Below are 121,896 nucleotides of genomic sequence, written 5' to 3'. Positions count from 1 at the left end.
CAGTATTTATATATATATATATATATATATATAATAATTTGGCAATTTCCCCCCTGTGAGTGAGTGAGGGGGGTTCTCTACTGTATTTAGCTAGCCTTTGGGCCTCCTCTGGGCCCCCAGCCCACTGCTTGGACTGCCTTCCCTGTTCCTCTGGCAGGTTTTCCTCAGAAGTGCTGTCCCCAACCAAAGCTGAAGTCATGGAGAGGATTCCTCGCCGACGAGCCCTCAACACGCAGGCGCCGCTAGCATCTCTGCTACCTTCTTCTTACTCAGTAACATCATTAGTTCAGCAGCAGGCTGCACGCCGCCTCTGCACGCTGCTGGAGATAAGGCCTCAGTGAGCTGTACCTTGATGTTTGTTGCATGGACAGGTCATGAGTGAAGGGGGCTCGGCACACACCCCTGGGGAACACCAGTGGTGGGTTTGTCAGTGTGGGGTGTTTAAAGCTGCCTCATGTCTTCTGAAGTAGCAGGTAATCTGTCTATTGCTGTTTGTGTGTTAGGTTACGATGCATGGAGCTCTCAGAGCACTGTGCTTGGTATCAACTTCAAAAAGTAGGCTGCTGCATCCCTGCTCTGAACCAGCAGTGAGACTTTTAACCCTTTCACCCACATGTGAGACACATGAAGAACCACTGGACGTCACAGGAGTCTTCATCTTACCTCGTGAGACACAAATGTAATAAACAAACACTTTTCTTTTGTAAAAATAAAGACGTTGTTGATTCAAATAAAAAGACAACATTGACCCCTGAGCGTGACTCCGCCCGGAAGTGTGTAACGAATGAGGTCATCCGGGGGGAGGAAACAGATCTCGACAGCTAAGATGGCGGAAGAGCAGCAGGAATCATCACAGGGAGAGATGGAGGGTGAGACAGAGACAGACAGCACACAAAATACGCTCAAAACAACGAGGTCATCCCCCCGGCGGTTGTAGACTGCTAACCCACGAGTGTCTGCTCGGAGGTGGAGACGCTGCCGTCGCCACGGCGGAGGGAGCCGACGTGCAGCGACGAGCTAGAAACAGAGGCCAGAGCTTGTCGGCTAACGGTAGCTAGCTAACGTTGCTACACAAAGAAAAAAATCCGCTTGTTTTGATACTGACGGGGAAACAGCGAGTGACAGTCCCTGGATGTGTGACCTCGGAAAATAATCAGTCTTCAGGCTCAGTAGTACAGAAATGACAGGCTGGATTTGGTTGTTTAAATGACGATATTCCTCGTGACCGGAATTTGTTTTGTTTTCATGTAGGTCGAGCTAGCACGCTTTAGCTGGCTGTCGCTAGCCGATGTTGTGCTAGATTGGGCTCATGTTACCCACGACCCTGGGCAGGATGGAGATTGAAACGTGTCTGTGAATGCTCAGTTGTTTTAACATAAGTGTAAATTTAAAAAAGGCATTAATAACAGCGCGACACACATGAATGGAAGCCCTCCACCAGCCACAGCAAAAACAGACATTAAAACGAGTGCAAAATGGGATTAAATGGTACTATTTTGTCAAAATAGCCGTGGTATGCTGTTTGATTTCACGTGAGTGCAAAGTGCAGCAGTGTCAGTATATAATGATTATTTTCTGCAGCTCTACAGCTGCTGGATTGGATGAAACCAAACACCAGAGCCGTAACTCTTCCAGTCCAGCAGGGTGGAAGTCACAGCAGTGTCTCTCTCCGTTTAGAAATGTGAATTCTCACGTGTGGCCTGAGGGCTGGTCTTGCGTGGGTCAGGTCATTGAATGCAGGTTACATGTATGTTGTAGTCATGATGCGTCCTGCTTTCTCCTCTTTGAGCTCCAGAGGCCAAAGTGCTGTATTTTTCTGTCTTCTGTTTTCTTCCAGGAGTGAACTGCCTCGCGTACGACGAGGCCATAATCGCTCAACAGGACAGAATTCAGCAAGAGGTGAGAAATTCCTTTGTACTGGCAAGAGCAACGTCATTAAGTCAGTGATTATTCTGCCTCTGAGCTACAAGATCAATACGGTTCCAGTTTTTGGTGGTTTGTTGCCCTGTTTAACTTCCCTCTGGACAGAGTTGAGCCCTCATGCTGCTGCCAGCACACACAGTAAGATGTTGGGATCAGTTGTTGTCTCTTCAGTTGTTTCCTATTATAAGCACGTCATCCATGATGAAAGATACAGGTCGGTGTTCAACGGGCTAATGAGCATGCAGCATGATTAGTGCTGCTTCCTCTGAGTGAGAAGGTCAGAGGTCAAGTTCTTGTCATCTCAGTTGCTTTTTGTGCAGGTTTCCTCCGCCATCAAAGGACATGCATGTTAGGTTACAGGGCTCCACAGTGTGAGCGTTTCACACATTTACCACTAAAAATAGATGTGTGTGAAACAGAAACTGCTCAGGAGTGTGTGTGTGTAGATAAATCCCCCAGTCAGCCGCCAGTTTTTCATACAACAAAGATGAGCTTCACGGCGCCGAGTCGGATTCAGAAAACTTAATTTATCTCCGTGGGGGGCAATTAAGTGTCGTCCAATCCTCTACTGTCACCGTCACGTTCCAGCTGTGGCGCTGCTTACGTCCATCCTGTGCACAGCTGTCGGCTCAATCAACAGCGTTTGACAGTCCGAGCTGATCGCACTGCTTCTAGTCAGCGCTTGTGACTCCACCATGGCGAGGAAGACGGGGCTCAGCGCTCGGCAGGAAATACAAATAGCCTCTGAGAGAAGGATTTTCAGAAAGGAAGTTCCCCCAGTTATGGCGCGGTGAATCTGTCCATTTTCAAACTAAACCATCCGATCACCAGAACAGACAGAAAAGGAAAAACCAGGCTCTGAACCAACATGTGGCAGAAACATAAACCGAGAGGGAGAATGATGTAATCATCAAAATCTGAGCGAATTCACGAAACAGGGCAACGTGTTTTCGTGTTTTAGAAGTAAGAATGACTGTAATACAGACGTGTTCATATGTGAGGAGCATGTTCATGCATTGTTGGTATATGGATTATATTATAATAATGATGTATATCACAGCCTAGCTGGAAATGTGCCTGTGTGAAACCCGCTTCACATCCCGCCCTCAAAATGCTGACGTTCAACCGTGATTGGTCGATGTAAAGCAGCTGACGACACCAGCTGGCGGCCAAAACTGTGAGAAAAGTGGAACACAAGTCCCACGAGTGTCACCGTCGCGTTCAGACCGATGACATACAGACAGTCCTAGAAATGTGTGCGGTAGGTGGAGTGCGGTCCAGCTTCGTCGTGGCTGATTGTGATACCGAGGATGAGGAGGAGGATTGTTGTGAGAAAACGCGCTGGTTTTACTCGCAGGCTTCGCTGATGTGTGAATGATGAGGAGGAGTGAGCGAGGAGCGTGTGACAGCTGGTTTTCATAGCTGTGCTTTTACACCCTGAATCCCCAGGAGGATGAAGGACGTGAGTGAAGCTCGCCCCCCACCCCAGGCCAAACTTTGGGAAAAGAGTGTGTTTCGTTTGTGCTGGTTTGTGCTGTAAAAATTTCCGTGTGTGCTGCTATGGTTTCTCAGTCATTAAAGATGATTTTTTAGGTCATCCAGAGTTCACCCAGCCCCCCATTTGCCCCGATCCCAGAGTGGTGCCGTCTGTTTGTGCCGTAAAAATTTCCGTTTGTGCTGATTTTAGAGGTATTACACACTTTATTTTCTGGTGATGACGCTGTTCGATGGAGCACCCCGAGCACGTTAGCCGTTTACTGTAGCCCGATGTCCATATTAGGTCAATGACGCATGCAGGAGCATCCTGTTGGTGCATTCAGGTCATGGCGTTTCTCTTTCTCTCTCGCCCTCAAATAGTGATACTTTCCCTCAGCAGGAATGTTTTTGAGCTCGAAAAGCAACACAACCACAACTTTATTGCGTTCAGCCACGTTTTTCCGAGCATAAGTAATGAAACGCACTTATGTCGGAACTCGGAATTTCCGAGTACAATCGAACGCAGCATTATTCCAACGATCACACAGTGGTAATGGGTTGCTCATCGTCAATGCTCATCATTTAACACAGATTCCTTGATTACCTGCTCCAACAGTCCTGTCAGCCACAAACATGGCTTGAGTACCAATAAAGAGGCTACATTATAGAGCCAGTGTTCGTTCTTCATTTGAAAGACTGATCACGCCATGCACCTGCCACTCAGGTCCACTCGTGCTGACTGAATCATGGGGAATTACAACAAAACCTCCACATGCACATGAGGAGCACAGATTTCATCTCCCTCAGCAAATTCAAACTTCTGGCCAACGTAAGTAAAATATGGAAAAACTGAGTTAGACCTTAATAGACCTTCATATGGAACGAAAAACATTCCCTTCTGCAACATAAATAGTGGGTGAATCACGTCTACATTGCACCACGACTGAAAATCCTTATCTCTGCTAGCCTGCTAGCTAACGTGTTCACATTAGACGCATGTAGGCAGTCATCGCATTTCAAAGAGGCTTGACCCTGGGCGCTCTGGACATCATGTGGCCGACTGCAGGAGGGCTCCATGTGTCTGGAAGATGTACGATGACCTGGGAAGTCAAGTGAAAGCAGCATCAGAGAACACAAAGATCCGCCCACATGCTGGGTTCCACACAAAGCAGTGGTTGCATGATTGGTGCAAGGTTCTGCTTTTTCCACATTCCATGTTTCATTTTGCACATAAAGTCATGTGTTGTGTCATTGTTACAAGCCTGAGTTTCTTCTTCACGCTGTCATCAACTTCACATTCATGGTTGTATCAATGACAACCGCTGAAGTGACTGGCTTGAACCTCACTGGTACGGACCAACGCTATGGCTCGGCTACTGCTCACCGGCGCCTCCGCTAGCCAAAACACGTCATTACAAATTACGGGAAAATCGATCGAAAATGCGGAAATTCGAGCTGTACATTCAACATCACGCTAAAATGAACGAATACCAACCTTGTGCCCGTATCGTCCAGATGCTAAATAAAATCCGTTGCCTGTTGCACCGGCAAACTTTTTGTGACTGACGATCGTCTCTCCTGTTTTGGTTTTCGGCAGCACCGTCTGCTGTCATGAACAAATAATAACATGGGCTTGACGAATGATGAGAAAATTTAAGAACAAATATAAAAACAGTTAAAGAATTGTATTCGCAGTAGTGGAGAAACGGTACCATTAAAGTTCTTCTGTAGGAAAAAGATCCAACAGTGTAACATGTTCACCTGAAGTTCGTCCCGTTTGGAGCGAGTGGGGGGTTTGGTGACGTCATCACCAGAAAATAAAGTGTGTAATACCTGTAAAACCGTAGCAGCACAAACGGAGTTTTTTACGGCACAAACGAAGCACAAACAAAACAGACTGTTTTCCCGAGATTTGGCGTGGGGTGGGGGGCCAGCTTCACTCACGTGGATGAAGGTGGTGTCACAGCTGTAGGTGACGACTGGATCGCCAGTGTTTTTTAGATCTGGCGCTCTTCTCTTCGCTCTCGGGAAGACTGTGACGGAGAAAAGGCGCTGATGAAATATTGAGTTTTTATCAGGCTATGATTTGCTTTAGTCTCTAATTAATGTCAGATCAAACCTAATCAGACCTATTGATAGTATTGGCTGTTTTTAAAGGTCATTATAAAGCTGTTCAAAGGGACGGGGGATGTCCGTCACCCTGGAACTGTTGTAGAGGACCGGTGCAGCACCCAGCTGACCGGGTCAGTCAGCCATGAGTTAAGCTGCTCTGCTCATCTCTGTGTGGGTGCAGATCGCCAACAGTAACCCTCTAGTGTCGGACAGACAGGACCTGTCGGTGCTGCAGAGGGAGTACGCTGAGGAGGACACGGTATATCAGCTCAAGATCAAGGTCAGTCCTCCTCCATCACTGCTGCGGCGCCAGGCTGCAGTTCCTCCACCGCCCACCACTTACTGTTACTGCACTGGAGTTCACCACATGGTCATTTCGTTGTGTTTTGCAGGACCTGTATAAAAAATACTCATACATTCGTAAGACGAGACCAGATGGGAATTGTTTCTACAGAGCTTTTGGATTTGCACATCTTGAGTCCCTGCTAGATGACAGCAAAGAGCTACAGAAGTGAGTCTCCTCTCGCCCGGAGGCCCCACCTCCTTCCTCCTGGGCGATACTCCAGCCCAGTGCTGTTTCCTCACACTGATAGTTACACGTTCTCTGCAGTCATGAAATAAATATTCCATGATGTTTAGTGGAAAGTTGTTGCCGCCATAAACGAGCCATGGGATGACTATTTCAGGCGCCCCCCCCCGCCCCCCCAACAAACCCCCCGTTATGTGAAACAACAGCAAATCTTAAGCTCACAACACTTAAGTAGTGTGCTTGATAGGGTTGAGGGGACCAGTAGCAGACCGTCTCCTGTCATTGCTGGACTGATTGTCATGTGACGGCGGAGCTGACAGAAGAAGAGGACAGCCCTGTTTGTCCGGTCTTGTCTTGTGCAGCGGCGTCCTCTGGTCGTTGGGAGCTGTTGTTACTTCACAAGCAGCTCATTGATTTGCTCAACCCCTCGGTGCCACGCTGTCATGCTTCCCCTCACACTTGTAAATGTTTATTAACACCCTTGTCCCTCCGCACCACCTCGCCCGCCCCCGCGTGAACCCGCTAATGAAAGCAGTTGATCCTCTTCCCACTGCAGAAAACAAAACAGGTGGAAGCAGATGTTAGCAGGTTTTCTGGCTTGTGGGCGTTGAGTTGCACGTTGAGCAGTCGGCTTGGTTGTGATGCGGCTTTGGTTGGAACACTTGGATGGTCCAGCTTGTCCATCCTGTCCAGCTGGACTCATCCTTCTTCTCCTTGTGGTGCTTGTTAATGAGCTCTCCAGACGCCACCCAGAACTTTCCCTCCGTCACAATGACTGCTGGAATGTTGGTCCAGCAGCAGCAGCGTGTTTGGATTCACTAGCACTACGACTAACAGCAGCATTGTACAATTCATATGTGACTCAGTCCCCTTTTCTATGAAACGATCTCGTGCTGAACGTTGTTAAGCTTGTTGTATTTTATCCTCACTGCTGGCCAGACGAGCAGCTGCAGTAGACGGATGTGTAGCGGCGGTGAAACGGCCTTGAGGGTAAATTAAAATGTTTCAGGGAAAACTGCTAAAGAGGAAAGCGATGAAGGCAGGCAGCAGCATTCATTCGTGCCTGGAAATGAAGAGAACTGACTCTTTCCTTCACCAGTGAGCTGCTGTTCCAGTGATGGACCTCATTCAAGGGCAGCTATGACCACAAGGTGGCAGCAGCAGCGTCAGCAGTGACTGCTGTATACGATCCTGACAGCATAAATCTAATCATCCTAAAAGAATGTTCGGCTCCTGCCTCGGAACGCTTAAGTTGAAATTATAATTTAAGTTAACAAACCAAACATTGCACCAGCGTATGCTACAGTACAGGTTTCTTCTGACTCAAATATTAAAATACCTGCTTGTTGTCGTTGCTTTGACTAAGCAAACTCCCTGAAGTCCTCAGTAATGTCACCTGAGAGAACTTTGTGTCGGTGCAGGTGGAGTAGAGTGGCTCAGCTCCACCCCGTCATGCTGGTGTCGTTCTGGTCTGAGCATCACCGCCGGCTGCTCTCTCCTCTCATGCCTGTGCTGCACACGATGGCGTGGTTACGCTGTAAGTGGTGAAACAAGTTTGCGACTTTTCCCCTTCAAGATCTCGTGAACTTTGAATGTCACTGCATCTTGTTGATGGTGCGACCTCACTTCCTCTATCGTTGTCCTAGCGAATGAAGCAGCTCTCTGCACTGTGCTGCCGACGCGCTGCGGGCCGGAGGTCAGCACGTCGCCATGCAGCTGCACCACTGATATCATGATCAGGCACTTTACCACATGAATATTGAGAGTGACAACATTGGGAACTGCTCTGAACCGTGCCGACGTGCATAACTGATCAAAACTCCCTCTGTGGTTTTTGGTTAACCACCAGCAACACGACTAGAAAATCTCACTTGCTCGTGCAAGTACACTCACCACGAGTTGTCTGTCCCTTCAGGTTCAAAGCAGTCGCAGCTAAAAGCAAACTGGACCTGGTTAACGAGGGATTCACCGAGTTCACCATTGAGGACTTCCACAACACCGTGAGTCTGCTGCATGACAGCCAACAACACCGCGTTTACTGCTGCTGAAGTTGCAAGTAGTTCCGACTTTTGGTGTTTGTTTTTTTTTTCTACCGGAGCCAAGACGCTGCTGTACAAAGTCTGTATTAATTTTTGTCTCAGTGTTCACAAAAATGTCAAATGTCTCCCAGTTCCACACGTCCTGTTAGATTTGTGTTGTCTTGGTTCTCTGTGTTTGCTGCTCGTAACTGTGACCTGCTGGAGTCTTTGATTTAACTGGTCGGTTGGAGCCGAACATACAGAAAACTGGGCCAAATCAATCTCAACCATCTCACTGACGTCCGTCCTTGTAGTTCATGGATCTGATCGAGCTGTGTGAGAAGCAGCCGAGCCTGCAGGAGCTGCTGGGTTCCTTCAACGACCAGAACATGTCAGACTACGTGGTGGTGTATTTACGGCTGCTCACCTCCGGCTACCTGCAGCGAGAGCACGGTTTCTTTCAGCACTTCATAGAGGGAGGGCGCTCCGTCAAGGAGTTCTGTCAGCAGGTGGGTTGGAGGAGTTCTCAGATGTGTCAGCAGATTTCCCACCACTTTGATGACTTTAGCTTTTATATGTCTTTTCTGACGTGAGCATCGTTTTAACATTGTGGTGGAGACACAGGACGAACCTTGGCATAACTGATGTGCTCGGTGACTCGGGGACCGTTTAACCCTGGAATTGGCAGGTCGCTGTGTTTCCATATCCAGAAAGGTTTTTACACTCGCTTGAGGGGTTTTTTTGGTGCATTTTTCAAAAAAGGATAAATGCCCAAAAAAGGAAATGAAAATGCCTCATTAAATAAACTCGGATTCGGTGAATCTGTAACTGACGTGGCTGACAAACTTCCCCTGCGTCTCCAGTGAAGCAGCGCTCAAACACGGCACTGCAGAGCTACCGCGCATGCACTTCTCCCGGGCCGCTCGTCCCTCACGGCCATCAGGACGCTGCCCGTACTTCCATCTTCTGACTTCATGGCTTATTTGCTTCAAACCGCTCGATGGAAGCGGCTGTAATTTCTTTTTATTCTGGATATCTAAAGTTTGCTTAAGATCAACCGCACGGGCTGTGAGCGTGGCCCTGAGGCACCCGAGTGGCGTGAGGCTCTGGTGAACCTCCTGCAGCTCTGTTTCCTGCAGGAGGTTCAGAGCAGTTTTGCTGAGGGAGGATAAAAGTGCATCAGCAAAGTAAATTTGAGAGCAGAGACCAGGGCGTGTGCAGGCTTTTGTGTCTCAGTTTGCTGATGCAAACGCTTCTGACAGACAGCGGCGGTGCGTCGATTTTGACTGCACGAGTAAAAAGATCCCAGAGAGAAGAGAAGGAGCGGCAGACAGCCTGTCTGAGGCGCTGCAGCGTTCTCTGCTGATGTCGTCTGAGAAACATGATACATGTGACCGCACCGGTGCTGATGGTACCAGAACCAGTCAGGTGCTCATGTCCAGCACTGGAACTCTGCACACATCCATTGTGTTTTCTTCCTGTTTTCCAAGGAGGTGGAGCCAATGTCTAAAGAAAGTGACCACATTCACATCATCGCCTTAGCTCAGGCCCTGAACGTATCCATCCTGGTGGAGTACATGGACCGAGGAGAGGGAGGGACAGTCAATCACCACGTCTTCCCCGAGGGTGGCGACCCACGCATCTTCCTCCTCTATAGACCTGGCCATTACGACATCTTGTACAAATGAGACACTCCAGGCCGCCGCCCACCTCATCAGCGACCCACAGCAGTGGGTCTGATAACTTCAGCAGCCACGTTGATGAAGTATGCATCTGTGTATGAGATTACACTCATGTATTTGAAAAAAAAAAAAGTTAAATCACAGTACATGCCCCCCCCCCCTCCGTTCCCCCCTCATCAGAAAATGGTTAATTAAGAAATGTTTGACAATAGAAGTGACTCCAGGCATTTAGAGTTGTACAGGTTGTTTTTTCTTTTGTGGTTGTAAATGTTATCTACTTGCTTTATGTTGGATTCTTTTCCTTTGTTACACTGCGTTTCATTGAGTTTTATTAAAGGGATTTACATCTTACGCCTCGTCTTCTTTTCATTTTGCTTTAAAGTGTAAAAGTTGGTTTTTAAAGGCTTGAGAAATGAGAAGTTGACACCGATCGTCTGCCTTTAAACTGTAACTGTAAATGTCTGTTTGACGTGTGATTGATGTACAAGCCAGGAGGTCTCATTCAGAACTCAGAACCAAAGGTGAGATGTTGGTTCTCCTCCCTGTGAGGGAAGAAGTTCCACTCAGTGGAAACGAACTCCAGATCCATCACAACTGAATTTTCCAAATGAATCTCAAAAACGTTTATTTCAGGGGGGGTCAATGCACCAGCAGGTCACCGACACGTTACACGCGAGTGTGCGTTCAAGTGCTGTGACGCTTGGTGTGACGTTGGACACGAACTAACCAATCAGAAGCAGCACCTGCAGAAACGCCAAACAGCGAGAGTTCAAGAGTGAAGACGGGCCCGGTCCCCAAGTAGCAATGTCCCGGTATTTAAAGCCGTTGGCCGGGACGAGTCGGAGGGTCGTTGGCGTGTGTGTGCGACGTCACTCCTCTCTGACAGGTATGTGTTGTCGAGCAGCACGCGGGCTGCTACTGTAGCTACCTGCTTGCTAGCTTCTCGGCTAGCTAGCAGGTTAGCACGCTAGCTGACTAGCCGGTTAGCTCGCTGCTGTTCTGGGGGATTTTGTGTTTTTAGTCGTTCAGTGTGTTTTTCAACTAATTTGGACGATGACACAATCACGAGAGAATCAAGCGTCGGAGTGAATTAACATGAAGTCACTGTCAGTTGTTTCCCTGATAATTGCTGTTATTTTGGTAACATGACGTCACAATCCACGTGTTTTTGTGTCCAGAGGAGCTGATTGAAAACATGGACAAGAGAGCCACGTGGGACCGCTTCTACGCCGAGACTAGCAGCAGGTCTTCCCCCCTCAGGAACTTTGAGTGGTTCTTTGGCTTTCAATCAGTCCGGGACTTGATTCTGCCCCTGGTGCAGAGCACGTCCCACTCAGATGCCCTGCTCCAGGTTCTGGATCTGGGTTGTGGCACCTCTGATCTGGGACCCTGTATTTACAGAGACTCTCCTCACCCTGTCCAGGTCACGTGTGCAGACATCTCCCCCATCGCGGTGAGACTCATGCAGGAACATGTCCGAGCCACACCCATCCAACCTCACAGTTCTTCCTCACTGCTGGACTTTGTAGAACTGGACTGTACGCAGCTGCACCAGCACTTCAGGTCCGGCAGCCTGGACCTCATCGTGGATAAGGGAACCACCGATGCCTTGTTGAGGTCCAGGGAAGGGCGTGGGAAGGCTGGCCTGGTGCTGAGGCAGTGTCTAATGGCGCTGCGGAGGTCCGGGTCTCTGCTCCAGTTCTCAGACGAGGACCCCGACGCCAGGATGCTGTGGTTGGAGACTGAAGCTCAGGAGCGGGGCGTGATGGCGGCAGATGTGGGGGTGCAGGAAGTGGGGGAACTCAGGGGGGTGTGTTACTACTGCTACCATGTGACTCCTCGCCAGCTCACTGGACCGGGATGCTGAATGCAAACGAGCCAATCATGAATGTGCGTTTTCACCTGATGTTTGACGCGGAACCAGCGGAGCTTCGCTCCACAGGACGACAAAGTAAAGTCGTTCAGTGAAGCCGAGGACGCTCTGTCCTAGAGATCACGAGAAACACACGTTCTGTCCAGGTTTAATCGAAAACGTACACTTTATTGCCCCTGAAGGTGGATTTACTGCAGGTTCTTCTTTGATTACAGAATAAATCGAGTGTATTTTTCCTCTCTGTGCCGTCACATCTGATTAAAACTGAAACACAAATACCTTCAAACGTGTCCCTGAAGCCCACGCAGACGCACCCACGTCAGCGAGGGGTTTCAGAGAATTTACATGTCTTTGATTTCAGCAACTTGAAAAAAATGATGCGTCACAACTACACACTTCTGAAAATGTTAAACAGAGGAATTATGTGATGCTGGAAACTTTCTCCTGCGCAACAGAAAATCCAATGTGTTTCTAATCTGTGGCGGCGGTCAGCAGTGTGACTGTCCAGCTGTAGCAGGAGTCACGGTGGAGCGCCGCGTGTCCCGCCTGCCGTCACGCTGACCTCGTGATGCCTTCATCAGTGGTTCAGGGTCTTTAACGTGAGAAGTTCATCATCATGAACTGTCACTGCGTCCGTGAACGTCTTTGTCACGTGAACAGTTTCTCCGTGTTTCCTGCGTCACAGCAACTTCACATTTAAACCGATGACCAATAAATTTGCTGTCAACCCAGCAATTAAGAGTTGAAAGTCTCTGACGAACCTGCATCAGCAGCTCAGAGCTACGCTGTCAAATCCAATCAATGAAGTGAAATGATGTGATTCTCTTATAGAACTGCTCTAACACACACGCACACACACACTACAGTGTAATGGAGTCCTTCCTTCATGCTGCTGCAGCATCACTGGAAATCTCCCCGATGACATCATCACGCTGGGACATCATTACAGTTCAATCCTGGGCATCTAGAACCAACTGAAGAAGGTCACGGGTTCCCCTGTCTGCTCCAGCTGGGCGTCCGCACACAGAGGTGGAGGGACGAACAGCTGGGGGTCCGCTGGACCGATGACGTTGTTGAAGAAGCTGAAGGTCAAAAAGAAAAGAAATCACCGCAACGATGCAGCGATGAGCCAAGTATCTGCTGGTTTGTTGTTGAGAGCAGGAAAACATGAAAAATGAATGATGTGAATATAGGAGCTGCTGCTCCTGCTGCCAGGCTCTAGGGCCTGTGTGTGTGTGTGTGTGTGTTGGCACATTAAATACGTCTGTATTCCATTCACTGCGGTAGTTCACGGCACAGGTTTGAACTCTGAAGGTTTCCCACATCAATCCAATGACGATGTTTTTTGTTCCCTCATTCCAGATATTCTGCAGTTATGCCTCAAAGTATCTAGATTGAAAATGCAGGACTTCGCCGTGTGCCTGCTGCCCAGGGACCCCCCAGGGTCCACAACTGCCCCCCCCCCCCAAACACTGAAACACCAGCAGAGCTGCGAAGACCAGGAAGGAAATGTTCTTTTTTTTTGTACCTTTAAACTCAAAGTGATTTTTTATTTAATCAAAACAAAAATGACGCCAGTGAGATTGGCGGGGTCACGTGTGCTCCCTCAAGGGCGCCGGCCGACATGTTGGGAAACGCCCCCAGGTGACACACCTGTGTTCGCGGCGGTGCCTGTGCTCACCTGGTTACGAGCCAGCCGCTGGCGCTGGTGTGCAGCAGCGTGCTGACAGGAACGCAGCCCAGCTCTGTGACGGTGCTCACGTACTTTGCTGCAGAAGCACAGGTGAGAGGTCAGCGCATGGAGCGGCGCAACCAGTCTGGCCGGTTACAGGAGCCGAGCTCCTCAGGATCAGGGAATGTGGTTTGCTGCAAAACACAAAGATGGCCTCCTCCTGTAGAGTTTCATCTTACCTGTTTTCTCATTTATCTGCAGCTCCCCCACCCAGGTGTTGACCAGGACACCGCGCCCCAGGCCAGGTGAGCTTCCCATTACAAGCTGGCCGACCAGGGAGGCGTTGGGTGGGGTCGCCAGTGGGTGGAAGTCGACGGCCAGGGCCTTCTTGTAACAAGTGTTGTTGCTGTAGTTGATGTCGTACCCAACGCCCTGGTGGACAGGGAGTTGTGCGTTAGTGGGCCTGGTTTGTTGGACGTGGTGTGTGTGAGGGTCTCACCTGTGTGTAGAGGAGAAGAGCATCAACGCGGGAGGTTTCATTGTGGGATGATACGAACTTGCGCAGGTGGATCCGCTGTCCCACAGCGTCGTAGCTGTACTTGGCAAAAGCCATCAGCTCGTCGCTTGGCGTGAACTTGGAGAGCAGCGACATTGATTTACTCACAATCATTCACCATCGCTGGAGTGACGGTGAGCCGACTCGCTCCACGCCACCTTCGTGATGCTTTGGTGCTGCAAACTGAATCAAAGTGAAGAAAGTTTGTTCGCTCAGCAGCAGAATTGGAGAGGACTTACCACAGACAGGCCTCCCGTCAGCAGCCGGGGCGACGCTGTCAGGGAGGAGGGGTTTGAATCACATAAATCACTTAAATCACATCGAATCTGCAACGTTTTCATGATTTCTCCTCCCAACCGTGAAGACAGGATTCAGATTCACTCGTCACTTCATCGTCTGGGTTGAACTTACTGCATTTTTGTGGACTTTGTGCCAGGCTGCCCGCTGACAGACACACACACAGGACCAGGAGTCTCATGCTGCATGCCGGTAGACACTGTCCTCTACACTGAGACACACAGGCGCCCCCCCCCGCTGACTGCTCACTTCCTTATATTCAAGCTGTTCAGACTCCCAGCCAGCATGCAGGTTTTGGGGTTTTCTCAGCAGCCTGTCCTGCCACAATAACGGTAGGCAGAGACAATATGGAAATATGGAGTGTAGTCGGGTGTGTGATGTCATCCTGTACTTCCTGGGTGGAGACATGAGCTCCAGACCTCATGGAAGGATTTCAGCTTTTGTAAGAAGAGAGAATCAACCTCTGACAGGTCGAAGCCAGCTTTTCTCCTGTAAAAATGCTTCTTAAATATCAAACCTTTAATGAACAATCAAATAAATCCCTCCATGTTCTCCCTCTTCTCCTGTTCAGGGTGGTGGGGGTGGAGCCTATCCCAGCAGCCTTCCCCCTGGACAGGTCACCAGTCCATGGCAGGGCCAACACATAGAGACAGACAACCATTGGCTCTCCCAGTCACGCCTACGGTCAATTTAGAGTCTGGATTAACCTGGTCCCTCTTGATGTCTTTGGACTGTGGAGGAAGCTGGAGTACCAGAGAGAACCCAGCAGGAACAGGGAGAACATGGAGACTCACACAGAAAGACCCTGTGCTCCAGCCGGGGCTCCACCCACAACCTTCTTGCTGGGGGGCCACAGTGAGGACCACTGCTCCACTGTGCCACCAATAATAAATCTAATATGATCATAAAGAACAAAGGAAAACAAAGAATTGTATTCAAAACACACACAACATTGTGTTTTGGTGCTTGAAATATTCTGGTAAGCCCTGCCAACTCGGACTAACACACACACACACACACACACACACACACACACGTCATTTCCCATAGAATCCACATCATCTCATGTAACAATTCTTCCAAATACACAAACAGGCAGTTTTTCTATTTATGCCTTCACATAAATGTATATTTATGCACGTGAATGTACTCCCTGTGGTACTTATATGTTTGAAGTACATCTCATCGAACTCTTACTCTTTTCACTCCAGGCTCAATCCATTATTTTGATGAGCCTGATAAAATATTACTTGTCCTTTCGTTGTCCAGAGGTTTCCTGCAACGAATCCATAAATGTGGACAAGCAAAATAATTGATGGGAACATCTGAACTGGGACTGTGTCATGATTCTGTCCGATGCTTTCGTCTGCTCCTCCTCAGCAGCACTTGTGGCCTCGCGCTTCCACTGCAGAGGACAATAAGCTGAAGCTAAATCTGGTGATTAATGCACCCACGAGGGAAAAGTGACCCACCAAGTTCAGCCTTTGCAAAAATGATCATGTTTGATTGACGCTGTCAGGGAGGCATCAGGTTGCAGTTGCGTTTTCTTCACTGGTGTTTTTTTTTTAATGTTTCTTTACATACGAGAGAGAGAGAGGGCGCGAGGTGAGAAACAACTTATCTTTCTGAGTGTTAACGACAACACAAGTGTGTCAAAGTAGAGCTGAAGGTGGAATCTGAATCATCTCAAACCCTCAGACACGCAGGCGTGGCCCCCAGAGACAAGTTCCAACACCGTCTTTTAAAAATCAGTTTTATTTTGTGTTAAGGAAATAGCCTCTGATTATTACAGAAGCACAAATGCATCATTGTGTGACCACTGGAGGGCAGCAGAACACGCAGACGCAACAGGAACACATTTTGTCTGAGTTGGCGAAAAAGAAATCTGATTTGTCTGATTTGCATCCAGTAGAAGTCTGAGATCACGAAGCTGCTGAAAGCCTCAGAGATGAGAGGTGGCGCACGCCGGTTCCACGACAGATCTCCGACACATGCCAGTGATCAGTGGCGGCGATCAGTTCCTCCTGAGGAACAAGCTGAGGAAATCTGTTGCTTCCTTCCTCATCACTCCATCTTGGCAGAAGTCTGGGGGGTTGAGCTGACTCGGGTCAGAGATCCCGATGATGTTGTTGAAGAAACTAGAGAAGCAACACAGTAACATCATCACACGAGCAGGTACAAGTACCTCTGGTCTCCCCATGAGCTCATTTAGGTTCTCACAGTTCATCAACTGTTGGTCCTCATGTACTGCACCAACAACAGGCCCCCCTGAGGGCCTCCCCCTCCCCCTGGCTGAGCTGAGTTGAGCTGTCATGGGTTTCACAAACATTATTTTCCTTGTTCTTTTTTAATGGAAGCTTCTGTGCTCTTACTGCACCACAGGAACACACAGTTGTACTTCCCCATCAGGTCCTCAGGACGGAAGTGCAGGTGTTTTACCTGATCAACACCCATCCGAACTGGTCCGTTTGGTACGCAGTGCTGACGGGGATGCATCCGAATTCAGTGACGGTGGTCACGTACTTCCCTGCAGGATCAGTGACACATGAGGGAGAGTTACAGCCCTTCTGACCTTGTTCAGAGATTCAGGGAAACTCGACACCTGAACACGGCATCACGCCGAGTCCCAGAAGCTCAGCGTTTGATTCCCGAGACAGAAACAGAGCGAAAGTGACCGGCACAAACAAACTCTCTGTCAGCAAGCGTGTGGCAGTTTAGTATCCCAGGAATACACACATACTGTGCCACTTCAGTGCGACCTGTAGAGGTCGGACCTGAACACACACATTATACAGAATGTGTACTTTTATTGCAGATACTTAAGTAAACTCACATAATTCTCTACTTTTACTTCAGTAGAATTTTTGGAGACTTTTTATTGATCTGGGTATTTTTACTTTTACGTGAATAAAAGAAACTTTGGAAGGAGGGGAAAAAAAAAAAACCTCGGCCGTCGGTCATGTGACATATTCGTCACGCCTGAGAGAACATGTGTGATTTCACTGGCTCCATATGCGCTGGTTCATTTGACTTGTTACCTAATACTTCTCACCTGTTTGGTTGGGCAGATCACCTGACCAGGTGTTGACCAGCAGTCCCTGCCCAGGCCCCGAGGAGCTGCCCAGCACAGCCTGGCCCAGCAGGGAAGAGTTTTTGGGGATGGCCAACGGCTGGAAGTCTGTGCTCAGAGGTGCTTTCTTGCATGTACGATCGGAGCTGTTAATCTCATACATGGTACCCTGATGGAGAGAAGATGGACGTCACCACTGATCGGGACATTTCAGATTAATGGAGGACCGAACGCTCCAGTTGATTCCCTGAGTCCACATTTATTGTGCATTTTTTGGACATTTTTAGAGACAAATATAAGATAAATGTCATCCAGAGAGGATTGAAACTCCCTGCACTGATGTGTTACATTCATCCGTCAAATTTGTTAAATCTTTCTCTCCTCGTGCTGTAAACCGATGGAACAGGACTGAGTATCCACTCTCACAGGCCGCCTCACCTCTGCCCCTCATCACGTCCACTCTTTACTGCACCAACACTGTTGAAATGTATGATTTTAACAACATTACTGCAGTTATTTCAGATCAATATGACAATAACTGTGATAACGTGTCACCTGCACCCCCCCCCCCCCACACACACACACACGCAGTGCAGTGGGTGATTTCCTAGATTCTGGATGAGATGTGATGCTTCTCTCACCTCTCTGAAGAGCAGAAGAGCGTCGTAGGTGAAGGATTTATTCTGGTAGATGCCCATCTCCCTGAGTCGTATCCGCTGTCCCAGTGCGTCATACAGGTATTGGGTGTAAGTCCACAGTTGTTCGTTCTGCGTGGACTGGACCGGGACAGGAGCACGAGCAGACATTAACAGGACCACACAGATATTTACAGTCATAGAGCTCAGGTTCAACTTTAGGACTCACCACAGTGAGGGCGCCGCTCAGGAGAGGGGGACTGGCTGGAAGAGATGATCACAAACACCTATCAGGTGTGTCCAGACATGAAAGCATCAACCTCTGCCTCTCATCTTCGTCTGTGTTCTGAGACTTACCGCAGGGGTGAGGCGTCTGGGCCAGGCAGCCAGCGAGCACACACGCGAGGACCACCAACTCTCTCATAGTCAGACTCGTCTCGCTGCAGCTGTCAGGCGAATGTGGCGTTGGAGGAGGAAGGTACTTCCTTATAAACCAAGAGGCTCCGGGTCAAAGTCCCGCCTCCAGGTTTTACCTTGAACCCTGGCATACTCTCCTAGCTGCTGGAGCAGTCGACTCACACTGGTTACTCTTTGTATCCACAATCAACCAACATAACCAACTAAACCACACCTGCTGCTGTGCGTGGCTGAGCTATGGGGGCAGAACCACACATTCGTCAGTCACACACGTTCAGGTGAGTGTGGATGCGTGCCGATGGAGGTGAGAGGGGAGGAATGTTTGCCTTCTCTGGGCGGAAACACAGATAAAACCCGAGACGTACGTCCTCCCAGCGGAGAGGAAGGTCACATGTTCTCACCATGACCTCACAGTCATATGAGCTGAAGGTGTGGGGCTGATGATGGGTCACATGACCTCCGATAAGAACAGCAATCACAGTCGCCACCTAATTATTCAGCCCTCGATCTTGAATTTGAGGCCATGTGATGTAACTTGTGGCAACAGAATACATACATTGAGGAACAGGATAAACTTTTTTTTTTTCTTAATTTGAGTCCACAGGATCTAAATGGTCTAAAATATAAAATGACGTAACGGAACAAGTTACACGTCACGGTGAACTGAACCGAGGAACCAGGTGGGATCTGATCCAGGGACTAATAGGACGGGCAGGACGTTTAAACACGTATACCTCATATCCTGCCGTCCTGTAATTCAAAGGTGTACAGTCATAAATTCTCATAATAACAAAGTGAATTGCGTAACCTCAGTTTAAACCGTTTAGCTCGCCAGGGTGTAACCCTTGACCACCGTACTGAGTGATTAATGGCAATTCCTGTTTAGCACAGAATAAACATGGCTTCCAAACATCATTCTGGAGGTTATCGCAGTCCTCCATCACTGGAATGAGCGCTGCCTTTGTTTCGTCCCTGTTAAATCAAAATCCTGAAATGTTGGGTAAAACGATTTAGCAACTGTTTCCAGTTTATTGCTGCTGATGTGAAGCAACCAACTCTTTATTATTAGACCAAAGTTGAACAGGTGAGTTTCAACAGCAGCAGTAAACAGACGTCGCTACATTTCAGCTTTGACTCTGTTTGTCAGTGTCAGCTGATTCTTTTTCTGCTCATCCAGTCCGGCGACAATCCAGCCCTTCAGTCACTGGGCCTGGAGTCCAGACGGAGAGGATCCAAGCACAACTCCAGCCAAAGGCACAGTCTGAAGGAAATGACACATTAATTGTTGTATGATAATTATTTTAACCTGTTGTTTCACGGTTATAAGCATCATAATGACAGATGAGAACGCAGTGGCGAGTCAGCCTGTGTGAGCAGGACCGTGCAGGGTCAGCGGCGGCAGGCTGAGCAGCCGGCACACGCGGTTACACTCGGGTCCATGTTGCTCCTCCACGAAGAACCTGATTCCCCGCCCAGCGAAGTTTGAGGGTCCTCTGGCGGTCTTGGTGGAGTGGATCTGGGGGTCGGTGAGGTAAGTCAACCCTTTGCCATTACCTGTCACCCAGCCTGTGGAAAAAAAATGTAGGAGGAGTAAAAGGTCAGAGGTCACTGCCACGTGACATAAATGTGTTATCTCAGGAATGGCGAGAGGAAGTTGCTTCAAATTTGGCGCAAACGTCCACTGAGACTTGAGGATGAACTGAGAGGTTTACAGCTGCCTTGGAGACGAACGTCAGCACGGACGTTCAGCACACGTCACGCACCTTGCAGGTCCACGACAACTTCCTGCTGGTCGGAGAACAAGTAGGTGAAATGTCCGAAGGCGAGGCCGTACTCTGTAGCCCTGGAACTCTTGTTCTTCTTGCCAGTGTTGTTGGTGAGTTTGACGAATTCCCCGAGCATGTAAGGTTCCACCGTTACACAACCGACGATCTGACTTCCCTCCAGCATCTGCTCAGCAAACAAAGACATCCACCACCAATCTGTGGTCAGAAGAGCAGCACTAGGCTCTCACTTCTCAGTTCCTTTGTTAAAACACAGAAGTGTGAGTGACAGCCCATTTCAATCTCAGCCCAAGGCAGTTCTGCACTAGTTTGCCACAGAGATGATGCATTTGTGTGTAGTGGGTCTTCTTAGCGTTATGGATTCAGGGGTTTACTGCCAAACCTGCGGCACAGTAAAGCTCCCATGCCTCACACGTTCATTTGTCTCTGATTTGTCCTCACCAGCAGGGCCTCAGAGGGGATGAAGAAAATCTGAGCCATTTCTTCCTTGTCGTAGAGGCTCTTGTTGAACTCTGTCACGTAATACTGGGCCGTCATCTGCCGCTCCACATCCTTCAGGTGGAACTGGATCTCCTTCGGCTCCAGGTAGTCTTTAGCCACATAACTGAGGATTTAGATTGAAACACAAACTTCAGAGATGCTGCCATCATGTTGGGGTTCGTGACTAGAAGGCGTAGTTGCAGACCTGCTCAACCTCTCCTCCTGGTGTAGAAACTGGACCCATATGGCAGTTCTCTGCTTGCCTTTCATCCCCATCGGTTGTCCAATAAAAACACAGGTTTCCCTCGCTGTCCACAGTCCTGTGACTTTGGAGAACTTTAAATGAAGAGCACCTAGAAGAGGCGAGGAAGCGGATGTACCAGAATCAGACCAATGGAAAAACTTGTGCTACGTACAGGTCACGTCCTGTGAGGCTGCGCCAAATATCAGCAGGAGAGCGCTGCATGTAGCCTCCAGGTCCCCTCCTCACACAGCCAGTGGGGTTTGCTCAGCATTGGTATCACTTTTAAGATTTTTAAACGCAACCATGAGGCCCTAACGTTAAACTCTGGAGTACAGATTCACCACAACCAGCTGTGTGTGACGACCTCGACATTCAAACATCCGAAGGGAGGAAAATCCCACAGACGAGGGAACGGGATGTTCATCATGCCAGTTTCCCCAAGTGGTTCTGATTCTAGTTATTTCTGGGTTCCAGGACTCATTCCGGACACCATACATGGCTGCGTGAAACGGGATGTCAATCCACTCCAGATTTACTTCATCATTCCCAAACGCTGCTGCGGTGAGGAGGAGCTACAGGATTCAACAAGCATCAAGAGCTCGCTGGCGTATTTCATTCTGGACTGAGTCCTACCTACCGTGTGCCGTGCCGTACTGCTTCAGTTTGAAGTGCGTCTTGTCACTCTGCAGTCTCTTCAGCAGACATTCATGGCAAACTCCAGCCAGCAGACTCAGGTAATCCTGCTGGGACAGGAAGTACCGACCCTCAGGTGCGGCGCTAGCTAGAGAGCTGTTCTTGCAGCTGTGGCACCGAGGGTTCCTCCTCTCAGGGACACTCCCCTTCTCTGTACACGTGACCTCACTGTGACCACTTTCGTTCAGCTCGAGCACCTCGAATGAATTCTCCGAGGTTTCTGTCGAGGCACACTCTTCTGGGGTGGGTGGAGCACGGTGGGCGGTGGTGTTGGTGGCAGCATGATTTTTGCTGGCAGAGTGAATCCTAGTGTTCTGATCCTCCTCCAGAGGCCGAGGCTTGGACATGTCACTGGACCGACATCTGGGTGTGTGGTTCATGTGCGTGGGGTTATGAGCTGACTCACCGGTGTCAGACTCAGGCGTTCCCAGGAGAAAGAAGCTCCCGTCTGACTCTGGTGATTTGCTGGTTGGGCAGCTTCCTGCTTTTACTCGGTCTGGTGTCCGAGGTTTTCTGGATGCAGGGAAGTTCAGATCAGCTGAGACTTTTTCCCACGATGAATGAGAACTGAAACTGTCACTTAAAGAGCAGGAGGATACGCCGAGGATGAGTTGGGATAAAGACTCTGCTGTCCCTTCGTTTCCTGGTGGTGACACACCCACCACATCCGTCATCCAATCATCTGCCGTCTCTGTTTCTGTTGCGGCTTGTAGCATTTCGAACTTCTCAGAATCACGACTTGCGCTGGAGGATGATGAGGTGGACGCTGCAGATCTCAGGACGGCAGAGGGCCGGCCTCTGTCTCGCTTCTTGCTTTCATTGGCAGATTCTAACATGCTTGCATCATCATCATCATCACTCTCCTCAGTGGTAGCACAGCTGATGTCACGTACGTTAGCGTGGCTCCCGCCGCGGTCACTGCTGCTCTCTGGACCCGCCTCCCGCTGAGCTGAGACTCTCTGCTGTGGCTGCTCTCTGCCTGGGGAGGCATCCTTCGACCCTTTGGAGGCCTCAGCGCTGCCTTCAGTGGGCAGCGTGCTGACGGTTGTCCCCAGCGCTGTGATACACACCCCGGCTCCATCGACTTCCTCTTTCATTCCTCTGCAGTTTGTACTGCTGATCTCACAAAGTGACGAGTGATACTTCTGAAACCTCCGCATCACCTTGGAGAAACTATCCAGCGTGAAATCAACCGCCATGTCTTTGATTTTTCTGTAGCTGTCAGGGATGAAGGACCCCCCGTCTGAATTCAGAAAAGGCTCCACCTGCAGCAGACGCTTGACTTGGGTGATCAGCTGCAGGATTTCTACACAAAGACCGTCTTTGTCTTGGGTGCCTGCATGACAGTAATCACAGAAATGAGCTAAAGCTTTCTGGCAAGCTTGTGTCGCCTGCTTCACAACCTCTGAAGGAGCGCCGAGCCACTTGTGAGTGACGGCGAGGGAATACGCGGCCTTGATGAAGGTGTGAAGCTCCTGCTGGCTGGTGACCAGCTCGCCCTCGGCTTTGGTGAGGAGGCCAATAACGAAAGCCTCTCTGGCCAGCAGGAGGAAGGAGGGCCTCCGAGCGGGAGGACACTCCACCGAGAAACTGTACGACAACAAGCAGGTGCCTTGAATGGTCTGGAGACAGAGAGACAGTGAATTAACACAAACTCTGCTTCAGCTTGGTATTTCCGTGGTCCCGGTCCTCATGTTGGCCACCTCACTTCTCTCTGCTCAACAGAGGAACTCACCGTGTTGGTCAGCACGAAGAGTGAAGTGTACTGGCTGTACACCACCGCCATCTTAGCTGCCTCGGCTGCTGAGAGAAGACGATGACTTCCGTCCCCAAGGAACCGCTGCCCCAAACAACCAGACGATGAATCACAGCAGCCAGAACCATAAGAGCAACAACGTATCGGAGGGACTTACTAGATCAATGTCAGGATTCGTCGTAAAAACCCGGAAGTCTTCATCGTTCATCGACACCAAAATGTTGGCCAGGATGCCGAGAGAAGTGCTGATACCCTGGAACATGAGCGGATTTTATTTTCAGTGACCGGCGTGGAGACTGGACGCCGCACGCCTGAGACGACAACATTCTTCTACCTTCTTATCAGGTTGAGGCAGTGCAAAGTAGCCAACCAGAGACGCCCAGATCAGCTCGGCAGCCTCCAGCCACAGGCCTGAAACGTCCCACAGACATGAACCGTCACAACAGACACGATGTCACAGCTGCGCGGCGTCACACTGGCTTCTTCATCTCACCCAGCTTCTGCAGAATCGTTCCCCGCACTTGAACACTAACAGCCTGCACGAGAGCCCTGTCGCTCTCGGACTGGTAGACCCAGCAGCCTGCATGCAGGGAGAGGGGAGGTTTATCTGGTTAAAAAAGACATCTATCAGTTATCAGTAAACCACAACCCTCGGGACAGGGACTGACCTGTGGCCCCGCTGCTGTTGATCAGACTGCTCAGAATGTACTCTGCCTTTTGAAGTTTTCCTGTGAGAAAGAAGAAGGAAACTGTGGTCGTGATACAAAAGTCCAGAAGAAATGCGGTGTTCTGCTGCTGGCTTCAGGTCGGGATTCAAAGCGTTGAAGGGGATCAATCAAACTGAGCACAACTCAAGGATGCACTGAAAAGACTTCAGCGGTCAAAGGTCAAAGGTCACTACCGCATCATATCATGGTTATGAGCAGCCTGGAGGGAGTTTTCAAATTCTGTTCGCTGTAGGTTGAACTGAAAAGACTGTGGGGGTCAAAGGTCAAGGTGAGCAGACTTCACAAAGGTATACAATACGGTATTTAGAAACCACTGCAGTAGAAGTACTGCCCCCCCCCCCCCCCCCCGTACCTGAGTTCAGGTAGACCCTGGCCTGCCGTATGACCAGCTGAGGGGCCACAGGGACCTCAGGGTGGTGTCTGTGGAGCAGCTTGGCGATCTTCAGCAATCGGCTGGACTCATCCGTCCAGTAGAGGAAGCGGTCCACTAGGAAGACCGCCGCGAGCGCCACGCGTGCCTCTTGAGCCAAGATGGAGGCTTTCAAGACAGCCTGGGGACACACAAGGTGTTTGTTTGGAAGTGAGGAGGCTCCCGCCAGTAAAGCTATCATGAGGACCTCGCTGCGAGCACATGAGCCTGCTGTGTGACGCCTACCAGGAGCTGCGGCAGGTGAGGCTTGATGAGGTCACTCAGGTTGGTCTTGTCACTGGCTGCGAGCGACTGCTTGTACTGCCACTTTTCAGGGACGAAGGGCCACTTCATGTCCACCGCCTCCTGCAGGAGAGACGCCAGCTCTGCACACAGTGAGTCTGCAGGGACAAGAGTGGCAGTGAGAACATGCTCCTGGAGGGGCGGAGTCACGTTACTACAAACACACCTGACTTCACCAACAGTTCCTCTAGAAGGGTGCAGGACCCTGAGGAGCTCCAGCCTTCAGCCCGAAACATTCAATTCATTAATGCCCCCCCCCCCCCAACCAGGAATCAGCCAAACAGCGCCATCTTGTGTCTGACCTCTGCAGCCGCAGTAGCGCCGCCGCTCTGCCTCCGCGCGTTGTGGGGAGGCTGGAAGGGTCCTCGCGGCCCTGAGGCACTCCTCCAGCAGAGCCCCCACCTCCTCGCTGTCCGTCCTGGAGAAGGAGGTGACGCGGCTCCCAAACATCTCCTCCTCCTGTCGGTGCCGCGTCACCGCGGTTCCTGCAACTGACTGACTCAAGAGAGAATCCCCGAAAAACCATAACACCCAGAACGTCACAACATGAAGAACGACCGCAATCAATAATCAATCAATCGATAATGAATACACAGAACTCATCGGACGCCATTATTAACACATGATGAACAACACTGATGGTGTGATCAGGAGACAACTTACACAATGACAGCCTAAGTTCTGTCCGAAAGTGTCAATGAATCCAGAAACGACAACCGCCAGGTGAGGTCGCGACGTCAGCCACGTCTCTGGCCGTCTGGTTTTACTGCCATGAATCCTAAAAGACTCTCAACAGACGACCATCGTGAGGAACAGTTTCACCATTTTCTGTTGCAGTAAAACAAAAGCACCAGCCGCGGACCAGGTCCTCCGAGTCTTCCTGGCGGAGCAGAGCTCGCAAATGATGCCTTCAGAACTGTCGGAAATCTTGCTATCCCGGGTTAAAGGCATGTGACGCGCCACTGTAGGTAAATAGTCGTGTCTAACTGAGGAGACTGAACGCGTTTCTAATAAAAACTCGATGGCTGCCAGTTTTAGTTAATTTTTCTGACACTCTACGAGTTTCGTGGTTCTTCACCAGCTGCCAATGGAGGCGGTTTGTCGGCCTGTGACACACAAGACTAGAAATGAGATTTACGATTCACCTTCATAACAGCGTCTGCAATGTGCTGCCACCACACGGTTTTACTGTTATTACTGATACTAGTAGTAGTAGTTGTAGTATGAGAAGTAGGCCTAACTCCTAGATGTGAGAATGCAACATGTGACGTAAGAAGAGTGGGCAGGGCTACCTCTGAGCTCAACAGGTGACAATCAAATGTTTTCATTCAGAAGATTTGATGATAAATGGTGCATAAAATATTCTGTTACTATCCACGGATATTTACAGTATTCTGTACTGAGTAGTATCCCGTACATTTACTGCTGTCTGATTCATATAAACGCAGAAGTGTTGATTAATGTACTTGTGTGTACTTGTACACGGTGTGATGAGTGGTTCAGGTGTCTGCTCGTCGGCGGCGCGGGTGTTGCCGCGGCTCTACCGGTAGGCGGGACTGTGGCTCTGCGGCGGGGCCGTGATGGAGGCGCGCACAGCTGGACCGCGTGTCACGTTCCAGCTGTGAACACTCGCGCTGAGCTCATCGCTGCGAGCCGCGTCCGAGAGCGCCAGAGGAGAGTTTGAGGGCTCCGTCCCGGTGAGCCCTCGATGGTCTCTGACACCGCCGGACCCGGTGATCCCACTCCGGCGGAGCTGGTGATGTAACGCATGTCGTCTGGAAGCTTGGGACTCTGAAGGTAAGAAATGTGCGGGACGCCACGGATAACCGCGGAACGCTCGTGAAGCTTTTACGCGCGAGGTCCTGATGAGGACGATCATTTATTCTTATGTTGTTGTTGTTGTTGTTGTTGTTTTAAGGGGAAAAAACTGCGAACCCCCCCCCGCCGCCTTTTTGAGATTCTTTTTATAAAAACAAAACAAAACAACCCCCCCCCCCCCCGACTTGATTCGCACCCAGACGCGCGTGTGGATGCTTGTTTGGCTGCTGATGTGTCGGGGTTGGGCTGCTTAGTTGTGCTCGGACTTGCAGAAAGAGCAGCGTTATCGTTTCTTTTCCTCTTCTTCTTCTTCTTCTGCACTGTTGAGCTGCTCGGCTCCCAGACACCGCGGGTGCAGCAGAACATCGTGTCTGAATTCACTCCTGCTGCTGGAGCTTTGAACCCGGCACACATGGCATTGATGGACCTGTGCACAGTCATCCTCAGGAGGGAGGGGCCTGAGGGGAGGATGGAGGAATGCCTCCCCCTGATGTAGACCCTCAGAATTCCTCCTGGTGGATGCAGGGGAGTTTGAGAGAAAATCAGGAAATAAAAATGAAGCTGCTGGTGTCCGTCACCTCAGCCCTGCATTCATCCTCGCTGCAGCATCATATCTCCATGTATGGTGATGGAACTGAGTTGTGGCAGTGAGCTCTGCAAGAATTTGCACTTTATTTTTCAGTATGGTTTTTCCCCCCTAATGAACTGGCCTGGAGGTTTTGGATGCAGAGAGGTGTGATGTCAGTGCATGAGTGAGCTGCTGAGGCGGCGCACAGCAGGGGGTGCTGGGGTGAGGAGGTCTCCTCCAGCTACATCATGTAGCAAATGTGCATTTGTGATTCCTCCTTGGCTGCTGCTGACACAAGAGCGAGGTCAGGTTTACCTTAACCCCCCCCCCCGCCCCCCATCACCTGTCCCATTAAACACGCTGTGCTGATTCAAGGTGGTTTTCCTCCACTGCCCACACAGCAGCTCAGGATTAGGAGGCTTTATCGAGCGTCGGGCCTGATGATGACTTGCTCTGCCACATCTTCGCCGCTGCTTTATCCCCGCATGTTTTGGCTTCGCAGCTGTGGGATTTGACTGGTAATCTGGGACCGACTGCCTGTCTGGATGTCGGGAAGCCTTAACAGCTCTAGTTCAACAGCCCGTCAAGTGTTTGTGGGAGGCAGAAAAGTCACTTTTCAGGATGATTTGGGCTGAACAGCGTGAGACTGATTAACTTCTCCGGTTCTGAACACCAAGCTCGCTTTGTGTCAGCGTCTGATTGAGAGAATGCAAACGAGGCGAGTTATCAACATCTGCCCTCATACGTGCAGATGCAAGCCTTTTCTTCTCGGTCGGATTACCTGACCGTAAACCCATGGCAAAGTGAAGTGGTGCTTCGTCTGAACGATAGGAGCTTTGAAAAGCTTTTCAAGGATTTAAGAGACTAAGTGAAAAAAATCAAGTTGCTGTGACAAAAAAAGCCTCTTCCTCTCTGTTCTTCCTTTCTCTCCGTTTCGGCTGCAGTGCAATCATTCCAAGCCTGTGGAGAGGCCACCCTTGGTATTTTGCATCACTCCTAGCCACCTCATCCTGCACCAGCGTTGCACTTATTAGGAGCGCCAGCCATAATTGGCTCCACAGTGAAGGGTTTTATGAAAGGAGAAACGGCAACAAATCATACAGCAGGAGGAGGAGGAGGAGGAGGAGGAGGAGGACGGAGATATTGTTCGGAAGAAGAGAGCAAAAATCAATATACACAAGGGGAATCGTGGGCAAAAAAAAAGGAAAATAATTACAACGAGCAGACAGGAGCAGGGGCTCAGTCGGACGTGGCAGTTAGTCATCGCCATGGTGTTGATCTCAGCCCTGCTTTCATTAGCGAGCACTGTCTCCCCATCTTTGTCCCGCTGCTGTGCACTCACCTAATTACCTGCCTCCGCCTTCATCAGCATCCTGCTATGCCACATTTACACGCAGATCTCAACGTAAACCTGGGGCTCATTATAGGTGACAACAGCAGTAATGGCACTGAGGCCATCACAAGGTGCGAACTCCTCCCCCCTTGAAGGGTTTGTTAAATCCACTAATTTAAACAGCAGGGAGAAGAATCTTGAAGAGATGCAGCGTAGGCAGGCCTGGAATTCGACTTGGTTTGACTCCCACTTACCTGGCAGAGTGACAGTGCCACTAAATGTCCAAATAAAGAATTTAGCAACTAATTTCTAAATGGGGAGTCTTTTCCAGATGGTCCACGATAGAGCATACGTCCTCGCTGCTCATCCTGACCCCCTGTTTGCTCCTCTGCTCCCTCCCATGAAAGGCCACAGGCCCTGCAAAGTCTGTTTGTCATTGCACACTTCACCTTTAAAGGCATGGCTGGAACGCAGCAGCGGCGTCTGCAGAGAGGGAGACCCAGGAGGCGAGGGTGGCTGGAAAGGGAACGCGTCAGACCTGAGGAGCTATAAATCACGCTGTAGCTGAGATTTAATCAGTCCAGGCGAAACACAGGAGTGGATGAGCCTGATGTGTGTGAAGATGGATTGAACGCACACTGCGCCGATGTAGTCGTTAGCCAACGCGGTGAATTAGCAGCGACAGTGATTGCACTCTTGCCATGAGTTCAGGTTTCAGTTGCTCCAGGTGTGACTGAAGGTGTCTCATTCTCAGAGAGAAGTATGATTGAAAGTCAACGCCTGGGTTATCCTGCACCTGCAGCCCCAACCCTTTTGCCAGTTCTTGTTTTGTGCTGAACACGCTTGATGAATTGGGTTTTACCACTGCAGGAAATTCTGGGGTTTGTGGTCTTCTCACTGAGGCTAACTAAACTAGGGAGGAATACATAAACAGGAACTAGCCAGAGCGAATGCTGCCTCAGAGCCTGTGGGGGTCATGAAACAGCCATCTGGGAGAATGTGAAACTCCCAGTATTGACATGAAAACATGAACAGAAAGCCTGTTGTATCAAAACCACGGTGCACGATTGCTACAGAGAGTGCACGCAGCCCTGTGCAAACATTTCTCAGAAAACCTGAATTTGAGACGAGCAAAGAAGTCACAGCAGATTCACCAGAGGCTGTTTGTGAGTGGAGCTCATCTCTGCAGCGCTCGGTCAGCGAGGAGGGCGAGCTGCTCACTGCCCCAGCAGAAACAACACGGACATGCAGCAAAAACTCCTGCGTATGGAACGAAAAAAAAAACAACCTCAAACAAGCACACATTTATCCGTCTGTACGCTGCAATTTTGACTACTAAAGTTTACCAGAACGAGACATGAGAGAGAAAAATATAAACATTATTTTACTAGGCAAGGCAAGGCAAGGCAAGGCAAGGCAATTTTGTTTGTAGAGCCCGTTTTCACCACCAGTTTGTCTCCAGGCTTCATGGCATCATAACAACATCCTCTGCCCTCAGACCCTCACATCGACTGAGGAGAAACTCCATAGAAAACCTTTCACAGGGAAAAATCTGAAAACCTCAGGGTGAGGAGGGGAGGAGGATCCCTCACCAGGACGGACAGACGTGCAGGAGATGTTGTTACAGACAAGAAAACAGTTTATAACACAGAATGGAGGAAACATGGAAATGTTAATAACAGTTGAAGAGGGAAGCTTCTGGAAGGGGAGGCAGGGAGAGCAAGCCAGCTTGATGGGGGACTGGATGGTAGACTGGTTCATGGAAGGGGAGGCAGGGAGAGCAAGCCAGCTTGATGGGGGACTGGATGGTAGACTGGTTCATGGGAGGGGAGGCAGGGAGAGCAAGCCAGCTTGATGGGGGACTGGATGGTAGACTGGTTCATGGAAGGGGAGGCAGGGAGAGCAAGCCAGCTTGATGGGGGACTGGATGATAGACTGGTTCATGGAAGGGGAGGCAGGGAGAGCAAGCCAGCTTGATGGGGGACTGGATGGTGGACTGGTTCATGGAAGGGGAGGCAGGGAGAGCAAGCCAGCTTGATGGGGGACTGGATGGTAGACTGGTTCATGGAAGGGGAGGCAGGGAGAGCAAGCCAGCTTGATGGGGGACTGGATGGTAGACTGGTTCATGGGAGGGGAGGCAGGGAGAGCAAGCCAGCTTGATGGGGGACTGGATGGTAGACTGGTTCATGGAAGGGGAGGCAGGGAGAGCAAGCCAGCTTGATGGGGGACTGGATGATAGACTGGTTCATGGAAGGGGAGGCAGGGAGAGCAAGCCAGCTTGATGGGGGACTGGATGGTGGACTGGTTCATGGAAGGGGAGGCAGGGAGAGCAAGCCAGCTTGATGGGGGACTGGATGGTAGACTGGTTCATGGAAGGGGAGGCAGGGAGAGCAAGCCAGCTTGATGGGGGACTGGATGGTAGACTGGTTCATGGAAGGGGAGGCAGGGAGAGCAAGCCAGCTTGATGGGGGACTGGATGGCAGACTGGTTCATGGAAGGGGAGCGCAGGCCGGTGTAACAGTAGGGAATAAGGGGGGGGGGGCGATGCAGGCGGCGGTTGGGGCTCTGGTGGATCTGTGGAAACAGAGAGACTGCGAGACACCAAGGCCAAACTACAAAGTGCAACAAGTAGTGGTAATGACAGTTCCAAAAATGTGCAGGGAGGAGAGGAGGAGAGAGGGGGAGAGGAGAGGAGAGGAGAGGAGAGGAGAGGAGAGGAGAGGAGGGAAGGGCTCCATGTAACCTGATGTGTCCCCCAGCAGTCTAAGCCTGTAGCAGCATAGCTATCAATGGTTCAGAGCTACCTGAACCAGTCCTGACTGAAGGCTCTGTCATAGAGGAAGGTCTTAAGCCTGGACTTAAACAAGAACTAGAACAATTATAGAAGAAGTTATTACGATACCTGAGGCTACGAGATGTAACTTGCTCTCTCAATTTGATTAATTCGCGTCCACAAGGTGTAACTTCTTCAGCAATGTGAAATCAGTGATTTAAATTGTGGGATCAAGATGTATCCGGTGGCCTCAAAATAATGATGCTCTCTCTCTCTCTCTCTCTCTCTCTCTCTCTGTCTCTCTCAGGCCGCTGCACTGCCACTAACTAGTGAGTGAGTCAGAATATAAATCAAATTCAAATATAAACCTCTTATGTGCAGGGTGAGATATTCTGTGGGATTAATCCTGTAACAGGGTTGTATAACAAGATTAAGTTTGTATTTTATATTCAAGTGCATTTAAGGAGGAGGGGAAGCTGCTCTGTAGTCTGGTGGTGGACTACTGAGCAGAGGGCAGCCCGGGGGGGGGGGGGGGGGGGTGTAGCCTTGAAGGCGTGTCGGCACCAGACCTCACTTAACCCATCTAGATAAGAGTGGAAAAGTGGACTCGTGAGAGAACTGCGATCATCAATGAGTCCAAGCTGATCAATCCTGTCACGCGTTTCTGGAGGAGGCCGCTTGCAGGGCAATGATGTCACATGTGGGAACAGAGAAAATAATATCCATACTTCCGTCTACAGCATCTCTACTGGAAACCTGCTGGAAACCAGTGTGTTTTATCCACACCGGAAACTGATCAGGACAAAATATGGGAATCAAAAAGGAATTTTACTGATGAGCAGAGATCGTTAAGTGCCAGTAAAACCTCCGAAATTCCAATCCTAGGAACCGGCGACTGCCGTATCTGAAGAACCTCCCGTCCTGGGCCGAGCGTCGAACTTCTTGTGCCAGTTTCTAATGTTTCCAGTTGTGTTGTACCACTCATGAACAATTCATTCCAAAAGAACCGAGCCTCTGGATGAACAAAGTGAGCGAATCACTTGCTAAAATGATTTGTTTACTGTGTCATCATCAGCCTCCTGGAGTGTGAGACATCATGGTCACGATCATCATCATGGACCGAATCATGAGTCGGAGCCCGAGTCGAGCACGGAGTGATTCTGTGACTGAAACTTTAGAACAAATCTTTTGAATGACTGAATATTTCCCACCTCTGGTCCCTAGTCGGAATGCTTTCTATCCCGTGTCCAAAAAACTGGAGAGGAACTCGGCTCAGAAAGACAACGTCTTGATTGTCACATGAACATTGTGCAGGAGAATCTTCCCTCACCACTTGAGCAGCGCTCGGGACCAACTCCAGATCTTCTGCCACCACCTTGGTTAAGGGAACAGACAGGTGAAACAAACATGTTTCTGATGGTGGGGTGAACTGGAGCACCCAGAGGAAACCCCTGCAAACACCAAGTACCATGCTGCCACAGCCAAGAGAAACAGGTTCTGTGTCATTGTGTTTTCAGGAACCTAAAAAACTCCCAGAGCTTCTTGGTTTTGTCGACGATTTCTTCTCTGTGCACCATGAGATCGTCAGATGATGGTGGTGGAGTCTCCAAACTCCCTGGCAGGGCTCTGTCCTCGTCGGTGTTTGAGGTCACAGAGTATGACATGAACAGAAGGGGGCTGAGCACACAGCCGTGGGGGACGCCGGCAGCCGAGGGGTCTCCTCTGCTGGTGCAGTTGATCAACAAGCTCAGAATTTAGACTGGAATCAGGGAGAAACCAACAAGACCAGCTCAGAACCTTCACATTTACCGCTTAGATGAAGTAGAAGAAAATAACGAACTCCAACAACTATTCTATTAATTTGTGAATATTATTTACAGATCATCCTGCAATGCACCAGTTTTATTTGGCAAATGATTCATTTCCCCAGAAATCTGCTACCTGTTGGAGTCTGGTAACTCAGATGTCAGGGCACGATATCTGTCTCAGTAGCAGCAGGGCGTGAGATTTCTGACTTCAGCGCTGCAGAAAAAACAGAAAATGAATGAACCGTGACCTGGGCTCTCGGAGGTTCGACGGTTGCAGGAATCGCCTGGGCGTGCACAGGGCGAGACAAACCCTGTTGTGCTGTTACTAAAGATGATGTATCATGTACACAGTATGTCACAAGGCCTTCCCTCATCACACAGGAAATTGTGTGTGTGTGTGTGTGTGTGTGTGTGTGTGTGTGTGTGTGTGTGTGTGTGTGTGTGAGGGAGATACAGTAAAATGAAGTTACGAAAAAAAAAGATGAAGAGAATGATAAATGTGCTTCACTGTCTATGAGATTGAAACAACAATCCTAACCATTTTTTAAATGTCAGGCGCTGCTTTTCTCAAACACACACACACACACACACACACACACGCACGCACGCACGCACGCACGCACGCACGCACGCACGCACGCACGCACGCACACACACAGAGGTTTCCGGTGTTTGTTGTGAAGCAAGTTTTCACATCTGGCAGAGGGAGAAACGTTTGAGCAGGAAGCCTCAACACAAAGCAGTGAAAACAGGCAGAGACAATGATCTGCTGTTGTGTGGAGGAAGCAGGCAGAGACCAGAGCAGCGCATGGGGTCTCCTTCGCTTTGCCTCTTTTGTTACACAATTTACACTTTTCTTTTGCAGCCTGAAAGCTGAGATGTGAGAGAGGAGAGGAGTGTGTCAGATGTGGGACAGGATGAGTTCATTTTTTTTCAAATTGGAGGACGCAATAAAACATGACACTGGCAGCTGCCTTGTCCAAACAAGACGTGGGGGAGTACGCCCCCCCTTCGCTTTCCTGTCTTGCTGAAATAGGAGTCAGCTGCCTCTAACTTTTTACGCAAATGTTCCGAGCTTCCCTGTCTGATCTCTGATAATATCTTTCCATGTCTGCGCTGGAAGTTGAGGATATTCTGCCTCCCAGTCTCTCTCATTATCTCCCATCCCCTCTTTCCTCTCCTCCCTCCACCCCTCTCCCTCCCCAAGGAGCAACTGTTGCAGCTAATCTCACTTTACAGCTGGTGCCCCCCCACCGATGTGGCATTCTGTGTGTCCAGAGAAAAGGAAACATTCCCCTTCCTGCTCTCAGTACCCTGCGGTCTGTAAATAGCGCCTGCCATCGGGCCCCTCTGGAGAACTGTATCTGTCCCATCATGCAACACCCTTGCTACAACTTCCTGCGGGGTGTGCAACTCATGAGGGAGTGGTGTTTGTATGCATTCTTGTAATTCTGCATACTGGAGGACTGAACAAGAATACAGCGGTTCAGCTTTTCAATGCATCTGAGTGCATTTATGTTGTCTGCAGCCAGGCTGGATTTGTTAAAAGAACTTTTTGGGCTGAATGTTTTTTTTTACTGTGCACCACACGACACAATGATGGAGGGGAAAAGGGATATCATAACTTCAGCAGTAAAATGAAACAACTGCAGGGAGGAAGGGGCTCCAAAAGGTTTGTTAAAACCCTGAAATTCCTCGTCATGAGCATCACAAGCCCCAATCATTTTGGAAAATGAAGCTCACAGAAGCACCTGCCGGCAAATTAGTGTTCGCGTTGATTTGTAGGTAAAATAGCCGAACGCTCATGTTTGGTGGGTGCTCTCGGTCACTGCCGCGTCTCTCCACTCCAGCTCTTCCATCCGCCGCCTCAGGTTGGGAAAACATGACATTGAGTCTTCAGTCCAGGTTAAATAACATCAAACTACCACTTGTTTTACAGTCTATTTAGGGCGTGGCTCCCTCGTGATTGGCAGGTGGCAGTGGCGAGAAAGGGGGCATCACTGCAAGTCTCACAGGATCCAAGAAAACATCAGTCAAGCCAGTTTCACCTGAATAGCAGTCAATCAATGGCCGTACAGAGTCTGTGCATGAGCTCAGGTACTTACCAGCATGGAAATGAGGCCATGATGGGAATATCAATAGCAGGATGGACATCATTGTCTCTGTTTGCCAGTGTCTCATCATCAATCCTGCTAGTGTCGATTTTCAAGAATAAAAAGAGGAAATTTATGCATCGAGAAGGTTTTTAGTTTGGTTTTAGACAGGAAAGATACATTCACGAAATAATAGATTCAGTCACGGAGGACAGGTATGGACCAGGTGCCAAGACACGCCAGCTAACACGCCACTTCTGCCTTCTACCTCTGCGAAGCCGAGCGGCAGCAAGTCAGCATCATTCCTCTGCTGAAATGATGAATGCACTGAAGATGACTCGATCTCCAAGTTATGAAATATTCTTGGATTTGGCACGCTTTCAAATAATTCCCATAAAGTGGAATGAAGCAGTGAACGTTGATTATTTCTCAACCTCTTTGTTGAGCAGTTAGAACGGCGGCATGGATGTGACATTTCCCCTCCCCACTAACCCAGCACCACACTGCCGATCGCCAGGATTGACCAGACACCCATCAACTTCCCTTTTTTCCCCATCGCGCTCCCTCTCCCACCCCCTAATCTGCCTGATCGATGGGCCTGGATTGCCGTCACCAGGCAACCAAGCATGACACCAAAGCTCTCGCAGTGTGCGCTAGCTTCCACAGCTATAAACAGACTGCAGGGGGAATGTGAAAGAGTGGCAAGACAGAAGAGGAGAGCCTGTTCAGGATAAATCAGTATCTGAATTCCTCTGAAGGAAGACTGAGTTGTTTACTAGGTTCCAACCAAACTCCTGTCAGCCAGATGATGAATGAGGCTCTCGAGCGGGTGGCAAGATGGTATCATCATGGAGAGGGTCACAGCCTGTGCCGCAGTGGCAGGCTGGGCTCAGTCAGAGGGAGGCTTTAGGGATAAATTAGGTGCGTGTGTGAGCAATGATGTGAGGCCTCTTCTGAGGACAGATTGTTTTGAGCTGCAGGTAAAAATGCAGAAGTGAAACAGAAGCCCTTTTGTCCCAGTGAGCTCCATCTCAGCTCAGACGACTCTCACATTCACACTGGTGAATGGCAGTAAGTTGAAGGACGTTTTCCCTCCTGTTGTATTCAGAGGATGTGAAAGCGGGAGGATCGACACTGATAAATGCAATTTCATGGCTTTTTGCTCTTTTAGTTCCTGGAGATTTCATACTGGCAGCGCTGACATGAATCCTCCGGTAACCTCAGAATCCCTCTCACAAATATTCATTCAATATTCATTTTCTGAGTACTGGTGGTCAAGCAGGCTTCATTTTGTTCTTGCTCTGGTCAGACTGTGTCCTTCAATGATTGGTGCCTCGTTTCCTCAACCTTTGCTCTCATCAGTCATTCACTGCGCTGTAAGACTGATGAGAGAAGCGTTCCACTTCCCTCTCCCTCGTCTCTGTGGTCGTTCTCCTCTGTCCTGGCAGAAATGCAGGTTTGTGTGTGGCTGCGACAGCTCGTGAAGCCTGTAATCGAGCGTGTCCGCCCACTGCGCTGCAGCACAGGCAGCGCAGTGGAGGGTTTCATTGTGTCAGGCACAATAGATACATGCTCATACTCACCCTTCACACACACCACTGGAGAGCCGTTCCTAGATGCAGTAGTAGAGGGGTGTGTTATTGTGTGGCCTTCATGCTTCTCAGCCGGATGAAAAAATATCCAGGAGCCGATTTTATCTTGTGTTCGTCACCAGATTGAGCTTTAATTCACAGATCATAGTGTGTTGAACCTCCGCAGACTAATTGCAGGTATCCCTCCGAACATGCAGGCATCCTGAGGTGAGTGAGCGTGGTGGGAAAACGTAGCCAGACATCAAGCTGTTGCCATGGTTGCCTTCTTTCAGGCTTGACTCAATCACCAAGAAAATTACCAGTGTGCACTTTTACTCAACTTGTTGCTGCAATGAAACATCTGATTGTAGTTTTAGCACCGTGCGTTTTTACTACGTGGGATAAGCAAAGGATGCTTATTTTTACCTTCTAAAGTTTAAGGCCAGTGAGTTCGATGCACTGAAGAGGAATGATCAGTTATTGAACAATAACTTCCACATTGTGAAGTATCAGTGGATGTCTGGCACGGACGGCGTGTGAATCCCAGGCTCGCTCGGAGGTTGGATTTGTTCTTGTGTTGATTATTATATCATAATAAAGGATTTCAATTCTCTGGGAGTTCCCCTCCTGCTGCCACCGCTGGCGGATTGTTGTGTATTAATTGATGCCCAAATCAGTATCATTAGCATGTCAGAACAATAACATGACAAGAAAATGGTTGCATGTATTTTCATGTCATTTTATGTCGTCTCTTCAGCGCTGTGAGCGCAGTGTGAAATCTGAACGGAGGAACATCCCCCTCGCGGTGTTTGCTGTGGTCAAAGTAGAGGGAGGCCGGGCTTGGAGGTGTGAAGGGCTTCCACCCCAGAGACGAGCTGAGCAGTGCAAACAGATCAGCAAAGACTGCACAGCCAGCTGAAGCCTGAGAGGCTGTCAATGACCTTGATCCTGTCCGCTCATCCTTGAATCCCAGTCCAAGGCCCTCCAGAGATATTGCCTCAAGGAGAATGGGACAAATATGGTGCACATGCCATCTCGACCTTTGACCCCTGACCATCAAAACCTTGTCAGGTCATGCTTGTGTGCCAGTGGTGAACCTGAAACAACCAACTAAGCTAGCTGGGCACAAGCTACTTCAACTAACCCTTCCTTTCACCTAAAGTTACAGGAGTAGCCTTGAGGACTCCATCAGCTCTCCAGTTTAGCGCAGCTCTTGAACTCGTCTGATCAAATCAAAGCATCACAGTAGCGATGACGCGGGATCAGATCATCGCCATTATGACAATCCTGGATGTGGATCCTCCCACTTATTTTCTCCCTGGCTGTGAGGAGCAGAACCCTCGACCGTTTCAGTGTTTGATGACATTTGGATCGTTTCATCTTTTGTGTTTGGTCAGAGACACGAGACTCAAACCAGAGAGACACAAAAACGAAGAAAGGGACGATGGAGTCTGTTTTACCGGAGCAGTCGCCCACCGTGGACGAGCTGGCGGAAGCTTGCATCCAAGCCTTCGGTTGGTCATTTTTTTAAGTTTTATGAATGTTAAAGACGTGACTACGAGCAGGTGAGCGATACTCATCATTTTGGTTCCTATTTCAGATGAGAGGGGCACCTTGAAGGATTCGTCCTTGGTCCGCATGTTCCTCATGATGCACCCGTGGTACATCCCTTCCACCGACATGGCGAAGAAGCTGGTGCTCAAGTATCCTTCACCTCTGCCTCTTTGAAATCTGCCTTTCCATGCTCAACTATCCATCCACCCATCCATCCATCCACCCATCCATCCATCCATCCATCCATCCATCATCCATCCATCCATCCATCCATCATCCATCCCTCCATCTTCTCCCTCTCCTCCTGTTCAGGGTGGTGGGGGTGGAGCCTATCCCAGCAGCCTTCCCCCTGGACAGGTCACCAGTCCATGGCAGGGCCAACACATAGAGACAGACAACCATTTATAGTGCAAAATAAGTCCCATCTGTTACATGGAATTTATTTTCAAGGAGAGGAAAAAGGTTCCATCAAAGTTATTCTTTGACTTTTGGTTCAGATCTCAAGAGGAGAGCTGCACCGCTGAGCGCCGAACAAGAATATGCCACCTGGTCAAGTAATGCACCGCTTTGAATTATTCCTCATTTCTGATTCTGAGTTTTGATGTTTCCAGTTTAACTTGGTTTCACACAGTCACTTCTGTTTGGTCAAAATTCAATGTATAACTTCTAACCTTTAACTAACTACGTAATACTTCGCCTAAAAAGAGGCATTTTCTCTCAGGCACTGAAATAGGAGGGTTACAGTTTGTTTGACCTCCAGTCAAAATGTTCCTGATCACACGTCTGAATTAAGAAGACCTGGATTACACCAGTTTGGAATCTGATGTTTTTGTATGGTTTTGCTGTTGTTAGCCTTCATTAGCTTAAAGCTAAATATACGTGGCTGGCTCTTCCTGTGTTTTGGAGTCACAAAGAGTGACACTTGAAAGGTAAAATACACTTTATGGGTGAAGTATCACTTTAATCTGACAACTATAACCAATTCCTCTTCAGCAAAGTGTCAGCGACAGTTCCATGGTGTATTTTCTCTGGCTCTCTCTCATGTTTTCCTTCCACCTTGCAGGTACTGGATTTCAGAGTTTCCAGCAGAGTTCAATCTGAACCCAGAGCTGGCGGACCAGATCAAAGACTTTAAAGACCTCTTGACCACAGAGGGCAACGAGCGCCAGAGTCAGCTCATCGATATTGATAGTGTGTAAGTGAACTGCACAGTGAATGCTGCTGCTGATAATGAATGTCTTTGTGTGTGTGTGTGTGTGTGTGTGTGTGGGGGGGGGGGGTGTCAGTGTGCCCTTTTATTGCCTGTTCTCAGAGCTCATGGCTGAGCTGTGCTATGTGGGGTCAGAGACTTCTGTTCCCATTAAGGCCATTTCAGTGACCTCAACTGGCCTTTAGAGACCCGTAAGAGGAAGCCTTTGTAGATGCGTTTGTGACATGTTGGAGCTGAGCGCTGGCAAATGTGTGTGTGCAGTGCAGCTGTAGCGCAGCGACGAGGCCACACCAGGGCCACACTGGAACACACTGGAACATGTGCATGTAGCTGTAGGGGCGCACTGAACCACACATCCTGAATATCTGCATCTCAAGCCTCATCTGTGGAAATTACATTTAAAACATTATCATTATCATTGTTATATATTATTCTGGGACATTTGTGGTTTGTTTTTTATCTTCTGTGTTACTTGGAGCTTTGTAGTGCGACGGAGTACTGCTCTGTTACCCAGCAATACGACCAGCCAAACACCCGAGTGTCTCCAAAGTGGATTCTCACGTCCTCTCCGAAGAGGAAACGACTGAGGAAGTTCTCAGTTCTCATTGCTCTTGATCTTTGTCCTCCCTCTCAGGCCCTCATATAAATGGAAGCGGCAGGTGACTCAACGCGTCCCGTCTGTGTCCAAAAAGAGGAAAATGTCTCTGCTGTTTGACCACCTGGACTCCTGTGAGCTGGCTGAACACCTGACCTACCTGGAGTACAAATCCTTCTGCAAGATCCTGGTGAGTTGGACCTCATCTGGCCACCTAACATCTGGTGATCAGTTCCCTGAAGGAAGTCAGTATTTGCATGCTGGTGGCTCATCGCAGCTGCTAAGCGACTGAAGTTAAAAGTACAGGTTGTTGTATTTGACATCTGGAGACATGGATCTGGAGACAAGTGCGGTACATAAGTGATGAGCTGGAGTAACTGTGGGAGGGTTGGGCTGGGGTAAGAACTCTCAGTCCTCCAAAGTGAAATAACGGATGATGATCAAGACATGATCAAGTTTTTCCCAGTGAGCTTTTCGGATAAAACCCACAGAGGCTAGTGCTAACGTTAGCATGGTCACCCTTGTGTGAAACAGTCTCAGAGCATGATGAACTTGTTCCTGCAGCCTAGACATCGTTTACTAAAATGCTGTACTGAACCGATCAGAAATGTTCAGCACTGTTGGCTCCTAAATTTCTTGAAACTTTGAAAAGTCCTGCACCCCATGCAGGGACTTTTCTGGGGGTAGATCAAGTACCCTGGAAATGAATTCAGACCCTGGTTCCTGGGATTGAGATGCAGTTTAAGAGCAGCAGCAGAGAGGTGCGCCTCTTCAGTCCTACAGAGCACCGATGTCCCCGTCAGTCAAACCAGGTATTTTACAGACTCAGCTACCTGCTACAAGGTCTGTGTCATGACCCCGTGTGTGACTGGAGCAGGTGGTGGTCCTGAGAGTCAGACCCTTCTGTGGTTCTTGGGTTCCTAAGAGAACGTCTTTTGAGACTAATTCTGCCACGTCTCGTCTTAGTTTGACTTCCTTGATGTTGCCTCCTTGGCGCTGCGGTAAACTGCTCTCTCCTCTCAGAACCACAAGTTGACTCAACCAGGGCTGGAATCTCCCAGTCGACTAGTCGATACGTTCTGGCTTGACCAAAATTCTGATTGGTCAATTTTTTGCCACGTTAATTTCATCAGGAGGAAAGTACCAAAGCACCCCTGTTTCTCAGATAACAATCTATCTTTAAACACCCCCCTGTTTTGCTATTTTGGACTCGCCCGACCCACTAGAGACAGACAGACTGAAGAGGACTAGAAGGTCCACTCTGGTGTTTTGATGAATGTCCATTTAATGTTGAGGGTTTCATTTCAAGTCAGTCCTCGTCCACCACGTCAAAGACGTCTGCAGCGTGGCAGCATTTCATGAAAACAAAAGTCGAACGCAAAGTTTGCCAACAGCAGTTCTCATGTCACTGCTCCACTACAAACACGGCGTATCACCTAGAGACGGTGAGCTAACGTGTCCACCTTAGGTTGCCTGTCAGTTTTGAGTATGTGAACACATCAGAATTGACATTTCCATGTTTTAGTCTAATAATTGTTTTGTTTTAATGGTAAAAATTCTTACAGTGGCCTTGCCTTTTGTGTTTGAGCGTAAAGTTTGAAGTCTGAGCTCCTGTGTTCAGTCTGGCTCTGTCAGGACCAATGATGGCGTCGGTCAGTTATTATAGCCTGACAGAAACAATTGTCTCAATATTCCTCAGCAGGTTTTGTGCTGATAGTTGACACAGTAGAGTTTTCATTTATAAAATTAGTCGATTTTTAGTCTAAATTTGAGGGCTTCAGTCGACCAAGCATTTCTTTGGTTGATTTTGCTGTCATGATCACATGTGTCAAGAGTGACACTTTCTGGTTCCTCTCAAGGACTGGCAGAACAATATGATAACAATCTGAGCACGTCAGTGTGAAAAAAAAGCACCTTTAGTGGGTGGAGTTTGACGGTGGCCAGTGACCCCATTGGATACATGATAGCTGCTCTGGGGCTGCTGGCAGCTCTGCTCCTGGTTATTGCCATCACCCACATAGACTGAAGAAATTAAGAAAAATAAGGTCCAGGTTGAAGTTGAGCTTTTTAAGGGCGTTCCAGCTGTGCGATGATGCGACAAGTTTTATTGAAGGGGAGATATCTTGAAGCGTGGTTGCCGATAGCAGCAGAGATTGCCCCCGTTTCCTGGTGAGCGTCCTGAACATGAACGCGTGGAATGATCTGAACATGAGCGTTTGTGTCCGGCTGTACTCTGGTGCTGGGTTGAAGTACTGTGCAATCTAAACTCATATAAAAGTGTGAGGTTTTGTTTTTGGTTTTTTTTGTGGTAAATTACAGTAATATATTTTGTCCACACCTCTTCCTGTTTTCAGTTTCAGGACTACCACAGCTTCGTGATGCATGGCTGCACAGTGGATAACCCCATCCTGGAGCGTTTCATCACGCTCTTCAACAGCGTTTCTCAGTGGATCCAGCTCATGGTGCTCAGCAAGCCCACCGCGCCACAGAGAGCCGCTGTCATCTCCCACTTCATCAGAGTGGCACAGGTCTGTCAGCTGAGCCCATTAAGGTGGAGATCTAGGGTGCAGGAGGAAGCAGACTGATGGATGACTGTCTGGAGCCAGACAGGGAAAGACATAGAAAGGCAGATTGTGATTTACACCAAGAAATTTGGAGAGAAAGGGAAAAGTCATGCTTGAGCTTTGGTGATTTGCAGCGACACACACAGGCTGCGACCGCGGCCCTTTGGGTGACACAAACCGCGAGAGAAAAATCATTTAAATTGAAATGAAAACGCTTTGGAGGTCTTATCACATTACAATGCCCACTAAGAGTCTTTAAGACGCTGCCGCTGTCAGGAGGGAAATCCTCACATCTCTGTCTTGAAATTAAAAGTTTTTCCAACACACCAAATTATCTCCAATGGAGCAACATTTAAAACCTGATTTGCAGGCTTTATGATTAGACATGAAGTGTCGTAATAAACCGGAGCTGCAGGAGCGCATGAGCAGGGAGGACGCCTCCTGGTGACCTGTGGAGGGTGAGGCAACCTGAAGCTCCAGGGCAAATTTGCAGTCCAAGCAAGTTAAAAAGAAAAAAAACTATAAATTCTACTAAATTTGCACAATTTTGTGTGGCCAAGAAAAGGTCAAGGGGCAAACTGGCGGGACTGCATGCCTTTGATATGACTAAAGAGACTTGTTCAATCCACAAAAAGGGACGGCCAAAGTGAAACGTGGCCCACGCCGGCGAGCAGACAGAGTCACAGCGCTATGATGCTGATGGCGTGTATTTAAATGAGGTGATATGAACACGCCTGTTGCAAAACACCATCCCTGTATATGCAAATCAACTTCATTGAACTGCTGGTGCCTCGAGGAAGTTCACCGCTGAGTCTCGGGTCTGAAGCTCTGAGGGTCTGGGGTCTGAAGATCTGGGATCTGGAGGACTGAGGGTCTTGCATCTGAGGGTCTGGGGTCGGGAGGTCTGAAGATCTTGGTTCTGAGAGTCTGGGGTCGGGAGGTCTGAGGATCTTGGGTCTGAGGGTCTGGGTTTGGGAGGTTTGAGGATCTTGGGTCTGGGGTCGGTAGGTCTGAGGATGGTGGGTCTGAGAGTCTGGGGTCGGGAGGTCTGAGGATGGTGGGTCTGAGAGTCTGGGGTCGGGAGGTCTGAGGATCTTGGGTCTGAGGGTCTGGGGCCTGGAGGATTGAAGGTCTGAGGGTCTGGGGTTGGGAGGTCTGAGGATCTTGGGTCTGAGGGTCTGGGGTCGGGAGGTCTGAGAGTCTGGGGTCGGGAGGTCTGAGGATCTTGGGTCTGAGGGTCTGGGGTTGGGAGGTTTGAGGATCGTGGGTCTGAGGGTCTGGGGTCAGTAGGTCTGAGGATCTTGGGTCTGAGAGTCTGTGGTTGGGAGGTCTGAGGATCTTGGGTCTGAGGGTCTGGCTAAGTGAGATGAGAGAATGAATGAGATCAAAGTAAAAGATCAAAGTGAGATTGATATAGAGGTTGTGACATCAACCAGTGGCCCCGCCCTGAAAAACAAAGGGTACAGCACTAGATAAAAACTAGTGGGGGCGTGTCTAAGCAGTCATGACATCACATTATGGCCCCGCCCTACCCCCTAAACCCCAATCCACTTGTAGTGACAGTGATTATTGACATGTTTTATTATTGATTTTTGATTCATCCCAGTTTCTTCCTTCCTTTTGAAGCTCCTCCCTGCGTCTCCAGTCAGTGCGCCTCTGTTCTTGTCTTAATTAAATCTGAAGCTCCCAAACAAAGTTGTCAGGTGACTGCCTTTAGGGTTCTCACATGTCTGGGGACCGCCTGCCTTTCATTACAGGAACATCCTTCAAACGCCGTCCTGGGCTTCCCTCTAATTGATTTCGCTTTAGCTGATGTTATCATTTGCTCTGCTCAACCAGATGGGCTGAGTTTCCCTGGCGTGCGACAGTTCGCTCGTCTCCGCTGAGCGAGCGAGACTCAGTCGGGCACAAAAAGTGCAGCTGAAGAATCTTCACCCCGCGGTGCTGTCGGAGCGGAGGCTTCGTCGCGCTTCGTTGGGAGGGTTCTCATCGTCGGAAGGTGTCCCTCATTTTCATCTCAGCATGTTTGATCTTGTGACCTCAAAATAACTAAAGTGAGGGAACAACATAAATCTCCTCTTCTGTATATTTATATATATATATATATATATATATATATATATATATATATATATATATATATATATATATATATATCTTCAACAGACAACATGCTCCCACATAGCGGAGTACTTTTTTAATGAAGTATTCAGACTAAATCATGTCAGCAGCTCTCTGAATGTGCGTCTGACTGTCATGGCCGCCAGAGGCCGAACCCTGATGGTGGTTCTCTTTTGCTCCGTCAGTTTTATTGGAACCTCAGCGCGTCTCAGGGCCGACAGCATTTAGGACGTCTTCTTTATCCGTTTACCTTCAGCTTATTTGTCGGACCGTAGTTTTGGAAGTGTAATGATAGCAAATACTACTTGGTGACAGGCTTCGTGCTTTGCTGTTCATCACTCCGGCTCGGCGTGAGGACAAAAATGCTGTCAAAGCAGATTTCATCTCTATTGAGAAGCGGCACAGGCGGCGTTCTTGGCAGGTTTAGCACTTCTCACAGCCTCCCTCGGGGTATTCTGCTTGTGTCCCATTTCAGCTTTCTATCGGCAGCGCACTGCAACTGACTCCTCTTCCTGTATTTATTTCTGGACCTCAGGGAACTGTGGTATGATTTGAAATACAAACATGCTGCCTCTTTGCACATCGGAAAGCTCGATTCCCGACAATCGCACACTCTGATTTGTGTGTTTTTCTACTGGTGGATGCGTCCCGTCATCGGCTTTGCAATAACAGTTGGTTGACAAATGGATGAATTTGATCCAGCGGCCCTATCACACACGCAGCATTTATCTGACGCCCAGTGGAACGACCTGGCAGGATGACAGAGAAAGCGTCCCCAGGCCTCACTGCCGCCCTCCTGCACGAGCATGCAAATGCCGGGCTGCCTTCCACTCAGCTTCACCAATTGATTCCAAAGGGTGTTTGAGCTGAGTCAAATGTTCCCTCCTGGCAGCCCTCCCACACAGCTGCGACCCCATTGATTTTTAGGGAGATGCCACGCGGGCTGAAGGGCAGCGTGGAACCCTGCAGAGTGCCATTCACAAAGCTTAACTCTGACACGGACAGGTTGGAACATTCAGGGATAATATCATCAGCTTGTGGGCTGCTGAACACTTTTACAGACTCCAAAGTCTCTGGCTTGCTCCCTCGTAACATCAATCTTCTGCGCCGCCCTGTCCGTCACCCCCTCCGTCATCTCTGTATTCATATTTCTTCCCTCTCCATCAACAGAAGCTGCTGCAGCTGCAGAACTTCAACACCCTCATGGCGGTGGTGGGGGGTCTGAGCAACAGCTCCATCTCCCGTCTCAAAGACACACAGACCCACATCAGCGCCGAGACCAACAAGGTGCAGCAGCTGCAACCATCGCACACGTGCGATAGGTTCTACACAACTAGGCACTTAGTTAACAAGCGGCATTGACTGTTGATGGAGTAATCCACATGTCAGCTGTGGAGCTTCCTGCTCCTCCTACACACAGCCTCAGAAGAACAAATTGGAGCCGTATGTAGGAAAGTGGAGTGCAACAGTTGGGAAGTCGCAGTGTCTTGTCAGTTATGTAACTCCGTCTGGAGCAAAGATTTTTAGAAAGTTCTTTAAAGGCCTTTCTACACAAATCTCTCTTAAGACAGTTTTCCTTTGTCTTCTCACTCGACCTCCAGGTTTTCAACAGGCTTATTGAGCTGGTGACATCATGTGGCAACTACAGCCAGTATCGCAAACGCTTCTCCGAGTGCTCTGGATTCCGATTCCCCATCTTGGGCGTGCACCTGAAGGACCTGATTGCTGTGCATGTAGCGCTGCCGGACTGGGCTGACAAAGAGAAGACCCGGGTCAACCTGGCGAAGACCCAGCAGCTGTACACCATCCTTCAAGAGCTGGCGCTGATCCAGGCCACGCCACCCAACGTGGATGCCAACACAGATTTACTCAACCTGTTGACGGTAAGTGCGCGTGGGGGTGGGGTGGCGTGAGCAGTTGTTGCAAAAGAATTCAGAAGCGCGTAAATGAGAGTAGGAGGAAAAACGAGAAGAGTACTTTGTTCGGAGGCAGCGAGCAGGACGACTGGTCCACAGACTGTGTGCTGTTGGTACATGATTGGCTGGTCGTGGTCAGACAGTAGCCAGCTGGGACCACATCTGTGAGGACGGCGGCCAGAGAAGTATCTATATCTATGCATGTAGGTCTGTATGTGTAGATGGATGGATGGACAGATATGAATCTATATGTGGGGAACATCTGAGAACAGCAGGAGGAAACGCATCCATTGTCTCTTCGTGGTTATGGAAGAGTTTGGTTGCAGCACCGCGTCGATGCAGCTGCTCTACGTGACGATATCAACACTTTTGCACTTCAACATGCGTCTTATTTCATGACCTCATGTCTACAGTAGCTGTTGCTATGACAACATATTACTGGCTGACAAAAACACTTGAAGATTCACACACGTAAACCCTGTGTTTGTGTGTGTGTGTGTGTGTGTGTGTGTGTGTGTGTGGGTGGGTGGGTGGGGGTGCAGCACTGCAGTGTGTCAGGGTTCAGTTTACCAGAACTCTGATTGCTCTGATGATGAGTTCATCATGGGGGGTGCCTGGCCTTTGAGCAGCTTTCAGCAGAACCCGTCAAACCACACAGGTTGATAATCCCGCTGACTCCTGTTGGTCCGTTCACGATCTGAGGTGGACTGGAACACAGAGGCTGCATCCTCTCAACCCTGGGAGGCCAGTTTGAGTCACAGACGCAGGGAGAAGAGAGGAGCTGGTCTTAAACATGACAGTGAGGGTGGTCAGAGTCAGAGAAGTGGACCTGAATCCAGACTGACAAAGGGAGGCACGAACTGGTGGTTTATCGTTAACGAACAGCAATAACGTAACGCAACCCACCCACCCGACCGACTGATGAACACCAGGCTGAACGCACTGGAAATGACGAGGGCAAGAGAACGAAGCAGAACCGCCGGTCCAAGAACGACTGGAACCAAACAACGTCTAACGACTCAACAAAGAACTGGTGAAAGAAGAATGAAGGAGCTGATTGGACGAGAGGAACGTGGCTGGAGGAACAATCGGAGAGAACGCAAGCTTATCTGCCCCAAATATGCAAATGAGAGACAGCAATTAAGGAATGAAGTGGAACGTGACGGGATTAAACACATTTGAAGAACCTTTGCAAATGAACACGTGGTGTTGAGGCCCATCGTTGATCTTCAGGTCCAACAACGATACGGTGGGAGGCGATCGTGCTCTGAAGAGGAGGAAGAAACCATGTAAAAACAATGCCAGAGTACCACAAAATGTCAGGAGTGAGTATATAGAAAAAGTTTCTCAGCAGTGGGAGGCGCGGTTTGGTGCAGCTACGACTGAATGAGGATGTTTAGTGGGACATTCAGAGGATGATTCTGCCTCTCGGTGAGACACTTGCCTCCAGCTCGGAGTCCTGAGCCTGATCCTCGCCGGCGCTTCAGAGGCGCTCCAACTCCAGTGTGTGTCCCAGTGTGTTTTGGCAGATGCCGATTTCTGAATCTCTCCCTGAGTTTAATCAATCCCAGGAGATCAATTACTCCATCCATCTGCAGGTGTTCATGTGAGATTACAGCTGCCTTCCACTTTTCCGTCTCTGAGAAAATAAAAGAAAATAACTTGACAGGTTTTGGAGTTGAGGGGCAGCAGCGGGGAGGCTGGCAGGACACAGTCAATACCCAATTATCTCATGCCAGCGAGTATTGGAGTTGATGTAGCGTCGGTGCTGCTCGGCTTACAGCAGGGAGACGGAAAGAAAGTCAATAAATCCTTGAAAATAATGAAAAGGGGAAAGGCATGCCTGTGTCGAAAGTGAGAATAAGTTTAAACTGCACTTCTCCTCCTCTGAGTTTTGAATGCGTGAGACCTACTGAACGATCCACTAATTCATGAATTCCTTTCTTCGTACTACATTTATCGCCTCAACTCAGTAAAAACAGGAAGTTCAATAAGCCTCACAGGAATGATCCGAGGCTGCTGGGGATGAGCTCCCGTGCTCACCTGTAACAATCCTGCGGTTCTACAGTTCCATTTTGTCCGAAGCGACGTACAACGCAAGCGAGAATTCAGACCGGAGGGAAAAACCTTAGTCAGCACGACAAAGTGCTTCAAGTTTGATTGGCTGCAGGTGCTGCCGTCCAGTAGAAGAAGAAGTGCCAGGATTTTCTTCTTAATACAATTAAACCTCAACTGACCACAACCAGTAATTCAACATCATCAGAGTGAGTGGTCACCAAGAGCCGGGTCTTAAACCTCCTGACTCCTTCTACCCTGAGGACAAAGAGGAGGAGGCTCAGGTTTAAGAGCCCTGAACAGTGGAGCCGTCAAACGGAAGTTACCAGGCTAAGGGTAAAAGACGGTTCGAAGTATGAGCTCCTGTGTGTGAGGGAGCTCATTTACGTCCGTTAAGCTCTGCATTTAAAAAACCAAGCCAGTCGTTGATGACTCTAGTTCACACCGCAGTTACCTGCACATCCCAGGGGAGCTGGGAACACCTGGTTGTCCTCGCTGAAAGATGTTTTTCTGTTGTCAAATTATTGACGAGTTACACTGAAAAGACATCCCAGTGACACTATTGTGGCTACTTCGTGTATTACAGCAGTATTTTGCATTCATTTTGCAGTAAATCCTGTTTGTGTGCCGCGTCTTACGTAATACAATGATCCAACATTCCCACTTATGAGTTCTAATTTAGTTTAGTATTTCACTCAATATTTACTGCTTTCATGTGTGTCAGTCACAAGCACTACTGCAGTATTTACCATGTTATTTACTAGCCTTTCAAAATACTCCTCAATTCAAAAAGTGTGTCTGGAACCTGCAGTATTATGAGCTCGAGGCTAATGGCGACTGATTTATACAACAGAACTGTCTGAAATCTGCGTTGACGCTCCCTCAAGTGCGTCCTCCAGAGCCGTGGCGGCGTAAGCCCTCATCTACAAACGCTGGGAGCAGAGAACAAACCCCAGTCGGTCGCGCTCCTTCACGGCAGCGCTGAAGCAGAGGAGCTCTGCTTAGTTTGTTTTGAGCTAAAATCTCAGTGTTTGCGGATTATTGAACATACGGCTGGATGAAGAAGATGTGGTTTATACTGGATTATACTGGATTACACTGGACGATGTGCTTGAAACAGTTTTGCTGGGATAGTTCTTCATTTCATTTTTTCACACGTGTTGAGGCTCAGGAATGCACTTTTGACAATCTGTTTTTGAAAATCCGACCGAGTGGAAGTTTCTGTTGGTTGGAACTTGAAATAACTCAGATTATCGCCACAGTTGAAGGCTGGAGACGTGCACTTCCGCCACCGCCTGTTTGTGGCCGCCTCGCTGCACGTGCTTGCCATGACTTTGTGTTTCTAGCACATTCGGACGGGTTATTGAAGCCTCCCGGGTCTCTGAAACACACGTGAATCTTTATTGTCAGTGATTTGAAAACATTCCAGTTGGACACAAGTTTGCATCACTGATCTTTGGTGGTTCTGATGAGTGCTGACAGGCCGCTCTGGGCTCTGCGCAGGTTTCTCTGGATCAGTACCACACGGAGGAGGAGATCTACCAGATGTCCTTACAGAGGGAACCTCGCAAGCCGGCGGTGAGCAGATGCCCTCTGTCCCTGTCCTTCTCCTCTTCTACTTGACTGGGTAGTGACATGAAGGAGTGATGGTCCACACGCTGCTCCTGCTCCAGACTATTCATGTCCTTGTGAAAGGATGCTGGTGCAGCTCTGTCTTTCACGCTCTGGAGGAATTAAGATCCACTTGCTCTCACTGCAGCTCTCTTTTCTCTGGGAGGCGACCTCCTCCGCCTCCCCAGCTTCGTATTGATCTCACCTCAGGCTTTGCTGCTTTTTCTCTGCCTGCAGCAGAACTCCAGTCCCGCCCCCGCCCCTGACCCCAAGCCCACCATGATTGATGACTGGGCCGTGTCGGTGAAGCCCAACGCAGACCCCACGATTATCAAGAAACACATCGAGAAGATGGTGGAGGTGAGTCGTAGCCTGTGGGGTCAGCAGTGACCCAGTGGAGGCTGAGGCTGAATTATCATGGCGGCCGAGGTGCCAAGGGCTGTGAGGGCGGTTTGGAAAACCGTGTCCTGAGAAACCACAATTCCAGGGTAGCAAGTGGACAAAGGTCTTAAAATCTGCGACTCTGTAATGTTTTTCTGACGTCAGGGAAGCGAGCGAGCGACCAGAGGGTTGCTGGTTCAATCCCCAGGACCAGCAAGATAACATGATAACTGATGCCCCTCTGTTGAGGATGAATGGTAAATGTGATGGAACTCCCACAGTTTGAAATGAGCTCATCAACGGTGAGGGTTAATGTGAGCTGATGGGAGAAGCCAACCGTTACCTTCCGAACTTCGGTGGATGATGAAGTAACTGACGCACCAACCTGGCCGGTTCAGGCGACTTTGAGGTGTCGTCAGTTGCTGAGTGCGAATCAAAAACACATGCACACATCATTAACCTCTGGAATACCAAAATTGGAGACTAATTTGAAAACCTCAGGATTTTTCAAATGCAGACATTAAGAATAGTTCTTATTTATGATTGTTTTTGTACCATTTCACACTCCTAACCGGAGAGACCGACAGCAGCAGTTTTGATCCCTGTTTCGGGCGTGTAACAATTCACCAGGATTATGTTGTCAGAATATAATCTGCTGCAATCCCACGCTGACACCCATGTTTCCACCTTCCAGTCAGTCTTCAAAAACTTTGACACTGATGGCGATGGTCACATCTCCAGGGATGAATTTGAAGCCATCAGGAACAACTTCCCTTACCTCAGCAAGTTTGGAGAACTGGACAAGAACCAGTGAGCAGGCGCCACGTTTATCTGCTGATGGAGGATCCGTGCTGTTTGAGACGGAGCGTTTTCTGTGTCTCTTCCTTTCACAGAGACGGGCAGATCAGCAGGGAGGAGATGATCGACTACTTCATGAAAGCCAGCTCTCTGCTCAACTGTAAGATGGGTTTCATCCACACGTTCGCCGAGGCCACCTACGTCAAGCCCACGTTCTGCGAGCACTGCGCCGGCTTCGTGAGTAACGCCTACTGGTATTCTTGTAAAACTGCACGTGTAAAATTCTTTATTGACAATTTTAAATACTCGGCAGAATGATCCATCATCCCTTCAGGCAACATTGATCTTGGTAGCTATTGATTTATCCACTAACCTAATCAAAGGCACATGCCACAGTTTGTTTGAGAAGGTCAAAGGTCAGCTGTGCTCGCCCTGCCAATCCAGCACGCACTTCATTGGGAGTATTGGTGCATGACATCCGCCTCGTCTCTCAGAGGTGTCAGGTCAGGCCAAAGCCAATTAGTTTGAGCTACATGCGGCCGATGTTGCATTCTGGGAAATATGGGAGGAAGGTAATTGGGTGAGATGATGAGCTTCCCCCGTGGTTGTGCTTTATCTTCGTGTTTGTGCGTGGCCCCTCCCCAAGGAGCCCAGTGCTCGAGACAGAGAGTGAGTCGGCGCTAACGAGAGCAGGAGTGAGAACCCTCCTATTGAGTTTCTGCTGCACAAACAGAAGATTTTAGAGTCTAGTGGCTTTTCATATTTACCCACTAAAATCTCCAGGGAAGGCTTGAGCAGTTTCCAACCATCACGGGGGGAGACGTGGAGGAGAGAGCAGGGGGGAGATAAGGCGGTGAGCTCCTTCCACTGCCAGTGTGCATCAGTGTGTGACAGAGGGAGATAGAGTCGCTGCTTCCTCATCTGCCTGCTTTGTGCTTTCCTCTTGGCTGCTGTGCAAGAACAATATTTTTCCACTGCCTGGTTTCAGCACTTGTCTTTTACCAGGCTGAACAAGCCAGGTGGGGCTTCCTGGTTCTCTCAACCCCCCCAGCCACCATCAGCCCATCCTCTTAACAGCACGCTGATGGTTTTATTAAATGCATCAGGATCTCTTTTTGCATCTCCGGAGGATGCAGTAAGTTAGTAGCTGCAGGCTCGGAGCGCTTTTAAATGAAAGATCAGCGTGTGATGCTCAAGGCTTTGGGGGCTGTTGACAGTTTAACTCCATTGAATCAAAATGAGGCAATGTGTTGACACAAAGCTCTGTTTTCATTCCTCACTGCCTCAGCAAAGTCAGTGTGGCGAAGACTCAACTCCAACGCGTGAGTATTTACTCTCTGGATCGCTGATAAAATCCAGTCTTTTGCCCTCAAGCCATCGGTCCTGCAATAAAGCAACTCAATCAGGCACCTTTATGGTCCCTTTATGGAATGATCACACCCAGCTATTGATCTCCCAGCTCCAGAGGGGATTCATCTGGGCTCGTCCGGGTGAGCCGATCCTCCCAGGTTACAGATGTTCCACACGTTCCACTGTACAAAATCCCACGCAGACGGTCGGGTGGCCCTCCAGCTACAGAGGATGCCACACGGTGTTTTCCTCACTTTCAGTTCTCGTTCACTTTTACTTTCTGAGCCGTTTTCAGTGTCGGTACATCACACATCGACGTTGCACGTCTTCAAGTGCTATTTTCTAAAACTCCCTGTTTTTCCTCCCGTGTACTTTACGTCCTTGCCCAGAGGAAACATCTGCTATGACCTGAAAATCCCACCACTGAACGGGTTTCATATCATGGTGTGATTAGTATGTTAAAAAAAAACAACACAGACAGACAGACAGACTACTTTATTAGAAACACATTACAATATTTACAATATTTTTATATATCCGCCACTTCCGTCACTCTTAAGTAATTCAAGGGACTTTTTACAAACAATAAAATTAAAAGCCTGGTTACAAGATTAAAAAAAACACAAAATTCCTTGATTAATTTAAACATTCGAAGCTGCAAATACGATCTTGGTCGTTTCAGGGTTTCAGTCTGTCGTCACGTTTGCATGCATCACACGAAAGAATTCCTGTGGTTGGCACAACTTAATTCAAATGAGCAGTCGAACAAAACATGAGTTTTGTTTAAAAAAAGAATGGAAGACACTGCTTTTATTCCGCTCAGACTCAAACGTGTACTTCAGCTGTTTCAGTTTAATGACTCTGATGAATCTTAGTTGTTAATGGTGGTAACTGTGACAAAATTAAAAACGTGCATCGATGCCTTTGGGGTTGCTGGTAAGCAGATTTCGTTACTTGAGGATCAAACTTCGTATTTACTGTAGCTCCAACCGTCTTCATCAACAGAAGCAGCCGGCTTGAACTCTTCCTCTTCAATACCGGGAGGATCCAGTGGATGGAAACTTCCACGATAGAGAGTTAGAAATAAAGAGATGCGGCCTGAGGGCCCCGTGTCTGTTCTGAGGGTGATATCACACAGGCCAGGAGAGGAAGCAGCACGCTGTCACTCAAACGTCGGGACGGAAACCACAGTCAGGATGGTGGAAAGTAGCAGAGTACATTTACTCAAGTAAATTCCATTTCTTCAGGAGAAAGATGACGATTTGATACAACTGGAGTTTCACCACTGCGGTTTCTTATATTTGTGCTGTCTTACTGTGAGAATGACCCGTGTATTCACCAGGAGGCCACCATTAAAGAACGGCCATTTTAGCTCCGTCTCGTTCTCCCTGAGTCATGTGCCTCGTCATATTCAAGGACTCTGATTGGCTAACTGGAATGGGTCACATGCTCTGGACCAGCAGCCTTCCAGACCCTGACAAGCCTTTAAAGATTAGAAATTCAGATGCAGGGGCTGGAGCCAGAGTAATGTTCTTAAGAGTAATGAAATATGGAATTAGCAATCGTATCAATGATAGCAATCCAAATGAAACATGAGCGTCCAGCAGCAGTGAGTGCAGCCCTCGTTTGTGTTGCGTTGTGTTCCTCTGCTGAGGCAGTAAAGGTCAGCCAGTCTCGTTGTGTTTGGATCTTCTGCCTTTGTTGTGTTGCCTCGAGCTGTGTGTGTTGGTGTCTTTGTTTGTGTGTGTATGTCTATGTATGCAGGTGTAGCCTGTGTGTTTGCATGCATGCAGCTAGTTTTGAGTGTGTGTGTGTGTGTGTGCGCGCGCGTGTGAAGAGGTCAGGATATTTTCTGCCTCTTCAGATGTGCCAGGGCCGTGTGTGATCTCCAGCTCGCCTCTTTCATGTCATTGTTCCCCTACTGTCTGTGCGCTCCCTACGTTCTGCTTGATCTTGGTTCACCTCCACCCCCTCCGTCCCGCCAGCCCCCCCCCCCCCCCCCCAAAACACACACACACACCTCACCCCTTCCTCACTTCCGCCACGCTCTCACACTCCAACATGTCTTTCTGTTCCGTGGTTGGTACGTCAGGGTCAGTTTGGGACTGCAATGTGGGTGTTTGATCCCATCAACTGCTAGCTTGGTGTGTCATCACATTTTCTAGAACCTGTACGCTGGTTGTGATTATTACTGTTTCTCTTTGAAAGAACCTTAAACTTCAGGTCATATTTGGTGAAAATGCCTCACCCAAAGTTACCTGACGCTGGGTTAATGCACGCGTTGGCTCTCATTTGAAAGGAACAACTCTTTTTTTTGCCCAGCGTTCAGAATCAGTGGAAGTGCTCCTGGCACTGAGGAGCGGAGGGCTGAACACACAAATTGAAGGGTTTTATTGTAAAAGCTGGAACCTGTTGGTGCTGAGCGCTACTGCAGTTAGAACTGGAGCACTAAAGGGGCCACGGCATCAAAACCGACCTGATTCCGGCTCAGACTTCGGCGATACATCATCAAAACTGAGAATTTCACTTGTGTTTTCTCCTGAGTACATTTAGGCATTTCTAACTCTGTCAAAAGTGGGCCAAAATTTTGCCGTTTCTGGATCCCATTCTTCATCTCTGTGAGAGAAAAGAAGGGGAACAACTCCGGCAAATTGTAAGCACTGGCGTTATTGTTGGCCTCCAGTGTGTTGATGCTTTTAGTCACGTGATGAGAGTTCACCTCAATGATGCGTCCAGGCACAGCTGACGCGATATGTCACCTTTCTCAGAATGTGATGACATGTGATTGACGCCAAGATCGCTTGAATAAACAAGGAAATGATCAACCATTGATTGTTCAGGGGAACAAAGCTTCAAATGGACAACGTTTCTTGGGGAAAGTTTAAGGGTCTGCAACTATAGCTCAGAAAATGAAATGCACACTTAGACAAGGAGGGTGACGGCGTCATTAGGAGGGCGAGGTGCTGTGGGACTGGAGGGAGTGAGGGATTAATCCAGCTCCTCTCCTCACTCTGGCTTAGATGGCCGGAAGGTTCCCTGGAGCTTCTACTCATGAGGCTGTCAGGTATTGGCCTGGATGTGTGACACACGTCACCTTCTCAGATGTTGGTTCTGTGAAGATCACAGCGTAAAGGAAGCCTCACAGCTGCTTTTTAGCTGAAAACATCTCCTCAGCAACAGCTCACTGCTCATTTCTGTCTCTCTTTTTCAAGATATGGGGCTTCTACAAGCAAGGCTACAAGTGCAAAGGTAAGAGAGCCGTTCATGTTGGTCTGCTGCACAGAGATCTGCTCAGAGCGTCCAGCTTCAAAGAATTCAAAGCACTTCTTTTTAACACTATTGATTCTCAGCCATCACTCTGTCACACACACACACACACACACACACACACACACACACACACACACACACACACACACACACACACACACACACACACAGTAGATAAACATCCACAGAGTTGGAGGGGTGAGTAAATGTCATCAACACAGAAACCATGATGGCAAATATACCACACGCTGATCTACTGTATGTCCACGCACACACACACACACACCCACACACACACACACACACACACACACACACACTTGCGCGGAGGCTGGATAAGCTCCATCAACATGACATTTAGGGCATTTGCTCCACTCTTATTTGAAGAAGCTGGAGCAGAGATGCGAAACCTTCAGCCCCTCCCACCTTCCTCATCCTCATGCTCAGGACACACACACGTGGCTCCCTCCTTCTGCCTCTGCTAAAAATCAGCTGTAATCATCTCCACGCATTAAGAGCTGTAAATAACCGCACTGAATATTCCTCCAGCCAGTTGTCAAGGAATGCAGCCAGATCTGAATCCCTCCGCGCTGTGATTGATTACATCTCAGCAGAGGAAGAAATGGAGCCCACAGTCTTTCACAGGCCTTGACTTCATGATGGTGTCATGCTGCAACAAATGTGAGCCCATTACTGTCACCGCAGGCGCTTCCCCCTGGTGGCTTGGGCAGGTAGTGCTAGTGTTAGCATCTCATCTGCCAGCAGCTACCAGCTTGTTCACTTCCTTCAGAGTGGCAAGTTTAACTCCTCGTCCCCTCATCCAGGAGAACAAAAGTCCTCCACAGTCAAGATACCAAAAACCTCACAGTCAGTTTTACTGGTCAGTGAAACACGTGGCCATGGTTGAACGACAGCGCCGATGACATCACCCTCCTCCTCTGCTCTCTGCGTTGCAGTTGCAAAGTCAGTGAGTTTCCCCCTCAGACTGCAGGCTTGTAAGCACGTTGGACTTGTTCCCAGCTCACGCACATTTAGCGTCCACGCCCAGTGGCCGTTTCAGCAGGAAGCTCCACAGGATGTCCAGAGTTGAAGCCTGGTGACAAACTCCGCTTCCTCCTGGGGTTCAGAGGTCAGATAGTTGAACACATTGCGAAATTTTTTAACCCCCAACTTTGTCTCACAGGAGGGGAAGCCACCTAACTGTGGCTCGGCATTCAGCTCGGTTTGGAGGGACTCTGACAAAAGTCAAAATGCGCAAGAACTAATTTGAGTGTTGCAACATTTCCTGTCTGACGTCCAGATTTCTAGAGGAATGAGAACGTTTAGTTGCCTCTCAGCTGATGAGGCTGAGTAGGTCAAGTCTGCAGACACTGATCAACCACCTGATCCCTCAAACCACCGTCCAAGCAGCAGACAGCAAACATCCCAGTTCATCACTCAGCACCCTCAACAGTGTTGCTGCTGCGGCGTATGAAGATGATGTGGGTGAGCAGCTTCAGAGCTGATGACTGGAGACGCTGTGGTGTGTTTCTGTGTCAGCCAGTCAGACTCCTGCGTGCGCGTCTGAAGAGCTGCTGTGTTTTCCTCATTCACCAATTCAAGAACAAGCAATACAAGTAACCCTTTTGTTGTTGCAGTAGCCAACTATCAACCAGTAGAGGGCACTTTTATAGTGGTTTGTAACAGAAAATGCAGAATTAGAATGCTGCACCCTGAATTGTAAAGGTTTGGAGCTGAATCCATGAACCACCCTGGGAAACGACCACATGAATGCAGCTGAAAATAGTCAGTTGGAGGTTTTAGTAAATCTTTAAATAGCTCGCAACTTAGCATCTAACACCCGAGTTGCATAGCAACCAGAGTAATTAATGCTCCTTCAGGGCGTGCTTTAGGGGAAAAGGATGCTTCTCTGGTCACACGCTCATTCCCGCATCACAAAGACATTCTGCTTTAAGCAAATATGTGTTCAGCGTTTCGATGATAATGTTTGGGTGGAAATTCACACCCGCGTGGTCGCTGCTGTGGAGAAGAAGGAGGGAAAGTGTCAGGGAGGAACAGCACAAGCACACAACAGATTTATGACTGACTTTATACTTTCAAACCTGCTAATACTCCTGATCTACCCTCCATGTTGGAAAGTGTGTGTGTGTGTGTGTGTGTGTGTGTGTGTGTGTGTGTGTGTGTGTGTGTGTGTGTGTGTGTGTGTGACTCAGACTGGCAGTGTTCTGGGGCTTCAGTGAGACCAGATGAAGTCGCTGGGAGCCCCGCAGCTATTTATCCTCATCACCAGTGCTGGTCTGAACTCAGAGAGGCGATTGGCAGGGAGGGAGTAGGAATGAATCACCCACCAGCAGGAGCGTGTTGAAAACTGAGTGTGTGTGTGTGTGTGTGTGTGTGTGTGTGTGTGTGTGTGTGTTTGTGTGAGTTCATTGGGACATGATATGAGAGGAAACTGTCGCAATGACTGCAGTCTAGCATCCGTATCAATACGAGGACCTGCTGCATGGTGCTGCACCATCAGCAAAGACAACGAGACGCGCCAGCGCTCTCAGCCTCTCTTGTTGGAGGCGTCCTGTGGCTCATTTTGGTGTCTTTGCTTTGTACGTCATGGTTATCAAAGGCGGAGGGCAAACCTGAGTTTACCCCTCTTGTGTCCAGGATCAACTGTGAGTGAACGGAGGCTTGATGATGACGAGGAAACTCAATGAGCTGCAAGTGATTTTTGGCATTTTCTCAAATCTAAATGAAGAAAATTCTATAATGATTTGAAAGGGTACATTAATAACGGTAATTTGATGCTTAATTAACCATTAGTTATCAGTTAAATAGCGTCTAGTAATTTACTAAAGGTGTTCATGTTGAATTTATGGGTAACATGCAAGTACTGGGGGAAGTTTGCGTCACAATAATGATCATAAAAGCTTCAATGGGCGTAAATAAATGGTTAATTCTAATCTTTATTAATGATCTCTGTGTTACTGAGGAGCTTTTGTAAGTTTTTTTTTTTAGCAAGCAAATCTCTGGAAATGAGAGAAAATCCAGATTAGTATTCATTTTCTGTGACATCCTGGTGAAATCTGAACCTGAAGTGGGTCGGTTCTGATGCTGCGGACTCTTGTGTTCCGCGCTCATGTCTTTGGGTTCTGCTGCTCCCTGCCAGTCGCACCGACTGAACCGGAGGTCAAGAGCTTTGAGAGCAACATCCTCTTTTTATCCTGACCACAGCTTTGTGTGCCTTTCTATGTGCTTTCAGCAAATTTGACCCAAGGTTTTGGTGATTTGTCTGACAACAATGCTAACACACACACACACACACACACACACACACACACACACACACACACACACACACACACACACACACACACACACACACACACACACACACCTGGTTTCCTACTCTAATATGACTTGTTGGCGTCCCATCACTCTCCTAGCCTCCCCCTGCTTGGCAGAGTTGCTGCCAGGTACTGTCGGCCTCACCGTGTGCGTGTGCCAGTGTTCATGCGTGTGCATGGCGTGTCAGAGCACGTTCCTGTCACCACTAGCTCTCCCCTTCGCCCCCATGTTTCTGTTTGCATCCGCCCCTCCGTCTGACCGTCCTCCTGTCTCTCCACCCCGCTCCTGGCCCTCCTCTCCCTCCTTACCGTTCCGCCTTCTCCCTCGGCGCCTCTCCCTCCCTCTCCTCCGACCCTCCTGCTCTCTCCTCCTCTTTCGGCACCTCTCTCTCCCTCCATCCCTCCCCCTCCACATGGATGCAGCCTGCGGGGTGAACTGCCACAAGGCCTGCCGAAGCCGCCTGGCTGTCGAGTGTCGGAAGAGAACCAAGAGTATCAGTCACGAGACGCCGCCGGCCCTCCAGGCCAGATCCTACAGCTTCCCTCCACCGGCCAACACCCCGCCCAGCCTGCAGAGCACAGGTACCTCGGTTCCCACATGCACTCAGAGTCTAACGCTCCTTCATTCCTTAAGGGTCTGGCAGGCAATTCTGTAGCAGTATGTCCCAAAAACTACTAATGAGAACCAGCGTCACTGATGCTTTTGTCTGAAATTGTCATGACTGAATACCTCTTGTTGTGTTAAAATGATTTTCCTCAGCAAATCACAGGCCATATTTCAGCAACGCTCCGCTATTCCTACTCGGGCGCCTTTCATGGCGTCACAGAATGATCCTGAGAGTCATTAGTGGCACAGTCACCGTCCCAGGGAGGTGTAGCTCGGAGGAATGTGCCGAGTGTGGTCTCAGCCCTCCAACACCTACACTATTTTGAAGGGTGCTTTTGTCTTCTTCCAAGCATACGGAGCACTGACATTTGGAAGAAATTCAACACAAAAGAGATACATTTGAAATGGAAATGCGGTTGGCCCACCGCGGCGATGTCGGTGACTCAGAGCTGCGGTGCTTTCATGTGACGCTGGTGGAAGTGTCGCCGTGCCGCTCGTCTCTATCTGTGTTAACCTGTTTGATCAGAAGCTGCCAGCCAAACAAACACGCACACTAAACACACAAAAGCCAACATTTCTTCAGCCTGGGGAAGCATTTTTCCGCCTGATGGACCAATCAGCTCTATTCCTCATTCACCCCCCCCCTTCTGTGTTTCCATCAGTTATTGCTGAAGAGGACATAGAGGCGGTGGAGGAAGGAGTGTTCGATGTCCACCTATAACCAGGTGAGAGACCTTCACGTGTTCTCCCACTGTTGTGTTCTTGTGTAGGACTTTGGCCCTGGAGGCTCTGTAGGAGGCTCAGACTGGTCTGAGTGGGGAAGTTGCAGCTGCATTCTATGTAATAGCCAGCAGGGGGCGACGTCACAGTCTGCAGCAGAAGTCTGTGAGGAAATGCGAGTATTTGTCTCCTCAGGTTTTCCCTCACCAAGCATTTAAAGGTCTTGAGTCCTCTTCCATGAGCACTTAGTAAATACTGTAGAGGTAAAGCAGCAGGGAATGATTGCCAGTTAGCCCCTCCCTCAATCAGCATAGAGGCGTGGCGATGTTATTCACATAGCCCCGCCCTCTCAACTAATTCTGGTTAGTTTGAATTCCAATCGATAAGATAACGATGACCAAAATGCCAAATGCTAAAATTCTGACCCCTGAACTGTGCACGTGTGTGTGTGTGCATGTGCGTGTGTGTGTTTGTGGGGGGGCAGCCTCAGGCTCGTAGCCCTGAGGGAGAAGACAGGGTGCTGCAGCGCTGCATCAGGAGCTTCTGCCTGCTGCATCAGGAGCTTCTGCCTGCTGCATCAGGAGCTTCTGCCTGCTGCATCTCAGATTTTGTTTCCTGAGTGTTTTAACTCTTCTACCTCTAAAGTGGGAGTGTCCCACAGCCACCACACTGGAGGTGGGAATAAACAGTCCTGCAAGCCATTGGTATGAATCCATTTTTAACATGATAACCCCTTTTTTTAAAAATCCTGATTACTGTCAGGACCAATATCTTGCGGCATCCTGGGGGTAGGTGGGCAGAGTTCCCAGCATGCTTTGGAGACAGTGTGTCACAGACATATTTCAGGTTCATTTATGTTCCAAACCAAGACTGATGGTATCTAGTACACATTTACTGGTGTTCCTTGTATTTCAGCTGCAGTGTTTAAGTGGGCTCCAGCTGTTATTGTGGGACAAAGCACTTTGCACCATGAGTGTAAGTTACATTCCAAGAGTGGGTCGTAACGGTTCTATAACCACAGCTGCTGCGTGACACTTGCTGTTGTTGTGCAGTGTAGGAGACACAGGAGTTGTTGAAGCAAGTAAAAATGTTGGGTTCCTTCTGTTGCCTTCAAAATAACATCTGTCTTGATACAACACTGTGGAATTTCTTGTTGCTTTTCGATTGTTACTTTTGCCATGAACAGCATTTGTTGCAAACAGAGTTGATGTCACTTAACCGACTTTTTACAGCTTTGTTTGCCGAAGAACCATGAACAGAGCGCTCAGGAGTTCGCTTAGATCAGGAATGCAGTGTTGAAAACCAGAGGCACTGAAACCTGTAAAAAGAAACTATGAAACAGGAGTTTTCACCATTCATATCTAACAGCCAGTGCTTAAAAAATGCATCCACCCAACACAACCGTGGAGGACAACAGGGGCGCAGGAACGGGTTTTTGGAGGTGCACCTTGCACGGGTTGAGTCTTGAACTGCAGTGACAGTGTCCACTCCTCTGTTTTAGAATCCCTCCTACGGTCGGCGTGCAAGAAGCCAAATCCAGTGACTGTCTGCAGCCAGACGCAGAACTGCTCTGGGATGTCAGTTTTAAAAGCCCTCAAAACTGAGGAGAAATTGCACTGAACACCAAGCCAGGATACCTACATGCTGCCACACAGTGGACACATACTGCTACTGCAACTCCACCTAACTCACATGAATGTGAATGGAATGTATTTTCATGATTTCTATGTAAAATATCGGCATTTCGACTACGTGTTGACCAGGAGTGTTACTATATCTCCCTCTCTATATAAGAAATCCACAAAATTGTATGTTCGAGTCACTGGAAAGTTTTCAAGTTTTTCCTCTGAACATAAGAGTGGTGCTGTTTACTGCCAAGAATGTACTGCTTTTTATTGTCATCATCTTGTTTTGAAATGCATTTCAGTGGACAAATAATAGGACCAATTTTGATGTCACATACAATATTGTGGATGCTGTGGTTCCGTCTGAAGCATGAGGATAAAAGCAGCCGTCGCCAGACAGCTGAGACGACTGTCGACAGTTATAATTAGGGTGGTCTTTGAACAATGTTATATTTTTGTCTTGTTTACCTGAATATCAGTGACTGTCCTATAGATATAGTGTTGGTGTTGTTTGCAATGTCTTGTACCAGTGCACCAGTAGACGATCTATCTTCTTGCAGTACTGTGAATGTAGCAGAAACAGTAAAAATGCTGCTGTCAGATGCAGAACTCATCTTCCCCAGCGGAAACGGTGACAGCAGCTAACTGGCGAACTGCAGCTTCACTGGTTTGACGTCTCGTGAGTTCTGGAACGAGCAGCTTTGCAGTTTTTGAGACTGTCACTGCAGATAAAATAATTAAAAGCCTGAAAAGGGAGTAATGATGCTTTTCATTTGACGGCAGCATGTAACAAGATTTCCCTGAGAATTTTTTTTTTTCGGTGTTATGTTGCTGTATTTGTCCCTGCATGCTTCTCTCTCTCTGCAGATCGTCCACGCACACGTTTCAAAGTCTTTAATGCACCTTGCCAAATCATGATTTATTTAGGAAACACAAAATTAGGAATGGAAAGATGCTTTGTGCCTGTGCAGCGACGCATTCCCATTACGACTCCCATATTATCAAGGTTTTGTGTGCCATCGAGACTCCCGCGAATGCTGGTATTTATTTTTCTGTAGCATAGCTGCGGCTCCTGTGCCGCTTCCTGCTTGACGAAGGATGTTTTTAATTGCTCCGTGAATGAATCTGTCACTCTGATGTAATTCTCCTCCCTGTGGTCTCCGGATAATTCCCAGTATTAAATGCAGCAGGCATCATTCTGGCGTGCTCTCTTGAAGAATTTCTGATGAATCAGTTATATTCTGATCAATGTCTTTGCTGTTTCCACTTTGACATGCTTCTTCAGAAGAGATGTGCTTCTGGAGCTAAAAGTAGTTTACGCATATTTTAAAAAAACAACAACAACTTATTCTTGTTGTCCCAGGGAAGAGCAACAAATAAATACAGTTTCATGTCTGAATTTGAAATACTCATTGAAGGAATGCTCTCTGGGATGGGGAGGCCTGCTGATCTCGGAATATTTTCGCCTTGCTTCACCCAAATATTTAATTTTCCTTTCGAGTGCTCATAACAAGATGTCTTCCGCTGACTAAGATGTGTTTTTGTTGCCTCTTACATCACTTCCGTGACTCCAGAATGCAGACAGAGCCAGCCTCGCTATTTAGCTTGAAGCTAATGGAGACTGACGGCTAACTTAATAGCATAACTTCCCAAAAACATCGGTTTACAAACTCTCCAGACCGTTGTTCCTCATGAGCCTTGCCTTCTCAATCCAGGGGGTTGCTCAGTAATCCAGAAACTCTTAGTTTCGATGTAAAATAATCTACTGAACTGTAAGTGTTAGCTTGTTTTTAGCTTTAGAGTCTTGCTGTCGTTAGCCATCATCTGCCATTAGCTTCAAGCTACATATTCGTGTGTGTCTCTTTCTTTGTGGGAGTTATGAAGAAGAAAGGAACAAACGTTGTTGTGAGAACTTTAAAAGCAAAAAAAACACTTTCTGGCTTCAATGCAAAGCTGCTGAGTTTAATTTAGTTCGGCCCACATAATAAACCAGTTGAATAAAATACCAGACATAGAAGTATTATTACTGTAAGGTGGAATATGCAGCATGCAAATCTTCTCTTTTTCACGTCTAGTGCAGAATTGCTGGTCAATGCCACTTGAATGGCCTCTTAACTGCTTGATGCAATGACTTTGTCATCATTTCCCAACTCCAACACTTCCACCAGAACAGTTTCACCGTGATTACGACACAACAGTGGTGATGAAAAACGTCTCTGACCACATCCACTCCCAAAACCGCCGCATGCAGAGGCTGAAATCGATTGTGTAAGTGCCACCACACACTCCAGCTGTCCTTCATGTGACCGTGATCCAGCAGCATCCACCGGACGTCTATTACAGACATGAATAAACCAGCCCCGAATGAGCCTCGCAGTCAATGCCACAACTAATTACTCAGAGATGAAGTCAAGTGTGGGCCTCTGATTGCCTGTTCCCACTCTCCATGTCCTGTTCAATGGGAGCGCATCGATCTGGTTATATTCAGGCGTTGAGTCGGCTCATATCTCATCCGCTGCCCTGATGCGGATAGAAGCACTCGTGGGAACTGACAATGATCTGATGAACTGCACAGGTGATGTGTTCATAACTTGGCTGTCGACCTCGGTCGCATAACCACATTTAGAGCTTTTCATCCGAGATCCGTCTGTTCCCAGGAGCTGTCGCAGAAACGTGAGGTTTGTCACAGGTAAGTAGATCGGAGCAGTGGACAGTTGCGTGCAATCAACCTGGTTTGCATGCTGACGCAGCCACAGAGAGCGAGCAGGAAGCAAACGCATTCAGACGCGAACAATAAAAGTTTCATCAGGTAACTGCGAGTGTCACTCCTGAGTTCATCCCTTGCATGCAGGCACAGATTTCCTTCCGTGCCCTTGTGCTCTCCACAGGCTCCTCAGAAGCGTTATCTCCAACCTGGGGAGGTGTGAAGCAGCCGCTCATCGCCAGAGCTCCACCGCAGGCGAGCAAGCACAGAACTGGCAGGCAGCCTTGTGGGGGGCAACACGGTAGAGCTCATCATCCTCTCTTATCATGACATGTTGACGGCCGAGGATGAAGAGGAGCAGGTCATGCGGTGATTGCAGGTGTGGACCCGAGGACGACTGCACGCACCCAACCGCTCTCACAGCCTGAGGCCTTCATGATGGTGGTCAGCGCAGGGTAGACAGAAGGACGGGTCATGTCACGGTCCAAGCTTGACCCCTCCATAATCCCCCCTTTCATCCATCACCCTCCCCTCCCGAAGCCAAGAGCACATCGGACTGCCAACTCTCGAGCGCTGAACATCTCTTTTAGCTCTGTGATTGATATCTCTTATTCAGCGGTGGAAAAGACCTCCTAGCTGCACAACCATTTAGCCTGCAGCTTGACTGATATTGATCTGAGAAGTCTGAAATGAGGGAAATTGAATAGCACCGCAGCTAATTACACGGTAATGAAGGCAGGAGGGAAATGGCCTCTCTCATTGTTGCACACTGTGACCTTGATAGCAAGGAGAGCTAAGATTCCAGTTCTGATAGCTGAGGCACGTTGGAGCTAAGATGTCATTCGGCCCTCAACAGATGGCGCAGGTCTATAGGGGCCGGTGCAAATACAAATGCGCTGCGGGGCCCAAGCTTCTGATCAGGCAGAGAGGAGGATGTCTGGCCCCCTGGTGTTGGCAATGAAGCAGTTTAGCAGCGAGATGAATTAAAAGGTGGAGAAAAGGATTGGGCACAGCGAGTCACTGCAGCATTGATCTGCTGAAGCCACAGAGCACTCTTGAATTTCTTCTGGTAGGACTAATGAACACATTATTGATTTGATGTCCGCTCATCAACCGCCGGGAGCCCAGCCAACGCTCTGACATCTGCTCATCTTTTTGAACCCTCCGCGACACCTGCATCTGCAGTGCCGTCCTCCTGCGGCCTCTGACTGCCGGCATCTGGAGCTGCGAACCTTGTGCCAAAGGCTCGTGGCTGTGGTTTACCACTTGGTGGCAGTGTTGAGCTGTTAAATGGGGCGCGGGGGCCATGGAGGGGCTGCCATCAGAGAGGTGGGAAGCGGGCCAGCAATGTGGCACAAACAGAGCCGCTGTCAGGCTTCATGGAGAATCACAAAGCAGCATCACAATGCAAGATACCAGCGCCACACTCTTGTTCTCTGCTGTTTGTATGTTACGTTTTATTAAATAAAACTTGCATCTGCCCAAACACACTGTAAATCAAACACACACACACACACACACACACACACACACACACACACACACACACACACACACACAGCATGCTGATTCATGATTCATGTCGGCTTTTGTCAGAGAAGGAAAGTACACTTGTACTTTTTGGAATTTCTATTTATGTAAAACAAGTGAAATGGGCTCAAGTCGAAGTGCCTCGAGCACCGAATCCGAGTTTATCTCAGGAGCGGCTGGGCAAACAGTTTCTAACCAAGTCAAAGGAGCTGGATGTTACACTCTTAATTGCATTAATCTCATTGCTGGTGAAGCACTGCGGGAGGTTAGAAGCCTCATTAGAGTACAATCAGTTATAATTTCTTAAAGTATGCATATTACTTTATGAAATTTAACTTGTGCAAAAGAACCCCAGCGGGATGTGACCCGGACCTGCTTCCTCTTGAGGAGTGATATGTGGAATATGACCCAACAGACTAGTTCGTGTTGTACTTTTTCACGGCTCTAACAGGAAGTGACTTGAAGGATGTCGAGGGTGGGAAAGCTGCCAAGCCCCGGCTCTCCCGCCTGGAGGGGTCTCATGTAGCTACCACTCTCACCAAATCAGTGACGGGGGATTGACACAAAATCAATAGCATCTCATCTGCAGAGGTGAAGGCCCATAATTAACATTCCTGAAGCTGCGGGACACGCAGCGGTAGCGGCAGCGGCAGCGGGCTCTGACTGACGGACCCGTGGATTCGATCACGTGATAGATAACCTTGCACCTCACACTTATCTTCTGTATGCGTGCAGTCGTCAGGAGCTTCCTACCTACGAGGAAACACGACACTTTAACTTTCATTCCTTTTATTCCTTCCTTTTTTGGGATTCAAACCAGCACTTTGGTGCGCGCGCGTGCATTGATGACTGCCGAACTTCCTCCGAACGCTCGCCAGCATCTCTCTGATCGCTGAGTCATTGTTCATCACCTGTGATCGCTGAGTCATTGTTCATCACCTGTGATCGCTGAGTCATTGTTCATCACCTGTGATCGCTGAGTCATTGTTCATCACCTGTGATCGCTGAGTCATTGTTCATCACCTGTGATCGCTGAGTCATTGTTCAGAGCACCTTTACGTCCATGGCCTTGATTCATGCATTCATCCATTCATTTTGTTGTTTGACGTTGCAGGAGGCGGAGGTTACGGTCGATTTAGCCATGACGTCGATTCCTGGTTTTAAAATGTACACAATGCACATTCAACAAAAAGAGGCAGTTTCGTTTAGAGCAGGGTTGATTCCCGCTGACGTCACTGGGTAACGCTGCGCGCTGCAGCGACGTCCGTGACCTCCAGAGCGAAGCTTATTGGTTTGTGGCGGAGGCCGCGGCGCAGCGCTGCTGCTGCGGGGGACGTCGCTGTCCAGCTGGTGAGCAGAGACTCGAACAGGAACGACCTCTCCAGACAGTGCCAACTTCCTGAATAAACATGCTAATTTAATGCCTTTTTAAAATGCAATCAGAGCGTCCACGTCACTGCCGCGCCTGGGTCATCCCCACAGACGCAATTCCATAAAAATGTATCTATAATGACCTTGCTTGGATCGATGCAAAGGAGTGCGTTATAATCCCTGGCTGCGTTCCATTAGACTGAATTTATTACAACATGAATGGAGGAGCCAGGACACTTTCAAATATTGTGACAGAAAAGACATTTTTAGTAAAAAAGAGGGGTAGCCTCAGGAAACATCCAGCGCTCTGCTTCAGTGCTCAATGTCGAATGAAAAAATACATGTCGACCTTCGCACAACTCACTAAAAGAAAAGGTGATGTGATCCTGGTCAGGGAATGAGAGACTTTGGTGTTAAATGCAGATGTTCTGGTACCCCCCCCCCCCCCCACACACACACACACATTGCCACTACGCAACGATGTCATGTGATTCCTGCAGCAGGGCGTCTTGAAGGTAGATATTTGTCATTTTGTGGCTACTGCACGAGTGAGTGGTTCTGTCGCATCATTTTGCGAGGGAGCGGTGCAGCAGCTGGGAGGAGACCCCGTAGCAGAACTGGAACATGGAAGAGGGATTAGAGGTCCCGCCTGCCTCAGGAACCTCTGCAGGGAGGGCTGGAGGATGTGTTCCAGGCTAATTATTCTGAGGCCACTAGACATAAGTTGTTCTCTCAGTTTTGTCAAATTGGGTTCACGGCGTCTAACTTGTTCTCTCTATGTAATTAATCCATGACCACAGGAAGACGAAATCCAGCTGTGGGATTTCACCTGCCTGGACTCCATGAAGGGGAACAGTTTAGAACTCCTGGTTTGAATTAAGATTCTCTCTCATTTGGCTTCCTAACTTTATCTGCCAGGGACGAACACAAAGAAAACCTCTATCTGACGGAGGAGGAAGCTTTATGTGCCACAGAAAGCCGTTCCAGGGCTCTGCGGCCATCTCGAGTCTTGGTGGATTCTTGTGGGCTTTTTTTTTTTTTTTTTTTTTTTTGTCCTGGAGCCAAAGAAACTTCCCCTTCATGCCCCTGAGCCAAACAACCTTACTGCCCAAAAGAATTGCTTTGTCTCAGTCTGCTCAGTTGCATAACCCACCTTGACGGTGGGCACAGAATGTGAAAGCAGTGGAACTAATATACATATCATAATGCCTCAATTTCAAGGAGGGAGTGCTCATAAGTTATGCACACATCTCCTCTGCGCTCTCCTCTCGGTTTCCCCCCTCTGATCGAATCAAGCTCACGAGGAATTTAAATACGGACGACGAGTGACAAGAACGGAGAGGAAATAAAAAGGTGGGACATGTGGGTACACGAGGACAGAACATCACCTGAAGGCAGTTTTATACAAGGGTTAGGAAGCACTTGGAGGTGTAAAAAAACCCCCGCTGGAGACGATCATATTGTCATTGTGGTCAGAGGAGGACGGTGGGGTTTTACAAGGCCATTAGACAAGATTACTCACCTACACCTTTTGGGTTTTTATGAGAAAATGACTGAGAGGCATGTAAAACCTACCTTTATTAAAGACCACTTAAGCTGTCTTTATGATGCCTAACAGCCCCCGCTGGTGGATAGAAGCTTCACATAACCTTGCTCCACACTGCTTTATGACGGCTATATAGAACTGCTCAGCACCCGCTGTGCTCCTGCTCCTGTATGTTGGACAAACCCTCCAGAAGTTGCAGATATATTAAAACCTTCACTGGCGAGTTTGATGTCTGGTATCAGCGTTTGTGCCATGAGCTATGGTGGCTGTTTCTCCCAGCATGCAGCAGGGTCACTCGGTGAGGGTTACCACTTATTGCAGGGTAATAGATAATCCTTAAACCTCACATTAACACCGAAGGGATGCTTGGAGTCTCCAAGCCCCAAAGTTGTTTCTCTTTCTATTCAGGTTCTGGCGGCCTGCTTTCACTTAAAGGGACACGCCAACTGTTTGGGAAACACTTCTTTGCCATCCTCCTCAGAACCAGACTGAAGGACGGATACCCTTCACCCCTCTGTGTTAAGTGCTAGTTAGCTTAGCACAATGAATGATAGCGAACGGGCTGGGTAGTACACATCTGTCCGTCCCCGGCTCTGCGGAGGATGCACAATGAGGTGATGCGTTCCTATCATCAATCACAACGACGCATGTCACTTTTTCTGTAGGAGAACTCTCAGACGTCGTGGTTCCCTCTGCTAATCATCTCCTGCAGGGATGTCCTTAGAAAACCAGAGTTGAGATCAGTCGCTCTTGCAACAAACTCCAGAGGGCGATCGCTCCGGGTCGAATCCACGGAAGGTAAACACCTCATCTCTCACTCCTCTCCTAATTTCCACAAGTTTTTCCTCAACGTAGGCGTTCACGGCGGGAGAGCTTTAAGCAGAGTTGAATCCAAGATTTCCTCCCCTTGTATTTAAATTGACTCCCAGTCTTCCAGCTCAGACTAGGAGCAGTATTTTCTGTAGCTGATGCACAGATATGATCTGCTATCTGACTTTCTACATCAGTCTGACATTGCTTTCGGAAGCGATCAGCAGAATAGTTAAAAATGTAAACCAGAGGTTTCAGAGAGGATGGCATGGCATGGTTTGATGTGTGAAGGCTTCTGAAAGAAGCAGTCGTTTAGAAGACCTCACCTTTCGCTCTCAATCCCCCTCAAAGTCCCTTCCTCGTCTGCGCCTCCTGAGGATGAGTCAAGAGGACAGAGGAGGAAAGATTCATTCACTTACCATGGTTACACAATCCTGCAGACAGGCCTTCGCTTGGCCCCTGGCTCCCTGGGGCTTTGAACACAGACAAGGGACCCCTGACCTGGGGAGGTGATCTCTCTCAGGCCTTGCCCCCCTCAAGCATGAAAGGTGAGGAAAGCACAGTCGCTGACTGCACAGGCAACCGAACCCACCCTCCCTCCCTCTCTCTTTCTTTTTGTCTCACCATCCATTTTCCCTTTGCTCTCCTCCCACTCTCACAGCCTTGGTTTTAATTGCTTTGAAGCCAAGCGCTCACCTCAGGGAGCTCAACAGGATGTTTTACAGAGCTTTCGGGAGACTGACTATTAATAAATAATATCTCCCCTGTCCTCTTTTTTTTTCCACCTTCCACTCCACACAACAATGAGCTGGAGCGGAGCGTGGCTGAGAGGCAGCAGCAGCCGCAGGACAGCACGCTCCTGCGGAGACGGGTTAAACCAACAAACAGGTTAATTTGGGGGGAGGGCAGATTCTTTTATGAAATTATACAGAAAGAAAGGGATAGTAATGCATCACATGGCATAACTGAGCGCCGGTAGTTCATCTGCTCATATTACCAGTCAGGTATCCTTCATTGGCCATGAAACACACAAAATAATTAAAAGCAGCCTTATCAGGTGTAATATTGCAAAGCACTCTGCTGTGCGTATTACATATCAAAAAGCAGAGTATTGTTTTTAATCTTCTGCTGCCAGTTAATAGATTCTGCGCTGTAAGGGAGAAACTTATAATCAAGTCAGCTTGATTAAAGCATCATCAAAACAGTCTGTCCAATTATCATTCCCCGGGAAATCGGCGACACCCCTTCAAAACCTCATGAGGACATTGTTCTTCTTTGTTCACTCGTTCTAACTTCCATCGGCTCTCTCACTCTGGAGCGTTTCAGCGTGATGTGCTGCAAGGCAGGTTTTATAAGTGCGATGTCTCCGAAGCTTTCATAGATGGACTGACCTTATAACAGAGTTAAATGCTGAGGAAACAATGTCTCCCAAATGCCTGCACTTAAAGAGCGTCCATCCATGCGCTCGCGAGCTGAAGGAGACGTGCAGCAAAAACCTGGACAGCTTTTTTTTGGGATTCTTCTTCTTGCCAGTGTGAACATCTTAAGACCAGAAAGGGGGGGGGGGGGGGGGGGGCAGAACAGACAAAGCAACCAGTATTTGAATCAATGTACCAAGTCACGTTTTTTAAGACTTAAGAACTGTAAAACTGCAATTCATTGAAGAATACGACGTGCATGCTGTGCAGTATATCAATAGTATGTGAGTACAAGGTACTGTATGTGTATTTGTACTAGTGAAACAGAGCAAAGAACATTCCAGTACATCCATTTGTCAGCGGCAGCGTACATTGACACGCAGACTAAGAAGGTATTCAGAAAATGACAACAGACGGTCATCTAAACAGCACATTCCTGCTCGGTAGCCACAGATCAATGGTCCATTCAAAACTCCTATTCAAGAAAAGGTAAAGAAGTATTTTATACTGAGTTAAGTATTAAGTAAGAGTACTCATTCTACATAATGCTTGTCACTCCTGGAGCCCCTGACCTCTGAAGGTCACGTTAAAGTTGCACCGTCTACGTTGCAATGCGCTGCACTGATTACTTTTCAAAGTTTTCAGGCTGCAAAATTAAATCTCATGCCTGTTGACAGCCAGCTAAATGTACTAGCATGCGTGCTACATGTTCCAGCTTCAGGCTACCACAGACAGCTAGTATAACCTAACAACCCAAAAAACATTCTCTCAGTCTTTTGAATCTGTCTTCTTAATCATGAAACATGTCATACCAAGCTGACTTTATTTGGCATCACTGACAAACAAGCAGAAATTATGTTTTAAAATCCTGTGGCACGTAAAGTTCCTTGGAACCGATGCAGTTACACGTGAACAAAGTAGTTTTTGGTATATTCATTTTTTTTAGCGCTACGCAAGCTAAGCTGCTTAAAACTTGACTGGAATGTAAAGCAAAAGTGGCGTCATGAGGCGATCCTGAGTGCATGGAAATGTCACTGACAGCAACACATTCATCGGTTTTTGGGATTTGCCAAAACGCATTGTGTGATACGGAGGAAACACCACATCCAGGGAGGTGACGTGCAGAAAAAAGGTGCGGCTGATTAGTGACGCATCATAAATGTCATAAAGCGACAGTATGGGTTTAGCTTCTGTAATTAAGAGCCATCCTACAGGAGCCCACCTTGAACGAACACACGGCTCCAGCTCCCCTCCCCAGGCTCCGGCGCTAATTAGATGCTGAAACGTATCGCGATGGGAGGGGGAGATATTGAAGTTTTATAAAGAGGGAAGACTATGAGATTGATTTGGTGCTAAATGATGGAGGAATTGATCACGCCTGCATGCTGTGGAAGGAGAATAGCGCGAGCGTCCCCTAATGAGGAAGAATAGCCATTAGTGATAGAATTAACAGATATGTGGGCAATCTCTCACGCTGATTAAAAAAGGCTTATGAGCGCAGTGACGCGTTTGTCCTCTACATCCAGCAGGGACAGAGGGACGGCGGAGAGAGCAGGGATGAGGCTAATATGGGCAGCAGTGGCGGAAGATGTATTCACATCCTTTACTACAAGTAAAAGTACAGCAATGATGAAAAAAGGCCTATGAATGCAGGACCGTGGAGGATGACATCACAGGGTACCCAGTTTCAGCTGAGAAATAATGACAATGGAGGAATTGTGTTGAGCATCACAAAAACCCATGAAGTGACTCCAACAAGTTGATCCTGATCATGCAGGAACATTTCGAGAGTTATCAACAGCTGCACAATGAAATGATTTTATCCAAGTTAGCAGAATTAGCGTCACTGTTTAGACGGGATAAGGCATCAAGCACCTGATCCGAGTCTTTTTGGTCCGATAACTTTTAGGAAGTCAAGAGGAGCTCAATGGTTAAAGTGTCTATCCACTTCCAAGTCAGCAGACGGCTAACTGCTAGCAGCCAGAGTTACCAGGCCAGTACGAAGCTAATGAGCATTTAGCATGAACTCGGAATGAAGAGACCTTTATTTATATCGCAGTAGGATGCACCACAGTTTTGAGTAAAAGTACAAAGCGTAAAGTAGTTAGGAAATAATACTGGTTTGGCTCTCTGACTGATATCATACATGACATCATGAGCTTATTTCATCCATGTGTATGCATCTATTATATCAAATATTCATCCAAAGCTGTCAAATAAATGCAGTGGAGAATGGAAAGCACAGCTTTTCCCTATGACCTGTAGTGGAATATTATAGAAAGAAGCATACTCAAATACAAGAAGCTCAAAATTGCGTTTATCTGGCGCAGTTGCAACAGTGAATTTGCCTCCCTGCCACAGACGCGGCTAAAGCAGAAGAAATCCGCAGACTAAAGGGGACCACGTGCTTCCAGGAACCCTGTGCTTCCAGGAACCCTGTGCTTCCAGGAACCCTGTGCTTCCAGGAACCCTGTGGAGGTGAGTGGAGCAGTTCCAGAACGGCTCACGGCACTCGGAGGACTTACTGTATCCAAGCCGACGCTTTCACATTTTACTTCAATTAAATGGAGTTTAATTTTTTACGTATATTCACTTATTTTACCAGTCGAACACTCATTTAGTGTTGACCTTTTGAGGCAAGCACAAGACCAGAAACTCCCTCACGGCTGCTAGCACCGGCCAGGGTTCTATCTGCTGGATGCAAGCACCTACAGGTTGTTCTTATTAAATCAGCTGAAATGATCATGAAAGCTGTTTTATGGAGTTTTTTTCCCTTTTGGGAAAAGGTTAATTACTGAGAAAAACCCAACGAGTCCAGGTCAGTTTATGGCTGGACCAAGTGTTGGCTAATTTAAAATGTAATTTCCTGTATAATAAATACTCATCTGCAGTTTGAGAGGGGGCTCAGCGATTGGTTAGAATAAATGAAGGAATGAATGAATGAAAATGTGAGCGCACCGAAGGAAATTTGCTTTGCAGGTGGTGCCCCGGGACCAAACCCGCCCCCCCCCCCGCCCCCCAATACACGGCGTGGACATTTCGAAACATGAGGACATGAGAGCCACAGGGACACAGGGAGGAGGCGTCATGCTGGGGTGAGCTGATACAAGCAATCAACTCAAGTCGGGAAAACACATCAAACGCAGGTTGAAGTGCAGCGCAGGTTTGAACCCTGCAGTCGAAGCTGATGGAGCAGCTGAACGCTGGTAGGACACAGGAAGTGATGCATCCTGGGATTGCTGTCTCAGCACATATTCACATCCTGGGCATCCAAGTCCCGGTCTGTCATACAAGCAATGCCACGCTGACCCCGTCAGCTCACCCCGGACTGACGGCCTTGTCCTGTTTGTTCTTGTACTGCATTGACAGCGTCTGGATTCTGCAGCGTCGAGCCCTCACATGTCGTCAGACACACCGGAGCTGCAAGATTAGCAAAACTGACTGAAGGTTCAGAAATTTGCCGTTTGGCTGTGTTCAGCCTCTGTGGTGCATCGGTTATTCCACACAAAGCAACATCGTCACTGCTCTGTGCAACCCTTCAACCACAGACTTGTCTGGGTTCAATAATGTGTCAATGGCAAGTTTTACCCCCCCCCTCCTTTCTCTCCAAAGACAACTTGCAGCATCCTTTTGTTTTTACCGCCAGACACCTCTCTGCTCTCCACGTTGTTAAGCTTGACGCGTCGGTGGAGATAAATCGACTTCCCACGCCTCCTCCTCTCTGTTTACTAGTGTTTCGGTTTAATGCCTCAATAAAGGTCGAACAATTGCATATCCTGAACACTTTTGTTCACTAAACTGCATTACTTTGTACAGGAGACAGTTTGAAGGTACAGTACGTCTTCTATGGGTCCATCCCTGCCTGCGTTAATGAGATTGATGTATCAAATCCATCCCCTCACACACACACGCACACAAACACACACACACAGACACACACAGACACACACACACACACACAGAAAAATCAATGGTCTTTTGTTAGCATTTATATGGCTTCTGCCTGAATATCACAGGCTAAGAGAAAAGCCTGCGAGCAGCAGAGACAAAATAAAAAGAGGTTGTTAGCGGGAGCAGGTGATAGCTACCCAGCACTACCACTGATGTTAGCCACTTAAACGGAGCCCATTAAACATCATTCCAGGCGAAATTGTTAGTGTTTTAATACAGATTCATGGCACCACTTCAAACCAATCCCACACAAGCCGGAATATTTTCAAACCTCCATGCATTCATGAGCAAATAGGCCGACTTTCTGTGACAAATATTAGAGCAGATTGCGTTGCTTATTTTGGAGCTTTATTCTATAGTAATAAGACACAACGTTTAGCACTGATTTAGCATCTTAAATATTTCATTTGCCAGTTGGAATCCTGCTAATAGGCTGAGAAAAGTAATGGATTGCAGGCTAAATTTAGATCTCGGTGGATTTCAGAGTATTTGTTTCTCCTACTTCTCTGTGCAACAGTGAAATCTTAATCTGGATGAAGCGACGGAGAGAGAATGAGAAGCATAAAAGTGACACATAATCCATAACTATTGCTGCTAATCTTTTGATTTGGGCAAATTTCCCCTCTGCTGCTGAATCTAAAGGTCTATTTGCATGTTTTTAAACAGTTGATCCTTTTTTTTTTTCATTTCCACAGTTTTGTGGATTACCTCAATTCAAAGCTCCCCGTCAGAAATGGAAAGATCTCTATCTCCACTCTCCCTCCCCTCTCATCTCACCTCCTCTCTCCTCCCTCCTTGCTTGGGCTTGTGGACCAGTAGACGGAGAACATTAATACTCACAGGCTGGTCACCATTGTTTTATTCAGGGTTCTCTCTCAAAAAATTCTATTTGGGTGGATTAGCCTTCTGTTCAATTGGATATGGAAATTTAACTCAGCTTTTTCTAAGAGCAAGAGAGAGAGAGAGCGAGAGAGAGCGAGAGAGAGAGAGCGAGAGAGAGAGAGAGAGAGAGAGAGAGAGAGAGAGCGAGAGAGAGAGAGCGAGAGAGAGAGAGAGAGAGGTTAACTCCGTCCTTCCCAACAGGTGCACAGCCAGACATAAAGCAGGTCCAATAATAGAAGCTTTATTAAAAATGTCTTCATTGGGACAATTTTTAAACTTACAGGCATCAGTTGCAGCATGAACGCAGCGAACAAACATTCTTCTGTGGAGGATTTCCTCTTTTAAACAAACGATTTGGCTTAAACGAGCAGAGGAGAGTCACACGTTGCCGGAGCGGTGGAGACGGAGGAAGTGGCGGTTGCTGAAAAGCAATTAACATTCACAAATAGCGTGAGGGAAGCTATCCGCCGAGGTTACACAGGCGCTGAATGTCACCTACTGCCGGGGCCCAATTCCTTCATTAAACCTTCCCATAAGGGCAGACACACTTAAATACATATTTGCATACAAATGCAGTGATTAACCCTCTAAGTGCGTTAGCTGTGGCTGCGTCTCGGCGCCACGGCGCTAATGTATCACTCCCCGTTTGTCTATCTGTACTTGAAATGTGGTGGAATAATGATGCTTTATGACTTTGCCAGGTTGACTTCCATTGATTTCCTCTGGCTGCTGTTGTTTTTTGTTTTTTTTTTAAATATTTGTTTTTCTCCGCCAATAATGAAGTTCACTTTGAATTCGGCAGTGACGTACATTCAGACTTCAAACCCAATGAAGAAATAAAGTGAAACAATTGAAACGATCCAAGAGAAAAGAGGAACTGTGTCGCCAGAGTGCAAATAGAACAAATAGAAACCCGGGTTATCAAGTCCAACAAGGAGATTTTCATGAATCAAAAGGAACTAAAGTGAATTCCATCCAAAACATTTCTCAGTCAGCTTTGCTGTGTTTACAGCAAATGAGGAGCGGAAGCTGCTGAATATGCCAAAGGGCTGATGTGTTCCTATAAGGCTGCAGAGGTTATAGATAGCAGAGAAAGGCAGAGAGCACACACACACACACACACACACACACACACACACACACGCACACACACACGCACACACGTGCGCGAGAAGGATAGAACAATTGTGTGAGGTGGCAAGAGTCCTGATCCATTTTCTTTTCCAGTCACCCTTTGAAGGAGCGCTTTATGAGGCTCACCTCAAGGCTACGACAGACAATCCCTGCGGAGTCAACGACAACAACAAGAGAAAAAAACAGAGGATATTGAAGAACCCAGCCAGGCTGCAGCCATTACTGCTCTCTCTCTGTCCTCTTTAATTCTCTTGCAGCCAGTGAAGCTGTAAGACCATTAGATGGACATTGTGGCCGACTCTACCTCCTCAAATGAGGTGTACAGCCGCCGATATGGAGGATGTCAGAGGAAAAACATGGAGAGACTTCATAGGGGAGCATTGCATGGTGGTGGGCACCAACCACCGCCAGACGGGCTGTCAGGCCCAGTCAGAACACAGCATTAATATGACAGAGTTCCAGCAGCCTTAACTATCAACTTCTGCTGAGAGAGACGAGTGTTTGAGTCTAATTCACCGCACTGACAGCGGTTTCTTAACCTTAGCCAGGTGTTTTTGTGCTAAAATTGTATTGAACCATCATAAAACTTTATTTTCAAGGAGCAAAATTCCAAAATTTTTACAAAAACACCAAACATTAACCACAGCGAAGAGAACCGTGTTGTTGACCCGGCGACTGCGCTAGAACACACGTGCTGCTCGTGTGATTCACAGAAGCTGATGAGTCGGCACTTTGTAGCCTCCACAGCGCAAACAATGAGAGTTGCTTGTCAGTTAGCCAAAAAAGGAGAAACCATACATTATAGTGTGTCTCATAGCATATGATGTAGCCTATATTATAATGTATATTCATGTCATGTTGAATTTTGCATGAAGGTGAAGAGTCGGTGGTGTTAATGTGGTAATTATTATGGACTCGCATTACAATATTTGAGCGCACGAGTGCACGGAGGCCATCTTCAAATATGATCTCAAAGTGTTTTTCAATCCAGATGCTTCCATCCCACCCCGGCTATCTCCCTCCCCCTCCTCCCCCTCCTCCTCCTATCGTCTCCTGCATCTTGTCCTCCCTGCACCGTTCACTGGCAGCGCACACAGCCGTGAGCCAAGCTAATTAAATGCTTCTAAGTGAGTCGCCTCGCCGCCATTCCAGCCTCAGTAAAAGGTCATCCTACTCACAGGCATGAGACAGACATTTCACATGACTGTTTTCTTTTTGAGAAATTTTGCAGATTGTTAATTATCAGATTACAAGTTTGCCTTTCTAAAGGCCACCATGCTCCCCCGAGTTGGATGGCTGGAGAGATGGGGGGGGGGGGGGTAAGAGAGAGAGTGCAAGAGAGAGATAGAGAGAGGGGAGAGGGTGTAAGCACTGAAGACGGCTGAGGGGCTTCAGCTTCTCTCCTTTTTGCTTGAGTTGAGTCAGAACTGATTCGTGATCAGACAGAGAGAGAGTGAGATAAGCAGAAGAGAGGAGGTCTCTGCCTGACACGAGCCTCCCCGCTTGATGCCCCCGCCCCCCGCCCGTTACTCCTTCCACATTCAAATACAGAATCAAAGCAGACCTGGACACTGGAGAAGACCACACTTGATCTGGTCTCCCTGGACCTCTCCCACCTTACCCTCATTCACACGAGAGCTGCTCATGTTTAACCGTGTTTGTTTGAGCCTGATCCTGCGGTGCTGCAGGCCTGCTGCTTTTCAAATCCATCAATCAATAAATTGATAAGGTGTGTTAATGAGCCATTAAATGAGCAGTGAATCAGTTGTGGTGATGGGGGGGCAACTGATGGAGGATGTGTACACCCCCCCCCCCCGGTAAAAAAACCAGAGGAAACAATACATGAACGTGCAGGACCTGAAGAGAAACCAATTCAGCCCCTAAGGTTGCTCCTCCAAGAGGGAGGGGAGATCAATTCAGTCACAAAATGGCACAAAAAACAGGCGACGGCAGCTAAATGCTAATGTCAGCATGCTAATATGATCACGGATAATGCGATAAGGTTTACAACACAAACACACGCACACACACACTGTGTCTCTGTGCCAAACTCCATTGAAAAAAGCTACTTTTTAAAGGCTGTTTGTCATCCTGCATGGAGATAAAAATCCGAGTGGATCAGAGTTACTTGTCAGCGGCAGTCTCAACATTTGTCTAATTTTTTTGCAGCGTTATTCCAAGGATGAATCTGCTTCATCCGGGCCGGCATTGTGGTTGATTATCAATTCTCTCTGCATCGTTCGCCCACTGGATCTCAGTTTGTGTCCAAGCAACAAAGACAGCAGGAACTCCTGGCTGATTTTGGCATCTCGCTCTCCACCACAACAAGTCTCTGCTGGTGGTCCATTGTTGATGAATGTCTCATAACTTTACTACACTCTCCTGAATTACACCTGTTGGCAGGTAAATACTGTTGATGCTGAACTTCTTTAAAACAGAGTTTCTGACTCAGATGCGATTTATTGAATCGAAGAATAAAAAAAAACCTGGGCTCCCCTCTGTCGTGGTTCCTTGTGACAACGTGGCTCATCCAAGTACGGTTAAACGTCCAGAAGTGTCCTAAGAGTCACACGGGTTGAACGCCATGAGACCGGCAACGATGGGATCTGCAGTGTTGTGTTGCTGTGGATGTGTTAGCACCTGTGGGATCACGTCTGCGGAGGCCGTAAACAGAGCAGAACTCTCCAGAGACCTACAGTACACGTCTGACCTTTTCACCAACTACACCATCAAAGCGTCAAGGATAACACTGGCTAGTACTCTGGCATACTAATTCATTTGATTTCTGACCTTAAGGTTACAGCTGAAGTGAATATTCTGGTGTTGACTTACAAATACTGTTACATGAACTGCATTACACAAATAACCTGATGTGGCTTCACTAGAAAAATACTGCTTTTCATATCAGATAACAGAATTAAGTGCATAGTGTTTTGCAGACTCTTTATCTCCCTCCCACGTGCACAAACTCATTCATCACACGCTTCCTGTCTTCCCTTACCGTAAATCATGGAGCAAACCTGCAAAGGCCTTGACACAGGCTCAGGTCCTTGTAGCTCAGCGTGTAATCTGAATTAAATGTCCAACTACTAAAGACCAAATCTTGACACTGATTTAAAACCTACAGTCTCAGTTAAAAAAAAAAAAATCACATATTTAGTAGCTGCATTCAACCCTAAAGATGTCACTACACCTTTGCTTCAGTTAGCGCCATTCTTCTTATATTTGGGCTGGAATTCATGTTCAAAACTGACTCCGACGAGTCAAACATTCGTCCACAAGTGGACAAACCAGAACGCACTTCACATCACCGACCGCTCACATCACGTTATGACCGTGGCATAGCAGCAGGAGCGGCTCCACCGATCGCGGGAGTCAACCTCTACGTGCGATGTTTTAATGCTTTATTTTTTAACTCTGGCATATAAAAATGACAGAACTACACAGTGTTGTTACCCATTAGAATGTTTAAATCAAATCTAATGATCGATAGAGTTCTCGCAGAGCAGGTAATGATGTCTGAAGAACAACGTCAACAGCAGGAGAACGCCGCGTACGCGTCGGGAGGAAGTCAAGCGCAACAGTAACTGGTAATAGCAAAGCAGTACCTGTACCTTATCAAAGTGAAATATTTTTCATTTTCTTGTGTGTATATATACACAAATACATGAAGTATTTTTAGGCAAATACACATGTCGTAAGATTTAAGGGATCAATAATGTATTTCTGCCGGTGAAAACATGCAACTCAGTAACCAAATTCCATTACCCAGGACGCCTCACACCTGAGGCTGCTTCCTGCAACAGCTCTGATTGGTCGACAGCAACCCGTGACACAGCGTGGGGCGTGTCAACGATGAACATAGCGCAGTTAAATGGACTCAAACACACCAGAGAGGTTCAGTGTCACGGTGGATTTAGCGGTCAGAAAGTCAGTGGATTCTAAAGCTCGGGCGGGGGGAGGTGTTCAGTCCAGACCGGTTTGTTCCACTCTGAACCAAATGGGTTGTTCCACTGCAGAATAAAGCAACAAGGAATAACTGGATAGTTTTGGGTTGTAATGCCTTACTGGTCAGTAACTGTAATACTACCAGCATTGTATTACAAAAACACATAATGTCACTCTCCAAATGTAACGTATTACCTCCGAGACGAGCAACAGCCATGAGATCGTTGACAAGGTGCAGTAAAGTCATGTTTTCCTGAGCATTAATACGTGTGATGGAGCTGAGAGTGTGTAGCAAACTGCAGTTTAAGGTGTTTTGTGTTCTCACATTTTTCCCTCAAGTAAGAGAAAGATTTGAGACGCGTCAGCATCGTACCAGAAAGCGACTAGAAACCCTGCATTAGGGGTGGTTTTAAATGTGTAAGCGCATTGATTCTGAAACGTGTTCTTGTGGCGTTCAAGGACAGTGGGACAGCAGCTATGTCGTGCACATACATCACGCTTTTCTTCTTGTGGCCTGACTTTTCCCCTATGAATACCAATCTTGTCCGTCTCAATCCTGAATGAGTAACCCTCCTACATACTTCTCAAGTGGTACAAGTACTCAGGTAGCTATCATAATAGCTAGTGCTGAAATATCACACAGTACACGTAGGTTTCTCAGTCGTAGTTGGGTGATACAGGACTGTGTTTTGATGCTGACTGACTCCTTCCACTCTTCTACCTACGTCCTGTTCTCTGACCTTCACCCCACATTGGTAATTTGTAACTAATGTGCACAAGACGTTATTTGTGTCCCTGCCTGAGGGAACCAGCGCTCTCTGTCCAAACAACCCACTGCCAAGCCAACTAAGTAAATTAATGGGACAAGAAGAACAAATGAATAAAAAGATGGATGTTCCCTTCTTTGAGACACACAGACCTAATTTGAGGTAATAAAGGACTACATCAAGTGTGACCCCTCGCTGAGGCTGGAGGGTCGATGGAGTGTCTGAAAGGCACACGCAATCTCAAGTCAATTGCTCACAGGTCCAAAGATCTCATCAGCTTCTTTTCTTTTTACAGAAAGAAAGTGATGGTTGAGGGAATTAGAAAAAGAGGGACGGACGGAGGGAGGAGGGCGGTAACTGACAGCCACTGTCTTAAAACCAGGAGAAGGTCTTCATCATTGTTCACCAGCTGAGAGTTAATCTGAAAACAAGCCGTTTAAGAAAGAGTTGTAACAATCGATGAATAACTCCATGCTGGGGGGGGGGGGGGGGGGGGGACCACACAGATGAACAAAATTAGAGTCTAACCCTTTGCTCTTGCCTGTCTTCCCCTCTCTCTGGAGTTTGCCCCTGATATGTGGAATGGAGGATTATGGGTAATCGCCAGAGCACTCCCAGCGCCAGCTGTGATTTGATTTGTGGCAGAGGGCAGCCAATTATAACCATCACGTCACTTTGTGCAAGATGGTTACTGCCTGCAGGGGAAGAAAGGAAGGGAACGCGGGAAGAAGAGAAGGGAAACAAATCGCAAGGAAGCAGCCTGTTCCCATCCCACGTCGTCAAATAGTGACGCCCCTCGGCGAGTTATACTGACGCACGAGGTTCCCTTTGGCATCTGGAAGAGATGCACCAGGCTTTAAACTAACTCAAATAAATAAATATATATAAATATATATATATATATTTATACACACACACACAAAATCCCTCTGCAGCAGTATGAGGCACTGCTGTATGAGTCATGTGTGACCTTGACAAAAGTGTGTTTTAATCAGACGTCACTGACAGCAGTAAATAAGTGAGGTTCTGTTTCAGTCTGGTGTTTTGTCCCCCCCGCCGCCGCCACACTTTCTCACCAGTGACGTCATCTGATTCTCTGAATCTTAACGATATCCTGGTGCGCGTCCTGAGCTGCAAATGAGTGACATTTCAGCAGAAATGTGTCAGAAGAACGATGGATTTTATTTTTTTGCTCTGCAGTCACTAGAAAATAGGCAGGTAACAACATTGAAAACGCCCAAAATATTCTTTTACCAACTCTCCAGGTCGTCTGGTATAATCCAGCCCTTCTTAATCCAGCCTGATGATCTGTAATCCACAGATTACTTGATTTGAACTCTAAACCCGGATCATACGCCTGGATAAATAAGATGTGGATTTTTCAGGATGACAACCCTGAGAGTTTTTTAAACGGACGTTTTAAGACCGTTTACCTGCTGTTAGCCATCAGTCTGCGTTAGCTTCAAGCTAAATCTACGTAGCTGGCTCTTCCTGCATTCTGGAGTCACAAAGAAGTGAAGCAAAAACATCTCAGTGAGCTCAGGACGGCGTCACAGAACTTCAGGATGGATCAAACTAATGCCACAGACGCTCAGACACGAGCCTTCAGAGTGGAGCAAACATGCAGGGCAGAACTGCTGGAGAGGCGGTGATAGGCAGGTTCCGATAACCACACACGTGGGAGAAATATCATGAAATAAACACGGATGACCTTTTACTTTAGATGCTACGAACATTCCAGGCAACTTCACCCATGCTGACACAAAAGTGATTCAGCCTGAAACCCGCCAGCGAACATCTAAACGCTACTTTTTAGTTTGAACCCATGCACAGTCACGGACAGTCCTGCAAAAAGTCTTTGCCTCCAATTCCAATGTTAATTCTCTTTCTTCATTTGTGCCTGTAAGAAGCAGAGAGAGGAAGCTAATCGAGGACTTCTTAAGGTTTTGTAGGCGACACCGAGGGGAAGCCGGCTTCACTCTAGGAGCTTTACGGGACGTGACATCAGCGGCTGCAGCTGGAGCGTTACTACTGATGGAGAGTGTGTGTGTGCGCGCGTGCGCGTTTGATCACTAATCAATTCAGCTGTAATCATACACAGCTGCACCTTCAAAGTTCTTTACAAGAGATTGAATAAACAGGAGAAATAAAATCTTAGACTTGGAGACACCCGTTTCACAGATACTGTTTTTACTTACATGTGCGTGTGTGCGTGTGTGTGTGCAGACCGTGCATGCAGAGAGTCAGACAGAAAGAGCCAGCCAGGCACCAGCTGTAGAGGGACGTCCCTTTGGAGGCTAAAGGTCTCCTGTCTCTTTCTCTCTGTTGCTCGTCTTCCCCCCAGAGGCTTGATGTAGAAAGAAGAGACCTTCATCCACACTCACACTCTTTGTCCATATTACGCCCACCAACAGGCAGTGGATGGTTGCCTGAGTGTCAAAGGAAATACAAGTAAGAATGGAAAGGGAAGGTTGGTCGGCTCTTCTTCTGGCTCTTCAGCTTCTGTTTTGTTTGGAGAGCTTTCTGGTTATCGGTGGGACAGCATGATTGGCTGGCTGTCCAGAGCTGAAACTGGCAGCAGCAGTTCAGCCTTGAACAACCTTTGCTTCCATGAGTTCCTTTCACCACCACAAGCTCCTTTGTCATTCATTCATTCATCCGTTGTGTGCAGTGAAGGACGAAGCGCAGTGTCTTGATTCTGACAGTTTAGTTTATTAAGACATTGGAAGCATAATATAAGACCATTTTCTTGACTGACAGGTCAACAATGTCTGCTGTGAAATGAACAAATTAAGCAGCCAAAGATATGCAATCACAGTGTTTGCCAATTTACTTAAAATTAATCCTGTCTGCTCTGTTTCTGCCACTAGAGGGACCCTTGTGTCTGTGCCCTGGCAGGAAGTGCTCCATGTCCTGGTCCCCTAGCACCGGCAGGACTGTCCTGACCTGCTGGATAAGGAGGACACGTGTTTTAGAGAAGATAAGAGTAATTATATTAGTTCGTGGAAGTGTTTTCACGCCGTATCCCAAACCAGGACAGCGGGGTGCCTCCATCCCAGCCTCTGCTCACTATCAAGTTGTACGTAGAAATAAAGTACCCAGACCTGCAGTGGAGTACATTCGGACAGTACCGAACTACAGTAAAAGCTGTGATTACACGGCGTATTGCTGGTACGGCATTTTAAAAAACAATGCTGCCATTGCTATCAGGCAGCCATCTGGACAGAAACCAGATCCGTCATTTGAAGCGGAAGACCCATTTGACTGAATTTGGTGAAGCCGGAAAAGAAGCTTATCACGCTTGCGGTCTTGCTAAAGCCTGAGTCAGAGCAGGAACATACACAAGAAACACTTTCCAAATACGTTCCATTTTGTTACATTAAAAAAAAAAACACAAAAAAAAGAGTGAAAACCTTCCAAATCCAATCCCGCCCAGCTGGGTCAGATTACTACAAGTGCTTTGTTGCTGTCGTTCTCTTCAGGAACTGTGACTGGTTTATTCCGGAACATCGTAGATCTCCTGCAAGTGTGCGTGAAGGTTCAAGTGCAGTGACCTCAGTTGGCGAGCGCTCGTCCAGTTACTGATTCCACTCCCAGATGCCATCCTGCTGGTAATGATGCTTCCTGCACATGCAGAGGACCTCTGCTGGTCCGCTGCGGTGGACAATACCGAACGAAACCACACGGTGGAGCCGCACTCAGCCTGCAGGATTTCAGACTCCATTGTGCAGACTCGTTCCTATTCTGCAGCGGTTTGAGCCGGCTGGCGTGACAAGGTTGCTCATGAATCTGAAAGAGCAGGAGTACAAACTTGGATCGACAAGCGTGTGAGGAGAACAGAACCCTCCTATCCTGTGTGGCGAATGTCTCTACCACCGTGCTTGTTGCAGCGAGCATCACAGCCTCGGCTCCAGTGACGGCCCCTACAGCTCCCTCTGAGTCTGTGGTCCAGTCTACCATCCTCAGCTCCACTCAAAGGCATTCGTCCCTCTTTTTCTCGGCGGCAGATGTGGCACGTATAGAAACTGCTGCCTTCAAGGTTCTTGACTGTCATTCACACTGCAAAATCTTGTTTTCCTGACAATTTTGAGCATTCACTTGACTTCAACTTTAGTGAAAAAGTTGTGAAGAGTGTGTGATCCCAGTTTTTCCACTCGTCACAAAAAAAAAAGTATTCTCCAGTCTTCATAATCCGTTAGGATGGTGAAACAGCAGTTGAGGTAAAAGTGAGATCCCATAAAGCAGCTATCAAGGCGGCGAAGGCGTGAGACGTAGCTGAAGGAAACGGGAATCACTGCAGAGAGAAAGAAGCTGCTGAGTTAATGGAACGCCCAGAGACAGCAGGAGACATGGATGTGAGTGAGTAAACCAGAGACAGCGGGGCTGACGGAGGGAGCCTGGCCCTGGGAGGACAGGACAGCAGAGCTCTGCTGCTTGCTATTCCAGATGTCATCTTTTCCAGTCGCTGCTGATTAGCGCCTGAGCATATCTCCTGGGGAGAAAATTAAATATTGATCTATTTTTCTATCTTCATTCTAAACCCTGGCCTCTTTTTATGCTGCTTCTTTAGAAACGACCATTATGGATTTTCAAATGTGACTGGTGAGGGGGTGATGGTGGGAGGGAGCTTTCACCTGTGACAAAAAAAAAAAGAAGACCTCACACCCTTCAAATCATTCATGCTGTGGTGTGCAGCAGCACCGCTACAGTACACGCCGCCATCGTCACCGCCGTACCGGTGCGGCCCGCTGCAGCAGGATAGACCCTCAGTGCCTCGGCTGATCTGAGTGAGTCCCCCTCGTGTCCAGAGGTTTGTCAGCTACTCTTCCCCCCACTGGGCTGAATCGTCATCGTTAGGAATGTTGCTGGAATGTGAGCAGCAACGTCTGTCTGGCATGAACCGAATTCCTGGTGAAAAAGGCTTTGTTGCCATTAAGCTTGTAAGAAAAAAAAGGAATCCCGTTTGATAGAGGAAAACCTTCAGGTGGTTGTTGAAATCTGAACTGAAGTATTGTAGAAAAACACCGCTGCGGAGCGTAACGTCACCATATGGAAACACTTACACACTCAATACTATCCACTCTTATCATCAGATTTCTTTCATTCATTGTACGCTTCACAATATCTCATGATTTTTAATGACTTTCACGCCTCTCCAACTATTAAGGTTGTGAGTAACTGGAGACAAAATTGTTTGTGGCAAAGTAAAATGACGTGGAATGAAAATGTAGAGGCTTTTTGTTCAGAATAAAAGCAGCTTTGCTGCAGTTATTGTGACAAATGCACATCTTTGTGTGTGTGTGTGTGTGTGTGTGTGTGTATACATTACGTGTTAACTTTGGTTGACACCTCCAGCTGAAAGCCCCTTTGACGGTCCAACGTGTCATCCTAAAATCCTGCTAATTATGAGGCAGTGATTTTATGGTCTGTCCAGTCATGTAATGGGGCTTCAGCTAATCTGTCAGTGGGGACCCAATGTGTCTGCTGCCGATTCAACTGGGCTTCCAGTAAAAGGATTTGTTTGACTGTGGTGCAACAAGCGACACACGGGAACGTTTGTATGAGTTGTGCACCGAGTGTGTGTGTGTGTGTGTGTGTGTGTGTCATTTGGACCTCTGGGGGAAATAGACTTTTACCATTCTAAGTTTTGTCTTAAAATTGACAGGAGCAGCAGACGCAGTTTCACTTCCTGTTTCCGGATCCCACCCGGTGTACTCGATTACTTTTACGCAGTAACTGACTCATGTAACGTATTACTTCTGTTACAGTTTTGTGCACTTTGTCAAGTAGCCCATTGCCACCCTGAATGGAGTGAACAGCTCCTTCCCTACGTTCCAGCCCCAGCTGCTGTGAACGGGCGCTGTCTTATTCCAGTTGCGTTGCGGGGGAATTTCCTGTCTCTCTTTATGACTTCAAACATCTCAAAACACTTTCAAGTTGAACGGACATTAAAAAAATCCATCCCCTCCATGTTGTTAGGAATGAAATGAAGCTGTGATTTACACACACAGCTCATGCAGTTACTGTGCTGAAACCCCAAAGTAGTGCAACTAGTATCTAATTACTCTACATCGGAAGTATTATTGTAAAACAAAGTATTACTTTTAAAGGAATGTTGCTAATATCTAGTATGTAACAGGTCCTGTCTGTGGGGACGCCCACCATTACTGCCTTCAAACAGCTGTTAATATTCTTCTGTCTCAAAGCTGCCTGGCTGAAATTCTCCCCCAAAGTCCTCTGGGTGGCACAAACTCTTCCCTCACATTGCCTGGCCTGTCCTCCTCTCCTCCTCCTCCCCTCTCCTACACCTCTCCCCTCTCCTCCTCTCTCATGTGTCCTGTTCTTTTTGGAGAGACGCTGGATTTTGGTGTGACGGGCTCATCCGTGAAGGTCCCGAGTGGTTGTGACAGGCCGGGATAGCAGCCGTTCGCTGCTGTCGGGGGGAATTACTCCACGCCGTGACTGGGGAGGCCTCCTGGCTTCTATAGAGCCTTCACAGGACAACTCCGCCTCTGCATGGACGATGTAAAGTACTGGACATCCAATATGTACGTGCATGCAATATGCCTCCCTGCATCCACCTGCAGGTGCCACTTCTGTTAGATAAACCCTTGTGTAACAGGAGAACCACCGCCTCCACCGCCCTCCATCTTGGCTGCTGTTGTATAGCCTGGTTAATGGCGCGGAGGAGCAAAGGGAGCAAGAAGTGACATTTTACAGTCCAGTTATCTCTCTTTCCACTGAAAACACATTTTAGGCACTTTGTGACTCAAGTGTTCTCTTCTCCCGTCAGCAGCTCCAGTTCCGAGCAGCCCAACCTCAGATGAAACACAGACTCATGCCAGTTTGAACTGGCATGATGTGCTTGTTCTATTATGGCCTCTAATAGCTGAGACGCTCTCTTTACCATGCTTTCTTCTTCTTCTTTTTTTTTTTAACCAAATGCTTTTAATATTTTTCTGAGTTTTGTACATTTATCATCTAAACAATCAAATAAATGATCCCGTAATTCGGGTGCCATTGGTTCAGGCTGTTAAAAAGTTCATATTTGTACTGACAGCTTCACACTTTGAGACAAGCGACTAAACTCTCCCAACTGATGCGAATAAAAAGAAAACCTTTAGCAGCCAAACTCGTGCAAATGAGGTGAATATAAATAATCCAGTGACCAGAGAAGCGAGGTGAAGTTTGCTTTACATTCACTTCTGATGTTGACTCTGACGCTAACTGTGCCGCCAGTGATTCAGCGCCGCCACTTCAAAGTACTTGGGAAAACTGCAAATACAAAGTCTTTCATCAGTGGGCCGAACGCTCTCACTGCATTCTTCTACCTCATTCTGCGATGGATAGGACTTTTTTTTTTTTTTTATTCAAATTAAAAAGCTTTGAGATTACCACTTTAAACACACATCAGGGGAGAAAGGCCCCTCCCTCCGATCCCCCCACCCCCCCCCCCCATCTGAAAATGACGATGACCTCTCGTTACATCATCCTCATTATTTCACATGAAAGCCAATGATCACAGGAGAATGAGATTGATGTTCCGTCTGCTCTTTGTTTTTCTCCCACCGTATTTGTGCTCTCAAATAAAAGTATTTCCTCCGTTAATTAGACGTACATGCGCTCATTCTCCTCAGGTCAGGATTTCTGAAACGCTGGCTTATTACCAGTGAATCTTCAACAAGCCCAGATCGACTCACCTCTATCTGTGGGGCCTGTATTGAAGTTGCCAGTAAGTCCATGCAAACTTTTCTCATAAATAAAGCCAGAGCAGCCGAGTGCATCCAGGCAGCTTCTCGCCTTTGCTGAGAGGAAATTCAGTGTCACAGGTGACATCACTGGAGGCTGGTGCTGTCAAACAGGGGTCACGTTGGGTTTCCCCCAAAACTAATCCAGCGAAATAGAACTTTTTTAATCACGACCACTGACAGCGAGTTTCTCGAGCCACAATATCCACAACCTCATTTGATATTTACCTCAACATCATCCCCAGAGATTTGTTTTAATTCACTGCATTGTAGTTGTTCTATGAATGCAGAGAATGTTGAATAAATTGGTTGCATCACCTTGTTAACCTTTGAGAATCATTTTCTTATATTTGCAGAAAGAGCTGTTCTTCTGACTAAGAACTTTAACTGCTGAAGACACTGCGTTCAAACACAGTCAACAGAGAATTATTGGCACTTCTAAACACAAACCAAGAGAGTAGCAGCGTGGAGCGGCCGTCTAGTTACCAAAGGGTCGCTGGTTCAATCCCCACTTCCCCCGGTGACCATGTCCTAGTGTCCTTGAGCAAGATACAGAACCCCGTTTTCTTTTTCAGGTGCTGGACGCTGAGTGACAGCACAGCCGATGCATGAACTACACCAGAGCTGGTGAGTGTGTCACGATTCGTGCGTCGTGTTTCACCATGAGTGGGATTTTGTTTTGTCTTCAGCTCCAATATTCTGAAACAGACTCACACATGTTGACATCCACACGCGTGTGCAGCAGATCCGTGCTCATCAGAAATGCCTGTTCTCACTGCTGCTTGTTGTGGGTTTGTGGTTGAGGGGCAAAGACCCAGCGCTCTCGCTGCGCGGTGGCGATGACGTCTCCACTGCAGTATTTTTCTTAAAAACAGTTTTCCCACATCCACATAAAAGCCAGTTGATGTTGGCGGGAAATCAAAAGACTGACAGATCTGACCACCCGTGATGATTGTGGCAGCCAGCAGTCACGTGGACGCTTGTCGAGTTGCGAGCAAATCCGACGCTCGGCACAAAGCGCTGCATTCTGCGGTTGTCGTTGTCGGTGTGCCACCATCACTCTCCCACGTTCTCGTCTAGTTTCCCCCTTGATGACATAGCAAATGTGCTCTCACCCATCCTGGGCGCGTGGTCAGGACATTACCATCTCAATGCAGCACATCAATAGCGGGGTTTTAAAGTCCGAATGTTTCAAGACTGAATAAATAAAAGTAAACTGTGGAGAGTTGTTCATTTTCCATGAAAATGTTTATGAAAGACAATTTGAGAGGACGATTTCTCCACCCTTCCAGGTTCCTTCTCAGCTATCAAGACTTATTGTCCCTGACATGGAAACTGCAAACAAGCACTTCTGAATAATTCTGCCTTTTTCCACAATTAACTTTTTTTCTTCCGGTGACCTTTGCTGCCAATGCTTTCACAGGCTATTTGCTGCATGGAAAAAAAATGTAGTATGAAAGCCCCAACATGCCTGAGAAGCCTGAAACGTGTGTTTGGCGGTGGACAATATGAACTTTCACACTCCATAAATAGCCATAAAGTCAACAATAGCACCTCACAATGCTGAGGAGAAGCTTGGTTACATTAGAAAGACAACACCAGAACAGATGGGATGCTGTGGTCTGTTGACAGAGCTGGAGGCCTGAGACCAGCCTCCATCATGGGGGCCAGTCCACCGTGGACGCCACATGAGAAATAGCGAGTAAATCTTGCCTGGCTGAGATCCAAACATGCAATTATTCAGCGAACGGGAATGCCTCCTCTCTTCCCAGCCTGATTCCATTTGAAAATTTTCAGCAGGCCAAACAGAAAATGTGCTTTCATTTCCAGAGGCAGCAAAGAGCCAAGATTGAACGCCATTTTAATGAGCTTTCCCAATGAGGTGCCACCTGTTTTATCCAGATAATTGGATGATTGGCCACCCTTAAACGACCCTGGCTTGGCAAGCAATCTTTCTTTCTTTCTGTCTGCACATCACATAATCCATGCTGAGCGTAATGTGTGTGGTATATTGCTCAGCCTGTCAGGAGACTCGACAGATGATGACAAAACTGAAAGCAGACAGCAGAGAAACTATTTAGCTGTTTGCTGCAGAAACAACGTCTGTCAGTGTAAAACGCTCCGGCGCCATGAAAGCAGCTCTGCTGAAGCCGATTTCCTCTTGACAACATCAAACAAACCCAGTCCGTAAGATAATGAGGAAAATCAGTACAGTGTGTTGTTGTTGTCCTACAACAGGCTCCACCTACCTGCTGACTTGATGTCATCAGGCTGTAATGGATCTCCATGAGGTGTCACGGGTCGATGGTGATGTCAGCAACAACCTTGTGGTTTCCTGCATCATGATGGATCCATATGCTGTTGCTCACCACTGAAACTGGACTGCAGCAGTTTCTGTGACTGGAAACGTGCGCAGCTGCACACGTGCAAGCGCCGTGATTGTGAGCAGAGGTGCTTCCTGCTGGAGGAGGCGCGAACCCTCCCGCCATTGTCACTCACTCATTTACTCTGGGTTTTGGGAAGCTCCATGGGTTCGTGACTCTTTTCTCAAGTATGATCCTGGATCAGTTACCGACAAGAATCACTTGTCACCAGTGCAGTGATCTGGCCTTCAAAATAAAAGCTTCGGCGACTTGTTACTCGTCTGACACCGGAGACTAAGCGCCTCTGTAGTCAGTAGCCAAGCTAATGTCTGTCGTTCCTACGCCGTGCTGTCACATTTACACGACTTACTAGTCTCTTGATTTAGTTACATTACTCCTCTCCATTATTAAACTGACACTGCTCCTCCCTCTACCTGCGTTGCGGTAAGCGTGTGACCTCACTTCCTGTTTGTACATCGCTGAACGTAGTGCTTTGCTTGCTGTGCTCCCTAAAGTGTGATCATCCCCGCTCATTCCTTACTCGTTGACTAATTACCTTCCCAAACTACATATCTATTTGCTTTATTTGGCCTCAGTTTAAAGACCGTCTGTCTTATAACGACAGCTTTTATTTTTGTAGACTCTCCACTCTAAGCTAGCGATGGCTTCCCTCTCGCTCTCCTCTCCCCTGCTCAGTGGGCCACTGTTCAGTTCCTCCTCAGCCTCCTTTAGTGGTACTGATAAGTGCGTTAAGTGTAGTTTGTTTATTGCGTTGGAGGCGAGGCTTATCGAGGTTGAACTGGACCTGCGGCGGCTCCGCACCGATGGATCCAACCAATTAGCCGCTAGAGCTAGCCAGTCCCCGTTAGCTGCTGCCGACCGTCTTAGCTTAGCCCCAACTAGCGCTCCCCCGGCAGCTCCCGAGCAGCCGGGAAACCAGGGCGGCTGGGTGACTGTCCGAAGGAAGCATAGTCCGAAGCAGAAGCCTGCTGTCAGCGACAAACCACCGCTTCACGTCTCTAACCGAGAAAACTACTCTGGTAATTGTAATTGGTAACGTGGAATTGAAGTTAAACATCTAGTTGTGTTTCCACAGAACGCTTTTATCAGACCATCAATCAATCACTTTTGAATTTATTCTAATCAACTACACTCCACTCAGGAAAACAGTAGTTTCCAGATGTTTGTCTGATCGGGCCACACCTGGATTTAAGGAAGCGGTTCCAGTCGCCCTTAATTCAGTGTCATGTCCCACTGTAACAGAGGGCGCTGTTGTCCACCTTAGTCTCTCCCAAACTGATCATTTTATCCATAGAGCAGCAGGCACCTTAGCAACAACTCTGGACTCTACTGGCCCACTAAAGAAGAAAACTATGAATCCAAGGAAACAAGCACCTTGGTACGGTTCTGGAACCTGACAGCTTCAACAAAAAACCCAGAAGTTAGAGAGAATATGGCGCTGCTCCAAACTGGAGGAGTCTGACATCATCTGGCAAGACAGCCTTAAAAGTTATAAGAAAGCCCTTCGTATAGCGAGAGCAGCCGACTACTCAGCACAAATAGAGGAACCAAGAACAACCCAGGTTCCTCTTCAGTCCTGGAGCCAGACTGACAGAGAGCCACAGCTCTACTGAACCAAGTAGTCCTGTTTCCCTGGGCAGCAAAGAGTTCATGGACTTCTTTAATGACAAAATTTTCCTGATTAGAGAGAAACTTCTTCTCCTCCTGCCATCAGCTGACAACATGGCACCTAGAACCCAGAACCTTAGAGGCAGCTGGAGGACCAGACACACACTTGGACAGTTTTTCTCCCATCAGCCTTCATGAGCTCAGTTCAATAATGTCCTCCTCTAAACCTCCACCTGTCTCCTAGACCCCATCCCAACTAAGCTGCTCCAAGACTCTCTACCCTCGTTAGCCCCTCCCTCTTAGATATGATCAATGCGGCGCTGGTATCTGGTTCCGTCCCACAGTCCTTTAAAGTAGCAGGAATTAAACCCTCCTCAAAAAACAAGCCTGGATCCAGAAGTTCTACCAACTACAGACCAACATCACATCTTCCTTTTCTCTCCAAGGTTCTGGAGAAAGCAGTTGCTAAACAGCTCTGTGACTTCTCCACAGCAACAGCTGACTGGAGGATTCAGTCAGGTTCCAGGTTCATCCTAGCACAGAAACAGAACTAGTCAAAGGTACCAGTGACCTCCTACTGGTACCAGATGAGGGACTGGTCTCTGTGCTGGTCTGATTAGATCTCAGTGCAGCTTTTGATACCATTGACCACCATATCCTTCTACAGAGACTGGAACCTGTCACTGGTATTAAAGGAACCACACTAAACTGGTTCAGGTCATATTTACTAGGTCGATCTCAGTTGGTACTAACTAATGATAAACCCTCTGACACCACTGCTGTCACTTACGGTGTTCCACAAGGCTCTGTGCTTGGACCAGTCCTCTTCACCCTTTATCTGCTTCCTCTCGGTCACATTATTAGGAAACAATTAATTTTCACTGCTATGCTGACGACACACAGCTGAACTTATCAATGATCCTCATGAAACAAATCAGCTGACTGAACTGGAGGCCTGTCTGAAGGAGATAAAAACTTGGATGACCCTTAATTTCCTTTTATTAAACTGATAAAACTGAAGTCACTGTCCTGGGCCCAAAACATCTCAGAGACACCCTATCTAATGAGACAGGTACCCTGGAAGGAATTACCTTGGCCCCAAGCACGACCGTAAGGAACCTAGGAGTTCTCTTTGATCAGGATCTGTCCTTTAATACCCACATGAAGCAAATTTCTAGGACTGCTTTCTTTTATTTATGAAACATCGCTAAGATCAGACACATCCTGTCTCAAAAGGATGCAGAAAAACTAGTCCCTGCTTTTGTCACTTCCAGGCTGGATCACTGCACCTCCCTCCTCCCAGGCTGGACTAATAAGTCCTTAAAGACTCTCCAGCTGGTCCAGAACGCTGTTGCCACATGTTGACTAGAACTGGTAGCAGAGACCAGGTCTCTCCTGGACTGCTTCTCTGCATGGCTCCCTGTCAGATTCAGAATAGAATTCAAAATTATTCTTCTACCATCAAAGTCCTCAACAGTCAGGCTCCTTCATCCCTGACAGAGCTCCTGGTCCCCTATGATCCAGCTAGAACACTTCACTCCCAGGATGCAGGGTTCCTGCTGGTTCCTAGAGTTCTAACAGTAGAATGGGAGCCAGAGCCTTCAGCTATCAGGCTCCCCTCCTGTGGAACCGTCTCCCAGTTTCAGTCCAGGACCCAGACCCCCTCTCTAGGTTTAAGAGCAGACTTAAGACCTCCTTGTTGATCAGGCTTATAGTCAGGACTGCTTAGGCTGGCCCTTAGATATGCTGCTATAGGCTCAGACTGCTGGGATCTCCCATGATGCACTGGGCTTCCCTCTCCTCCTCCTGTCCTCATACGTGTTACTAACTCCTCTTCTTCTCCCCTCATCCCAGATCCTGGTGCTGCTGGAGGAGGCTCCAGACCTGAAGAGGCTCCAGCTGCCACCCGTAGCTCCACCTGCTCACGTCCCCGTCTGTCCATCAGTCTCTTCTCTTTCTCTCTCTCTTTATCTCTGTCCCTCTCTTTCCTTCTGCATATCTGTCCTCCTCCATTATCTGTCTTTGTCTCTGCCTCGCTCTCCTGCTCTCTTTCCCCCCAACCGGTCAAAGCAGAAGGCCGTCCCCACTGATCCTGGATCTGCTCCACATTCCTGCCTGTTAAAAGGAAGGTTTTCCTCGCTGTACCAGGATGTGCTGCTGATGGAGACTTGTTGGGTGGAGGTTCATTGAAGAAGTGTGCTACTGGACCTGCTCTACCTGTAAAGTGTCATGAGATAACTTTTGCCGTGATTTGGCGCTCTAGAAATAAAATTGACTTGACTTGACTATGACGGAATATTCTGGTCTTCCTCTAGGATTCATCATGACTCTCCCATCATCTTTGCTCATGCACCCCTCTGTTATAGAACCAGCTAAGCTAGCAGGATTGATGAGCTTGGGCTTTATTGATTTTCAGGGTTCCAGTAATAGAGTAATGTTTAAATTATCTGCTGCCAAATGCCCCCAACATTACGACCTCTTTCACTTATATTTGCTGGCAGAAGTAATACTTCGATTATCTAATACCTGTTTGTTGCAACAGTTTGTTAGCTGCAGATAAATTCTTTTTATTAAAGGGTGGCTGTGACCGTGTCCTGTGTCGAGATGATAGATTCAGGAATGTAGTTTGCTCTCACAGGGATTTGATCTCCCCTCTGTGTCATTCATGCATTTGCTGGAGACACACTTTTAATTATTGTTTTATTATTTATTTCGAGCAAATCATATTTAAGCAAATGACCTCTAAAATATATGTACTTATGCCACAGCTGCACACCTTTACCCACTTAGCGTACTGCAGTACAGCAGTGTGAAATCACTCTGACTAATGCAGTACAAATACCTGCATGTTGAAATAAGCTCAGCAATCAAGATGTCATTTCAGTTAGTAAATTATGACGATTTACCGTCAGATGCAGTGAAAGACACGAGAGATAGTACATGAAGTGATCTGACCTTTCCACAGGAGCTACCACTCCATTTACCGACCCGCACGGCGTACAGGGATAATAGACACCCCCGCGAGCCCCTGCTACATCCATTTGTCCGTGGCATGGATGCATCATGGACACATATGGTGGACTGCACTGGCGCATTCAAATGTCAGACATATTTGTGAAAGGCCGCTGACAGACAGAGGAGATGTCTGCTGGTGGAAGAGCAGCATTTACAGACAAGAGTGTCGAGGTTTGGGGGGAACTGTTAGCACTGTGGCCCCCCAGCAAGAAGGTTGTGGGTGGAGCCCTGCCTGCAGCACGGGGTCTTTCTGGGTGAGCCTCCATGTTCTCCCTGTTCCTGCTGGGTTCTCTCTGGTACTCCAGCTTCCTCCACAGTCCAAAGACATCAAGAGGGACCAGGTTAATCCAGACTCTAAATTGACCGTAGGTGTGACTGGGAGAGCCAATGGTTGTCTGTCTCCATGTGTTGGCCCTGATGGACTGGTGACCTGTCCAGGGGGAAGGCTGCTGGGATTGGCTCCACCCCCCCCCACCCTGAACAGGAGAAGAGGGAGAAGATGGAGGGATGATGGACGATGGAAATTAAATCTAACTTGGTTTCTTCAGTTCTGTTACGGTCCCTGCATGAACTTGTTTTGGTCTCCTTAAATGTTTCCTGTTTTATTTTGTCCTCTATACAGAACTTGTAGATGGAACCTTTCTCCTTTCAGTTGCTGGATTTATCATCTTTCCTGGTTTAATCCTGGTGTTTTAACTTCTTGATGTTCTTACTGTAGATTTATGCTTTTGTTTTCTTCTCTGCTGGACACACAAGTTATGAACTCTGCCTTCTTCTCACTTCTTGTAATACTGTTTTTTTCCTCTACTGTAATATTCATCTGCTTGGGTCAAATTCTTAGTTTCCTCGTTTTTTTGTCAAATCCGACAACTTGTTTTAGGCACAGAATTCAGATGGGGGTCAGGAAGTGAGCGAGGAATGAGCCTGCACGCTGTCGGTATCATCATAAAACTGCTAAATGCGTCAGTTAACTTAAGAAACACTTGAGAAAAGTGATTTTTTTCCCAGGTTTTTGCCAACTTACCTGTCATAGATTTAACTTAATCACAGATGACCTCCAGACCTAAAACTACACTGTGAGCCAAAAGAAGACGTATCAGAGGGTTACAACTATTTAGTGGGCGGACGGATCGATGATCTCAGGGTTGCCAGGATCATAATGTGACGTTACTTGGATATCACGCCGGTGTCAGGCCACAGATGTAATATATTGATATTAGCCGTGTGTTGCTATCATCAGTCCAGTCTCATCCCTATTCGTCAAAGACTGGTGTCCAGCGTCGTCTACAGCCAACATTGAGGGGACCCCCTTCTGCATCGCTTGACAGCGGAGAAGGATTTTGACAAAAGGGGACTCTCCATCCAGGCAACACAAAGAATATTAGATAAGTAAGTAAACTGGACCAGACAGACGAAAAAATTGTAGGACAAAGTCCTGGGTTGCAGCTTGAAATGAATGAGAACGTGAGAGACTCAACCATGGGACATTCAATGTTGGCTGTGGACGCCAGGGGGGAGTTGACCAGGCTTATAGTCAGGACTGTTGACGAAAAGGATGAGACTTTGTTATCTTGGTCTGTATTTCTCTTCCTTTTAGCATCTAAGTAAGTAGCTTAGCCTGTCTTGGTCGTTATTGGGACCTGAACCTTTGTCTTTTTCTCAATTCAGTCCTCGCACGCGGCTTTGAATTGTGCAGCGTAGGTGTTTTCGCCGCGTTTCTCATGGTTTCCTTTGCTGCTTTTCACTTCCTGCCCTCCCATCTGCAGTTTGTGCCGCTGCAGCACAGCGACGTGACGTCAGCACGAACACCCCGCCGCACTTTAGAGATTAAGTAAGAGGTAGAGTTATGCACTCATAGAATAATGATGGATTTGCAGTTCTTTCTTGTCAGTGCTTTAGAAGTAATACAGGTTCAAGCACTTCAGCACTGACCCCCCCCCCCCCGACCCAGATGATGATACTGTCCCACCTCCGACAAAGATGCAGCGGTGAATGTTTGTATGAGGCTATTTCTCATGCAGGGTGATGTGTGTGTTTGTCTCCACCCACAGGTGTTGATGTGCATGCATGAGCCTCATGTGTTTGAACCTGAGAGTCGGGGTGGGGGTGGGGGGGGGATGGGGGGGGGCAGATTAACTGGGTAAATGAGGGCTTAATCCTATCAAAGGCTGTTTCTTGCCATCCGCTTCTCCTATAATCTGCCTATAATTACACACTTCCAACATCAGACACACACACACACACACACACACACACACACACACACACACACACACACACACACACACACGAACACAAAGTTGTGCTAACACACACAGAAACTTACACCCGCGTTAAGCTTTGTTGTGCATTAAAAACAGTTCATCTAAAGGTTATTGATGAGGTTTGTCCTCATGCTCAGAGAAATTTCGGTGGCGATGTTCAGATAGCAGCAGCACTGCGGTGTCGCACTTTAATATATTGAAAGCATCAGTCATGGTGTCATTTTAGGCTGCAGCACGAAGCTGTTTTTCAGTGAAAGTGTTGCTGACTGAGCAGCACCAAACTAACACAGGTAGCAACTATTGAACATAATGGACCATCTCACAGCCAGACATTTCCCCCAGGAGTTACTGCAGATCCAGACGGAGCTGAAGGAGAGGGAATATTGGATCTACATTCACTGGATGGACAGAAACATGACTCCTAATGAATAATGTCACTCAGTCACCACCAGATGTGTGAACAAGTTCCTGTTATCGTCCTAAAATAATGATACTGAATGATGTTAACACCTTGTTTCCCCCAGGCTACCAAATAGCTGGTCATAGTTTATTCATAAAGCTACTGCACGACCAGGTATGGACTGAGATAACGTAGTCACACCACGAGAAAACAATGGAAAGACACTCACTAATTCCTTGGTTCAATAATGTCTCATTTTACACCTTTGGAAACATGATGAAGCCGTCATCAGGGGTTACTGGAGGGGTGAGGGGACCAAAAACACCAGCAGGAACGCTGCAAGAACCTAAAAGTAACCAAAACACAGAGTGACTTCACCCAAAGGTGTATTTTTCCTTTCAAGAATTCATGAATTGGTGACTTTTAATGACTCCAGAATGCAGGAAGAGCCGGTCACATCTATCTAGCTTGAAGCTAATGAAGACTGACAGCTCAACTGCCAAAACCTGAACATGCAGGGGGACGAGGAGGACAGGGATTGTAGCAGATGCACTTGAGAGTGTTTGGGCAGTCATTAGCTTCAAGCTAATTAGACATCAGCAGGCTCCTTCTGCATTCTAAGTCACAAAGAAGAAAAAACATTAGCTCATTTGCAAAGTACTTAGAATGTAACTTCTTAGGTGAAGTATTGATTCACCCATAATAAAACATCACAAAACAGTGAATTTTCTTTCCAGAAACTGTTGGCAGTGAATCATAAGATAAAGATTCCAAATGTCAAAGTGTAGTTTTTAAGGAGAGCATCAGCCGTCATCGTTTCCGTGGGACCACCGTCACTCACTTGCTATGACTTTGTCATCGCCGGGTTGCAGAGAGAAATCCATTCGTGTCTGTATTTGGGTTCAGGTTGTCCACAGAGACACAGAACCATTCATCTGTCCCAGTATGATGTATACGCTGCACTGAGTGTGAAACACACTCTTAACCTATGGGTCAGTGTCGTGAATCCCAGCACTGACACATCTTTGATCAAGCAACTAAATGGCTCCAACAGGATAGTTGTCCCACATAAATCCTAAATGGTGCAGGTAATCTGAGGAGGAAGAGGAGGAGGAGGAGGGGTTGGCGGTGGCGGTGGAGGAGGAGGGGGTGTTTTCTCTCAGTCTGGCGTGGCCAAAGGGCCTGGCGATGAGCCTCGTAAATAATATGGTAAATACTGACGCTTTTATTTCTGAACACTCCCATCTGTCTGGCCCAGGGAGGGAAAATAAATACTTGTGGAGTGGGAGAGGGAGGGGAGACAGATATTTCAGAAGGGCCTGCAGCAGTTACCAAATGCAGATTTGTGACAAGAGCTGGTTTGGATGGGGGTGGGGTCTGGTTAGTGAGTAACACCCTCTCTGAACTATCACAGTGCCTAAGAGCAAGGCATATTCTCCTAGTGCAGCTGATGGATCAGCACGGGGCCGTGTAAGAGACGTGTTGGTGCGGATGATCTGGAGGGTTTGACCCTGAACAACCATTTTTATCTGCTGAAGTTTATCTGTACGCGCATTAAATCTGACTTCAAGGGTTTGTGACAGCGCTGCGCTTGTAGCTCTACTATCAACTTACATGTGGGACGTGCAAACCAACCCTAACCCAGCACACACGGCTACGATTGTGCTAATTTACAAAGGCTGCTTGAAGCCGTTAGCGTTTTCATTGTGAGTATTGCTGGTGTTAGCATTTAGCTCATAGCATACAGAGATGCTGGAACCATTACTACCTCTGCCAAGGACATCGTTGTTTCTCTCTGTTCGTCAGCAGGCTTGTGTTCAAACTACGAGGCAGATGTTCACCAGACTCGGTGGAGGGATGTACTTGAGGCAGATGAGGCACAGCGCCACCAGGTGGTAACAGGAAATGTTTTTCTCTGCACTTTGCGGACTCCTTAATAGGTAAGCCAGACCATCTGGAATATGTTCATATATGCTAAAGAACTTGCTGATGGGTTGTTGTCAAGACTGTGAGTTTACGTTTACCAGCGTTACTGTGGTGAGGCGGCCATGTTTGATATTTCAAACAGACAAATGTACAGCAACACGATATGGGCTCTCTAGCACTACCTAGTGGATGCAGGGGGTTATGTTTACAGCACAGAGTAGCACAAGTCTGCTCTTCCAGGTAAAATCCAAATATTATCAGGCCTCCCCTCCCTTGGCGACGTGCGTGGGGGTGTGAGGGCCCTTTCACCGCTGCCTGCAACTTGCATGACAGTGCCAGAGATACTCTGTTGTTTAAGTTTGTTTTTCTTTTCCTGCAGTGCTCCTAATGTAGCAGAGTGGAGCAGGAGGTTGATGGATAGCCAGGACTTGGAGATGAAGAGTTCAGAGAGGGAGGATGAAATATAAACACTCATCAACACATTTTCCATCAACTGATGAAGCTGGGCCAACGTGCATGATGGCCGGGTCGACCTCTTGTCTGTATCAACTGGGACTAAGATGGACTTGGATTAGAGAGGAGGAGGAGGAGGAGGAGGCAACAGACTGCCAGATCGCTGTGGAGCAGAGCAGCGTGGCCTCTGGCACCGCCACCACCGCTGCCTCCGTTGTTGCTCCTGTCAAGTGACAACAGGACAGATAAAAACAAGTCAGTGTCGCGGGAGAGGGGACCGTGCTAGCGACGACCGCAGTAGCTGATTCGAGTGGAAGTGCTGTCACCTTACATTCATTTTGTTCCGAAAACAAAATTATAAAGATTTGTGTTTTTTCAACAAACTCAGTGTGAAGGTGTGAGTAGGTGTAGTCGCACCTCCCAACTGTAAAGCTCTTAAATTTATGATGGACGTCAGACTTCATGTAAGAAAACGGACATGTTTTCTCTCTGTTCAGTGACTTTTTCATTATTGTGAGTTTACCCACTTGTGTGTGCTGGATCAGTGCGCAATTGTCATTTTCAGCAGTCCTCCACTTATCTCACGCATTTATAGGCAATTTAACATTAAATAACCTTTCAAGAGTCATCCCCTCCCAGAGGCCTGAGACACACACTTGCATGTGCACAGAGACCCCAACACACTCCTGGTATCAACGTGTGTGGTGGTAAACTGTTTCAAACCCACTCTGTTAAAACCCCCATTATTATTCATGGTATAAGTATTCCTCAGTTGTTATGTAATCCTCAAAATATACTAAACCCGTATTTTTTCCCTTCTGTGAGAGGTGTGACAGTCTTTGTTCTTAGACAGACCGCATTTACTCCAGGGATTTATTAGGCATCTCCTCTACTTAATGTAGGAATTGTTCCTTGTGTATAAACACAGCACTTGTGAAATGTATGTGTCTTTCTTCTATAATGGTTCTAAGTACCAGCAAATGAAATACTTATATCATAATATGCTGATGTAAAATACCCAGTTCCTACGTATCATTCGTGCCTGTGCTTGGTTTTGTAATAACGGCCCTGCGGTGTTGCAGTCGAAGTACAACGACTGAACCCTGCTGGTTTTATGTCTCAGTAGATTTTTATTGTTCTTCAACTACATTAAATATTGAATCAGTAAAATGTTAAACACCTGTTTAACAATCTGTTTAAAACAACATGAGAAAACAAATCAATTCGGTAAAATCTCTACTTTATGAAACTGGGGAGTGCCGTCACCCCTAAATCAGTCACATCACAAACAGAGTACAACATCAGATGACGCGAAGGCAGCGCGTGGACAAAAGGCTGCGTCCGTGTCCGTATGCGTGTTCAAGGTTGAGTCCAAATAAACACGCTGAATGTTGCTGAAATAAAGACCAATGAAGGATTCGCGGGCTCTACCTGAGACACCCTCACGCTTGACAACCGGCACACCAACAAATTTGCAGTTTTCCGATGAGCTGCGTTCAGGCTCGGCTGGTTAGCAGCGCTCCGTGTGTGTAAGTGCCAAACCATCATGTTCCCTTCGACGGTGTTGGGTTCCGTCCCACAAACTCCCTGACAGAGGTCGTCATGATCACCTGAGCTTTCCACAACCTTGGCGTGGAGCTCAGGCAGGTCGAGCAAGACAGAGGATGTTTCATTGGAATGACACTGTCTAAACATGTAACACGTGTGATCCATGCACCCACACACACACACACACACACACACACACACACACACACACACACACACACACACACACACACACACATCAGGTGTTTTAATTAAATGTTGTTTCATGCTCGTCCAGGATAATTGCATAGTTATCTCTGGCTTAGTTGGGGAGGGGGTCTCTCTTTACAAGCAACTGTATCTAAAAGCAGCATAGCCCCCCCCCCCCCCCCCCCCAAGTCCACACATGATGTGTAACTGTGCTACATAACCACAGGCACGGAGCCAGGATTTCCATTTTGACTGGGCCAAAGTCATTTTGGCTGGAGCCTTTAATTACAGAAGTTAATCATGTTTGCCTGCCTCTCCAACTGGTCGCCTCACTGAAACAGAAATCACTTTTCAATGCCAAGATTGCTTAATATTTACTCATGACAGTTGATATTTAGAACCAGCAGAATACACAGGAATGTTTCTCCATCATGCCAAAATGACACAAAGTCTCATATCAATGACATTTTAATGACTGTTTAAGGAAATACCATGCTGTCCGGATGATTACTGAAGGAACTGATTGCATCGCTGGATCGGCTAGATTGACTTTTAAATGAATGTGCTATTTTTTGGAGGGCGGGATGTGTGTGTGTGTGTGTGTGTGTGTGTGTGTGTGTTTGTGTGCGCTTATTGTTGATCGTCTCCAGAGCGAGACGAGAAGATCCGTCCTCTGTGCTGAGACTCACGCTAGTTAGCTTAGCACCATGAATGGTAGATCAGGGTTACTCCTTCCAGAAACAAGGATGCCATGGTTCTTTGAATGTCTCTTTTGATTTATGGTTATGAATATGTTTCAGGCTGCATGGTGGAGCAGTGGTCAGCACTGTGGCCTCACAGCAAGAAGGTTCCGGGTTCGAGTCCCGGCTCGGGCGTGGGATCTTTCTGTGTGAGTCTCCATGTTCTCCCTGTTCCTGTGTGGGTTCTCTCTGGTACTCCAGCTTCCTCCACAGTCCAAAGACATCAAGAGGGGACGAGGCTGATTGATACTCTAAATTGACTGTAGGTGTGATTGTGAGTGTGAATGGTTGTTCATCTCTCTATGTTGGCCCTGCGATGGACTGGCGACCTGTCCAGGGTGAACCCCGCCTCTCGCCCGTTGACGCTGGGATAGGTTCCACCCCCCCCCTGCGACCCTTACTAGTAAGGAATAAGCGGAAGATGACGATGGATGGATGGAATATGTTTCAGGTTGGGGGCCATATATAAGCTCCCAGCTCCAGTGGCCATAAACTGCTGTTTTTTTTTTTAAATGCAAATTTGTGGCGTTCCATGAGTTCTGCCTTCAGTTCCATAAACTTGTGTTGTCATAGAAGGTTGGTGGTGTTGCATCAAAGTTGGGACCACGTGACATCACTGCAGCCATCTTCCCTTCAGCGCTGGAGAGGACACACATCAGCAACCCTGGCAGTTTATGACTGATCCTGGCAGCTGCAGCGGTGTTTTAAAGGATGTTCCATCAATTACATGAATGCAGCAATAATTTAGCCCCACTGAGAAAACAGCCCAGCGGACACAACCTTGGGATTCCTCTAAAACTCAGGAGTATAAAAGGATTTTTGTCCACTTTGGGGACACAGAAACGAGCTGTAATTATCGAACCTGCCGCCAGCTTCCAAATTGTCTCAGTCTGTCCCAGTGCACACATGCAGCAGATTTTTCCACTAAAAAAAAATCTCTACCGCAGCCAAAAGTAACACGATGGAAAAAATGGTAACAATGAGGGTAACAATGGTAGGTTAGTGTTTATTAAACTATTTGCAATGTTAAATAACCATTAATTAACGGTTAACCAATGTGCCTAGTAATTTCTTGCTGATGATCAAGCTCGCTGGTTATGGCAGAGGTGGCTGGAGGGAACTAGGACGTGGTGACGGGACGGTCACCAAGAGCCGTGCTTGTTCAGCAGCACTTTTATGTTAAGCAAACATGAATTCACTCTTGTTAACGTAACCTCACTGTAAAGTGCAACCAATAAATAAATTAAGAGATTGTAAAACTTACAGGTCACAAATTAAAATAATAATAATAAAAAAAACATTGACATTTTACACGTCCCCATGTTGACCTGAGATCTATAACCAAGTAAATGGCGTCTGCAGGGCGGAGCTGTAAATCCTCCAGCAGGTCGAGGGCCGGTTCTGGCCTCAGCAGCTGCAGCGCCTCATCACAACCTTAACTGGAAGCGACGCTGGTGTGCTGAGAGATGCCTGCAGCTATAACTGAAGTGCTGCTGAGACACTGGAAATGTAAAGCACATCTCGTACAGTTTGTGTTCTGAGAGTCTCTGCTGGAGCTTTTGTGAACCAGATTCATGATTCCAGATCTTCATCAGAGAGCCGGAGAAGGGAAATCACAGGGTATTTTACCTCATCGTAGATCAGGCGAACGCCAAAGAGGGCGCCGGTTCACCACGTCATCACTGACTGATCATCATCAGATCATTAGATCTTCATCAGATTATCAGGCCCTGCACATCTGGGGCCCTGAGCTGGAAAAGTGGTAGAGTCCTGACTGCTGGTGCTGCTGGAGGAGGCTCCAGACCTGAAGAGGCTCCAGCTGCCACCCGTAGCTCCACCTGCTCACGTCCCCGTCTGTCCATCAGTCTCTCCTCCTTTCTCTCTCTCTTTATCTCTGTCCCTCCCTTTCCTTTCTACTTGGAAAGAGTCAGGAGAGAACTTTGGTTGGGGTTTGGTGACACACAAATAAACCTGACTTGACTTGTTTGTTTTTTCTGAAATCTGCGTTGAAAAAAGACAGAAAGATTCTTCTTGTTATTTACATAAATAAACAACATTAAAAAAACATGAAAGTTCATTGTGAACATTGAGGCGGAGCCTGCGCGCGATATCTCTGGCTAGCCATCTCCCACACGTCAATAACAAGTGGCAAGTAGAAGTGGTTCGCTGTAAGCTGTCATCATCTGGTAAATATTGAATGTGAACAGCAACCCGTCACTCATCTACGGTCTCGGGACGCGTTGTTTGTTTGTTTGTTGTTGTTTTTCAAAGAAAAGGGACAATCCTTGTTTGTTGCTGAGTTACAGAAGACTGACCTCAACATTACAATGGTAATGATGAGTGATCGATCATGGCTATGCAGCCACAACGTTTGACTTTGGGCGCCCCCTGATGGTGGTGGTGCTTCACACAGCTGTTTGGGCGGCATGGCTCAGGGGTAGAGTGGCCGTCTAGTAACCAAAGGGTCGCTGGTTCGATCCTCGACCCCGGTGACCATGTCCAAGTGTCCTTGAGCAAGATACTGAACCCATAATTGCTCCTGATAAGTAGGTTGGCACCATGCAAGGTAGCCTCCACCATTAGTGTGTGAGTGTGTGTGAACGGGTGAATGAGACGACACTGTGAAGCGCTTTGAGTGCCACTAAGGTAGAAAAGCGCGATATAAAATTGAGTTTGTGAGTCCATAGCTGTTGACCGACTGATCTGGATCCAGTGGATCCCGAGGATGAACTGAGATTCTGCATGATTCTGCTGCTTTATTAGCTGCAACATTGATATATCGTGTCATTAACGTGTTTCCAGTTGCCACAGCAATGATGTCAGGTCCGTGTGACGGCGGCGTTCGTGGACATGGAAAAAGCTTGTGGATGTGAAAAGGGACATGAAGAAATGGTGGATCATAGTTGCTCCAGCAGGAGTCTATCCATCCCTCCATCCATCCATCTGCTCCCTCTTCTCCTGTTCAGGGTGGTGGGGGTGGAGCCTATCCCAGCAGCCTTCCCCCTGGACAGGTCACCAGTCCATGGCAGGGCCAACACATAGAGACAGACAACCATTGGCTCTCCCAGCCACGCCTACAGTCAATTTAGAGTCTGGATTAACCTGGTCCCTCTTGATGTCTTTGGACTGTGGAGGAAGCTGGAGTACCAGAGAGAACCCAGCAGGAACAGGGAGAACATGGAGACTCACACAGAAAGATCCCGTGCTGCAGCCGGGGCTCCACCCACAACCTTCTTGCTGGGGGGCCACAGTGAGGACCACTGCTGCACCGTGCCGCTACAGCAAGACTGTATCAGTGAAATGTTTTGATTACTTGTAAAACATTCAAATGACTCCAGAAGGTCATGAAGCTAATCATTCGCGGTGACATCACCACCGACTGCAATAAGTAAATACATTTGCATGACAAGAATGAAGTGATACAACAATTAGAATATTGCTGCAAGCAGATTTGTACAAATGATCGTAACAGCGGAGGGTGGCTTGATTCAGAGCCGTGACTGAATCCCAGCGAAGGCTCCTCTGGGTGTGTTTATGTCTTGTTTGCTGTGACTACACACATCTCACACTGGCACGTGTTTGCTTGCATGCATTAGTTTGTCCACCTGCCCGTTCCTGTGTTCAGTGTTTTGGCAGGGCTATTACACTTTGACTGTGCATCAAAATTCTGCTCCCAGGCAACCTCGTCGCCTGGCAACGTGAGGGAGGTTCACCAGGGGGAGATTTCAACTAGACACCAGCAGGGAGAGGAACAAAGAGAGGGCAGGACACTCGAGCTCCACCTCCAGCTTTTAGGCATTGGCTTTCTTCAGCTTTTCTCCACGAACACGTCTGCCTTTCCTCTGTTTAAGTCTCCACTCTGAATGTTGCTGAAAACAGCGTGCAATTACTGTACACTTGAAGGCACATAAACACTGAGCCAGGCAGGTGATATTTTGCTTGTGGCCCGCTACTCAATAACACTCCACCAATTGTTCACTCTGGTTCTGTAGATGTGGTACTACATGCACACTCCAACCCTCCATCACCCGCTGCTGCATGCAGCTATACTGGAGCCTCCCTGATTGGACGTGAAATGTATCTTCGTTTTCGAGCAGTTACACTGTAGAGCTGCAATTACCCAGCGATGCCTGCTTACTGCCAGGCAATCAACAGTCCATTAGCCCCTCCACACTCAGCCCTCAGACACACATATGTGCTGACACACACATGAGCAGGCACACACATATACAAACTCTCTCCTCCCTCCCAGGAACCAGCACTCTGGAAGAGATGCAAATCATTCCTGACTACTGCAGACTTCTTTTTTTTATCTTCCTTTTTCTTCTCTCCCATTTTTCCTTAATCCTGAAAATCACGGTGCTCCCCTGGTCTCTTCATCCTAAAGGGACACTGTTGTTTTTTTTTTTTTTTTAAGCACAGGAAGCCAATCATATAATACTTTGCCTGCAGTACAGTTGAAAGTAAATGTGTTATTCAGGGCCAAAGGCATTTCTATCATGTTAAGTGGAAAATCTGCCACAGATAGGTGACTGGGATGCAGGTGATGGAGAATGAACACACACACACACACACACACACACACACACACACACACACACACACACACACACACGCACACACAACTGTGTTGTCATCACTACATTACTTTGCATTACATCGACTTACTATCATTTCCTGCAGAAACATGTTTATGAGTCGGTGCAGAGCAGCACATGCAGTACAAACACAGTCAAAAATAGTCAGATAAAAGTGTAAATCAGTTTTCCTGCTTGAAAAAAACAGTCTCTGCAGACTCTGCAGGGAGCAACATTCCAGCGCACAGTTTTGGACTCTCATATTTATTCTTGTCTCTTTCTCATCCAGGTGAGCACACAAGTAGTAGCAGACTGCCACCTTCAAACAATAGAGACGAGATAAATGGGCCTCCTTTTTTTAAGGATCTCTGAACAGGCATCCAGGCCAAGAATTAGTCACTGATGACTCAGACAAATGTTTTCCTCTCTGGACTCTGACTGAGGGGAAGGCGGCTGCCATCTCTTATGGCTTTATCTCTCTGGAAAACCATACATAGCAAAATATGCACAAGCATGAAATTGTATCACCACATGAATGTATCTTTTAATGTGGATAATTGCCAATGAACTGGGTGAACCTATAGATCCAAGTACTTCAGTACAATGCAGTAAATCCCACGAAGAGGATGTGTTGAGTGAATCTGTTGCAGACGGTTGTCGTTGGTTCGAGGGTGCCAGGTGACTGATGCACGTGACAATTCCTATCAAAAGAAGTGTTCGGTGTGGGTTTTGTTTGGACCCTCAACATAAAAATACACAACAGAATTATCTGGTAGATTTGTGGAGTGAAGCTCCGGCAGGTTGATGAGCTGCGGGGAAACAGGTGGGCCTTTTTGCTGCAGGAGGATCAAGCCACGCCCCCTGCCACCTGCCCAAACCTCTGACACTGAACCATCTGTAAATGCATCTGTGGTGGGACTGCGTGCTCTCAGAGTGCTACCCCACCCTAAATGGGCCAATTGCTGTTACAATGAATCCAAGTGTGCACCCCTGTCGGCCTCGTGAGTCCCTCAGTGGGGCTCCGGACCGCCAGGAGGAGGGGTTCTAGCTCATGGGTTTCTTTTTTCTATTTGATCCACTGTTGGCACAGAATTATACAGACTTTGCTGCTTTTGTCTGATTCGCAGTCATTTTGAGCTATTAGCAACAAGCCCATTTCCTCACTCTGGGTCACAGTCACTTCAATATCCAGGTCAGGAGCACAAACACTCATCTGGGTACCACTGAAGAACCATTGTTCTCTTCAGACAAGCAGAGAGAGAACTTTGACTCATCCACTGTCTGATGTATCCTTCCTTTGTTCACTCGGTTATCATCAACACACTCGACAAATGTCTGAGTTCCTGGAGTGAAAGTTTCTGATTCAAGCAGCATTGATGGCATTGGCCTCAGTTTGTCAGCAAGAACTAGAAACTTTCCCTTTGTTGAGAATGTAAAGTCAATTTTTTTGTGTGCTGTACAAATACTAATCACTACAAGCCAGTGTTTACTATACAACACTTTCTGTCTCAACAACTAAATGTGGGATTAATCGTGTTTGAGGATGAATCCTGTGACTGGGACCACCGAGTTTTGTTTAAGCACAACAATGAGATGTTTGTGCTTTACAGAAATTATTGGAAGCATTGTCAGAAATGACAGTTGATCAATTACGACGCCTTTTCTTGAATCCAAGCAGAAATGTTCCATCCACAAACCTCTCACTTAATAAAGAACATTCACAACAGCAGAATGATACAAAACAAACTCAGATGCCTCGGAGTAGAATCCATCTGAAGAATACTTCAATTGGAGCTGAAACTACTCACTTAAAACTCACACTGATTGTATGGTCAGCCATGAGCCTTTAGCTTAGCTTGCACGCTCAGTTGAGGTCCCGCCTCCAGCCCCCCGGCGTGTTCATTGGTCGGACTCGACTGCAGGATGTTACTTCTGGGTGGGAGCACAGACTTCAAACCTACGCCACTTTAAACGCTAACAGCTCAGACAAAGACTTCCAGCTTTAAAGTACACACCCGCCTTTGATCTCTCAGTTGCGTCCTGCACACTTGCTTAAAAAAAGTTTAATTTCAGAAATGTGAACATCCAAAGTGAAGGTTTCTGCTGATTTCTAGAGATTTCATCAGTGTGACCACCTAGATTGTGGAGCTGTGGTTAAAATGTTCCCATTCACACAGATTTATCTCCATGAGCAAAGAATAGATCTCAAAATGCAGCCACAAGCCCTTTTTCTCTCACAATAAACATCAAACCCAACTGAGGATTCACACTTGAGATTCCGTCCCTAACTGAAGGATAACCCATCATCTCTCACTCCCACTCTCTACAAACTGCAACATCCCAGTTCTTTACCCTGCGAAATTCTCCTCTGGAGGAGGAAAGTTTCTACATACATAAATTCTGCATGTTCAATGCAAATGAGTCTTTCCTTTGAGAAAAATCTGAAGTTGTGAAGTTCAACAGTGCTGCACGTCAGTGAGTTTCAGCTCTGGCTGGAGGAAGGATGAATCATTTGTCTGGTTTCACCTGTTTAATAGTCCAAGATATCATCTTTTCAGCTGGAAAGTAAAAGATCAGCACAGCAAGTACAGATGTAAATGATTGACCTCAGTAATCAAATAAACTGGTGGCACGTCTTACTGATGAGAATCAGCACCTCCAAGTCTGAGGCCACGGTCCTCAGCCGGAAAAGGGCGGCCTGTCCACTCCAGGTCGGGGGGAGGTCCTGCCTCAGGTGGAGGAGTTCAAGTATCTTGGTGTCTTGTTCATGAGTGAGGGTAGGCTGGAGCGGGAGATTGACAGGTGGATCGGGGTGGCATCTGCAGTGATGCGGGTACTAAACTGGTCCATTGTGGTGAAGAGGGAGCTTAGCCAACGATTTACCTGTCAATCTACGTTCCAACCCTCTCCTGTGGTCATGAGCTCTGGGTAATGACCGAAAGAACAAGATGGTGAATACAAATGGCCGAAATGAGTTTCCTCCTCAGGGAGGCTGGGCTCTCCCTTAGAGACAGGGTGAGAAGCTCAGTCCTTCAGGAGGGACTCAGAGTAGAGCTGCTGCTCCTCCATGAAGAGGAGTCAGTGGAGGTGGTTCAGGCATCTGGTGAGGACGCCTCCTGGACGCCTCCCTCAGGAGATGTTCCAGGCATGTCGAACTGGGAGGAGGCCTCGAGTGACCCAGGACACGCTGGAGGGATTATATCTCTCGGCTGGCCTGGGAACGCCTTGGGATTCCCCTGGTAGAGCTGAAGGAAGTGGCTGGGAGAGGACAGTCTGGGCCTCCTTGCTGAGGCTGCTGCCCCCGTGAACCCTGACCAACTGGATAAGCCGAGGACGACGATCACGTTTTATTAGCCGCTTCCATGAACGCTGCCACAGGCTAACACACTCCCGCACCCGATGATTCTAGAGGCGAAAGTATGTGACAACAAAAAATATGACTGGCACCACTATGGAAAATGGTCAATGAGTATTTAGCTGAGGTCAGTGGCCACATTGACCCCAGGTCTACTGGGCGCCCTTCAAAATATTACCATCAATAATTATCTGACCAAAATAATAACACCAGGAACATGTTTTACTGTGTCTGGGAATGAATCGCTCCATCAACCATCAGAGCAGCAACACATCTTTGATGTTTTCCTCCCTTTTCAGTGCCTCACTATCAATGTAAATAATCATCCACACAGCACACACACAGCACACACACAGCAGTGAGAATGAAAAGCAGAATAATATCTCCTCCTACACAAACATCTCACAGAACACGCTGTCAAAAATTAGCTGAATTCCAGATTGCAGTTTTCGATCCGTGTGTCAGTGTTTTGCTGAAAGTAGTAATTAGGTTGTCAGGGAGAGAGCTTGTGAGAGGAACATAAGAAACACAACACACACACACACACACACACACACACACACACACACACACACACACACACACACACACACACGGTACAAGAGACATTTGAGGGACAGAAAAGACATTATGAAAGCTGATGACAACAACCATGTGCTTTATGTCTTTACTCGTCTATGCCAAAGAGGTTATCTGACCTTAAATGGAACATTTCATACACATCTCACACACACACACACACACACACACACACACACACACACACACACACACACACACACACACACACATCGATCAATGAGGTCTAAACATGCGGCACATGCTACAGTGTTGTCTTATAAGAGAATTTGTTAAACATTACAAGGTTGGTAGTCAAGGCGTCATCTACATTACACATTGAATACATCAGTGGAAGATGCAAACATGAAAACAGAGAATACTGAATGAGCTGAAGGTTTAAGCGCGTGTGTGTGCTTGTGTCACCTGAATAACCATGTAGGGATGAGCAATACCAAACTTTTTAGATTTGATAACTAAAATATATATATATATATATATTAGTTTACTGTATATTTTTAATAGTTCCATATTCAGTTTTATATAAATGATATGAGAAAGAAAGGAAAAGCTAAGACCATGACACATATGGTCCATTATTAATCTGTTTATCCAGGTAAATAAAACTGTGTAAAAAAGCACAGACCAGCATCTCACAGAAATACTATGATTCAATATTCCAAAATGATTATAAATTAAATTGATTATCAAAGCCAATCAACGACAACATAAAAGAGCTATGATGGTTCCAAAACAAGATTAACATAGAATATCTGCATATTAAACTACGTCAGCTTCATCACCTCAATGTGCAGAAAAAAACGGGCATTTCCACACTGTCATGTGACTCAACGTCTGGACACAAGCAAATTGAAAAAGCACTGAAACATTACGAAGTGAAGCGGTCACATTTTAGTTCATCATTAGTGATATAACTCAAGTATGAACAAGGTATTGATCCTGCAGCGATGGCTCAGGGAGTAACGGTGGTTTCACATGCAAAGAATTCACTGAAATATGAAATAAACTGAAGGATTCTCACTGAGATAGATAGAAAAAAATGCATCCTCCGTAATGCTTGCAGGTAGAACGTGGGAGAAAACGGCCTGCTGCTCTGCATCCTGTCAGACATTCCATTTTCATGGAGGTGAAACATGAGAATTCTGGTTGAATGGGATCCCAAGGTTCAAATTTAGACTCAATTCGCTGTCGAAAGCTGAGTTTACTGTCCCCAGATCTCTCAGAGCAAATTCTTAATTGCATAACAACCATTTTTCAATTGATTTGTTATGCGTTTCCTTTTTATCCGTCGTATTTCGTCACAATGTTAAACATTCATACAGCCAAAGGTTCAGATACAGAGGTTCACGTTTGTATGAGTTCTAGCTCGCTCAGGCTCCTCCCAACACTTTTTCCTCAACAAGCATAAAGGATTTGAGGGCAAGGTTGTGTCCGTCATTCATCATCAGCAGGAGGAGGGGCGGAATGAGGCGGAACAGACTGAGGAGGAGCAGGACATGTTCCAGAGGAGATTCCAGCTTACCAGCCTCAGCTTGACTTCAGTCATGCACATGTCTTTCTTTGACCATTAAAGCATGCATCTTTAATAAAACCTTGTGTCACGTTTCGGCTGACGGGGAGTCGACCCAATTGCAGATGGGGACAAGGGGTGTTTAAGAAGGGTTATTAATTAATGACGAGACTGGCATAGGACACGAGGGGGAAACAGGAGACGGAGGGTTTAGATGGGTGACTGGAGGCTTGAGGCTTGAGTCCCCCGACTGGAGGCTTTAGGCTTGAGACGGGGGACTGGAGGCTTGAGATGGGGGACTGGAGGCTTGAGGCGTGGGACTGGAGGCTTGAGATGGAAGACTCGAGGCTTGAGGCGGGGAATGGTGGACTAGAGGCTTGAGGCGGGGGACTAGAGGCTTGAGGCTTGAGACGGGGGACGGTGGACTAAAGGCTTGAGGCTTGAGACGGGGGACTAGAGGCTCAGAAGGACCCTCGATACTGAACCCCTAATTGCTCCTGATGGCCCTGCGACGGACTGGTGACCCGTCCAGGGTGAACCCCGCCTCTCACCTGATGTCAGCTGGGATCGGCTTGAGCCCCCCCCCCCCCCCCCCCCACCTTTGATGGATAAGGGATAAGCGGTATAGAAAATGGATGGATGGATGGATGGATGGATGGATGGGTGGATGGATGGGTGGGTGGGTCTCCTCAGACTTCGACTGATAAAGGAGCACCAGTGAATTCAGCGACACATTCAGTGTTTTAGCCTGGCGAATAATCTGTGGTCTCATTCATGTCACATAGCAACAACAACCCACAGAGATGTGTGGGCTCGACCTGCCGTGCCAAAGTTTTTAATTTTAGTCCAGATGTGTCACATATGCAAATCATTTAATGCTCCAACTAATCTGCATTTGCAGCTTTAATGAACCAGGAAAGACTCAGATTCCATCTGACACTGACATCGAACCAACATTCTCCATAAATGTCTGAGGACGAGCTGTCCAAGTTGGTCCAACCGTGTTTCCCCCACAGTCTTTATGAATGTTCATTGTCAAAACCCTTCAAATATTTTGTGCCATGAATATCTGAAATATAAAAATAACTCAAAACTAAAAATAAACAAGTGACAAGAACTCGTTCCACTATATTCATATCTATTTCAGGTTCTGGGAATAAACTTGGGGGAACAGGACTTAAGGAGGAAGGGGCTGACAAGCAGGACGATGGTCACCAAAGCATTGATGCCACTGATGACACAACACGAGACAGGTGTGAGAGGGAAGCAGCTGATTGGATGAGAGACACAAGTGAGAGGCGTGGCTGACGAGGGCTGATGAACTTCAATGAATGGCCTTTTTAAAAACTGTTGTCATATACAGGGCACAGAAGCATAGAATAGAAACTACTGTAGAGGCTGGGGTTGCGTTATACATCCACTAGATGGAGCTGCGCTAACGGGAATGTCAACAAACCAGTCAGCTAAGTCAGTCAGTCAAACTTTATTAATAGAATACAAACCAACGTTCTGACAACTCCGTTCACTCCCAAAACAAGTAGTGCATTCACAATACGGTACCGTACGTACCGGAAGCTGCGTGACTGATGGCCTTGAGACTCTGCGTCGTAAGCGTGTCTCTTGAAAGGAGCCATTTTGGGGTCTTTCAAGAATCAAGATTCAAAATTAACTTTATTGTCCCAGAAGTGAGAAATTTGTTTTGGGCCAACACCCAGGCTGCCGCCACACCACACATACAATACAAACACACATCCAGTACAAAAATACATCCAGTACAAAAATATATCTAGTACCAAACAGTACCCCATGGCACATCCATGTCATACAAGTGTGTTTATGCACACACAAGTGGTGTGGGACTGGAATTCCCCTTTAGCGTTTTTACCGCTGTTACTTCGGCGACGCCCCCTGACTACGGTAGCCATAACTAACCAACATTGATCCATATATAAGGCGCATCGGATTATAAGGTGCACTGTCGGTTTTTGAGAAAATTAAAGCTTTTAGGTGCGCCTTATAGTGCGGAAAATACGGTAGACCGTTTATTTCATTGAAAAATGAAAACAACAGATGAATGGGGCTTTTGAATACACTAACATGAGTGGCAGTGAATACAGGTCTCACGCATTTTCCATTTGAAACAATATGACATCACAACACGTGCAAACACACATTTTTAAGTTCTCTGCCAGCATCCAGACCCCCACCAGACAGCCAACTGCTAGTTAGCTTAGCTGCAACGAATGCATCAAATGCACTTTCCTCCAAAACAGTCTTTGCCTGCATTGATATGGAATTAATAAATACAATGGAAATAAATTTGTGTTGAACTTTTACCAGCTGCATTTGACACAGCTCCTCACAAGCTCCACCGTTAGCATATTTCTTAAAAAAAGTGTGTGTTTTCCTTTCAAGAACCTGCTCTGGGAGGGGTGGCACGAGTCAGCATGTTCCTAAAACCAGCAGCTACAAGGTAGCGCCATGAGGATTCAGTTTAATTTTGTACTTGTTACACAGTTCTAACAAAATTGGAGTCAGTCAGTGATTTGGGGCCCCTGGAGTCAACACCTAGTTTTGCCAATCAGAATAAAATCAATCAGATGAATTAGAATAAGAAAAGACGACCAATCAGAGAAGTCCTCAACAGAACTGATGGCCGCCCCGGCTTTAATGACGCTTTTTTTTTAAAGTTGCCGGTCTATTTCTGCAGAAGAGAGGCACCCAGCCACCATGAGCTGCAGCCCCTTTGCTGAGATTTTACTGCTGATCAGGACCAGTAGCTGGGAGGGAAGACGAGAACAGGCATGAGGAGGAGGAGGAGGAGGAGGAGGAGGAGAGGGCATCAAGGGAGTTGTCAATGAACACCAGTTGACTCTGCTGCACCCTTCACAGCGGAAGCTGTCAATCCAATTATGCCCCTCGTCTGGCTCGCTAACTCACACTCATGCAGTGCACTCAACACTACACACTTGAACCGCTCTCTCACACACACACACACACACACACACACACACACACACACACACACACACACACACACACACGTGCAAACACTGCGGACATTAATCTTCACAATTTACACTACAAGGCTCCGCACGTTCTCTGCCCAAACAGGCTCACATGGAGACGTTTCCAGCTGAGCCCCCGCCTCTCCCCACCTCCTTGCTTGGTGAACGTATCACAGCACAACATGTGCAGTGGGAGGGTGTGAAAGTCTCTCCAGCTAATCATGGCATGTAAGCAGCGGCATCTCCCCACATAGCCCGACACTTCAAAGCCCCGCTGATGTGTGTTGCTCGCCTGCCTGTTGTAAATTTTCCCTTCAAATGCTGGAACAAACCCTTTGAACATCACTCCTGGCCCTTCTTCCTTTTCTCTCCATCTCTGTCTTGCCAATCCACCTCTTTCATTACAGCTTGTTTACTGTTGTCTTTTTTTCCTTCTTTTATTTTAGTGCAGGCTTTCTATCTGTGTGTGTTTGTGTGTATTGCATCCTATTGCGTTGCCTGCCTGTTGTAATCATGTCCTGGAGAAAACATTGCAATATTTATTTTCCACCATCCTTCATACAATGAACACAAGTAATCTCATTCCCAAGTAAAATGTCTTTAAAGTGGTTCACAGCGTCCAAGTGGAATGGAATGAAACGTTGCAGGAAGCAAAACCCTGTCAGCAGCAATGGTGTCTTCTTGACATACAACTCACCCTGACTGTACACTCGTGTGTGTGTGTGTGTGTCGTATGCCATGTTTTTTTCTCACTGCAAACAAATTTTTATACATCCCCCCCCCCTTGTGAGTTATAAAAGACGCAATGAATGAACGGCAAAATCTTGCCATTTAAAAAAAAAAATCCAGACATTAAAAAGAACTGCAGGTAGGTTCCGGTTCTCACTGACTTGGGACCCAGTCCACTGAATCTGTATCTGTTCCTCCTCCCACCTGCTTCGTCTCAGTTTAGCTGAGCCGGGACATGTAGGGGGGAGAGGACAGAGGGCGGGGGAGATTCTTCCAGAATGAGCCGTTGCAGGAGAACACAGTAGTTTGAGTAAAGAGCTGCCATTTGAATAAAATATGCTTGAATACTTCAGCCAGAAAGTGTTTGGAAAACAGAAACTTCTGGAGTTCTTTGCTACTGCTATGTTACATAACTGCATTCAGTGACTTTGTCATTCGCACGTGTTTTATGTTCACGATTAGACAATTATGACGCGTTTCATTTCACGATACTGATGTTGGATTATTTGTAAATGGATTCTCAGACCCTCAAGCCGCCTCTGTGTCTTTGACCCCACACGGCTGAAGCTATTGTAGTCCAGAGCGAACACTGTAACCTAGCTTAGCCAGGCTGGCTCTTCCTGCATCCTTGACTCCTCTGGAGTGTGTGACGCGTCACCTCAGCTTGTCACTAAGTCATGTTAAACTCTATTAATACACAAGTGCAGGGCAAAAATTAAACACAACATTATGATACAGCCTTTTTACCGTGATTTTATCTTTCATTTTTAGGAGACTTTATTATCCACTTTGGAGAGAATTACTGATTTATCTTTGTGTGAAGATGAAATGAAAAATGGCAAATAAGTCACGAGAAAAATGTCACTTTCATACCCTGTAGGAGTAAGTGGCTCCACCTGGCACTCAGAATATCGAGACTCTCTGCAGAAATGCTTGGAGCAGCTTCAAAAACAGACACTTTGGAGCTCTTGTTTCTACCAGGATGATGACTACATGGCGAGGATGAAGTCATGAAGACTGTCATCACTGTTGGTGCCACAACGTCTGATCAGGCTGGCGCAGCGATGGTGATTGAGGGAAGAGAAGTCCTGGGAGACCTGGACATCTCCAGAGCCTGGTCCCTGCTGATGGAGCTGATATAAACTCTCAGATACCCGGGAAAGAAGAGAAATCTCTTTTATAGCGTTTGAAAAGAAAAAAAGTTATCTGCTGCACCACAACAGGGAAGGAGGAGGCACTGCAGCTCGTCTCCTCCGCTGTGAATCCTGCAGCACAAATGTTGCTGTGAGTCTGCATCAGTTTACAACAGGGTTGTTGGTTCGTGGTCATTTAGGAGGCTGCGGCCAATCAATGGGGAGATGTTACAACGATGAGAATTTAAGAGTTTGTCTCCTCTGTTGACGTCTAGTTGTTGTCTTCACATTCAATCATCCAAAGATCATCCAAGATGTCCCGACTATCGCAACGACCCACTCCTCCCCCCACCACCTGTGACCCCCCCAGCAGCCCAGGTGAACACACGGCTGAAGAGGTTATGAGCGGGCAGGGCTGCGGCGCCTGACGGTGTGAGCCCCCGGGTGCTCAAGATTGCGCCTCTCAGTTGTGTGATGTGCTCCAGCACATCTTTAACATGAGCCTGAGGCTGCAGAGAGTCCCCTCACTCTGGAGAACCTCCTGCGTCGTCCCCGTCCCCAAGTGCAAATGTCTCCCCCGGTTATCAAGCTCCACTTGGACCCACTCCAGTTCGCCTACTAGCCCCAACTGTGACGCCTACCTGTGGACTGAGCCTACACTCACCTGGACGAGCCCGAGAGCACTGTGAGGGTCTTGTTCTTTGACTTCAACACCCTACAGCCTGGGCTGCTGGGGAGGAGCTGAGGGCGATGCAAGGGGAGGCCCCTCTGTTGTCCTGGATAGTTGACTACCTGACCGGCAGCCCACAGTGCGTACACATCAGGTTTGTGTGTTGGACAAACTGGAAAGCAAACCTGGTGCCCCCCAGGGGACAGTCCTCTCCCCCTCCCTCCTCACCTTCTACACCACTGACTTCCACTATCAGTCAGAGTCTTGCCGCCTCCAGAAATTTTCTGATGACTGCAATAGTGGGATGCATTAAGGACAGAGGTGAGAGGGGCACTGGTGGAGGACTTTGTCACCTGGTACGAGAGGAACCACCTCCAGCTCAATGTGACTAGGACCAAGGAGCTGGTAGGTACATGGGGGGTAGGAGGAGGACACCGCTGACCCCCTTTTCCATCTGTGGGGTCGCTGTGGACACTGTTGAGGATTACAAATACCTCGGAGTACACATTGACACCTTAATGGATCCAAACACACTGAGGCCAGAGCCGCCTCTACTTTCTTAGGAGACCAAGATCCTTCATCATCTGCTTAAAAATGTTGAGGACATTTTACGAGTCACTGGTGGTGAGCGCTTTCCTGCATGCAGTGGCCTGCTGGGGCAGCAGACTGATGACTATGGACTCAAACAGACTGGACAAACTGGTCAGGAGGGCCAGCAAGGTGGTTGGGCGGAGCTCCACTCTCTGGAGAAGGAGCCTCTCCAGACTTCAAGCCATCATGGACAACACCTCTCGCCCACGTCACTCAGACTTGGTGGCGAGAAGGAGCACCTCCAGTGGAAGGCTCTTTCTCCCTAAACGTTCCTCCGTTCAGGTGCACCGCCTCACCGTGAGGCTAACTGGATGAGCTGTCGTCACTTCACCATGCACAAATGCACTGCTATTTCCTGACTGTTTATAGACCTCCATATCAAGTATTTTTAATTCCATCTTTTTACCACATTCATATTTTATCTTTAGTTTATTCTTAAAATTCATATTTATTGAGTGTTTTTATGAGTGAACTGTGGTGACAAAGTCTCCCTCTGGGATCAATGACGTTTAGCCCAACATACACAATCATACATTTATGCACAAACAAATGTGAAGAATGAGATGAGAAAAGTCAGAAAATGAGGGGAGGCGTACAACATTAGCTGAAAGGAGAGTTTGAGAAGAGAAAGAGGGGAGGAAGGATTGAGATGGTGAGCGAGGGAGGAGACAGAGATGTAGTTTATGGTACCGTATGACAGTCTTCCTGGAGAGTGAGGCTAATGGATTTCTCTTGTTCAGTCTTCATCCTCTCCGAAACCCACCGCTGTCCACAGTAGCTTATAATGAAAGCTTTGGACATTCGTCACGACTCACTGCCTGAAAGTAATGGTATCCACTTCTAATAAGAAATGAACATTATTATGATGTGCTTTTGTTGTTAGGGTTTCTCATTCCTGTAGGATTTCAATTGGCTCTGGGATGACGGTATAAGGAGAAGCTGGCTGTCTCTGTCATTTAAACACTCAGCATAAGATCACACCCTGATTTGGGTTGTACACTCCGTACGCCTGGCGTGACATATGATCATGAGCTTCATGTGCACTCTTCCCACCCAGGCATGCGTCTCTTGT

General features: G+C 47.6%; 5 protein-coding genes across 5 annotated transcripts; 3 read left to right on the top strand and 2 right to left on the bottom strand.

Annotated features, from left to right (window-relative positions):
• The first annotated feature begins 774 nt into the window (after window positions 1–774).
• otub1b (OTU deubiquitinase, ubiquitin aldehyde binding 1b) lies at window positions 775–10,091 on the top strand. The gene is made up of 7 exons (XM_086198193.1): window positions 775–869; window positions 1,838–1,899; window positions 5,693–5,791; window positions 5,904–6,022; window positions 7,956–8,040; window positions 8,373–8,567; window positions 9,549–10,091. The coding sequence occupies exons 1-7, from the start codon at window positions 785–787 to the stop codon at window positions 9,744–9,746; spliced, it is 843 nt and encodes a 280-aa protein (XP_086054319.1). The 5' UTR covers window positions 775–784; the 3' UTR covers window positions 9,747–10,091.
• A 333-nt stretch (window positions 10,092–10,424) lies between these two features.
• On the top strand, window positions 10,425–12,336 carry cskmt (citrate synthase lysine methyltransferase). Its single transcript, XM_086198194.1, has 2 exons — window positions 10,425–10,626; window positions 10,919–12,336. Exons 1-2 carry the CDS (start codon window positions 10,545–10,547, stop codon window positions 11,605–11,607), a joined length of 771 nt encoding a protein of 256 aa, XP_086054320.1. The 5' UTR covers window positions 10,425–10,544; the 3' UTR covers window positions 11,608–12,336.
• Window positions 12,204–18,425, bottom strand: epdl1 (ependymin-like 1). Its single transcript, XM_086198239.1, has 12 exons — window positions 18,201–18,425; window positions 18,073–18,107; window positions 17,850–17,984; window positions 17,191–17,377; window positions 16,578–16,665; window positions 16,161–16,276; window positions 14,253–14,390; window positions 14,081–14,115; window positions 13,785–13,919; window positions 13,525–13,717; window positions 13,295–13,382; window positions 12,204–12,695 (listed from the first exon to the last, which is right to left on the bottom strand). The coding sequence occupies exons 1-12, from the start codon at window positions 18,265–18,267 to the stop codon at window positions 12,578–12,580; spliced, it is 1,335 nt and encodes a 444-aa protein (XP_086054365.1). The 5' UTR covers window positions 18,268–18,425; the 3' UTR covers window positions 12,204–12,577.
• A 1,189-nt stretch (window positions 18,426–19,614) lies between these two features.
• alpk1 (alpha-kinase 1) lies at window positions 19,615–25,592 on the bottom strand. The gene is made up of 14 exons (XM_086198187.1): window positions 25,321–25,592; window positions 24,960–25,152; window positions 24,601–24,755; window positions 24,298–24,496; window positions 23,886–23,945; window positions 23,711–23,797; window positions 23,552–23,628; window positions 23,375–23,470; window positions 23,197–23,301; window positions 21,406–23,083; window positions 20,730–20,877; window positions 20,486–20,648; window positions 20,024–20,210; window positions 19,615–19,826 (listed from the first exon to the last, which is right to left on the bottom strand). Exons 2-14 carry the CDS (start codon window positions 25,105–25,107, stop codon window positions 19,621–19,623), a joined length of 3,309 nt encoding a protein of 1,102 aa, XP_086054313.1. The 5' UTR covers window positions 25,108–25,152; window positions 25,321–25,592; the 3' UTR covers window positions 19,615–19,620.
• Window positions 25,593–26,188: 596 nt separating this feature from the next.
• LOC147238423 (RAS guanyl-releasing protein 2) lies at window positions 26,189–63,532 on the top strand. Its single transcript, XM_086198191.1, has 17 exons — window positions 26,189–26,454; window positions 38,019–38,135; window positions 38,222–38,324; window positions 38,673–38,729; window positions 39,239–39,370; window positions 40,020–40,170; window positions 42,335–42,508; window positions 45,836–45,952; window positions 46,267–46,548; window positions 50,140–50,214; window positions 50,485–50,607; window positions 51,323–51,438; window positions 51,522–51,663; window positions 55,989–56,025; window positions 59,808–59,966; window positions 60,654–60,716; window positions 62,213–63,532. The coding sequence occupies exons 2-16, from the start codon at window positions 38,066–38,068 to the stop codon at window positions 60,710–60,712; spliced, it is 1,797 nt and encodes a 598-aa protein (XP_086054317.1). The 5' UTR covers window positions 26,189–26,454; window positions 38,019–38,065; the 3' UTR covers window positions 60,713–60,716; window positions 62,213–63,532.
• Window positions 63,533–121,896: the final 58,364 nt, after the last annotated feature.

This window comes from Aulostomus chinensis, chromosome 24 (genome assembly GCF_037954235.1).
Source record: "Aulostomus chinensis isolate RoL2024-O1b breed Wild chromosome 24, RoL_Achi_v1.0, whole genome shotgun sequence".
Classification (NCBI taxonomy): Eukaryota; Metazoa; Chordata; class Actinopteri; order Syngnathiformes; family Aulostomidae; genus Aulostomus; species Aulostomus chinensis.
Note: the sequence above shows the minus strand (reverse complement) of the source record. Positions and strands in the feature narration are given on the sequence as shown.

Coding starts and splice junctions, on each gene's coding strand:
- epdl1 (XM_086198239.1), bottom strand. CDS start 18,267: ATGAGAGAGTTGGTGGTCCTCGCGTGTGTGCTCGCTGGCTGCCTGGCC. Junction 13,718..13,784: donor CTCTTCTCCTCTACACACAG/GTGAGACCCTCA, acceptor CCTGTCCACCAG/GGCGTTGGGTACGACATCAA. Junction 13,383..13,524: donor GCAGATAAATGAGAAAACAG/GTAAGATGAAAC, acceptor GTGCTTCTGCAG/CAAAGTACGTGAGCACCGTC.
- otub1b (XM_086198193.1), top strand. CDS start 785: ATGAGGTCATCCGGGGGGAGGAAACAGATCTCGACAGCTAAGATGGCG. Junction 6,023..7,955: donor GACAGCAAAGAGCTACAGAA/GTGAGTCTCCTC, acceptor CTGTCCCTTCAG/GTTCAAAGCAGTCGCAGCTA. Junction 8,568..9,548: donor TCAAGGAGTTCTGTCAGCAG/GTGGGTTGGAGG, acceptor CTGTTTTCCAAG/GAGGTGGAGCCAATGTCTAA.
- alpk1 (XM_086198187.1), bottom strand. CDS start 25,107: ATGTTTGGGAGCCGCGTCACCTCCTTCTCCAGGACGGACAGCGAGGAG. Junction 23,084..23,196: donor TCTTCGTGCTGACCAACACG/GTGAGTTCCTCT, acceptor CTCTGTCTCCAG/ACCATTCAAGGCACCTGCTT. Junction 20,211..20,485: donor TCCCCTCTGAGGCCCTGCTG/GTGAGGACAAAT, acceptor TTTGCTGAGCAG/ATGCTGGAGGGAAGTCAGAT.
- LOC147238423 (XM_086198191.1), top strand. CDS start 38,066: ATGGAGTCTGTTTTACCGGAGCAGTCGCCCACCGTGGACGAGCTGGCG. Junction 42,509..45,835: donor ACTTCATCAGAGTGGCACAG/GTCTGTCAGCTG, acceptor CTCCATCAACAG/AAGCTGCTGCAGCTGCAGAA. Junction 45,953..46,266: donor TCAGCGCCGAGACCAACAAG/GTGCAGCAGCTG, acceptor CTCGACCTCCAG/GTTTTCAACAGGCTTATTGA.
- cskmt (XM_086198194.1), top strand. CDS start 10,545: ATGTCCCGGTATTTAAAGCCGTTGGCCGGGACGAGTCGGAGGGTCGTT. Junction 10,627..10,918: donor ACGTCACTCCTCTCTGACAG/GTATGTGTTGTC, acceptor TTTTGTGTCCAG/AGGAGCTGATTGAAAACATG.